Below are 144,179 nucleotides of genomic sequence, written 5' to 3'. Positions count from 1 at the left end.
ATTGTGTCCTGTAATCCAGTAGACCACTTAATGAACTGAGTGGCAACCATACATCCAAATCACGGGACGATGTGGAGCCTATTTTGGTGCCCCTTTTAACTGAATGGAAAGACGGAAATGTTGTATCCATCTTGGAATCACTCTCCACACTTCTCCCCCCGCCTCACTGTGGCGAGGGCTGTCTGAAGCAAGGAACCATCGGTTCATTGAACGGGACAACCCTTCCGAAGGGATTCTTCCCTTTGGTTGATGAGTTTGCTTCACCAGACAGACCAGGGTAGCTCAGCAACAGAAATCAAGATCCACGTAACTAACACTGAGCAGACGGCACAGAGGGGATACTATATTACCAGTCTGAGGGAAAGTTGAAACAGATTCATTTGAATTATTATCAGACGTTAAACTATTCTAATAAAAAATACTCAATCAAAGAGAAAAGGAAGGTAGTATGAGGAAATATCTAACGTAATTCACCAGTTATAAATCAGACTTTAAAATCAGTACAGCCATTACAAAAGAAAACAAAGTCCTACTCATCTTCATATTAATACTGAAAGCCATGACATTAGGCAACATGAAACACAGAATTGGGAAGCCCTATTATTAACAAAAATTGAGAGAAAAAAAATAAGAGACGATCGGTTCATCTCCGTCCTCTGATTCCTCGTCCAATTCAGTATTAGCCTCCATCCATATTTCAATTTACGGGAGTCGATGTGTCATGCCAAATTCACCCCTTCACAACGATGTGGATGTCTAAGGAGGACCGAGAAATCGTGTGGTTAGAGACGGAATCAAAGTTAAGGACGATCATTTCTTACCCAGACACTATAAAGAGCCTTTCTAAGATGAATTATTTTATTTGGTAATACATTTAATAAAAAGATAAATAAAAAATGTCAATTAATTAAAAGGATCTAATATACTATAGCACTAGCCGTGTGTGTGTGTGTGTGTGTGTGTGTGTGTGTGTTTTGAGCAGCCGAAACTGCACATTCCAATCACACCAAAATTGGCAAAAAAATCGCTGATGTGAAAAAACTTGGTCCCATCACGATTGAAAAACTTTTACTATATTTAATGAGCGAAAACATTTTGACCATAAAAATGCCGCTCCAGGCGCCCGGCATAGATCTCCGAAGAATTTTTTGCCCTTAGCTATAACTAAAATACAAGTGCTCGTGGGCCCTTCCGGCCCCTCGCACTTGCTCCTGCGGAGGGCTCTAGCGTTTATGTGCTGTTCAAGTGTAACGTTGTCACTTGGATTATCTGCAGCTAACCAATTGATCGTGTTATTTGCAGCTTCGGGAATGGAACCCAAGTTGACCGAACGCAAGTCCGAAATACTTTAGTTCTACTTGTGGGCAAAAAATTCTACGGAGATCCTACCAGAAGCGGCGTTTTTTGATCAAAATGTGATCGCTCATTAAATATAGTAAACGTTTTTCAATCGTGATGGGACCAAGTTTTTTCACATCAGCGAATTTTTTGCGATTTCTGTGCCAATTTGGGTGCGATTTGAATGTGTAATTTCGGCTGCCCAAGACACACACACAGACACACACACACACACACACACACACAGACACACACACACACACACATACACACACACACACACACACACACACACACACGGCTACTGCTATAGTACATTAGATATTACAGCAACGCGAGAGCCCTCCGCAGGAGCAAGTGCGAGGGGCCCCACGAGCACTTGTCTATACACTAAGAGATTAAGAGTTTAAATTCACTGTGCATTTTCTGGAGGTGACAGAAGACCATTTAATATCGGAACTGACCGCTTAATAACAGAAAATAATAGTAATGTTTTATTTAAGCATTTTTGTAGCCTCATTATAATCCCGAAGCATCAGATAATCATCTAGCTTTCCGGGAATCAGATAAGTTTTTAACTTTCCACAAAATATGCTGGCCATAAAGATAATCTGGAATAGCTTTGTGATTTAGACGGAAAATTATATATATGTGATGATTATAAACATAAATCTATCTATCTATCTATTGTCAGACGCCTTAATCCCGTACGGGGTGGCCATAAACAAATCGCCTCCACGTCGCCCTGTCCCCAGCCATTTCACTGCCCTGCTCACAACTCACACACCCCTCTCTCATATACATCTCCACTCCATCCCTCCACCTCATCCTCGGCCTCCCCCTCCCTCTCTCCCCTCCACTTCTCACATACACTCCTCGTCAGTCTCTCGCCCTCCATCCTCTACACATGGCAAAACCACCTCGGTGTGTTCCTCCTAACGCTTCCTATCACATCCACATCCACACCACAACGCTCCTTTATATCCTCATTTGTCAGCCTGTCTCTCCATGTGACTCCACAGGCTCCTCTTAAATAACTCATTTCCACTGCTATCACTCTTGACTTGTGCCCTTCCAACAACGTCCAAGCTTCACTTCTATACGTTAGAGTTGGTATCACAATACCGTCATGTAGTAACTTTTTCACATCCATGTTCACTTCCCTGTTTCTTATCTCTGCTTTCAAGGAACCAGCAACCTTTCTTCCTTGTTGTACCCTTTCAAGAACTTCACCCTCCAAACTTCCATCCTTACTCGTCACACTCCCCAAGTACTTAAACGTACTCACATTTTCCATTTCTCACCATTCAACCTCACTGTACTTTCACTGACTTCACCTCTCTCAAAGACCATCACTTTACTCTTCCCTACATTCACCTTTAGATTCCGTTTCTTACACACTCTCCCAGACTCATCCACCAAGCCTTGCAGCTCCCCTTCTCCTTCACTTAACAACACAGTATCATCTGCAAACAACAATACAGGGAGTTTCCAAACACTATGCTCTCTCATTAGGGCCATTCCAACATCCACTGCCCTACCTTGTACCTCTGTTATTACCCCATCCATGAACAGATTGAACAACCATGGAGACATGACACATCCCTGTTTCAACCCAGAATTCAAAGAGAAAAATTCACTCAGTTCACCAATCACATGCACTGCAGCCTTAGCACCCTCATACATAATCTTCACCTCACTCAACAACTTCCCATCTACTCCATATATTCTTAATACTTTCCACAATCCTTGTCTATCCACCCTGTCATAAGCTTTCTCCAAATCCATGAAGGCCGCATACAACTTCTTTCCCTCCTCTAGAAATTTTTCCACTAAAGATCTGAGAATGAATATCTGATCCACACAACCTCTTCCTTTCCAAAAGATTCTCTGTTCTTCTTCAACTAATTCCTCTGTTATTTCCCTAACTCTGTCAATAAGTATCCTACCATGCACTTTTCATATTACGCTAAGATGACAAATGCCCCTATGATTACCACACACTTCTTTTTCCCTTTTTCCTTTGTACAAGGGAATAATTATACCTGAATTCCAATCCTCTGGGACTCTACCTTCCTCCCAGGCCAATCTGCACATCTTCCACATCCATGCTACTACTCTCTCTCCCTCATGCTTCAGCATTTCACCACACACTCCATCAATTCCTGGAGCTTTCCCTAATTTGCCTTTCTTCATTGCTTCCACAACTTCCATCACACTGATTTCTTCCTGTCTTCTCACCTCTCTCCTTCTTCCAGCCATTCCCCAGCCACTTATACACACATTACTTCCATTCTTTATGTTTAACAATTCCTTAAAGTGTTCTCTCCATCTGCTCACTTTTTCTCCCTTCTCCACTAGTAATGTACTATTTTTATCTTTCACTCCCCTACTAACTTTACTGCCACCCTGTCATACTCTCTTCACCTCATTCCAGAACATTTTCATACATCCCCTCCACTTTACACTCAAATTCCTTCCAAATTCCTCATCCACTCTCTTCTTACTCTCACTTACTAATCTTTTCACCTCTCTCTTCCTTTCTACATATAACCCTCTCTTCCGCCTCTCAACTTCTTCCACACCCTTATTTCTCATCCATTCATTGTATGTTTTCTTCTTTTATGCCACAGCCTGTCTCATCTCCTCATTCCACCATGCTGTTCCTTGCACCCCTTTCTGTCTTCTCATCACCCCACACACCACATCGCATGCTGCACACATTTCTTCTGTGAATATCCTGCACACACCTTCCACGTCCCCCATCTGCTCCAATTTATACTTACCCAATCGTTCCTCCACTTCTCTCTTATATTCTGCCTTTTTCTCATCCTCTTGTAACCTTTCTGCTCTCCTTGCAACTACTCCTTCCTCCCGTCCTTCTCTTCTTCTATTTCTGCATCTTAATTGGATCTTGATTCTGGCCATCACCAAGTTGTGGTCAGAAAGGCCACTCCCCCAACCTCTATAAGCTCTTGCATCCATTACACATCTTCGCATCCCTTCATCCACACACACATAATCAATCATTGCCTTCCTTTCATTCAGTTCACCACCCACTCTTCTCATCACTCGCCATGTATACCTGTGGATCATTTTGTGCCTGAAGAGGGTACTGACTATCACCAACCCCCCCCCCCCGGCACAAATGTCCACTAATGCACTGCCATTCTCATCTATCTCAGCAGGCACACCCCACTCACCAACTATTCCACCCACCTTCACATTGCCTACTTTACCATTCATATCACTAATCAAAAACACTCTCATTCCTTCCAAACTTTTCCATGCACACTTCCACATTTGTCCAGAACTCTTCTATCACCCTGCTTGCACGATCTTGTGTTGGCGCATACACGCACACAATCGCCCTCATTTGCATTCCAACTTTCAGTCTTACCCACACAATCCTTGAGCCAACTGATCCAAACTCTTTTATGTTCTTCTTCCATCTTTTACTCACAACAATACACATTCCTTGTTTTGTCCTTTCATTCTCACCTACTCCTGCACATATACCCCATTCATACTCCCATTCTCTCACTCTCTCCTCACCATTTAGTTTCAATTACTCCACATACATCCACTTTTGCACCCTCAAGCACCTGGACAATCTCTCTCTCTTTCACCTCATCATTCGCACCCCTTACATTCCACATCGCGATCCGTACCATGTCCTTTGTCCAGTCCTTGGTTGTCATCTTTTGGTCAGTCCTTGTCCGAGGCTTCTTGTTCGTCTTTTTAGTTAGTTGTTTTCCGGGGAGGGGCACTAACCCTCCGCCAACGCTTTTAGTCACCTCCTACGACAAGCAGGGATACTGGGGGAATATTCTTAAAAAAAAACCCTACCCTCAGGGGGGTAATCAGAAAAATAACCATAAATCACGACCACCACCACCACCAACACCAACACCACCACCACCACCACCACCACTAACACCACCACCACCACCACAAACCATCACCAACACCACCAATACCACCACTAACACCACCACCACCACCACCAACAACAACAACAAAAGAACAACAATAGAAATAATAATACATAACAGCAGCAACAACAATAACAAAAACACTGTAATATGGAAGAATTAGGTCTTACCAGCACAGAGTGGAACAACAAGCGTGGATTATCAGGCGTGGATAAACAAGGGATGAATGAAGAAGAGTGAATGAACAGAAATGAATGACCAGGAGTAAATGAACAGAAATGAATGACCAGGAGTGACTGAACAGAAATGATTGACCAGGAGGGAATGAACAGAAATGAATGACCAGGAGATAATGAACAAGAGTGAATGAATGAACAATAGTGAACGAACAAAAGTAAATGAACTATTTTATATGATTTGGTTGAACAGAAGTAAAATACAGTGATAAGAGAGGGAAGGAAGAAAAGAAGAAGTGAACTACACATAAGCAACACCTTAATTCTGGGAAACATATTATGGGGAAGAACTGGGGATGAAAAGTAACTGATAAAGAGATAACGACAGATATGTGCTTTGATGTAAACATAGATGACAATGGTGACAGAATGAGATAAGGAGGCCGAGAGAGGTAGGGGAATGATATAGAGGAGAAGGGAAAGGGAAGAGAAGGTGGATAAATGAGATGAAGATGGAGAGATCAAGAATATGAGTGAGAAGGGAGACAGATGGATTGAAACAGCGAAGACGGAGACAGAGGATGAAAACGATGAAAACAGGGAAGGAGAGACAAGGACAGATCTTGGATAGGATGATGGGTTAAAAAATAGAATTAGAATTAGGAGGAGGAGCAGGGGAGGAGAGAGAGAGAGAGAGAGAGAGAGAGAGAGAGAGAGAGAGAGAGAGAGAGAGAGAGAGAGAGACTAATCTAAGTGAGGTGCAGACACGAGGAATGAGAAGTTTACCGCATGTGAGAGAGTTCTAAGCGGAGGGGAGTCATAAGCCGGATTAGGGGGGTGGGGGACGGAAAAGCAGAGGGGAGGAGGGGAGAAGAGAACTGAGTGGAGAGAGGTAGGAGGAAGAGGAGTGAGAGGAGAGAGGCAGGAGGAGGAGAATTGGGAGGAAAGAGGTAGGAGAAAGAATACTAAGACGAGAAACGCGGGAGAAAAAGAAGTGAGAGATGAAGGGTAAGAGGAAGAGAAATGAGAGGAGAGAAGGAACGTGAAAGAGAAGTGGAGGTGAGAAGGAAACGTGGGAGGAAGAGAAGTGACTGGAGAGGAAGGACGTGAGAGGAAAAGTGAGAGGAAAGGAGGAACGTGGGAGGAAGGGAACTGCTAAGAGAGGAGGAACGTGGGAGGAAGAGGTGAGAAGAGAGGAGAAAGATGAGAGGAAGAAGGGTGAGCGGAGAAAAGGAACGTGGGAGGAAGAGACGTGAGAGGAGAGGAGGAGAGGGTCGACGAAGAGTGAGCATAATAAGAGGAAGACGAGGAATGGGAAAAGTAGAGAGCTAAAAGAGAGAAGAGTGGATGTGTCAGAGGAGAATTGTGAGAGGAAGAGGCGATGGAAGACAAGGATAGGGAACAGTGAAAAGAAGGAAATGAAGAAGAGGAGGAAGAAGTGAAAAAGAAAAACGTGGTAGAAGGAAGACAGGAAGAGGAAGAGTTGGGATGAGAGAGAGAGAGAGAGAGAGAGAGAGAGAGAGAGAGAGAGAATGTTGAAGGGTGGATATAATTTGAGAGGATGCAGCCACAGGTAAAAAATATCGATGGAAGAAAAGTGAAAAGAAGAGATGAGGAAGAGACAGACTGCAAAAGATGTGACAGAGAAAAAAGTGGAGGAAAAGCAAGAATAAGAGATGAACTTGAGGGACAGGAGAGGCGGAGACTCCGGAGAGGGCAGGATGATGAAAGGAATGAGGAGGCGGTGAGGAGGGTAGAGGGAATCTGTAATGGGTGTGGCAGGAGAAGGCAGATTAAGGAGAGAAGCCAAAGTGGGGGGGAAGAAAGTGAGATGGGAGGAGAAGAGGGAGGAATCTGGGGTTGGGGATGAGGGGAAAGGGGTTATTAGTGTAAAGGAGAAATCGCAGGAATTAGCGACTGAACTATTGGACTTACTAGACTGTTTTATGCACATCAGGATGTAACAGTAGTAAGTAATCTGAACATGGGAAGTAGGCAAAGGAGGCAACGTTAGAGGCCTCCCTTTCCTTCTCCCTTTCCCCAGGGGAATTACCACGCAGTTCAAAACAAGAGTAATCAGATTAAATTTCCCCTCATCCTCCCACTACCTCGTGCACACACACACACACACACACACACACACACACACACACACACACACACACACACACACACACAATCAATGCTGTATATTCAGTGATGTCTCACAGGCCAATCCACTCCAGCAGTACTTGTTCATGTACAATACGGTCGTAATTGATGAAAATATATAATAATGTACAGAAGAAATGTAAACGGACGACATTTACACACACTGTATAAAAACCTGTAGCGTGAATTACTAGCAAAGTTTATAAAACATTAATAACTAATATTAATTATATTAATGATAATAGTAATAATAATATTTACGGTATCAGTATTTAAATAATAAAAAACAGAAGTAGACCATATCCACCCTGGAGGAGAATTAAGATGGTCATGTGAATCACATTGACATATATCGTTCAGTTATTCAGTCAGTGAATCATTCTATATCTATCTATCTATCTTTCTAGTTAGCTACTTTGGTTGTCAGCGACAAAGATTTTGTATTTCCTGCAGTTTCATTATTTGCATACATCAAACTTCAAATGTAATGGGGGAATAGAAGAAGGGAATGATAGGAGGAAGTAGTTCAAACAAGGAGGGTAGAAAGGTTGCAGGAGGATGGTAAAAAGGCAGAATATAAGAGAGAAGTGGAGGAGCGATTGGGTAAATGTGATTTGGAGCAGAAGGGGGAGATGGAAGGTATGTGCAAGATATTCTCATGAGAAATCTGTGCAGCATGTGAGGTGGTGTGTGGGGTGATAAGAAGACGAAAGGGGGTACAAGGAACAGCTTCGTAGAATGAAGAGATAAGACAAGCTGTGGCACAAATGAAGAAAGCATAGCTGTAGTGAGTGGATGAGAAACAGGGGCATGGAGGAAACAGAGAGACGAAAGAGAGAGCTTCATGCAGAAAGGAAGAGAGAGGTGAAAAGATTAATGAGAGAGAGTAAAAAGAGAGTGGATGAGGAATTTGTAAAGAATTTGAATGTAAAATGGAGGGAATGTATGACAATCTTCTGGAAGAGGTAAAGAGAGTTAGACAGGGTGTAAAAGAAGTTAGTTTGAGAGTGAAAGATAAAAATGGTACATTACTAGTGAAGAAGGGAGGAAAAGTGAACAGATGGAGAGATTACTTTCAGGAATTTGTTGAACATAGAGAATGAAAGTGATGTGAGTATAAGTGGGTGGGGAATGGCGAGGAGAAGAAGGGATGTGAGAAGAGAGGAAGGAATCAGTAGGATGAAACTTGTGGAAGCAATGAAGAAAGTCAAAATGGGGGAAAGCCCCAAGAATTGATGGAGAGTGTGGTGAAATGCTGAAGCATGGAAGAGAGAGAGTAGAAGAATGGATGTGAAAGATATGCAGATTCGCCTGGGAGGAAGGTAAAGTCCCGGAGGATTGGAAGTCAGAATTATTCCCGTGTACAAAGGAAAAAGAAGTGTGTGGCAAGCATGGGGGCATTTGTCTTCTTGGTGTAACAGGAAAAGTATATGGTAGGATACTTATTGGCAGAGTTAGGGAAATGACACCGGAATTCGTTGGAGAAGAACAGGGAGGTTTTAGGAAGGGAAGAAGTTGTGTAGATCAGATATTCATTCTTAGGTCTTCAATGGAAAAGTTGCAAGAGAGGGGAAAGAAGTTGTCTGTGGCTTTCATGGATTTGGAGGAAGCATATGACAGGGTGGATAGACAAGGAGTGTGAAAAGAAATAAGAATATATGGAGTAAATGGGAAGTTGCTGAAAGCCGTGAGAGGCATGTATGAGGGTGCTAAGGCTGCAGTGCATGTGGACAGTGAATTGAGTGCATTTTCCTATCTGAAGGTGGCACTGAAAAAGAGATGTGTCATGTCTCCATGGTTATTCAACCTGTACATGGATGGGGTAATAAAAGAGATACAGGGTAGGGCAGTGGATGTTGGAATAGCCCTAATGAGAGGGCAGTATCTGGAATCTCCCTGTACTGTAGTCTGCAGATGATACTGTGTTGTTAAGTGAAGACGAAGGGGAGTTTCAATGTTTGGTGAATGAGTTTGGGGGAGTGTGTAAGGAACAGAATCTAAAGGTCAATGTAGGGAAGAGTAAACTTATGATCTTCGAGAGAAATGAAGTCCATGAATGTACAGTGAGGTTGCATGAGGAGGAAATGGAATATGTGAGTGTGTTTAAGTATCTGGGTAGTGTGATGTGTAAGGATGGAAATTTAGAGGATGAAGTGCTTGAAAGGGTACAACAAGGAAGAAAGGTTCCTGGTTCTTTGAAAGCTGTGATATGAAACAGGGAAGTTAGCATGGAAGTAAAAAAGTCGCTGCATGACAGTATTGTGATACCAACTCAAACGTATTTAAGTGAAGCTTGGACCTTGTTGAAGGGACACAAGTCAAGGGTGAGAGCAGTGGAAAAGAGTTATTTGAGAGGAGCATGTGGAGTCACATGGAGAGAGAGACTGACAAATGAGAAAGTGAGGGAGTGTTGTGGTGCGAATGTGGATGTGATAGAAAGCATTAGGCGAATACACTGAGGTGGTTTGGACATATGGAAAGGATGGAGAGTGAGAGACTGACGAGGAGAGGGTATATGAGTGAGATGGACGGGGGGAAGGAGAGGGAAGGGGAGGCCAAGGATGAGAGGGAGGGTAGGAGTTTCTTTTTTAATTCAAGAAAGAAGGAACCAAAGGCCAGGAGACTGCAGACCGTTCCTTCCAAGAAAAAAAACAAAAACAATACAAATGTGAGCCAAATTCTAGATCCGTTCATTTCGAGATGCCTGAACACGCTGCGTTTGAAAGACTGGAGATCATAGGAAGTAGGAAATACAGATGGAAAGAGACAGTTCCAGAGTTGACCTGTTGCATAAATGAAGGACTGGGAGTAACGGGTAGCTCTTGCATTAGAGAGTCGAACAGTAAAGGGATGAGAATTTGTTGCTAGACGGGTGCTACGCACCCGTTGTAGAGGTGGAGAGATGCAAGCAGATAGTTCAGAGTAGCAATGACCATCGAAGTTGAGATAGAAAAGAGATAAAGATGTAACAGTGTGGCGAAGGGACAGAGGTTGAAGGGAGCCAGTAAGAGGAGGAGAGTTAATGAGACGAAAAGCCTTTGACTCCACCCTGTTGAGAAGAGCTATAAGTGGGGAGCCTCCCCACACATGAGGGCTGTAGTCTACACAGGGGCAAATAAAACCCGTGTATAAAGTCAACAACTGTGCTGGGGTAAAGAAGGTATGGAGTCGGCTTAGCACACCCAATCTCTTGGAAGTAGATTTTACAAGAGATGCAATAAGATCTATCCAAGATAAGTCTCGAGTGAATGAAACCCCAAGCATGTTCAAGGATGAAGCAGGATTCAGCTGGATATTATCAAACATTAGTGGGTAACCCCGTGGAAGCTTGTGTCGGGTTGATAGGTGTAAAAACTGAGTTTTTGATGCATTAAAAACAACTAGATTATTTTTACCCCAGTCAGAGATACGAGCCAAGTCAGACATTAGGTGCGCCATAGCCTCATCCCTTGTCTGCTGAAGTAACTGCTGAGATGGACGTTGTGGGAAGCGAATGGAAAGGTGAAGGGTGGAATCATCAGCGTACGAGTGGATAGGGTTAAATATACAGCTTAGAAGGTCATTGATGAATAAGAGGAAGAGAGTTAGTGATAGGACAGAGCCCTGAGGAACACCACAGGTGATAGATCTAGGAGAAGAACGATGGCCGTCTACAACAGCGGCTATGGAGCAACTAGAAAGGAAGCTGTAGATGAAGGCACAGATAGATGGATAGAAACCCTAAGATGGCAGCTTGGAAATTAAAGATTTATGCCAGACTCAGTCGAAAGACTTTGAGATGTCAAGTGCAATGGCAAAGCTATCTCCAAATTCCAAAGGAGGATGACAAGAAGTCCGAAAGGTAGGTGAGAAGATCGCCAGTGGAGTGTCCCTGACGGAACCCATACTGATGGTCAGAAGGAAGGTTGTGATAGGAAAGATGCTTTAAAATTTTCTGTTAAGAATTGATTAGAAAACTTTTGAGACACAGGATGTGAAAGCAATTGGATGGTAGATGGTTGGGAATGGTCACCCTTCTTTAGGACTGGCTGAATGAGTGCACATTTCCAGCAAGAAGGAAAGGTACAACTTGACAGACAAAGGCAAAAGAGTTTACCTAGGCAGGGTGTAAGCACAGAAGCACAGTTCTTGAGGACAACAGGAGGGACTCCATCAGGCCCATATGCCTTGTTAGTATTAAGGCCAGTGATGGCAGAAAATACATCAGCTGAAGAAATTTTAATGTCAGCCATGAGGAAGTCAGAGAGGGGAAGTGATGGAGGAACAGCACCGGAATCATCTAAGGTGGAATTGGAGGAGAAAGTCTGATCAAAGAGATCTGCTTTATCAGTAGAAGAAATAGCTACAGAGCCATCAGGGTAGAAAAGAGGAGGGAAGGATGATGAGGTAAAGTTGTTCGAAAGGTTTTTGGCAAGGTGCCAGAAGAAACGGGAAGAATTCGAGTTGGAGAACTGAGAGCATTTAGTACAGATGAAATTATTTTCAGCAGAGCAAAGAACAGACTTAGCACGATTCCGGGCAGAAACACAAACAAGATGTGATTCAGGGGTGGGTTGGCTCTGGTACCTTTTATAGGCTCTCTCCTTGTTGGAGGAAGCATTAGAACATGCGTGATTAAATCAAAGCTTTCTTGCATTAGTCAAAGGATATGAGAAGGGAATGTATGCTTCTATGCCCGAGAGAATGACCTCCGTAATGTGCAAAGCACATTCAGATGGCTCCCGGCTATAGAAGCAATATAATCATTCCAGGGAAAATCAAAGAAGTACTGCCTGAGGGCCTCCCAGTCCTCAGCTTCAAAGTGCCATAGTCGACGTTGGAGGGTCCACAGGCTGTACTGGAGCGATAGGACAGGCAAAGGTAATAAGGATGTGATTGGAGGAGCCCAACAGAGAGGAAACATTAACAGTGTAAGCAGAAGGATTAGTTGTAAGGAAGAGGTCAAGTATGTTGGAGCTCTCTCCAAGGCAGTCAGGGATATGCGTAGGGTGCTGTACAAGCTGCTCTAGGTCAATAAGGACAGAAAAGATGTAGGCTTGTTCACCAGGTGCATCAGTGAAAGGAGAGGGGAGCCAAAGGTGGTGGTGAACATTGAAATCTCCTAGAATGGAGATTTCAGAGAAAGGAGAAATGGGTAGAATGTGTTCCATTGTAGAAGTAAGATAGTTGAAGAATTTTTTAGTCAGTACAATTAAGGGATAAGTAAACAGCACAGATATAATAGTCAGAGAATGACAGGAAAGCCGAAGCCAGAGAGAATTCAGAGGAATCAAGTTCAGGAACACGAAAGCACGATAAGTCGTTGCGTACATATACTGTACACAACAGCCACGTTTGGCTTTGAAATGAGTATAGAGAAAGTAGGAGGAAAAAGAAAAGGGTTTACTGTCAGTTGCCTCAGACAGCTGAGTCTCTGTCAGGAAGAGAAGGTGAGGTTTAGAGGAGGACAGGTGGTGCTCGACAGAATGAGGAATGACCGCGAATGTTGCAGAAGTGAAGAAGTGAAGAAGTGAGTTCCAGGCATCTCGTATGAGTCGTCACCGAGAGAGGGGGGTGGATGGGGGCATTAATGGTCCCTGCCCCGGGGACTCCGAGGCCTGGTTGTTGTGTACCTTTTTTTTTTTTTTTTTTTTTTTTGAAAAGTGTAGTGTATACTTTGCATGCAGATCGGTGTTGACAGTTAGAGAAACTTGTATTGGAGAGCATGCTGGCCTACTCTCTGTGTCAGTGAAACACTTATAAAGTTCAGCAAAAGGGAATGGTCAGGTCCCAAGGGCTGATGAAACGGGGGCTCCAGCTCTCCCTGTCATCAGCTTTCCATCCACCTTGGGAGTACTGTCCTGCTCTATTGGTGCTACAAGGGGTGTGTGAACTGGGTGCAGGGGAGTGAAATGGCATTGAACAGGGTGACATGGAGGCGATTTGTTTGTGGCTACCGCTTACAGGATGGAAGAGTCTGGCAACAGATCATTATTTGCGTTAAATATACTCTGGAATTGTCAATGAGTACGGTAATTTGCAAACGCATTGTAGATCATCAAAAAATTATAGGAAGACTTTATTAATCACTTCACTGCAGTGACTTCATTCATACCGGGTATTATTCTTGTTCTTTCCAGACCATTGTACTCAGTTCTGGAGAAACATTTGGAACTTGGCAGTTTAGATATTGGGATCTAACCCTTTGCTACAAGAGATCCTTAAGTTGAATAAAAATAATCTCTTGTTAACAAGACTAAACTATAAACGTTGACTCACATGGGCTTCAAGGGGTTTATTAACACTGACCTCCATTGTTGTCCTATAATGGGTAAGCAAAAGCCCCTGTACACTTGTATACTGCTAGATATATTTTGATTATAATAACAGTAGCTATAATAATCAAACAAAGACATATGATATAAAGTTAAATTTATGCTGTGCTTTTGACAAAACTGTGTTGGAGTTAAGTTTTTGTAAAGAAAAATCTGGATACATTTTTTTCTTTTTATTTCACTTAATACACCATACTGTTCTAGTGCACATGGACTTTTTCATCACCCTGTATTTTCCGATTTTCACTGAAGCAAATAAATTTGCCATATGTTTTAGAATCACGGAACTCTTCACTGCATTGCTTCAAGTCTTTGAGAATTAGTCAGCTAAAACTGACATTAATTTGTAACCATGATCGGTTGGGCAATATGCAAGATACTGAATGAGGGATTTTACAGCCTTCAGTTACTTATTCTAGATCTACAGAGTCCTTAATAAATGTCTACTGAAAAAAAACAATACTCTCTTCCATTTACTAGAAAAACTAGTTAGCTATATCATAACCTCTATCCTCGGCGCAATACTGTATGAGGAGGGAAATGATAGGAGGCAGATGAGATAGGAGAAACGAAAGAAGTTCAGAACCTAGAACTTACGAGGGCAGGAGAGAGGGAGGGATAGAAGAGGGAGGAGTGGAGAGAAGAGAAGCACAAGTAATGGTACGGAAGGTAAATGGTAAGTAAAGGAACAAACAAGGAAGGAAAGAAGGTGATGTAGTAAAACATGTAAGGCAAGGGAAAAATAGGGAAAAGAAAGCTGACACTAGAAGGAAGAGTCAAATAATGAAAGGAGGAGTAGGAGGAGGAGAGGAAAAAAAAAAAAAAAGATTCGGAGATTGCAACACCAATTTCCACCAACTGGTCTAAGGGCTAAATATTGGCTTTGCCCTTTGACCCTGACTTTATACATACTTATTGCTCTCAAAACCGAATTACTTCATTCTTGCCTAACACGTAACTATTCTACTAAGTTTGGTTCACGTCAGAGCAAAACTGTTTGCACTGACATTGCCCAGTGACTCCGACTTTTAGCCATTCACTGCAACCTTGACCCTGTGACTGATTGTTCTCAAAATCGAATTTCTGTCTTTCCCGTAACCTGAAATTTCCACAGAGTTCGGCTTAAATTGGACGAAGACTGTGTAAGTTGACGCTGCCACGTGACCAAGTGTTCTAGAAAACATTAGTCAGCACCTTGGGTGATCCTCAACCCATTCCCCATATCGGTCCAAATCAGATATAAGATGTTCAACATTAATTTGATCGTACACGGACACACGGTTGAACTTAGACTTTGGCCTGTGAGACTTTTGACTGATGGTTATTAAAACTGAATCCATTTGTTCTTGCCTCACCCTCAACCCTCCCCTTTAGTTTGTTCTAAAGTGGGTAAAGACTGCTTAAGTTGACTTTGCTTAGTCAAACTTTGGCTTATTATTCTAAAAAAAAAAAAAAAAAAAAAAACTATGTTAATCAGTGACTGACCTTCAACCCTGCCATTAAGTCTTGTGATAATCGGATAAAAACTCTGTGATACGTTGACACACACACACACACACACACACACACACACACACACACACACACACACACACACACACACACACACATGAGATTATGAAGAACAGTGATGCTGTTTTTCCAAATTTCCTATTGGAATGAACTATTGACACAATCCTTTGTTATTTTTATTGATCAACGTATATAGTATTTTCTTAAGTAACCAAAAAATGGTCAGCAGCAAGTTCCATTATCGTACTATTGCTGCCAGAAGTTCTTAGCCACCCTCGTCCAGGCAACCCGTGTATGTGACAACGTCGCATTCACGAGCACAGAGGTTGCCTTCGATGCATTTCTGCCGAAAAATATCCCTTCAGCTTTCGGAGTACTAGTGATAAAGCAATAGTAATATCTACTCGGAAGGTTTGACTCTGATAACAGGAATATATCACATTGATTATTTAATAACTTGTTTCTCGTATAGAGCCAAGCACGTGACAATGTATATTTGGCTCCACTCCACGATTTCTTGTAGGTTTGAACCAGCGAACACAGAGTGAACAAGTTCGAAGCATTCATTTATTACCAGGAGAGAGAGAGAGAGAGAGAGAGAGAGAGAGAGAGAGAGAGAGAGAGAGAGAGAGAGAGAGATAGTGGGTGCCTGTGAATTTTCGAGGAATGAGGCGGAGAAATGAGGTGTTCAACAGTTACACAGGGATTTTTCCTTTCGTTTCGGTTGGCTTTCTATGCCTAAATGACTAAATGAAGGTAAATTATGAAATATAATAACTGGATGACGAAGTGGTAATAGGGTCTGGCTAATGGTTGTTTGGTGCAAGGTGTGCAGTGGTAAGCCTAATTCTAGGAAACGGTTGCTGTTAAAAGTTGGATATTTTAAGTCCTATTTATTTTAAATAGCTCCATGTATGTTTACAGTACGTGTATGCCCCTATGGACCTATTTTCACCCCATGAATATTTTTATCAATGGACTTTCACCACTCGGAGCACAATCTCCTATGGACCTATTTTCCTTATTGACTTTTTTAAGAAGCCTACTTTTCTACGTAAACCTATTTTCCTAGGAACTAATTTTCCCCACTGATGTATTTTCTCCCCATGAACCAATTTTTCCGTCGACCTTGAATCTCTCCACGGATGCAGGTTTCCTACATGGACGTATACCCATGGACATATTTTTCACAGTGAACATATTTGCCTCATAAACCTATTATCTGACGTGGTTATATCACCGACTGATGCGTGCATTTGAAACACAGACTCTTAACCAACAGACGTATTGCACTATGGACCTGTTGTAACCCACTGGATCTATATACCTACTTCTGCATGATTCCAGAATATTATCCTCTGTGGACCGATTCTCCGCACACTGACCTATTCCCAACTGGGACATGTTCACTCAAATGAGGTAATCCCAGAGGCCTCTTTTCCCACAGTCTGTGCACCCACCTACACACCCATCCAGTAAAGCACATACCCACAACCTTAATCAATATGGTATGTCTCGAAATTAGGACGACATAAATCCGTCTTTTACCTTGTCCTACAGGTAGCTCCACCACCCATCCCATTTAATGCACGAACCCCACTCCACTCCATTTAACCAGCCCAACAACCCTTTCCCTCCCTCTCGCCCACCCACACACCTAATCCGCCTGCGAAACCACCAGCCTACACTAACCAATCCACCCACCCAGTCACCAACCTACCAACCGGCATACCATGCAAAACAAGTCGGATGACTCGCAATTCAACACACACACACACACACACACACACACACACACACACACAGAGGCGGGGTGGATTTCCATACACGAAAGATGAGTCTCCCCATTTAACTCAGTCTATTGGTAGAATATAGTATTACTTACAGGGAGTTTGCCAGGCCGATAAAGGGGTAAATATGGGCTTCATTCCGGCTACATACACATGATTTTATGGGATACGAGTAAATAACGTGCTCGAGCTAAACAGGGAATTTATCCTTTGGTTTATGACGAAGGAGTTTCTTAATCCATGGAAAACGTCTCGTCGGACAAAATGAAAGATGGGTTTTATTCTGGGTAACACCAGTTGACTGTCAAATTATTAGGCAGGCCGCGTAACTTCTGTTAAATGCCCTATGTTCGCATTTTTATTTTTTCTCTGGTGATTGGCACCTGCAGTTTTTTGGCAGACTCATGAGTATTTTTCTCATTAACCGGATATCCCTTTCTGGACAGAGAGGCAAATTACTTTCTTAACCCACTAGTGCCCAGTGTCCTCAGTATAGGACTGAACTGAACATTTTCAAAATTTAATAAAGAAGGGAAGGGAACCCCGGGGAAGGGACCTATGAGTTTCGCAACTATGAGCCGACAGGCGGAGGGCGGTACGCCTAGCACCCTTCCAGCAAAATCCCTGGCACAGGAACTCCGGGAGCCAATGGGTTAAGCACAGCTTTATTTTTAAGCAACAGCATTTATTTCTTAATTCATTATTTCTCCGATAGTAGTCCTTTAAAAAAAAAAAAAAAAAAAAAAAACTATCACAAAGCAAGGCAAGTTCTAGTGACTGAAGGAAGAAATATTCACACTGTGGCCTGTTTTCAATGTAGCACAAGAATCCATGGTTTCTCATCGTTTGCACTTCCTTGCACGCCAATCTGCCTCCACCTCATTTCTCCAAAATTCACAGGCGCCCACCATACATACGCTCTCTCTCTCTCTCTCTCTCTCTCTCTCTCTCTCTCTCTCTCTCTCTCTCTCTCTCTCTCGGTAACAAATGAATACTTCGAACTTGTTCACTCTTTGTGTTCGCTGATTCAGATCTACTGTACAGGAAGTCGTGGAGTAAAATCAAAGATACATATTTAAGTCACTTGCTTGGTACTGTATGAGAAAAAATAGTTACTAAAGAATAAATGTAATATATTCGTGTTATCAGAGTCAAACCTTCAGAGTAAATATTACTATTGTTTTATCCATTAGTACAAGCCCAAAGTTGAAGGGATATTTTTCGAAAGAAATGCATAGAGGGCAACTTCTGGGCTGGTGAATGTGACGCTGCCACATACATGGGTTGACTGGACGAGGGTGGCTAACAACTCTTGGCCGCAATAGTACATAATACTGCGCGTACCATACCTTTTACGAAATATGAGGTGATTTAATTTAATCGCCGAGCGCTATTTTACTAACTTGTATCATATTTTAATTGATGTCTCCTATGTGATGTATATGAAGATTCCTTTACGGTCACATTAACCTTCGCCATCGGTCGTGTGACGATTGCGCCATGATTAACGAACGCTTTTGACGCACTATACAGATTTGGTGCAAGTTTTACTTAATGCACATTTTAGTTTGCAACTTTGCACGCTGTTAGGCAGGTTATAATCACTGAGAGGTCTGGAGGGAGAAAGTCCCCAGTTAGGTTTCAGCGTTTCCAGTCACGCTTCCATTGCTCTTTGTGGTTTTCAAATGTCAACATTGAGTTTGTTTTGGTGTGTTGACGTCATGTCCAGTCGGCTACTGGGGGATGGGGGGTTCAGGCGACTTTCTGTACATTTCGTTTGTTGTCCAACATTTTTTGATCGAAAATCAACTGTTAATCACCTGAGATGTATCTAGTACAAAAAATATTTTCCTTGAGAAAACAAGAAACAACCTCGAATCCCTGCATCGCCGTCGTTTATATTTACCAAGATGAGTCCCTCTCGTTTCGCGAGCACGGACGTAAAAATGTAATACCTAATTGAATTAAGTGGTTGTGGTTAAGCAATAATCAGGTTCTTTTGGCGAACTGAATCGTCGTGAGACGAAGAATAATATCAAACCTATGATGTCAGCAGAATAATTTACTAAGTTCACTCCAGCGCTACGAATCACTGAGATTATAAAAAAAAAAAAAAAAAATCATCAGGTATTAGCCACCTCCACACCGGTCACTACAGCAGTCATTTACGAACGCCGGCTGAATTTTTAAACCAGAATCCTTAACACACAGTCTATTAAAAAAATTTCATTAGAGTGATGATATGGAGGGAAAATATCGTAGTTTAGTACATATAATATAGTGCGCAGTGCGTCTAATGAATCCATAACACTCACCCCATCTGCACCACCACCAGCACGTCACACCATCTCAGTCAAGGTCAGCAGAGAGGCTGAGGCAGCTCAGAGGCTTCACGGGTTCAGAAGATTCGAAACCGTGGTATGTACTCTACTCTGCAGCTTTCGAAAGGTTCAGAATATCCCAGAAAACTCGATTCTGACTCCATTTCCTGTGCTCCTTCACTCAGTGTTGCCAATTGGCTTTTTTGGCGCAAAATCTAGCGTTTTCGTAAAAAAAAAAAAAAAAAAAAAAATCTTTAGATTATACTATATTATAGCGCATTTTGAAGTCCAATTCAGCACGAAAGTTTGAACTGTTCAATTACAGCTTAACGCGTTTTAAAGTTCAGTTTAGCCTTCAAAGATTTTTGGTACCACTGTCTTAGCTTGCATGACGTCTTTTGTACTCTGGCTACGGAACATGATTTAATGCAAGAAAACACCTATAGTACCAAACAGGTTATTGAAGACTAGGCAAGTCTAGTGAAAAAGTTATCTCCTAACGTCAATGAAATAGTATGAAGGAAACAGGACAGACCCGCAGCCAGATTTTTCGAAGGGGGGGGGGGGGATGCGGTCGTTTTCTGCTAAATCTGGATTTACATGGCATCCGGCTGGTCAAAGGTTTCCTGCATCCTTGCTATGGGGGTCTGGATGTAAGCGTAAGCGACGCTGAGAAGCAGCACAAACTTCTGAACAACGGAGAGTGGCTCCTTCTGCACATATTACACACACACACACACACACACACACACACACACACACATATATATATATATATATATATATATATATATATATATATATAAACAGACTGTGAGAAACTGAACCTTTAGGCAAGTGGGCGGGTCGTCCGACCCTCTTGACACCTCCTCCCTTGCTACGGGCCTGCAGGAATAAATCTAGAAATGTTATTGTAATAAGAGGATTAAGCGTCATAGCGAAAACGTTTACATTATTATTCTTTTAGGGGGTAGGTAAAGATTTGTTGCTGGCTTGCATTATTAGGGATAGGAGTGAGGGCAGAAAAAGAAAATTAGTAAAGTAAATGAAAGCATGTCTGACAGTAAAGAACCTCAGGGAAGGAAAAAAGCAGGAACCCTGTGTGTGTGTGTGTGTGTGTGTGTAAGCAAACATGTTACGGGGAGGGGGGTACTGGAAGACTGCACAGTTATGTTGGTTAAACGCTGGCACAAAGGAGAATACCTGAAAACTGGAATGACGGAATAATGATGCAGTTGTATAAGGGAAAATGTAATGGGAGGGCATGAGGGAAGCAAGGGGGAACTCTGCCTGTGAAGTCCATTAGGAAAGATTGTGCTGGCAAAGAGCAAATAAAGTGTCTGATGAGTTAGGAAGTCAGAGGCAGAGACTACAGGAGGGGTATTGGGTGTGTGAAGCAAGTATTCACTTAAATATTTTCGGCGGAGATAAATATAGAGGCAACTATCTATCTATCGATCTATCTATAGCCAGACGCCTTATCCAGTAAGGGATGGCCACAAACAAATTGCCTCCATGTCACCATGTCTCCTGCCATTATGCTGCCTTCCTCCCAGTTCACACATCCCTCTCTCATATACCTCTCCACTCTATTCCTCCATCTTATCCTTAGTCTCTAGAATTAAAAGAAGGTAATATTGAACGATTGCCACACAGCTTGATAGAATATGATTTGTTCTTTAGTCATATTTCTTCCAAATTGGTTTTCTTTTGTTGCAATTCTTCCAAAAATCAGTATTACGTAAGTTATTACTACCGATAAGATATTCACCTATATTTCCGAAGGTTCCGTTCTCCAATTTCGGTTAGGTTTGACTTAGTTTCAGGTTCAGCTGGAGTACTGGTGGAGTATTTGAAAACTTTATTAAGCATTAGCTGTTTGTCATTGATTGTGTACAGTAGCTCCCAAAAGTATCTTTAAAGTGTGGTGCGAAGAATGAGAAAATGAACAGAATGAAACATTATTTCCGGCCACTTGTCGTCTCGGTGCGGTTGGTGCGCATGGTTAGGTATCGTTGGTGGTACTGCTAATAAACACATCAACGCCACTTTGTGACTGCAAACATCCATCGACTTGTAAATGGTGACAGTTCAGTAATATTTATACCTCTGTGTTAAAGACTATAACCCATTACACACATTATATTGTGATAAATGCATCTTGGGAAACATAGTAACTGCGACGGTCAGAGTTGCCATGTTCGAATACTGACTGCGATGGGCTGAGTTGTCATGTTGGAATATAAATGAAGGAATGAATTCTCCGAGCTAGGCCTGTATTAGACCATATAGCCTGACAGGGTGATGAGAGCGCTAACTTTCAGCTAAGTAGCTACCCAGGTGGGGCGCGAACTCTCTACTTCATGGTCTTGAGCTACGCACGCCACCATTGAGTCACCCAGCCCCCCTTGAACATAAATGAAACTCAGATTATTAAACAGCATGAGAAAAATAACCATCACAGTTCTTTCGTTATCACAGCTACAAATAGATTACCAATGCAGAGATTAATAATAGCCTATAGGGTCTGCATGTAGGACAATTTTAACCACACATCATTATTATACATACTACCCGAATGTGGCGATATCTCGGTCTCGGAAGGTATTGTGGTGTTTCGTTATGTGAATGGCACAGCTTCATAGTAGGTGTCGCGTTGATTGAACAGAGGTCTGGATGCAGGCGGTGGATACAGTGGTTATTAAATGAATAAAAGGAGCCCCCAGAGTGTGTTCAACCTTACCTTGTATTTATTTTACATATAATGTCCAATATAAGAATGAATCTCACATGTCACCTCCACAATACGGCTGGTGTATCAGTGACATGGGTTTATACGCTGCTCTGGGGATTAGTTTCAGTTAGGTTAATTTACTGTCTTTACATTTCGTTTACCTCTACCTGTCTCTCTAATATTTTTGTGCCGTTCACATTATACTAGGTGTCATATATCTCCGAGTCATAATCACAGATATTATATAAACACTTTCTCAAAATATATCAGTTCTGGGAAAGCTTGTATACTATTTATCTAGAGTGATGATAGCCTTGTGCTGGCACTCGTGAAAGCATTACTGGTGAACCATAGAAAGAGTAACCGTGCCTATGTTAAAACTAGTCTTTGTCATCATTATAACATCAAATATATCTACATATGACAAAGTGATTAGTATTACATTAGAAAGAAAACGGTATATATAATCCCATGTCATAGACAGGTGTATGGCAACACTCCCCTGCATGCAGGTCTACCAATTTTGTTGCCGCTTCACGCAACACGTGTCAGATACATCGTCCATTGTGTCAGAATGTATAGTATTTTTATTTATTTTTTTTTAAGATACTTTTGGGAGCTACTGTACACGTTTGCCTTGTCAGTAAGCTACCCAGTGCATCACAAAGTAGTTCGAATTAAAGTGATACTTGTGAAAATCTGTGATAACAGCTTACGACATCCTGATTCCTGCAAATAGTCTGGCATATCCTTTTGAAAAGGCAGATTCTAGGTCTTTTGTCCAATGATGGAAATGGATGTGATCTACAGGAACTATGGGAGGTTACTATTTAAAGTCTCCGGCACCTGTAACGTGACAGATGACTACAGTCCTCGAGGAATGAACAACTACCAGTCAATCATGAGTGTGCTGCTTAATAACTATGTTTATTCAGAATTATATAAAGGGTGATATTTCCTCAGGTTATTTATTTGTCATCGGATCCATATTCTTATGAAGTTATCAAGGTATGGAAAATAAATTGTGCATATCCCTTGACTCGTAAAACATTATTACCCATAATCCTCTTAGCGTATGAGTGTGTGAATAAAAACGCAATTTTTTACTTTGTCTCCGTGAAGGTAAATTTTTCTTAATCTACTGTATTAACTAAACACGGCCGAGTGGACATAGCTAAATCTACTGTATTACAGAATATTTTTCCTGGGCGATACAATAACATTTAACTATCTGTAACATCTGCCCTGTTTAAACAACCATAAAAGCCTGGTGATGGTCTGAAGATTAATTGGGTTGACCTTGTAGTGACAGAACCTTGATGCAGTGTCGACGCCCAAGTTGCCATATCATTGACGAGAAGAAAGACTTTAGGATAGTACTAAAGTTCTGCCATATCTGATCCATACAGACTGTCCGTCATGGAGGTGGATATGGTCTGTTAATTTACCTAGAGTAAAACGAAGTAAACTGTTTTGTACAAGTTACTTTTTTCCAGCAGTAGAATTTACCCTAGATCTTGTCTGATTCATATTACCGTAGTTTGCAGAGATTTGCAAACATAAATGTGGCGGGTTACAAATTAGACCTTTAGCTCTTCTTTCCATTATCAGTTATTTTTCCTGGACTGTCCACCTTATCCCAGTATCGGACTTTTTCCCTGCCTTCTCGAAAATTCTAACTCAAGCGCTGGCATGCCTTATCATCATACTTATCTTTGGGAGACAGAGTGGCGTCAGTGATTGGTCATAGCCGTCTAACCCATGGTCCTTTGATGTCTGGAGATCCTCCCTCTTTTTAGAATTGTGGCACCTCCTTCTTTGTTTACCCTTTCATAACTGCCCTGTTTATATTGCTGCCCGTCAGTCATTCCCCCTTTTTAAAATTCGTATTTGCCGTCCGAGATATGTTCAGCAGATGGCTTAATGTTTTGGCTCGTATGGCTGTGATATTTAATTTAGAGTCTTATTCTCCTGCATTTTGTGTTCTTGTCTGAATCCTAGCTTGTACTGAACGTGTCTTAAGCTTATTTTAATTGCTTTTCCCCAACTTCTCTTACTATTTTCTAATACATTGTGTATTACATCTTTGTGTCAGTGCTTATGGTCTTTGATACCTTGCACTATGGATCCATTATTCAGTTTCCCGGGTTGTATAAACAGCAGTGGCTATGGCTACACTAAATCCCCTCACATACGTCTTAACATTACTGCGTAAGCAAACACTGATACCACCGGAACATAGAGTTGTAGTAATAATATACATCCTAAGAAATAGGCTGAAGAAAGTCAAAAAATAAACAGCAGCGCAAAGAGACAAAGAATAAATATCTGTCATATCTTAATTTTTATTTGTGCTTGCTACTTCATGTCTCTTTCAACTTAAGAAAATCTTCCGTATTGAGGGGGTTACTAAGAGCAAAAAATACCAGCTATTGTTCGGGAAGCCGATCTGAAGTGAATGAAATCATCTGATAGCAGCATGAATAAAATAAGATTGCCTACCAACTGAGCGGATCACTGTATCAGACTTTTGGGACGACTACGGAGAATTGATTTTGATATTAGGTCTGGGATGTGAAGTTAAACTGTTAATGTACAGAGAAATGTTGTACAGTTTAAGGTTTAGCTCATAAATCATGCCATGCCTCCAAGCCTTTCGGTCATTAGAGCATTGTTCGTGGGAGGACAGGGAATGTTGGCAGAAGTGAGAGAGAGAGAGAGAGAGAGAGAGAGAGAGAGAGAGAGAGAGAGAGAGAGAGAGAGAGAGAGAGAGAGAGAGAGAGAGAGAGAAGAAATTAAATGAGAACAAATGGAATGAGGCTAAGATGGGGAAAGACTCCGAGGGACAACAAGGAGTTTATTCTGACAAGTGACCAGTACTTTATGAAATCGATGTATTTTTAAGAGTTTTTTTTCCTATCAAGACTTAGACAGACGCATGAATACGTTAAAAAGGCAGGAGATAAAGGGGAAGAGGAAGGAATAACAAACTGATTTTTAAATTCCCTATATACTTGACAGATGTGCAGCTAAAGTGTCAAGGCAAAAAACAAAAAAAATCCTTATTACAAGTAAACATTGGTAGAATTCACTGGTAGCAACCGTATGATAGCAGTAGTAAAAGCGAAGCCCCGTTAATGACACGTAGAGCATTCATTTCGTACCTTTTTTTTTTTTTTCATTTTGCTGTAAATATCTTCCACATTAAAAAAAAAAAAAAATATGAAGCCAACATTCAATCGTAACCACAAATGCCTTAACTCTTCATTTCACCTAATTTACAGTGATACTAAGAGAGTCTGGGGCAATATTCCCTTTCCAGCCCCTGCAGGGGAAAATGTATATATGATAGTTCTGGACGGCAGGTTATAGCTCCCGTGGGTGTCGAACCTGGCTTAGCCTCTGATCCCTCCCTCCTTCCTTCATTTACGGTACCTGCTTTTCTTATTTCCCCTTCTCTTCAGTTTGTCTACAAAAGGTAGCTATGTATGAAATTTAGGAATGATGAAGCGCACACACACACACAAACACACACACACACACACACACACACACACACACACACTCACACACACACACACACACACACACACACACACACACACACACACACATTCAGAGAGAGAGAGAGAGAGAGAGAGAGAGAGAGAGAGAGAGAGAAGCATCGATAATGAAGAGACCAATGGAAAGGAAATGAAGCTATACTTTTGTTACTCCAAGTTGGCCCAGATTTTCGTCCTTTTGCAACTTATTTCGCGTCGCCTGATGGTAGAAAAAGTCAACAGTATGTCTCTACGAGTATATCCTTTACGTAACACTTCTTCCCGCCTGGCATCTTTTGAAATGTTGATCTTCAATTACAGCTCGGTATTCAAGACGGATGGATGGCAATTTTGGATCAGGTTAGAGTAAAAAGACTGTATTAACCAAAGTGTGTGTTTTGATCTAGATGACTACAGTCGCAAGTACTGCCTGTCATATACTTACAAAAGCACCTTGTGGAGAAAGTGGTCATTTTTTTTTTTCTGTGTTCTTCCTATTTCTAGGCGATTTTATTTAACTTAGGATTAATCTGAAGGGTTAAATCTTATTGCCATGAGTAAATATTTGATAGTAGCTAAAACTTAATACAGGATGGAGCGCTCAGAGAGTGCAATACCCGAGAATACGAACTGGTTTAAGGGCCGAATATCTGACTATGCCCTGTGGCCTTCATCCTCAACAGATTGCTCTCACGATCGAAATACTTAGTTCCTGCCAAAACCTTAACCATTTCACCAACTTCGGTTCAAATTAGATCAAAACTGATTTGGTTTTGCCAAGAAAGCTTGACCTTTACATTTCCCTGTGACTCTGACCTTAAGATTGACAACTCTAAAACATAATCTTTTTATTCGACCTCTAACTTGGTTCCTTCCACAATGATTAGTTTACAAGGGATAAAAACTGTTTAAGCTGACCGTCTAACGTGACCTTGACCATTAACTTGATGTTCTCTGAAATAATAACCTATGGGTGATCCCCAACTCATTCTCCAATTATGACCCAAATCAGAGAGAAAAAAAAAGACTGAGTTATTTTGTTCACACACATAAAAAGTCAAACTTTGTCCTTGCCCTGTGACTTTGTTCATTGAGCGATTGTTCTGAAAACTGAATCCCTTCATTCATGCGCGACCCTTTCATTAGGTCTGACTCAAATCATAACAAACCTGTTTGAGCGGACTTTGCTGTAGCCATGGCCCTTGACCTTTGACTGATTGTTGTAAAAATCAGATCCTTTCATTCTAGCCTCATCCTCAACGCTTCCACAAAGTCTGGTGTAAATCAACATTGTAAGGTGACCTTGCCCTGTGACTTCGAAATTTGAGTGTTCTCTTAATTTAATCACTTCACTCTTTCCTTACCCTCAAGCCTTCCCTAGATTTTGGTTTAAATTGGACAAAAACTGCTGAAGTTTATTTTACTGGGCTAAAATATGGTAAAGCCCAGTGGCCTTGCCTTACCTGTTTTGCAGAAAAACTCTTGGACAACCTTCAATCCTCTAATAACCTTTCTTAAATTCGGATAAAAACTGTTTACACACACACACACACACACACACACACACACACACAACCGCACGCGCGCGCGCCGATCAAAACATGTCAACTTCTCTGGTTTTACAAACGCTGGTGTAATAAAAAAAAAAAAATAGAGAAGAAAGTAGAGTAATAAGGAGGGGAACGTCGAGAGGTGGGAATATATATATATATATATATATATATATATATATATATATATATATATATATATATATATATATATGAAGACATGGGAGGTGGACGAAAAATACAAGAAAGAAGAGGAAAATGGTGAAATGAAGTAAGAAAAGACAGTACAGAAGAACACTCCAAGAAGGTGAATGACGTGAAAGAGCATTTCACGCTGTTAATATATCTCGTACACTTTGTCACTGACAAGGTTAACGCAAATTACCGTATTTTTGCAGCCACGGCACTATCCTTAATGAGGGAAATTGCGACTGGAGTGAAATTGTTATTATGTTCTTGTCTCCTGCATGATTACTACAACTATCACTATTACTGCTGTAAAGGTAGTGACGTTATCGTGATGATGATGGCAATATTTTTTTCTAGTAATTCTTTTTCTTGAACGTACAGTACTTCGCGGCCACAAATTAATCAGATGTAACAGTGAGCAGGAGCAGCAGCATAGCAGGTGGGGTGCTGAGGGGTGCCGTAATATGGTTAGCCGTGAGTTGGGGAGAACAGGTGCACGGAGGGGTGAGTACGGGGGTGTGCATAATGAAAGAAGTGTGAGAGGAGAAGTGAGACAGAGTAATAGTGAGAGACGATTGCGAGATGAGAGGAAAGAGAGAAAGGGTGAAAGACATGGGTGAGTGGAGAAGGGTGAGAGAGGTGAGTCTGGTTAAAATTTAGGACGGGTGTGAGGAAAATGAGAGAAGGGTGTGTGACATGGGGTGGGAAGAGAAAAGTGAGAGGAATGCGGCTGACAAATTTGGAGAACAAGTATGGGGATAAAAGGAAGAGAAAGGTTAGATGAGTGTATCTGATAAGGTTGGGGAGAGAGTGTGAGGCTAATGAAAGAAGACGGAAGTGTTAGGGTGAGAGGAAGGATGAGGAGAGAAGAGTGAGGGGAAAATGGTGAGCAAAGAGAGGTGAGGGAACAAGGGTGAGAGGGGACTGGTTGATGAGGTTCGGAGAAAGGTGGATGGATAATGACAGGAGAAGGGGGACAGACAAGGGATGAGAGAAGAATACCAAGAGAGACTCGAAAAAGAAAACATGTGGGTACTTTATAGTGAATGGTAGGGTGGGTGTTGTAAATATATCTGGAGTGCGTTTGGGATGTGTTGGGTAAGAAATAATGAAGTGTGTAGCAGCGAAAGAAAGAGCGGAGGAGTTGGTTCAGAGGAGTAAATATGAAAGTGGAAAACAGTGCCTCAGATAAAAAGAGTGTACTAATTAAGGTGCGGTGGAATGAGGGGGTACGAGGAGTGTGTGTATGTAGCTGGAATGAAGTGGCATGAGTTAGTGGGGAAAGATCTGCCTTAGAGCCAATTCTTTGAGTTGGTGTGTGTGTGTGTGTGTGTGTGTGTGTGTGTGTGTGTGTGTGTGTGAGCGCGCTTGCTTATGTACAAGAACAAAGGCTTGACTTTAGGTGAGAAGAGAAAGGTTTACAGTAAATCTAGGTACCTAAATCATTTACAGCGAGTGGATGTGACAGGAACAGATGAAACACAAAGGGGTGAGGCAGGGAGGATGAAACAGCAAGGGACGAAAAACAAAGGAATGAAACTGTAGGGGATGAAACAGGAGGGGATGAAACAGGAAGGGATGGAACAGGATGGGATGAAACAGGATGGGATGAAACAGGATGGGATGATACGGGAAAGAATGAAACAGGAAGGGATGGAACAGGAGGGGATGAAACAGGAAGGGATGAAACAGGAAGGGATGAAACGGGAAGGGATGATACGGGAAAGGATGAAACAGGAAGGGATGAAATAGGAAGGGATGAAACAGGAAGGGATGAAACAGGAAGGATGATACGGGAAGGGATGAAACAGAAAGGGATGAAACAGGAAGGAATGAAACAGGAGGGGATGAAACAGGAAGGGTTGAAATAGGATGGGGTTATACGGGAATGGATGAAACAGGAAGGGATGAAACAGGAAGGAATGAAAGAGGAAGGGATGAAACAGGGAGAGATTAGGCAGAAAGGAGTGAGAGAAGAAGGTGTGAGAAATGAGGAGTTGCGATAAAACAGAGTGGACCAGGACAGGACACAGGGAGGGGATAAAGTAGGGCAGGGGGACAGGAGGAGTGAGACAGGAGGGAATGTAACAGGAGGGGGACGACAGGAGGGAATGTAACAGGAGGGGGGCGACAGGAGGGGATGTAACAGGAGGGGGACGACAGGAGGGGATGTACCAGGAGGGGATGTAACAGGAGACGATATAACGGGAGGGGAGGGGTGACAGAAGGTGATGTAACAGGATGGGGAGAGAGGAGGGCATAGGGTGAAACATGAGGGAGTGAAACAGGATAGGATGTAACAGGGGGGAAGGCAGTAGGATGAGAGAAGAAGGGGAAACCGCAGAGGCAGAGAGCTGGAGTCATTATCGGGAGAACACTACCGGGGGGATAATGAGATGGACTCCAAGTTTGATCATTACATCCCCTCCGAAGTAAAGAGGAAGAGGAAAGAGAAGAAAGAGGGAATAGTGGATTGATAGAGAGGAGAAGGCGAGAGTGATAGAGAGAAAGGGATGAGACGATAGAGGTGTAGAGGATAGAGGGGATGAGATTGGAATGAGGGAGAGAGATGAGCCAGGATAATGGAGAATAATGAGGGAATTAGGGAGAGAGAGTAGAGAGAGCCGACAGAGGATAATGAGAGGAAGGGAGAGAGAAAAAAGTAGCAGTGAATAAGACAGGGAGCGTAAAATGGACCAGGGAAGAGAACAGGAAGCGGTGGATTAACTGAGTGATGAAGATGGGAGTGAGAGAGGATGGAAAGAGAGGTTGGAGGAAAGAGGATAGTGAAAGTAAGAAAACGAGGATAAGGAGTTTCGAAAATAAAAGAGACAGCAAAACGAAAAAAATAAAAAAAAATGTGCAAACAGAGAGGAATGATGTGGGAGAAATGCCAGGTGAATACAATGGTTTGAGGGAAGGATGGGAAGGAAGGTCGAAAAAGAAGAGTAACCATTATTCTGATAAACACAAGGAGGAAGGAAAAAGCTGGAAGGTGAAGTAGGATAATAGTGGTTGAAAAAAATGCCAGTGATAGTAAAGGAGGCGTGTAGAGATGAAAAAAAAAAAAAAAAAAAAAAAAAAAAGGAAACTGTATCTTGAAGAGGAATACAATGCGAGAGAAAAAATGGAAGTATTAATAAATGAGTGAAGATGAAGGTGGAAGGGGAAAAAGAGGGTGGGTGAAAGAGCGAAGATGAAAGAAGAGAACTGGGTGTTATGTTCAAAGATTCATGAAAGATGAGAGAGAATAATGGATGCAAGAGCGTGAGTAAACTAATATGGCGGTGAGACTAGGAATAAAGAGAGTATTAAAGGAAGAGGGGAAGCTGAAAGAAATAAGAGGGTACAAGGGAAGGAAACAGACTACAAGAAAAGGAAAAATACTAGGCTCAAACAACAGCGCTGGCGAAAGGAATGGAGAGGAGTAAGCGAAGGAAGATTGATGATCTGGCAGAAAAGAGATGGATATATGGTGAGAGAGAAAATAAAGAAGATACGGCATAGGAGAAGTTACGGGATTCTCTTCAGCACAATAGCGTATTTCAATAGACTACTACATCGGCCCGTGGTGGCACAGGGGTGTTGTGTGTTTGGCTTGAATTGTTGGCCTGTATGTTAGCAGTGATATGGAAAAAATAATGCATGGCACTGTACCTGATTTGGAATATTGCTTGACAACCATCAGAGGAACAAATTTGGATGAAAAAGGTCAGAGGTCAAAGTGAAGGTACTGAAAACGAGAAACTATTATATGATATTGCAGCACATTTAGAAAAACTACTGCGAACTAGAGAGGAACAGGTGATTAAATTTTGACGAACAAAATAAAAGGTCAAGCTTATATATTCAAACTTCGCACATTAATGTTTGTGTCCTCCGAGCATCTGTTTCACCATCAGACAGTTAGGGAGCAGGGGGTTTGCACTCGGTGAGTGCTCCTTCTTGTTCTTATTTCTCCTGGGAAAGCCAACTGGTAATGCAGAAGTTAATGAAGACTTTATCTATCCTCGTTAATTCGAAAAATCTATCCTAGGCGATATAAAACTGTATAGAGCTGGAAGGAATATAAAATAAAAGACGTCCTCAAGCAGAAGGGGTTATTTAGAATAGGGTACACCGGATTGAAAGGTGGCACGACATAAATGCTAGAGTTGCAGTAAAAGAAATGCGAACAAATTTAGGGAAGGATATGCCAATGATGATAACGAGATGTGAAGGTTTATCAAGTTTGGTAAAGTCGTATTAAAACTATTCGAGTTGCTCATACACAACATCTCGGTACTTAGCTAGCCTACAAATTATTCACTTACTACTTATATAGACAGTCAGTGACTAAATAAAACAGTGAGATGCATGTCAGCCTTTAAAAATCTAGTCTCAAATGGACCATCGTCAAGCTGGGCATTGAACATGGTCAGGAGGAACACTGTGGTCTATAACAACCTTGTCTAGGAAAACGTGGCTGTTAAATGGACAAAAAAAAAAAAAAAAAAAAAAAACTAGCAATGATATCCTAAATTAATCTAGAATCGAACAAAAAAAAACACCCGTATTTTTCTGCCATTCTTTCCTTACGCATGCTCTTCGGTGGTACAAACAATAAAAATACTAAAACTAATACTAATACCAATATTAATAATGATACAACTACTACTACCACTGCTACTACTGCTAATACAGTACTGGTACTATTACTACTACCACAGGGGGAAGAAATGAAAAGAGAAAGACTGAACTGAAAGTTTATTCTAAAAATTTATGTATCTTACAGAGCTTCCCGTAAATGTTTCCTGTAAACATAAAGGAACTGAAACATACAGAAAAACGAGATTACACACACACACACACACACACACACACACACTCGCGCGCACGCGCGGTAAGACCAAGGTGAAACACGGAGTAGGATGAAGCTCTACTGAACGAGAAAACAAAATAGGAAAAGTGAAACTGCGTGAGAGAGGCAAAGGTGTTAAAATCTTTACCAAAAATCTGAAACCAATAGAAAAATGTAAAGTCTGAAATAGTCATGAAATAAAAACAAGTTGCATTCAGTCGCTTTCCTCATGTAATTAAATTTATATCCCAGCTTTAAATCTAAGTACTGATGTCTCCATAGCGCTGAGAGTGATAGGGTGATAACTGATGGGGAAAGAGGTTGTGGATGTGGAGGGACTGGGAAAGATAGTGTCAGGAGGGCAGTGTGTTGTGTTCTGGGGGATACTTAAGGTGGGGTCGCTGTGTTGTACGAAGTTGGTTTGGTGTGTGTGTGTGTGTGTGTGTGTGTGTGTGTAGTGGAGGCAGGGAGGGGAGGAGAGGATAACAGCGGGTGTGAAAGTGTGAAGAGACCTGGGAGACTGACAACGTTCAGAGAAAATGATAGTGTTGCGAGGTGAGCAGGGAGGGAAAATGACCCCCCTTGCACGCCACAATGGCGGCGGGTGAGACATGCCTGATAGATAATGCAAATACTCGCCTAATTACACCTGCTTGGGATTTTGAGTGTAGTATGTGTCAGGGCTGATTGGGAGAAGATGGATGTTGCTGTTTTACTGAGAGAGGTAAACAAATAGATTGTGATATATTTTGAAATGTATCATTACGACGGAGACATAGGGATAGCTCAACCAATATCTGTATATCTATATCTTTATCTCTCTCTCTCTCTCTTTCTGTATATATATATATATATATATATATATATATATATATATATATATATATATACAGGGTGGGCCAAAAGTTACTTTGGTATAAATTTATTCTATTAACGGAGATATATATATAAAGTGCACACCAATTGCATTTCAACTAAGTGAAGTGTACATCAAGTAAAGTAAAAATCAAGTTAAAATGATTGTAAAATCAAGTTAAATGTTCACAATGACCTCCTTCTTCCCCTATACAGAATTGGCACCTCTTAGACACAGAGTCCAAATTATCCTTCTCATGATCATTTTTTAAGTTGTCAAATCTGCTGTTATTCTTTCTTTCAGTTCTTGAAGACTTTTAGGCTTTGTCTTGTATTCATTCTCTTTAATCATTCTCCAAACTGCGAAATCACATGGCGTTAGGTCATGTGACCATGGAGGTCAGTCAACAGTACCCTTCTTCCAACCCATGTGTCGAAAGTGTTATCGAAAAATTCTCGTACATTCCTACCACAGTGAGGTGGACGATCTTGCATCCTAATTAATTTGGAAGCTGAACTATAACTGTTTTATTTGTAATACAACTGTGTTTATCAAAAAATTTTATGGTAAAGTAACTTTTGGCCCACTTTTATAATATATATATATATATATATATATATATATATATATATAGTTATGGGGTTGTATATTACGGAGCACTTTTAGCCCTTAAATTATCACCAAAAGGGATAAGGTAAAGCTTACAAGAAAACTAACTCTAGTGGACACTATAACAAACACAACCAAAGAAGAAACAAGGGTTCGTTTTACAAAAGGAGGATTCATATAGGCCTCAGAATACAAAAAAAAAAAAGTTATTTCTTACCTAACCAGAACACTCAGTGAAGGCTAAGTATTCACAAAGCTCGAGAAAACGTGGAGACTTCGAAGGTTTAATCCAGATATAATTCATACACTAATGTAGGCTAAGTGGAGGAGTGAACCAAAAAAGGGAAATGGTGCACAAACAGTGTGTTTTATAATCAAAGTCACGTATTGAGTAATGTTGGGGAAAAGTACAATACAATGTGACAAAAGTGTATCACGACAGTAAATGTGAACAAATGTGTACAAATGACAAAATGTGTACAGGAATGTGAGTACAAAAAATGAGACAAAAAATGTGTACAGGGATGTGTGTACAAAATGTAACAAAATGTGTCTCTTCACATTTTCCTTGAGCCTATAAAGCAGACTTACTCTGCCTCTCTCAGCTAATTAGCCACTAGGCTGCCTTATGGAATATCTACACCAAACAGACACAATAGGGGCACCTGCTACCAATGAGGGCCTTATACATTCCACAAAGAACCTATTGCATGCCATCAAGAACGTAAAGAAAGCGCTATTTAGGCTTCTATTGGCGAAAACTCTGTTTTTGCGCCTCCCACACTATGTCACACCAACAGTTCAAGGACAAGAGGAATTCCTAGGCAGTTTCTGAGAAAAACATCTGGTGTGTTATCAGTCCAGAAGGCAAATTTGACCGCTGAGTAAACAGAGTTGGGGAGGAGGGTTACCTTTACAACCCGCAAAACCGATAAGGAAAAGAATTTATCTTCTTGATGTCTCATCTGTCTCCTTACGTTATCACTTATTTTCTATTTCACCCATTCGCTACTGGGGTTACCTATACCAGTAACAAGATATATATATATATATATATATATATATATATATATATATATATATATATATATATATATATATCATTCAATCATATGTTGCCCCATGACAAGCGTAGGAGCCCGGGGCTAGGCAGTTGGTCCCGACATTTAAGATGAGAGTGACTAGCATCACACACCCCTGAGTGGCATTGCGTGAGCAATAAACCCCAAGCATCCCTTGGATATAAACCTTCACCGGTTCAATCCGATTGGAGTGCAATAATTACCCACTAAACCAACAGGCGCCAAAATTTGGTTATATGGTTAACACCCAGCATAGTAAATGGTTTCCTGGTGTACAGGAAACCATTTGGCTTGTCACTCAGTGCAGAGTCACCCACCTGCAGAAGGAAGAGGAAAGAATGAAGGAAAGACAGACAGAAGAGGGAGCGTAGTCACCCGTAGGCAGAAGGATGAGGAAATACTAAAGGAAAGAAAGACAGAGGAGGATGGAAGGAAAGAAGAATGGAGGAGAGGAAAGGGCAGACACCCGAGAGCAGCACTACATCGAGTGAGTGGATCTTAAGGGAGCATATATATATATATATATATATATATATATATATATATATATATATATATATATATATACACACACATACACAGTATATAAATATATAATGTGCAGAGATTTAATGTTAAATTTTTGTAGCCAACATTTTTATATATGTAACTCTTAATTCTTGTAAAAGGTGAGTCTTGAGTTAATTGAAGAGCAGGAGGAGTTAAAGATGAACACAGGGAGTTGATTTTGATTTATTATCTTCAGAGAAAGTCTAAGTTGAGCAGCGTATGTAATATACAGAGACTTAATATACTAAGTAAGTCTAGTTGGACTCCTCTTCTTATTCACTCTCTCCACTACCTGTCTGTTCTATGGCCTGTCTCCTTCTGAGCTCTGCTTCCTAAATTCCTATTTTAGCAGGGGTCGTGTCACGTGGAATATTCTGATGTGAAGCTTCTAGAAGCCTGTGTATAAGTATGTGTGTATGTGTGAGTACAGTATGGTCACGAGGCACTGTTCGCATGCCTATCAAGCATTCCTTGAGTTAGTGTGTGTAAGCATGTTTACCATTGTTCGATTCTCGCTGACACACTACCTATCTCATCCCCTGACTTGCTGCTTCTATCTATCTATCTAGCTAGCTATCTATCTGTATATCTATCTACCTATCTATCTATCATGCTATCTATTATGATTTGTAATTATAATATGGAGTCCTGACATCGAGAGAGAGAGAGAGAGAGAGAGAGAGAGAGAGAGAGAGGGAGAGAGAGACTTGCAATGAAAGCACTGCAAATAACATCCAAGTGACATAATTACTGATATACCGCCTTCGATAAAGTTTTAATCGAAAGTGAACCAGGTGACAATGAAACTCCATCAGGCAGTTACTAACAAAGTTTGTCAAAGCCCAATCCCAGAGTCGATCCCCGGAGGCTGCCACAAAAGCACCAACTAACCCTTCTGGTGCGAGCATCTCTCTCATTATCCATTTATGCTACGTCCAGACGATTTTATTTTGCTTGTGAGGATTACTTTGAACTGGTAGGATTAGATATAGATTTCATCAACCCCTTTACTACTTGAGGACTCTTGTGAGTTTAATAAATTATTTGGAGGTAGCAAGAATGAAACATAACCGTTAGTGATGAGACAAAACGGATTAATACCTTGACCTCATGGAGGTCTATATAATTCGTTCTTGTTACCTTCGAACAGTTTTAATTTTGATACAGAAGGATTTTCAGTCAGGGGCAGAAATGGCATTCATTTATTTCTTCGCTACTTGGGAGTCTCATAAGCCCAGTAAAATGACCTATCAATAAATAAAACTAATTCAAAATGACGTCCTCCAACTCACCACCACTTCCTTCCGCCACTCCACGCCGCCCTCCATCACGTCTTTTGCTACTTCACATCATCCTTCTGCCTCATTCTCGGTCCTCCTCTCTTCTTTCTCCCATCATCCCATCCTTGCAGTAATTTGAATGTTAAACCACTTCATTCTAGAGATATGCTTTTATGTTCTTCCTACTTTCAATAGTCTTTTATTCAACATTGAATTTTTTTTTTTTTTTTTTTTTGACAGGATGAATATGGCATTACTTTATCACTTCATTACTTAGAGATCTACTGTAAATTGAGTAAACTCCTCTGGTAGCCACAAGACTAAATCACATATGACGTCCTGGGGCTGAATGGGTTAACTTTCCATGACATCCACCCACGTCGACAGCCACTTTTAGCTCATATGCACCTTGGTGAAGCAGGAGCAGTTTGCACACAAAATGTCTAGGTAGGCTAGGTAGGCTTGACCACAACCACCAAGTTCATATATATATATATATATATATATATATATATTGTTAACCTAGACAGAAAATAGCAGAGACGGCCTAGATACCATGACAACCGTCCATTGTCAATCCGGCCACAAAATGACGGAAATGACTTATTAAGTCAAATCAGCCCGAAATGTACATCGACAGTACTGGTAAATTTCAGCACAAAACAGTGTTAGTGGCTAAGCTAATACATGATCCGTTAAAAAATATGTCTTACAAATCTTGGTAAAGCTGACCGCTCTGGACAGGGAGTGTCGGAACAGACCGATAAAATTATTGGAAGTCAGAGATCCCTTGGAGTAACTGGTTAATTTGGACACAAAATGGCAGAAAGCTACATTAATCCTGGAAGGGGAGGCCACAAACAAATCGCCTCCACCTCACCCTGTTCTCAGCCATCAGGCTCTCCAGTTTCCACTTCACACCACCCTCATTATGCCTCTCACGTCCATACCCCCACATTATCTATGGTCTCGTCTCTTCCTTCCCTCCCATTGCATCACACTCATACACACTCTTAGTCACTTTTTCTCCAATGTCTGCACATGATCAGGCCATCTCAGGAGACTTCGAACACTTTCCAGCACATAGGTAGCAGCTCAATATAGCTCATACACACCTCAGCAAAACGGTCCAATCTCGATACAAAATGGCGCTGGTGGCCTCATACACCCGGCGACTGCATCAAAGACTTCTGATTGAGGAAGAACTTTTTTGAAGGCGCTTGATTAAAAGTTGGGAGCTCTTCTTAAGTATTTACGGCGGAGATGGGGAGAATTAAAGAGGAAGAAAGTGATATACTGAGTGAAAAATAATGGAAAAACTATGAGAAAAAGTGAGGAGACAGTAAGGTGGGGTAAATATGAAAATGAGATAGAGAAAATAAGAGAGGAATGATAAGTTAAAAGAAAGAAGTGGAGGAAGAAAAAATATGAGAGATACTCGCAAGAAAATGAAGGTGAAAGGTACGTAAAATATCGCAGAAGGAAAAAAGTGGAGTGATATGAAGAAAAACATTTTCGGAGTTGAAGAATAAACTCAGACAATGAAAAGGGATACAAATAAGCCAAAGCTCTTGGGAGGAGAATGTAAGAGATACTGCGAAAACCGGACGTATTGAGAAATTTTGAGAAACTGGGAAAATGAGAACAATAAACAGAGAAACGCTGATATAAATAGAAAATGAAATCAAGAAATCAAAATGGTACCTGTCTCCACAGAACGAATATTAAACTTCGTTCCTGACTGCTTTCTCCTATTCCTATCCCTTATCCTCCCATTCACTTTAAAAATTATTCTACATCGTTCCTGACTACTTTCTACTATTCCTTTCCCTATATCCTGCCATTCATTTTAAATATTATTCATTTTAGATATTATTTTAGATATTATTTTCTGCTAGTTATTATCCTTGTTTCTCTTCTGCCTTCCCTCTATCTGCAAAGTATTTCGCAATACATAATTTCCTCATTATTTTCTTTTTCCTACTGCACTCCTGCGTCACTTTTCAGTTCCCACTGCTCATCCTCTTTCATTTCTCCTCATCTCTCCTCCTACTGCTGTCTTTGTGTCTTCATGCTGATATGCTTTATCCGTTTCACTCTTCCACAATTCTTACCACTTCGCTTCCATTTTTATCCTCCTCCTCCCGATCTCTCCTTTTTTTTTCTATTTCTCCTAGCTTCTCCACAATTTTCTCAGCCGCCCAAGTTGCTTTTTTTCACTGTCCTCTACCCATACTCTCTCCCTGCTTAATGCACCACCCACAAATCATTACTTATTCTCTGCTCCCCCACTTCTCCATCTCCTCCTCCTCCTCCTCCCCCACGCCTTCCCCTCGTCTCTCCCAACTCTTCTAACCTCCCCTTCTTCCTATTTTTCTCTTTCCTCTCGTCATACTCATCTCCTCCTTCATGTTGCCTCCTCTTCTCTTCCTCTTTTATTTACCCTTCTTCCTCTTTCTTCACAACAACCTTATCTTTCTCGCTCGCAATGTACACTGAGTGATCTCACATTACATTATCCACACACACACACACACACACACACAAACTTAGGTTTATCATGAGTCTTGGATTTAGGTCAGCACAAACGCAAGCCTGAAGGGACCACAACCAAGCCACACTAAACAATTCACCAGTTTACCTTAGTCACTTCATTCTTGTTACTGATCACTGACAGCAAGTACTATCCCTACACTTCACTTTACAACAGTTCATTTTATTACATACACATCTGCTACTTTAACGGATGATCAGACATTCATGATACAGAAGCTATTTCATAAACCTTTTTCCTTTCTTGGTTTGGTCGTCCTCTCAGTCTCCTTTTGAACTATATATCTTCAGTATTAATATCTCATCAACCATTCTCTCTATAAGGTCATGCCACTGTAACACACCCTAGTCAGCCCCATCAGTCTGTACCTAATTCTACATCTCTCTCTCTCTCTCTCTCTCTCTCTCTCTTCGGGTAACACCTAGGGGGGTAATTCTGGTAACCAGATGCAGTGACCTTGTATCCCAGGACAACGGAAGAATAACTCGCCACGGACTTAAAGGCCTATGTTGGGATGAGGACCTCGGTTAAGCTGTTCATGTCGTTCTACTTAATCCCAGTTCTGTTTTTATGTTAAACGAATGGCCAAACGTATAAGATAAATCGACTAAAAATTGCATGTAAATAAGGTAAATTAACACAAGACAGTAGGACACATCTTTATGGTTGCCAGTATGATTCTTTTTTTACGCATTGTTAGATCACCAAACTTGTCCTTGAACATTAGCTTACCCCTCTTTACTGACTGGGGCCTACTTGAAACTTTATTAATATCACACACTCCTGTAGCAAGAATGTTAGGTATTTCTGGTTCCTTAAAAGTAAATTAATTCATCTTTCCAACGGTGTTAACCTTTCTAAAGTCCTTGATATTCCGGCTTTTCAAAGTAGCAAATGTCTTTATGTAAATTACCCTTGAACTGATCAACAACCTAGTTACCTTCATTAAGAGTTTGTTCACAGCTAAGTCCCACAGTCACTTCTCTTTGGTTTTTATTTCATCACATCATCTGCTCCATTACCTTCCAGATGTTGTCCTCCGAGTACCTCATCTTATTTGCACCAATCTTAGGCATCATCTATATGGAAAGAATGCCAAACGCGATAAATACAGGAATTGATTTACAGGATAACATGATACCGACATATTTCCAAAAAGTTGTCCCGTTTACCTGAAATACCCCACACTCCAACTCTACTCATTATGCAAAATAATAATGTTCCAAGGAATTATTGCAATACTGTATTCGCACATAGGTTATCAAAACTGTAGTTAACAACGTCGATATAAAGATGCATGATGGCCTCCTACAACAGGTCACATCATTGTAATTCTAACTGGCATAAAACGGATACTTTCTGTTTTCTGCACTCTTGGGCCTCTCTGCCGGCTAATAGCCTGTAATTTAATCACAGGTATAAGAAACAATGCGAACTTTAACCAAAAAAGTAATGCATATTGTTAGAATTTGTTTTAACAGTCTAAGAAACTCTTCATACAATCATTCAAATTACCCCGAACTGTCTGAATTCCCCCAATCTACGGTATCTGTCTCTACGTCTCTCTCTGTTTGTCTGTCTTTGGGTCTCTCCCACTTTGACCATCAACCCATTTCCACACTCCACCAGTTTCACCCACCCACCACCCACGCCACTTCTATCCCGCATTTCTTTCTCGTTTAATTCTTCTCATTCTCACCAAATAAAGCTAATATAAAAAATCAAGCACTTCTACATCCCTACCGTCAAAGTTTATCTCTTATTCCACGGAAAACAGATATTTCAATAAATGCACAAAAATTCATTAAATTAAAAGCTCCGGAACCAATTAGAAGTACCTTGAGATGGTTTAAGCAAGTGGAGAGACTGGAAAATTAGAGTGTATATGTGTTTGGTGAAAAGGAAGGGAGCAAAGGGCTAACCCGTAATGAGATAAAGGGAATATAGGGATAGAGGGGAAAGGTATATGAATGAAAATGGTGAAATCAAGAGACAAGACAGGCTAATGGCGGAGTACAGGGTGACATGGATGCGATTTGTTTGTGGTCCTCCTTTCTGGGATTAAGGCATCTGATTATATATATATATATATATATATATATTGATAGTAAAGCAGGAATCTCGCTGAGACTTCCTTCAGTCCAGCAACACTATTTTTCATCATTTCGACCTTGCATTTTTAGAAAAATTGATTATAAGTTTGACGAAGGAGGAAAATTAAATGGTTATATTTAATTTAAAAAAAAAAGTTGCTAAAGAACTTAGCCTTAGAAATGGAAGTTTCATTCTTTCTATATTTCTCGTTTGATTGTTTTTCCCCAATTTAGAGTGATCAGAACCCGTGCCCGTTCCTCTGACTCCGTGTAGTTGGCATCACGTGTTTACAGTTCTCTCTCCCACTGTTTGCCTGCCCGCCCCTCACTCCAGCACCCTGTTTGCTCTTCTCGCTCAGCTCTCCCACGCTGCTAATTAGGATCCTTTTCAATACACCTTTTTCAGAGTCCAGCCCATCACTGAAATTACCTGCGCCGGAGGAGAGAATACCCTCTGCCTATTGGCCAATTCTTCCTACATCAGCGACGGGGATAATAAATAAACACAATGAGAAGTGAAAGGCAATAACTGCGGACAATGGCCTTCATTACGGCCTTATTACCGGGACTGCATTTGAGTCATAGGGGGCGTCAACGATGAAGGGAAGGGAATGCCACCTTGAATGCAGCGGAGATTTCATTTTTTCCTTTTTTTTTTTTTCTTTTTTGATGGGGGACGGGGGGTATTTTTCCTACCTTCAGAGTACTTTTTTAGGCTAAGGAGACACTTTTTGAGATATGAGGGTTAGATATAGCCTTCGTTAACCCTTTTGTACGAGATCTTTCAAAAGTTAAAAAAAAAAAAATAAAAAATAAAAGCCGTCAGAGGGTTGGAACTTGGATGAAAAATTATACCCTTTTTACTCTAACATGGCCTCCAATTGCCATCTCTTTATCTTGAATGCTGACTTGTAACAATGGGTTAACACTAGAGTAAGGAACAAGTCACGAAGAAGCGCTCGGTAGAGAATACACACCCGTAGCATTATCTTTTCTCTGCCACTGAGTTATAAAGAAAAATATGCTGCAAAAAGACTATAATCTGGACCAAGTCTGTGTGAATTATAGGATATCACGTCACCGGATTCAGAGTCAAAAACATCACATGCTAGACTTTCATAAACTTTAAAATTCGATTATATATTTTGTATTTTAGTCTTGTTATGTCTTCACGGTTTCAGTTGGCAGAGTCTTTTCCAATTAGAGAAGTTAGACATGACCTAGAGTAACTCCTTCAGTACGAGATGTCTTTCCTATGTTTGATATAATAACCAGTTAGATTCAGCCACCGCTACAGTACGAGCCGGCTTTCCTACGTTACATTTTTTTTTTTTTTCAATAACAGAGGAAGGAAAAACATATGAATAAAAGAAATTCATACACCAGATTATAGGTGTCCTCCATTCATAAAAAATCTGTAGCAGTTGGACTTGAACAGCAGTAGGTTGTTTGGGGGGAAACCACTCTGGGGAAGCGAGTTCCGAAGAGATGCAGTTCGGGGAATAAAAGTATTCTGATAGGCAAAAGTTCAGCAGTATGGCAGTGTGGCAGTGTAGTCATGAGCGCTACCAGATGCCCGTGTAGCGCGGGAAAAAGCACAGAGAGGTGGCACAATGGATGCAACTTCGCCTGAGCATTTGGCATAAAAATATCTATAAAATAATGCAAGGGAGGCAACATTCCTTCATACTTGTAGGGGTGGTAGTTCATTTGTAATAGTAGGTTTATTAATAATTCTAACAGCTTTGTTCTGAATTTTGTCTAGTTGCTTTAGTGCAACTTCTACACATCCATTCCACAAGGGTGAGCAATATTCCAGTTAAGAGCGCACTCGACTCGTAAATTATAGCTAACTTATGGAGAAGGAATATTAGTAGCACTGAAGGTAATATACGAATCTGGCAATATCTGTCTATTAGTCCATCTATCTATCTATCTATAGCCCGACGCCCTAATCCCGCAAAGGGTGGCCGCAGACAAAACGCCTCCAAGTCACTCTGTCACCCACCATTTGACTCCCCTCCCCCCAACTCACCCCCCCCCTCCCTCATATACCTCTCAACTCCATCCCTCCACCTCATCCTCGGTCTACCCCTCCCTCTCCCTCCCTCCACCTCACCTACATACACCCTCTTAGTCAGTCTTTCATTCTCCATCCTCTCCACATGTCCAAACCACCTCTTTGTATTTCTCCTAATCTTTTCAACCACATCCACATCTACCCCACAACGCTCCTTCACTTCTTCATTCGTCAACCTGTCCCTCCATGTCACTCCACATGCTCCTCTCAAGTAACTCATTTCCACTGCTCTCACTCTTGACTTGTTCCCCTCTTGCAAGGTCCACGCCTCGCTTCCATACGTCAGGGTAGGGATCACAATACCATCATGCAGTAACTTCTTAACTTCCATACTCACCTCCCTATTTCTCATCACTGCTTTCAGTGTGCCAACAACCTTCCTTCCCTGCTGTACCCTTTCACGTACTTCATCCCCCAAAGTTCCATCCTTACTCATCACACTACCCAAGTACTTGAATGCACTCACATTCTCCATATCCTCACCATCCAACCTCACTGCACACTCTGTGACTTCATTCCTCTCAAACACCATAACTTTACTTTTGTTTACATTAACTTTCAGCTTCCTCCTCCTACACACTGTCCCAAATTCATTCACCAAACCTTGCAACTCCCATTCATCTTCACTCAACAATACTGTATCATCAGCAAACAGCAACACCGGAAGCTTCCAAATCTCACCCTCATTCATTAGGGCCACCCCCACATCCACTGCCCTACCTTGTACCTCCTTTACGACCCCATCCATATATATATTAAACAGCCATGGAGACATTACACACCCCTGTTTCAGTCCCACATCGAGATCAAAGAACTCACTCAGCTCACCATCCGCTCGCACCGTAGCCCTAGCTCCCTCGTACATACTCTTCACAGCACTCAACAATTTCCCCTCCACTCCATATATTCTTAATACCTTCCACATACCTTTCCTATCTATTCTGTCTATTAGTAAATTGTATATATTTGGTTTTGGTAGCATTGAGACAAGGTTGTTTTGTCCCCATTCATTGGTCGTAGATATATCTTGATTTATGGAGATTATTGTACTGAGATGTGGGTTACAGATATTAAACTTTGTGAATGGGTGTTTAAGTGTGAATGAACTTTGAAATGTTGAGTCATCTGCATTTGAATGAATGAGATTGTGGGTGACAGATAAGGGATCATTAATATGAATTAGGAATAGGATTGGAGCCAGAACTGATCCTTGTGGCAAGCCAGCATTAATTGAGTGGAAATTGGAATATACATCATCTATTTTAATTTTTCTATCGCTGAGATATGAGGAAATCAGAGGAACGAATGATGATAGGCCATTTCAAGGGAGTTTGGACAGGAGGGAATGGTGCCACACTCTGTCAGAAGCTTTAGAAATATCAAGGGTTACTGCATGAGTTTCTCCATGTTGGTCAATTGACTGATGGATGGTATGAGTCAGGGGATTGCGTATATCAACAGAGGATCTTTCGTGGCGAGTCTGTCACTAATTAAGTTGTTGGATTCAAGATGTTTAACCATGTGCTTATTAATTACAATCTCAAATACTTTACCAAGAAGAGATATGATCAGAGGGTTCAGATGAAATTCCTTTCTTCGGAATTGGGTGGATATTAGGTGCTTTCCATGAATTAGGGAATGAAGATGTACGCATGTACTGTATAATGTGAATAATTTCTATAACAGGAACAAGTTCTGGGGAACACTATTTCAAAACAAATGGAGGAATTCTATCTGGACCTGGAGCTTTGTTGGCTGGTAAACTGTCTAGGATGGATTTGACGTATGTAGTCAGAATCTTAAGTGGAGCAATTTCGGGAGAGTCAAGTTCTAGTACAGGGAGGTTCTGGTTTACTTCCTCTAAGGTAGAATTTCTGGAAAATGTTCTGTCAAGGATGTATGCTTTACTACGTGGGTCATTAATAGTGTTACCATATGAAGATTTTAGTGGGAGAATGGGTGATGACTTGTTAAAGTTATTACTGAACGAAATGAGAGGTGACCAGATTATTCTATTGTCATTAGGACTGTTTAATAGTTTGGATGACTGGTTGAGAAGAAAGTTTAATTTAGCGAGATTTTTTATGCTTTTGCATGGTTTCTAGCAATTTTCAACTGACTAAGGTATTAAGATGTTTTTTTTACATTAAAAGTTATATGCTAAGGACTTTTGGGTAGTTGCTCTGGCACAATAGCTGTCAAATCATTTTTGGGAGTCCGATCATTTAATGAACTGTTGATTGGGTGTGAACAATTCCATACCAGCTTGTATTAAATCATTAATGTGGGACTAGGCAGACTTGATGTCGCTGGGAACGAAAGACTGCTATAGAATATCAGCAAGATAATGTCAAAGTCCATCCCAGTATGCACTGTTAAATAAACATCTGGTCACTGACAGGTTCAGAGCGGGGAGGTTTGGGGGAACTAACCAGGCTTTGGTGAGATTGTGATCAGAGGATCCAGGTGGCGAAAGTACTTCTGTCCTGTATTGATCTGGATTATTTGTCAGGAATAGATCCAAGAGACAGGCGTTACGGTCAGGATTATCTGGTATTCTGGTTAGTTGTTATACCAACTGCATGAGATTAAAAGAATTCTGCAAACAACTCACATTCTAGACCAGTATCGCCAGTCCTGGCATAATGCAATAATCATTCTACATTATGGACGTTAAAATCACCCAAAACGGCAATTTTAGTGGTAAAGTTAGTAATCTGTGTGGATATGGCCAATTACACTGGGTTCTGAAGAAGCGGCGGAGTGATAAACTATTCAGATATAACTGATAATATTTAGATAATATTAGTTTATATAACGAATAATCAAAATTAGCTGGTGAAGTTCAAAACAGTGTCAAATGCAAATTCAGATTCAATATAACAGGTGCCACCCTTTTTAGGGAAGTGTGTGAGATGGTAACTGGGGAAACAAAATGGGGATATGTCAGCAAAGGGAGAGAGTTGGGGTTCTGTGAGGAACATGGGCAAAGAGGGGATATTGGCTGGAGGAAAAAGTGAACGGAAATCAGTTTCGTATTAAAACCATGGATATTAGTGAAAAATAAGGCCGAACCTGTGCTTCTCTGCTGACGGTCATGAACAGCGTTTGCAACAACCGCTTGATTGCAACCAAGAGGACCCTGTGCTGCCAGCCCTACCCTGCGGTGGTGGCAATCCGAGATACTACCGATTCTGCTGATATTAATGCAGTGATCATTGCAAAGAGGGGATGGAAATAGAAGGCATGATGTCTATCGTGCATGTAGTGTGGTGCAGACAGTTGAAGATATGAGAGTATGCTGGCCTACTCTCTGTGTTAATGAATACACTGAAAATGTTCAGCAAAGGGAGATGGTCACAAAGAGGCTCTGAGGGCTGAGGAAACGGGATCTCCACCTCTCCTTGTCACCAGCTTAACCCGAGGCATCCCATCGACGTATGGGTACTTCGCAACATTTTGTCACAGCTAGTCCTGTTGATGTACTGGTACGTCGTGCAATTGCAAGGTTCATAATTTGCAAAATTTTCAATGTTCGCGCGTGATTTTTAGTACGTATACACGGGATACCTTCCTTTATTCCTCTGCAAGATGCCAGGGACAATGCCTTACACCGCATAACCTCCCCCCCCCCCCGCACGCCATTGTCTCTGCAATTCACCTGTTAGCAGTGACCTCGCCAATAAAGACATTCAGGGCCAGAGTGATTCCCCAATCGATGACAATGTGGAGGACAAAGTTTACATAGCATTAAAGCCAGAAATGATGATCAGGTAATGTTGCCAAAAAAGGTCAGGCATGTTGATGAGTTAGTGAGTGAAACAATGCATATAATGCCTTTATTACTGTTTGAAAACCAATATACTCTCGTACTACATATAAACTCGTACCAAATAAATAAATAAATACCGTTTGTGAGTGGTGTGGAATAGTTACCCTCCCACAGAACTCGTTTTCTTTAGAGCCAGCCTGATAGAAAACCCAGTAAGGTAAGGAGGTACTGCTACCTGTATCGAGTACTTTAAACCTCAGGTGAGCGATTTCTCTATGAATTTTCGATGTTTCTCACCAAAAGCGGAGGTTTTAGCCCCCCATTTTTTTTTTTTGAAAATAGCTCGGGATTGGGGGGTGTTAGAGGTGCGAAATAGCTCGGGACGTGACGGGGTAAAAGTCGTATGGAACATAAAATCGTATGGAACAATTATGAATGAATATAAAACACATGCTCGGGCTAAAAAAGGATAATTACACATCGAGGCAAATGAAACCCAAAGGTCTTCCCAATCTTTAATTTTTTCCCTCCCCCTCTGCCCTAGATACGCCAAATCCACGAATCATCCTGTCAAAGGCTGAACAGAGTCGACCCAATCTCATAAAAACCTGCATACGTCATCATAACTTCATTCCCGAGCCACTCCTCGTTACTTCCCTCGAATGAAGAAAGAAAAAAAAGCAGATACCGTAATGGAGGCCAAAAGAGACGGTTGAAACACATGATGAGATATAACATAGAGTAAAGAAAAGATACTGCGAGATACACAGTAGACAAATAGGATAAAGGAAGAGAACTCAGGGAAAGAGAAGCTTCAAAAGGGTTCACAGTGGGGGTATAAAGACCATACTGAAAGAGAGTACAAGAAAACTTACACCACTTAACACTGAGAAAATAAAAGTGAAAAGAAATATAAGAGTAAGTGAAAGGGAAAAACAGAGACAGACAGACAGACAGAGACAGAACGGTGACAACAGGAACATAAGATACAAAGAGACTGAGTACGAATAAGTGGGTAAGGCTAAGAGAGAGAGTGATCAATATTGACAGACTGGGAAAAAAAAAACTACGACAAAGAAAAGGAAAAGTAAACACTGATTACTATCTTCGAAAAAGAGCTGACAAGAAATCCACCAGAATAAAAATAAAAATTAAAAGCCACTAACGAAACAAACAAGACTACAAAAAAAAAAGGGGGGGAAAAGAAAGTGACAGTGATTTCGAGAAAAAAGACTGCCACGAGAACCAGGAGAAAAAAAAACACGGTAGATAGAGTACGAAAAATAGGTCTGACTGATTGCACTGCGTTTGTTTAGAGATGAGCGTGATGGCCGGGGAGCTGCATTAACCACTTCAGCTCCACGACTTGTCTATTGGGTTGTTCTTGCCATCTCTAGACGAATATAGTTAGACTGGGATAGACGTTTGACATTTGAGGGATTTTAGATATTCTCCCTTTTACAACGACATATCTCTATTGATCCTTTCACTCTTGTTATGGATTTTATCCTCTACTCTTGCAACCTTCACGAGATTTTTAGGTTGTGAGAGATATGGTCTTCATAAACACCTTTGCTACCTTCAGATAGTTGTCAAATGAAATTACTCAGCGCTACTTAAAGACAATATTTTTTCAGCTTATGGATGACGTGTAGTTGTGAAATAGTTATTGAATGCTATATCTATCTCCTGAAGTTCTGAAACTACAGTGTCTCTCCACCAATATAAACTGGGCCTGTAAACTGGAAACATCAAGCGAGAAATAGCCTTATTCCAGTCAGGGCAAACTTCTAGCAATGAAAGACAAAAGAATGCCACATGTAACCTCTCTCGTTCGATGTCACCCCAGATCTTATTAAAAAGAACCCGAGGTAGGAAGGATAAACAAATACGCCACCAGACTGAGAGAGATAACAGGAGTCATCCTTAAAATAAATTGATTTGCCCAGTGGTTGCCGACTAAAATTAGGCAACGCCATTGGAGTGGACTAGCATTTAACTTTTCTATCCAGGTTTTTTTTTTTTTTTACCTTTGTTCTCTCTAGACGATTTTATTCAGTATAGGAAAGGCAATTCAAGCTGGAGTGGTTACATATAACCTCCATTATCTCCTTCATGACAAGACATTTTTCCCAGGTTAGATAAAATCGTCCTCAGCGAGCAAGGAATGACTGAACCAATGTCTGGGAGTGCTGGCAGTGATGAGGACGTTGATGTGCGCCCTGGGAGCCTCGCTGGGAGCCTGTCATGCTTTACCCCGTGCCCAGCCATCCTCACACACACACACACACACACACACAAAAGCACTCTCGTACAAACCGATGGCACAGTTTTACCTACCACTGGGATAATTTTCCCTATCAGTTGTGACTTTTTCATTGATCTGTGTAGTGTTCCCCGCTGAAATATCGTTCCCCCATACCTTTTTATGTATTTTTGCACATTAGTTGAGTATTTTTCGCACCTTGCCATAGTATTCTTTATCAGTGCCATTTATAATTTTCCCTAACAATGGGATAGATTGCCTGCCCCATCCCATGCCTTAGTTATCACGACCAATGGCAGAGTGTTCCCCACCAATGAGATGCTGGTGAGTATGACTTGACGTTGTGGCACCGATATAACTGGGTGGCTCCATTAACTAGTTGTACAAACATCCCTCAGCCCCCTCCCTATCTCCTGAAATAAGGATGGTGCACCGCCGGAGGAGGGCAACTTCAACTTGCTGTTCACCAGGTTCACGACTCAAATGAACCTCGGGCTACAGCTACTTCTGCTGATACAACAACAACAACAACCACTACTACTACTACTGCTATTCTTTCCACCGATGTCCTGACCATCCCATCAATAGCACAGTCTCCCTTCAAATGATAGTTTACCACTTTTCTAGCACAGTTTCCCTACCAGTTGTATTACTTTACTGTACAGATGACAATTTCATAATTTTCTTTTAATAATGGAATTGTTTTTTTCCGTCAATAAAATACTTTTCCCTGTTATGGAATAATTATTTTTCACTGGGGTATTTTTCCACGTCCATGCTCTTGCTTGGCTATCAGTGCTATAATTTTTTATATTGGTATGTCTATCAGCGCTATAACTTTTCATATTGGTATGTCTATTAGTGCTATAACTTGTTTTCATATTGGTATGTCTGTCAGCGCTATAACTTGTTTTCATATTGGTATGTCTATTAGTGCTATAACTTGTTTTCATATTGGTATGTCTGTCAGCGCTATAACTTTTCATATTGGTATGTCTGTCAGTGCTATAACTTGTTTTCATATTGGTATATCACCATAAATCTAGCTACAACCAAGCGCCTTAATCCTAGGGAAGAGCTGGTCATAAACGAATCATATCTATGCTACCTTGATCTTCACTATCAGGCTAACCTCCCTCCACTTCATACCACCTTCATTCATATTACCCCTCCACTCCATCCCTACACCTAACGTCATGGATGGCATAAAGACGTATTAAGCTGTTTAAGTGAGAATGAATAAGCCGGAGCGTTTGTGGAAGTTATAATTATGTCATAAATAATCATAACGAACGTCACTTTTCTATGACTGAGAGTACTTCAATCATAAGTTTTTAAAAGACACAATGAAAAAAATACTCTCAAAGTCAAACACGGACTACCACAATCAAATACCCTCATCGAACCACAGTATTATTTTAGTTCCCCTCTACTTGATAATGAAGTAAACCTGATGCTCGGTAATATTTTCAACACAGAAATAAAATCAACGAGCATATGAACCTGAAGATCATGTACAGTCGACATCAGAACTCCTGCTGCCTCCCCTTTTTTCACTCCATGGAATTTGAAAATCAGTGTGGTGAATCTGCAGCAACCGACACTGATCTGTATCTAAATAAATTCATTAATGTGGGTTGTTGCGGATTCGTCACACTGATTTTCAAGAGAGCATGAGAGGCGACACGACTTTTGATGTCGACTGTATAGCAACTTTAACACAGACCAGCAACGCAGTGACAAGCACAATTTAGTGTTATTCTGAAAACTGCACAGTCCTCAAAATGTCAGTGAATAGGGGTATACTGTACATGTTATAATAATTAAACTGGGAATTTATCGTATATGCATTTTACATTTAACAGAGCCAGTTTCGCTACATCATATAACAGAGGAATGCTGTTAGTGTCTGTACTTAACTCACAACGATAACCCAGCGTTCGTTATACAGGATTTCAACAGTCCCGTTTGGCAGCAACGTTACTAGTGAACTGGATAATTTGGAACACAAAAATAAAAGAGGGCAGTAGACAGGGATGTAAAGATAAAGGGAACAAAAAAAAAGCCTTGTGTCACCATTAATGCCACACTTGAACTAAATATACTAGTAATTCTGAAGCATAATTAAATACAAATTCACATTCAAGTTAAATATGTGACTTTGTGTTACGTTTTCTTAGTTTCATATTCACCCATATATTTAGCATTACTGTGGACTTAAAGGTGACGGAGGATTTTTCTTTCCTCTGAATCTTGGTTTCCTTGTGTACTGCCCTCTTTGAAAAATACATATTCCAAATTATCAAGTTCACTAGTAACGTTGCTCCCCAGAAGTACCTTAGATATTGTGTATAATGAACGCTGGCTTGTCGTTGTGGGTTTAGCAGAAATGTCAGAATATTCCTCCGGTAAATAATGTAGCGAAACTGACCATGTGATTAAAGGAAGAATGAAACAAGAATGCATACTTAAACTACATTAAAGATTGCTTGATTGAACAAAATAGAAATTCAAACTCATGGTAAGCTCTCTCAAAAAAAAAAAAAAAAAAAAAAAATCACTTCCCGAAGTTCCAATGGCTTAACTCCGATGACGTACTGTAATTGATTTACAATATCTAGCAGAGTAGAGACTTTTCAAACTGTGGGGATTAGATGTATGCTTTAAAAATCTCAAAATTTTCGGTGGTCTCTCAAGCTAAATAAAATCGGCTAAGCATGTCAAGAATATACTCTACATGACGCCCCATGTTGAAAAAGTTAATGGGAGGAAAGATTATCGCAGGACCAGAAATGCCACAAACCAGACGGCCACCACCACCACCACCGCAAAAAAAAAAAAAAAAAAAAAAAAAAATTTAACCAGGGTGCATTATGTCGTAACCTGACGAAGATACTTAAATTCTTTCAGCTTAGTTGATGGCCATATGTAATCAGACTCAAGGGTCAATATAATCTTAAGTGAGTTTCACTGAATTCCATGCAAGAACGATTTAGTACTTAAGTTCCCTGAATCGCCAGGTAGAAAAAAAAATAACAAAGGTACGGAGAGAGACTGATTACTATTTCTTAATTAAATCTCCATACAACCATGACCTAGTTTTGCATTTCTGGGAGTGAGTCAATGTGTCAGGTGAAAACGAACTGACAATAGTGCCCATGGAGACTCAGTCCTACCCCAAACAAGAGCTCATCGAATTTCATGCAACCACAAGAAAGTATTCAAGTTGTGGGAGTGGCCCAGTTCTGTCGCGTGAAAACAAATCGACTGTAACGTCACCCGACATGTCTCACGGTTGGTTCTTTGGAGTGAGGGCCACGAGTCGACACCTCCATAATGCAGAGGGGATAGAACCAGCACCTTTATATCACTTTGATGGGACACAGGCCAACAAACACGGCCCCGATGGTAATTATGATATAAAAGCACTAGCGAGGGCAAGAACTGAGGGGCAATATCCCAGCGGTCGGTGTCAGAGTAAACGCCATCTAAACGTCCGCCATAAACCTCACACAATGGCTTATATGATACAGTAACACCGGGGTTTATAAGAGTCGTGGGGGTCCTGTGTCCAGCCAGATATAATAAACGTGATGGAAATACACTAGGGAGAGCGGAGGAGGAGGGAGGGTGTGGGGATAGCAGCAAGCACCGGGACAGGTAGTAATGTTTATGGTGGCCAGTAAAGGATGGTGCTCCGACACCACATAGCGCACCCCTGCCGCGACAAGCGATCTGGGCTCCTGTTTGCCTCCATCATGGCACTCTCGTGTCCTTTCTATCTCATGTTTCTCGGTGCTCCCTTCCTCAATCACTGCCTCTTTTTTCCCCCCTCTTACATTTTTCCCTTACCCCTTTGACTGTATTTTCTATGTTCTATCTCAATCACTTCTCCTTTCTCATTGACTTCTTTTTCTTTTCATCAGCTTTCCTGTACGATGACGTCTTTCATATTTCACGCTTTGCTCTCACCAGACGACTTTCTGCAGTTTAGGAAAGGTTTCTTCTTGGGAATGTATTAAAAACTGTGAACGGTAACTATTTAGATACTGTGACGCCTTTCTATGCTTCGTTTTGGCTACCTCTAAGTAACTTTATTCAGCTTAATGAAGGCATCTCATAGGATAGAAGGTGTTTATGTTGCTTTCCTTAACTCCATCAATATTTATACTATTTTCCTTCTTCTTCGCATTACTTCTCATCCCTACTTCATTGTCTCCTCTTTTCCTTCCGATAGTTTCTCCTCTTCCCTCCATCCTACCTCGCGTCTCTCTCTCTCTCTCTCTCTCTCTCTCTCTCTTGCATTCTCGTTGCCACCCCGATTTACACGCATTCCTTTGCTCTCACTGTTTCATCATCCTTGTCAATTATCGCTACTACCTCCTTCCCTCGCTCTCTTCGCACGTTCCCAGCTCTTCCTCTTACATAGCCGCATTATCATTGGTTAAAAAGATTCCCCAGCATCACCTCCCTAACTGCTATTTTCTGGTGCTTCATGTTAGTACTCCCTTGTATCATATGTATACAATCTTCCCTCTACACTAGAAAGATATAAAGAGCATACATGGGAATATATAAAGGCAATAGAAAAAAATACATGGCTAGGAATATGGTGCTAGAAAGCCTATTACAGCTTTATTTCCATTGCAACTTTTCTTAGATTATCCTTTCATCTTACTTTACTTTTCATTCTGTCGCTTTCCCACTCTCCTTTTATAATTTTTATTCAATACTCTTTTAGCTTTTTCCTGCTCTCCTTTTCGCCCAGACACATACAAATTAATTTCTTTTTCTCTTTTATTGAATTGTCCTTCAGCTTTTTCAATCCGCCTTCCTCCCAAATACATGCAAATTAACTATTTTTCCTCAACTTTATTCGCCTCCTTTTTCAGCCTCCGTCTATTCTTTCTCCTATCTATGTCCTCCCTCGTTCGATCTCTTCTCTCCAGTACAGTTTCTTACAGTGACGTTCTCTCCATTACCCACCTCTGGTACTTCTCTCTCCCTCTCTCATCCCCGTCCTCTCTCCCCCTCCTTCCCTTTCTCTCCCCTCTTTGTGTCTTCCTCCCAATCACCCTATCTCTCCCTCATGGTCATTTCCTCCCCACTTACCTCTCTCCTCTCTGTCTCTGTCTCCCTCGTACCATTCCATTAGCCATCCACCTCTCTTCCTCCCCCCCTCCCTCCCTTCTTTTCCCCTTCCCTTCTTGCCCCCCTGTCTGCCTTTCTCCCATCCCTCCCTCCCTCCTTCCCTACCCTGCCACTCCACCTCTCTGCCTAACAGTATATGACGTTCATTTGTTTTTACGACACTTATACTTATTCCAAGGCGGGAATGTTATTGGCGGTGGGTGTGTAACATTTATGACGAGTGTGCAGGTGGTCAGCAGTTTGAGGTGAGAGAGAGAAGGGGGAGAAGTAGGGGAGGAGAGGGGGAGACGGAGAAGGGTAAGGGGAGGAGGAGGTGAAGGAGGGGAAGTGAAGGGAGTAGGGGGTGAAGGAGGCAAGGCGAGGGAAGGAGGGAGAGAAGGAGGGGAAAGAGAGATAAAAAAGAGAGTAGGTGAAGAAAGAAGACGGAAGACGGTGAAGTGAGGCGGAGGAGGAAGGAGAGAAGGAGGGGCTGAGGGGAAAATGATAAGGGAATGGAGAGAGATAATGGCGGCCAGAGGAATGGAGATGGGAATAGGACAAGGGGGGAACAGAGAGAGAGAGAGAGAGAGAGAGAGAGAATGGCCAATTAGCAATGAAGAAAGGAATGGGAGGAGAGGGAAGGGAAGGGAATACATAGGGCAGAAATGGAGGAAGAAATATGAGACGAGTATGGGAGGGATGAACGGAATGGGGAGTATGTTAAGGGGGAAGAAGGAGGAAGGGAATAATGCAGAATGGGGATAGAGAAAAGGAAAATGGGGGAGAGAATGGACAGAATGGTGACGAGGGGAATGGAGAAGGAAAAATGGGGGTTGAAAAACGGGATGGAGAGAATGCAAGAACGGGGCAAATGAAGAAGTGAATAGGGGACGGGGATGTGAGGGAGGGAATGGGGGGAATACTGAGTGGAAGAATGGAGAGGAGAAAAAAGGGAGGAGAAATGAGAGAGGAAGTGAGGGAGGGAATAGAGAATACTGACGAGGGAAATGTAGAAGAGAATGAGGGGGAAAGAGATGTATGTAATTCAGGGAGATGTGTATAAGGAATTAGGTGGGAGGGAAATAGTGTAGGAAATGAGGAAATTTGTACAAGGGGACATCGAGAAGGGAACAGGGGGGAGAGGAGAAGCATAACAGGACGATCAGAAAGAACAGGCAAGGGAGGAAATGAGGAAAATTAAGGAAGAATGCAAGGAAAAGGATATGAATGTAAAGAGGGGGTATGTGAAAATGGAATGAAGAGAAAATGATGAAGGGGAATGAAAAAAAGGTGAAGGCAGCGGGGAGAGAATCGTGAGAGAAATTAGATAAAGAATGGTGAAGAAAGGGAGTGAAGGGAGAGAAAGTGGAGGGAGGAAGGAGCGAAATTGCAAGGAGGAGGGGGGGGAGGAATGATAAGGGAGGAAGCGTAGGTGAAGATGATAATAGATGGGATGAAAGGGTGAACAGGGAGAAGGACAACTGATGAGACAGCGAACAGAGGTAGGAGGGACAGAGGGCGGGGGAGGAAGGGGGTGCTAGATGAAGGGATGACTGAAAGGAAATTAGAAGTGAGGGCGTAAGGGGGAGGGGTGGAAGGGGAAACTGAGAAGGTAGTTGAGAGAGATTGAAAAGTGGGAGGATGCGGAGGCGGGGGATGAAAAGGGGAAGGGGAGGGGAAGAATGAGAGAAAGAAGGAAGGGATGGGAAGGGAGAGGCGAGTGGGGAAGGAGGGGGGTTCAGAGGAAGGGGAAAGGTAGGAGAAGGATATTAGGTGGAGAACGAAAATGGGATTATGAAATGAGGGAAATAAAATATTATACCGAGAAGGAAAGGAAATGGTGGCAGTGAAAATGGACAAAGAAATGATAAAAATAGGGGGATAAGAAAAGGAAAGTGGTGGGGAAAGGAATAAAGAGAGAAGTAAATGGCCAATACCAAGAGATGAGGAGGAAAGGGATTGGGAAAAGAGGGAAGAGAGAGGAAATGTGAGAGAGAAGCAAGTGCCAAAGAATCTCGAGGGAATAGGTAGGAAAGAGAAGGATTAACGAATAAGGGAATAAATGCAGAAGAAATCAGAAAAGGGAGGAAAGGGGCAGAGACGCTGTGAGAAGCAGGAGGACAGGGAGACCTGAAGGATGAGGGAATCGAAGGAGTGCCGAGACAGGTACAGCAAGAGTACATAATTATGGAGTACAAAGGAGTGCAAAGGAAAGCCAGCAGCAACAGATCTATTAGTTCTTTTGAGGTTGTTTGTTACAGAATATAACTAACATGACTGTTTTGTGAGATGAATACAAGAATAGCGAAACATGCCCCCCCCCCTTCTCAAACCCTTCAGCCAAAGTTGGAAGGAAAAAAAGAGAATGACTACAATGTAGCATATAAAAGCTGTCATGGAAATTTTAAAAGGCACGATGAAATTTAATCATGTTGTACATTATCTTAATCTGAAAGTGAAAGTGAAAGCAAGTGAATATTTGATATACACTATACTGATGTGCTCTGCAATTTTGTCCTCCATGCTTAGTACTATAAATGACATTACACTTCAGATATGTATTACCCAGGAATAAACATGTTTAGGTGGGGATGAAAAAAAATATTTATCCATGTGATTATTAAAGGTTAGCACTGTAACACAGTTTACAGCTGTGGAAGACAATTTGTTCTATAAATGTGCGACTCTGTTTATTAAGAACTATATAGCTTCATGTGACTGGAAACGTTTGATGTGAAGAAGGAGAGTAGGTGGAAGAGAACTGAACACGATTAAGGGGAAAGGACAGGAGGCGGAAGAGAAGGAGGGAGAGGAGAAAAAGGGTAGTGAAGGAAAGGAAAACCAAGAATTTTCTTGGTAAAGGCGGGAAGGCCAATATAAAACGAAGAAAGATGAAAGAACGAAGGAGAGGAAGGATAATAAGAGAGTAGTTGACAGACAAAAAAAGGGTGGAGAAAACAGCAAGATGAAGGGAAAATGACAATTGTGAGCACAGAAATAGGGACAGCAAGTAAGACAGAGGGGCTGTGCAGAGAAAGGGGATAATTAACGTTAGGTGAAAAAGAAGAGAGTGAATGGTTATGAGGAGTGCGTGAAGTGGATGATGAGGAACAGCAGAGGGGAACACGATAAAGATGGAAGTCCTGACGAAATTAATAACATTTGGAGGAGGGAGGAGAGTGGAAATAGAGTACGGAGGATGAGGGAGAGAGAGAAGTTCAAGAAAAGAAGGTCGCTGATAAAGGAAGGATTATGGAAGTTAGGAAATTATGGAAAAGAGAGATGTGGTAAAAAAAAAAAAAAAAAAAAAAGATAAACAGAAAACATAAGGATTGATGGGGATGGATTATACATATGAAACAAAAATAAAATATCTGAAAGAAGAAGAGAGAAGATAAAAAACGAAATAGAGTATAACGGAATATAAATAAAAGAAAGGACGAAAACAACGTGAGAGAGCGATTTAGGAAGAACGAAGTAGTGCTGAGGGGATGGATGAAGGAAGCAGAATAATATCATGACAGGAAAAGAAGATCAATAAGAGAAGACAGACGAATGATGAAGGGAAGAGGGGAGGAAGATTTTATTAACTTCTTCAGTCACTTGTAATTACCATAACAAAATTCGTTATTGTTATGCAATTTTACTCGAGTCTGAAATAAGCTGATGGAACTAGTGGGGTTACACGTACAGGTATGTGCAGCTTTCAATAACTACATCAGTATGACAGACCACTCGTAACTTACATAGGATCGTCTGGCAGTAGATAGAGTCAATTTTAAAATCATACCGGATTCACAGGGTTAATCAGGAGGGCAGAATAGGAAGAGGAGGAACAAATAAGAGGGAGCAGACTTAATGTTATAACAAATTAGAATGATGATAAGCAATTACGCATACATATAGGTAGGGAGATGGAAAACAAGTGGATATCAAGAGAGGTGAGGAAAATAAATAGAGGAAAATGAGAACAGCAGAAAAAGAGGAAGAGAAATGGTGATTTAGGTATATATATAATGATACAATAAGGAGATAGGGCGTTGAGATTGTTATTGAGACAGATGGCGACTTTTTATAGTTTATTCTTGCTGTCTCCAAGATACTTAGTTACACTCGGGAAAAACTTCTCGAGCTGAAAAGGATGATAAAGGATCTATCTATCCGCTAGGTTCGAAATCCCTCACCCCTTGTTGGAAAAAATCGCGTGAATATTGCAAGACTAAGATTAAACTCTTACGCTATTGTGGTATAGCAGTTAGCTATGATGGAGCAAGGCATATAAAGGTACTGGATGAAGAGAATCGCAAAGAGGGAGAGATCAAGAGATGACTATAAATGCAGCTGGGATGGAAGGGTCCTGAGAAAGGTGATGGAGCGAAGAGGGACAGAGACATTAGGAGAATAGGTGGTGGGCGAAAAGGAAGATAGGGGTTGGGGAATAGGAGACTGGAGAGAAATGGAGACTGAGGATCGGATGAAACATGCTGGAAGAGAGCGGTCGAGTAATGATTCTGGGAAGCATCAAGAGGGTGGGGGGTCGAGAGAAAGTGCGGACGAAAAGTACAGAGAAAGGAAACATGAGAACAAGACCAAAGCTAGAGCTACATAGAGACACCAAGCACGGAGAGCTCTGCGACACAAACGTCTCAAATAGTATCGAAAGGAAAGATAGTCCCCGTCTGTCAAAGAAAAGTAGCCGACAAAGGAGCAAACCTTCGTAGCTTCCTTCCAACCCCACACTCCCCTCCTGAAACAGTGAAACAAAAGAACATTACAGAAGAAACCACAAAAATTGGCTCTTTACGTGAATGCTGGGAGAGAAGTTGGGGATTATTAATTAGAATGTCTGTGAACGGGAAGCAACCACCCTCCGACTCCAGTGACCTTGGCTATTGATCTAAGACATTCATTTTCAGACTTGACCTAGATATGGTTAACGTGGGTCTTTCAAAAGTTGGATCCCGAAGAGAAAGATAAATACAGACGGTCAAAAACATAACCTACCTATAGTGAAGATGATGATAGCTGTGTGTGTGTGTGTGTGTGTGTGTGTGTGTGTGTGTGTGTGTGTGTGTGTGTGTGTGTGTGTGTGTGTGTGTGTGTGTGAGAGAGAGAGAGAGAGAGAGAGAGAGAGAAGATATACGAGCATGTTTGTAATGGCAGTCGATAGGAAGGCGGTAAAAAACTGAGATAAGTGGTGCTGGGGGTAACCGAGAGCCGTAAAAAAGGGAGGGAAAAACCAAGAGTGGGGAAGTGAGAAAATACAGAGAGAGAGAGAGAGAGAGAGAGAGAGAGAGAGAGAGAGAGAGAGAGAGAATCAAGACAACAGTGTACAGATTAAATAAGATAAAGAACAAGCAAGAGTAGGAGAATGAAAAGTTGAGAGTGGAAAATAATGAAGTCGAAAGCGAATGAGAAAAGTGTGAGAAAGAAAATGGGAACTGAAAGAAGAAGGCTAATGGAAACTACAGAGAGCGAGAGAGAGAGAGAGAGAGAGAGAGAGAGAGAGAGAGAGAGAGAGAGGTATCGGAAAATAACACGACAGGGGGGCCTATTTGGGGAATGTAATAGAATGTAATGAGATCAAACATGGGAAATAATGCGGCTGTGTTATGGTTTGTCTCTCTTAGCTTGGCAGAGATTTGCGTTGTTTTGCAGTTCATTCTCCAAGGGTCAGTGGGGGGATAAGAAAATGCTACGGCTGCTCATCCATTCCACGTATTGGCGGCAGTTTTCTCTTATTTGCAGTTTATTTTCCGTGGTGTGATGGCAGGATACAGCACTACTAGGACTCGTCATTCTTTTCATAGCTTGGCAGTTCTTTATCGTTGCCACGCATCTCATGATTCGTAGCTTGAATGGCGGAATTAACTAGTAGTGCTATGAGAATGCAGTACTTGCACCCTTCAACTGATCTAAGAATCGAGAATTTAACTTTACCAAGCGATCATGACCTTTGACCGACTGTTCTCAAAATCGACTTACTTCATTCTTGTGTGACCCTTCAACTTTCCACCAAATTTACTTGTAATCAAATAACATCTCTTTGAGCTAGAGTTTTGAATATTTAACTTTACCCTGTGACCTTGTTTCCTGACTGATCTAAACAAACCTCTTCATTTATTTCTATTAAGGTTCGTCAAAATCAGATAAAAACCATTTACCTTGACCTTTGGCATGTGACCTTGATGTCTGACCTATTGTTCTAAAAATGCATTAGTCACTACTAGGCTGACCTGGGATGTTTCAAGCGTATTTGGTTTGAATCGGGCGAGAACTGTATGACAACCCCCCCCCCCACACACACACACACCATGCAAAGCACTGCACCGGCCGTGCCTCCAACGACCGAGGGTGAAATAATACTAGGATTCTACATCTCCTCCATAGCACTTCTTGGGAGAGGCACAGCTTTTCTAGTACTAAAGAGGAACTAAAATATGTTTTATTAGTAGTAGTCCCAGACAGGAAAGAATGTGCATCTTTTAAAAGACATTTTAATGTTCGACATAAGGGAGTCAGAGACGGAAGGAAATGGAGGAAGCCCACTGGAAATTTCAAGAGTAAAATCAAAGGATCAGTCAACAGTAAGTAGAAATCACCTTGATCGGAGAAGAACACATTAACAAAATCATCTAAATGTGAATGAGGAGGGATAGATGATGAATTACAACTAATGAAGAGGCTTAACCAGAGCTTAAAAAGAACGGGAAAATTTGCATTGGAAATCTGAACTTTGAAAAGAAAAAGTTGCTCGACGGAAATACTAAATTTCCGGACAGAAAACATATAGTACAGGTTGTTGCTGGTAGCATTTGGAACCTATCTTCTTGCTATGGGTAGTTGTGGGGTAACCGAGATTTAACCAAGTATTTTGCCAATAGGCGGAGGGTTGGAAGAAAGGAATGCATGCTTCCATGACCGGGAGGATAATATCCATATGTTCATGGACCGCACAGATGGCTTTTATAAATAGCAAAAAAAATAGACCAGAGAAAAATAAAAGAAGACAGCCCTTCAGTCCCCAGAATCGTAATGTTTCAGACACCGTTTTCTGAGAGGGTGCGAATGCCCTACTATCTATCTCTATCTATATACCTAGGCTGCTTCCCCCACGGAAAGGGAGGTAGACGAGACAGGACGACACACTCCCCATTTACTCATCCATTCAAACACATTCATTCGCATCTTAGCCCCAAAGGGGAGAACGGATAGATCCTCACCGCACCACACCGCACAAGGGTCAACTGCGCAATGTGTCAGTGACATCCGCAGCAGGGCCCGACAGCAGAGCTACTTTACCCCTGCCACATCATAACAGACCCATCCCCTTACCCGCACCTGACCTGACCAGCTGATCAGACCAAATGCGGGAGAATATCCCCTCAGGGCTGCGTCATCATTTATTCATTCACAATTTCTCTCCATTTATTTCTGTCACGCACAGCCACTCTTCCTTGTTCAACAGACATCCCTCTCTCATCCAGCGCTCTCTTCACACTCTCCAGCCATCCTATTCTTGGTCTTCCTCTCAGCCTTACACCTCTCACATCAGATCTAGTTATCTTTTTCACCAATCGCTCATTATCCATTCTCTCCATATGCCCAAACCATCGCAACACCTGCTCAACTCTACCAGCCATCTCCCGAACAACTCCAGTTCTCCTTCGCACTTCATCATTTCGCACTCGAATGCCCTACTGGAATAAACACACACACACACACACACACACACACACACACAAAGAAGTTAATACAATAAAGGTGCGACTGGAGGTGACCAAGGAGAAATAAAAGTAATCTACTGTGGTTAGAAGAAGGACACCTTAAGTTGGGACTCGCTCCAAGTCTGTCAGGAATACCGGCAAGGAGTTACTGTAGGATGTTTAAACAGAAAATTAGGCTTGATTACCAGAAGGGTCAGAGAAATTTGAGGAGGGTCAAACGTGGTTGATGACATTATATTTCCCCCAGTGGAGACTACAGAAAGAAGTGTAAATGCGGTGTTCCACTTTGAAGTGAAAATGAAGCTTTTTCTTCAAAAAAAAAAAAAAAAAAAAAAAAAATGGTTTACTGTATGTGCCAGACACTCCAAATGGCACGAATAAATTATAGAGAAATATTAATTTTATATAATTGTATGTCATCAATTATGTGGGATTAGGGAAGGATTGGGGGATGGCAGCTAATGAATACCTCTCACTTCTACATCCACACACACACACACACACACACACACAGAATCTCCCTGAGGTAGAGACAACAACCTCTCACACCTGTACGTCTCGCCTCATGTCTTATTCACCTCCCTCCTAAGCAATGCCTCTCACTCCCTTCCTTGCAGTTTTTATCGTTCGGAAAGTTCTGTAGTTTTTTTTCTTCTCTCTCCCTCTCCCTCTCCCTCTCCCTCTCTCTCTCTCTCTCTCTCTCTCTCTCTCTCCCAAATCGTCCAGAGTTCTGTAGCCTTTCCCCCCCCCTCTCTCTCTCTCTCAAATCGTCCAGAGTTCTGTAGTCTCCTCCCCTCTCTCTCTCTCTCTCTCTCTCTCTCTCACACACACGCACGCACACACACACACACACACACACACACACACACACACACACACACACACACACACACACACACACACACACATACAAGCACACAGATGTATCTATCTTTCAACTCTTCTTTTTGCTTTTATTCACTTTTGTTTTATTATTCCGTGTATGTATGTCCTTGTTTTCAGCCTGTTATCCTTTTTTTTTTTGGCTTTGTTCTGTGTTTATCATGTAACGGATCCACACACAGTTGTTTTTGTTCATCAGTTCGGTGTTTGATGTAGTTTTTTTTCCCTTGCCTTTTTATTTTTCTTTGCTTTTTTCATGCGAGATTCAGCTTTTTTTCCCGGTGGTTTAAGGTTGAAAGGTCGTTCGGTCATTTTTCTATTCTTTTTCGTTCTGGTCTGTCGGTCTGCTCCATTTTTTTGCCATATTTGTTTGGGTTAGTGTTGTCATGGATGTGTGATATTGCCCTACTGTGGATACTTCGCGCTTTAAAGGATGAAGTGAATGGTATTATATATGCTAGTCTCGTTATTCATTTCCTTTCTTCTTCTACCCTGTTTGTGTCCTCCTGCTCCTCCTCTTCTTCATCATCATCATCTTCTTCATCCTGTTCCTCTTCCTCCTCCTCCTCCTCTTCTTTTTTCCTTATCTATGTAATTTTGGCTATCCATCTTCCTCTCTTTTCTCTACCTCTCTTGTCTTCATAATCTCCTTCATTGAGATCTGCAGTACCTTCTATCTTCTCTTTGAAACAATTATTTGTGATTTTACAGGTTAATATCAGACTGTTTTGTTTATAACCACACTTATAATGTTAAAAGGAGTCTCGGCGAAGGTCTGGCTAAGAACCAAAAGCTTACTATCTAAATCACTCTTTCGTTACGAGATCCTGTATATTCGGGTAATTCCTTCTTATTCGGAAGGGTAAACCTCCTAATCTCATTGGTATTTCTTTTCACCCGTTCTTTCTGTTCACATCTGTTTCTTATTCTTATATATATTTGTGGGTTTCCTTTACGTCCTCTTCTAAACTTTGATTTTGACTTTTATAACCAGAATATGATCATCTGGTGTCAACAATAATGGAAATAATAAAACTCGCTATTATACTGTGACAGTCAGTTGACGCTGCTCCCGATTGCTTGTCTATGTGAAGTGTTCCTAAAGATGAATAAAAACGATTGGCACAGGAATACTACTAATAGAATGTCATAGTAAAAGGGGATAATATTTGTCATGCCTCATCTTTCGCAATTTGCAAGTCTTTTTCTCCCTCGTCTTTCCTATCTCGAAATGCATCTAATCCGTGGTTGACTTCTCTTTCTGCTGATCGGCTTTCTATTCCTCTCCCTTCTGTATCTCCCTCCCTCCCCTCGCAACCCTCGCTTCCTCTTATCCCCTACTTCCCTTCCCAATCCCCGCTCTTTCCTCACTCCCTCTTACATGCCCCTCCTTCCCCTCCCAATCCCCGCCTCACCCTCTCCCCCAGCCAGTCTCGTGCAAGCGATCTCGTATGGAAATTCCCTGTTCCCTTTGAGGCATTTTTTTTATTCTTTCTTTATGCCTCCTTTTCTTCAGTTTTATACATATTATGCCCATTTTTTTCCTCCTCTAAAACTGTTCCCCCTCTCATTCATGGATCTTTTGCCAAAACTCTCAGCTCCGTATTTCCACATCCTCCCCCCCCCTCTCTCTCTCTCTCTCTCTCTCTCTACTGCGTCTTACGGTGGTCAAGAAATTGTAACATTCCAGTGATGACTTGCTTTGTGCATGGTTTTAAAACTCCCAGATGTGACTCACGGTAACTTAAATTATGACCTCTGTACCTGAAATGGGGTAAAATGAGAAGGTCTGTCAGCAGTTGTATCTTAGAATTTTTATTTACTGTTTGCACTTTCATCTGTTCTGTGAAATGTCTTCCAATTTATAGTTCAACTACTTTTTTGCCAATTATCCTTTTAATTTGACCTTCCTTTATAAATTTTGTCTTTCTCATGCATTTCCTGTATCCTTGAATCCTTATGCCAGTTTCCATCCTTTCTCCATCCATGTCGGCACAGAATATTTTCTTTCTAGATCTTCCGTTCATTCATTTCCCCTGTATTTCTTCATACCCTATTATTTTCAGTTCTCCACGGCTGTATTTTCTTTCTACCGACAGCCTCATCCAGTTCCTCTCCATCTCTTCCAGTTCTCTTTTATTTTCTTTCTCTTCCCTTGGCTTTTTCTTTTCCTAATTTTCTGTCATTGCTGCCTCCTTCTCACTGCTTCGTTTCCCTCTTCCCACGTCATACAGAGATATCACAGGCAGTTAACAAGAAAACGAAGGGGAGAAGGAGTGGCAATAGGAGGAAGGAGGGAGGAGAAACATGAGGAGAGAGGAAAGAAATGAGAGTGAGAGGGAAAATGGAGGGAAGTATTGAAGAGAGAATGGGAAGCAGAGTGAAGGAACGAGGGTTAATGGGAGAGACAACACTCAGGCAAAGGGAGGGGATTGTTAGTAAGGAGAAAGGAAGAGAAAAGAGTGGCAGATGAAAAAGAGGACGGGGTAAGGAGAAAATGAGGTTAAGGCGGAGATAGAAGGAGAAGGAAAGAATAAGGAATAATGGAGGAGAAAGGGAAAAGGGAAGAAAAGGGAGTGAAGAGTAACGCAAACGGAAGGAGAGAAGGGGAAGAGAGGGAGTGGGTAGGGGAAAGGGAGGGAGAAGGAAAGGGAATGGATAGGAAATCACAGGAGAAAATAGTGACACGGAAGGAATAGCATATGAAAAGAGAAAAGGGGGAAAAGAAATACAGGAGGAGAAAGACATGCGGGAAAACAAAAGGCGGGCAGGAAACTGAAAGAAAAAGGTTTGTGGAAAGTGTAAGTAAAACACCGAGATACAGAAAGATATGTTTTTCAGGTAGTGAGCCAAGAAAAAAAATCTGAATGTGGAGGAGAGGGAGAGGACAGGCTAACCATTTCCCAACAATCCCCAGATCTTTTTATATAACATCAGAGACTCTTTATGGTGTAGTGATTAAATTTGCCTTTTAATGTATCAATTGTTCTACTCGTGTGTTCTTCTACGCTGAATAATATTGTTTGGATGTAGGAAGAATATGAAAATTACGTCCTATGCCTGGTATCGTGAAAATGTGGAAGGGAAATATAGAGAACGAGGAACAGGTGCACAGGAGGTGAGTAGGTCAAGGTTGGTAAGGCGCAAAAGTCACCGGAAAAGTAAAAAATAAAAGTTGGAAATTAAAACTGAAAGAAAGAAGGAAAGAGAGAGAGGAAATGGAAAACGTGATGTAAAATGAAAGATGTGGACAATGTGCAACAAAAAATAAGAGAGAGAGAGAGAGAGAGAGAGAGAGAGAGAGAGAGAGAGAGAGAGACCAGAAGCTAAAAAATGTGGAAAAATAAAGGTTAAAGAACAAACTATAAAATGCAAGTAAAAGCAAATACAACACAGAGAGAGGATTGCACGTAAAAGTGAAAATGCATACACAGAAAGAATAAAATATAAACTGGGAGTGAGAGAGAGAGAAAAAAAAAAAGGGTTGAAGACTGAAGGAACACATAACATTACATAAAAACTCTGCATATTCATCTTACATCACCCAATCAATCTGCTTACCTATCTACCTACCTGCTTATCTATTTATCTCTCTCTCTCTCTCTCTCTCTCTCTCTCTCTCTCTCCTTATAAGTCAATATGCCGTATGTCCTAAGTTGTAATGAATAATATGATATTCTTATATGTATTAATGTTTACACATATAACAAAGCCCTGGTGCGTATGACAAAACTCTCTCTCTCTCTCTCTCTCTCTCTCTCTCTCACACACACACACACACACACACACACACACACACACACACACACACACACACACACATATACACACACACACACACACACAAACTTAAGCTATGTTGGTCTACCCTTCTAACTTTTGCATCCAGTTCATGGCTGATCTTTACAAAACATGACGTCATTTCAATTCCGTAACCAAGACTGCGATTATATATATATATATATATATATATATATATATATATATATATATATATATATATATATATATATATATATATATATATATATATATATATATATATATATATATATATATATATATATTAACGCCTACCACAGAGTAGGTCTGGGTTCTCTTTGTTTTAGTCTGCTTTTACGTTCAGTGTAGACAAGAGATAAAGCAAAAAATACTTTGCACAATGTCATAGAAATTTCAATAGCTTTTATCATCATAATCATCATTATTGAATCCTGTGTTGCCCCAATAGAAGCGTTGGAACTAAGGACGAGGCAAGTTGGTCCTGACATTTAAGATGAGACTGACCAGCCTCAACCATCCCTGTGTGGCATTACGTGAGCAATTAACCCCTACCACCCTTTGGATATAAACCGACAGAGACGCAATCTGGTTGGAGAGCCTTAACTATCCACTAAACCTCGCGGGGCCATAGTTTGGTTACAAGGTTACCACGCAGCGCAGTAAGTGGTCTCTTGGTGTACAGGAAACCATTTGGCTTGTCGCTCAGTGTACAGTAGAGTCACCCGCAGACAGGAAAAAGAGGAAAGAGCGAAGGAAAGATGACATAAGAAGAGGGAAGGAAAGAAGGAAAGAGGAGGGGAAAGGACAGCCACCCAAGAGCAGCATTATATTGAGTGAGTGGATGGTGAGCGCCCCCACCTACAACCCTCAGCTTGCACTGGGTAAAAAAAATAAATAAATAAAAATCCTTCAGAGCTTCACGAGAGGCCTATTACGGAGATGAGGCATTGGAGGGACGCCTCGCGCTTCTTGAGATATAAACAAAAATGAGGGAATGAGAGCAAGGTAACAGTACAAAAATATAGTTCTCTCTCTCTCTCTCTCTCTCTCTCTCTCTTTGTGTGTGTGTGTGTGTGTGTGTGTGTGTGTGTGTGTGTGTTTGTGTGTGTGTGTGCGCGCGTGTTTACAAACTGGGAGTGAGGAGGAAGATAACCGACTGTTATGAAAGAAAAAAATTTGCTTATAAACACAGAGTGAAGAATACGTAATAAGAAAAACTATGAAGCGCAGATAAACTACTGAAAAAGACGCAGAGAGAGAGAGAGAGAGAGAGAGGTAACGGTATGAAAAGAAGCAATGAAAAGAGAGTATAGAGATAAGGCGTATTAATAATTATAATCCCCGGAACGCAAACTAAGTCCGGCCCAAGGCTGTGAAAACATTACCCACAATAACAGGGAATTAGCGCTCCCTCATCTCTCTCTCTCTCTCTCTCCCTCTCTCTCTCTCTCCTTTTTTCAGTGCTTCTTCACCTTTCCCTATTTTCTCCCAAAATTTTCCCTCTTTCTTTCATTATCCCTACTCTTTTTTTTTTTTCCCTTCTTTTCGCACTGTTGCTGGTTCATTCCTCTCTCTCTCTCTCTCTCTCTCTCGTCCCTATAATAAAACTTTCTTCTCTCCCTTTGCGTTATTCCACTCCCTGCCATTCTCCCCTTAATTAGAATAATATGAGGAATACAATAATCATGCGTTAAGACTTAATTTCTCCACGTAGTCTCCCCTTTCAATAATATATCATTTTTTTTCACCCGTCCTTTTTTTTTTTTTTTTGCTGGGTGTTTACTGCTCTTACATTATTTCATTCCGCGCTAATCTTCCCGTTTCTCCTCTTTTCTATTGATGATCCTCTGTTAAGCCTCTCTTACTTTCCTAACTCAGTTAATCATTTTTTCAGTCCACCAAACCTGTTCATTGCTTCTTTCCTCCGTTCTCTTCTTTCTCTCTTTCCCTCCTTCCATTTTTTTTTTTTTTTTTTGTCCTACATCCATTACAAGCAAGAAGATTAAATATGCAATTTTATTTTCTTCTCTTCTGTCCACCACCAGCCTTACTTCTTCTAATCGTCTCTTGCTTTGGTTCCCTGATGTGACTCTCATCTCATCCTACATAACTTGATCTCTTCACAAAAACATCTACTTGCTGTACTCAGGGTCTGCCTCAGATCCTTTAAGTTAATGATGTATTAATTATCTACCACAAAATAAGTCGTGTCAGTATGATAAACATCGTCTACCTGTTCATTACTGCATAATCTCTCTCTCTCTCTCTCTCTCTCTCTCTCTCTCTCTCTCTCTCTCTCTCTATATATATATATATATATATATATATATATATATATATATATATATAGGGGACGAAGTAGAATTATAAAAGTTGAACTTGCTACATTTAATCATTAACTTTAGTAATTAAATCCTTGGCTTACTTCAAAGCTGTTGTTGAATTACCTATGTTGCCAGACAATTTTCCTCACCCTACAAAGGCCGAATTATGGATATTAATATATATATTTTTTAATTTTGTTATAATCATGTAGAATAGGGTTCAGTATAACTAAAAATAATATTTAATCCCAACTCTGCACCATATGATGATAAATGGTGAACGGCCCCATATATGTCTGAATCAGCGCTTATGGAAATACTTAAAAAAAAAAAAAAAAAAATACACGCACTCACACAGGAAGCTGTACAATTGACTGATTTTTTTTTTTCTTTATGTGTCCGACTCTGGGCATAGGCTTCACAGCCTGCTCCCAAGGCCCAGTACTCCTCCTACATACCATACACCTCTACATGTCACCACTTCGGCGTTAACACTCACCGTCCGTACTGAATACATGCTAGGGCTGTCTCATACAGGACTGGTGTATTGGTATTAGCGGGGGTATTTTTACGACATGTCGGCGGGTCTTCTGCTAGATCAGTAGAGTCTATTTTTATGAAATTCAAATCCTTAAACTGTTCCCTGCCCCAGCCGGGATTTGAACCTGGGTCCGGTGGGACTGCAGGCCACCACTCTACCGATTGAGCCACCGCCTCCCCCAAGAGGGCTCTCATGTCTTGAGAAGTAAGCTGAGAGACCCTAGTTTGGAGGCTATGGCTTTAGGGGGAGAAATATAGGAAATTACATACTTTCAAGCCATTGTTTTAAGCGCTCCATGTATAGGGTCTAAGGCACTGTAGCGTTATTATACAAGATGTGCTTTGACCACCATCTTCACTCGCACTAGAAGCCGACTTTGATTCTCCGGGTGTCCTTATATTTTCACATTGTCGAGCCCTTCAAGAACCGAAACAATCACGACACTCCTTCGCTTCTGCTGGAACTTGTTAGACCCCAGTGTGGTTGCAGGGAGAGAGGACAATAGCTGGCAAAAACGTTTCATTACTCAAAACACGCAATAAAAAAATTCATGTACCAGGAATGCTCAGTTAATTTTCCCGTTCACACCACAAGTAGATATGGGTTTGGAAGTCCCGCAGCACTCGTCAAATATGAGAGAACACTTCGGTTTCGAAATGAGAAATTAATAACCGTCGGGCAGTTACAGTGGGAGGTTACATAATCCACCACTGGCTAAACGAAGTCAGGTCGAGTTATGACGATAACTATGTGAAGCATACTGTTTAGACACACACACACACACACACACACACACACACACACACACACACACACACACACACACACACACACAACAAACAAACAAACAGACACAGGACAAGAGCAATATACTGCTCACGGGTGTAGTGAAGGGATTAAATGTTCACCACGACTGGCAGTTCCTCCCTTGTTTGGTCTTAGGTGCATCCAGCCTGTTACGACACTCCCATATGTTGACTTTGGCCTTAAGTGAATCAAATATGAAAGTCAGCCGCCTTCGCAAGGAAAGTAAGACTCAACTGTCGGAAACAAATACCGAATATCCAAGTTATATTACCAGCAAATATGTACAAAACAATATAAATACAGCATAAGCAAGAAGGACTGTACTGTTACACCGGTCATCTTGCAACATCCTCCACCTGTCGTACCACACTGCACACAGATCGGAGTGGACTAATAGCACACAAAGTAGTCACTACACTCCATTCTTTTGTTCTGATAACCAATTTTCATAAAAACTAAGGGATACTAACACGTATAATTAGATACATACCACTTTCTGGCAATTCGCCTCTGTCTTGTTTGTCTCGACTCACCTGCAAGTAAAAACAAAGTTAGAAATGCATCGGTAGCCTGGATTAATTCAGCATTGCGTCCATTGGCTGAAGGAGATAAAACCTAGTAGAAGAAGGTGTAATGCAGCTCCCAACATCTGACACTCATTGCGAGGCTCAAGGAGTGTTTGGTTTCACTGTCTTGCTGTTGAGGGCAATTAGTGATGTAGTATACAGGCTACTGGTCACGCCATTCCATATATGACCGTCAGATATTTGGGGCTTGGGTATCCACTAGCCTCCTCAGGTTTAACAATGTCACCAAAAGCAGAAAATAATAGGAAATATAATAAACCACATCATTAAATTCTGTGAAACTTGAAAAAATATAGAAGGCGATTACAAAATAAGATTAAGGGCACCTTGTATCACACCCACCCCGACCGTATCCATTCAACATATAACAAAAGCCAAAGCACTTGCCTGTGAATGTGTGTCGCCCTCTATCACTAAAAAACAAGATCAGTTATCCTCTGGTAATTGGAGGCATATCACAGCAGCATCGACAAAATCTAATCAGTTCAGTGCAGACAGACGCACACAGACGAGGCGATTACATTATTACCTCGTTAGGCGGGAGATAACATAAAAATAAAAAAAAAGTCATGATTTCACCAACCGCGTTTCACTCCTTTTTTGCGTTCCTGTCTTAATAAAAAAAGAAAAGAAAAAACTAGAACGGTACTCATCTATCAGAGACATACCATCGCAGTATCGCCTAATTATTTACCAATAAGCCAGATATTCCGGGATATTATTCACCAAATTTGGATACAATCTGAACTTGATTGTAAGATATTCTGGTAACAACCACACTCAGACACAGTCACAGACAAAGACACACACACATACGCAGGCGATTACATTATCGTCTAGTTACGCGGGCGATAATTACGCACATCAGACGCCCCAGACACGACCCAGACGCACTCCAGGCACACCACCACCGCTCCCCCCCCTCCCCCCCGCCATCCCTCAACACCCACCTCAAATGTGTTTGCAGACATGAAATAAATTACGAAGCAAAAGGCTGGCAGAAGATATAACACGAAAAGTAGTCATTAAAAACAAAACACAAATCCCGAAGTAACAGGCGGATAAAAAATCAGACACCGAACAAAAGCGAGCCTAGTACAACACAAAAGGCGGTGAGAGACAGCAAATAAAACTGCAAAGGGAAATTATACAAAATCAAAAAAAGGGACAGAAGGAAATATACAGTAGTATAAAACAAAAGCCAAACGTGAAACAGAACGGGAATCTAAACAACAGAGAAAAAGTGAAAGAAACAGAATACAGTTAAAAAGGAGAGCAAACATGTGGACATGACTAAGATAAAAATCAAGCAACCAAATAAAAGCAGTTAAATACATGAAAAAATAAAATGAACACTTGAAATAAAAACATGGACATCAACAGCAGTAAAGAACGTACGAAAGGAGTGAAAAAAATGATGTAATAAAAAATGAAATTGAAAGAAGGGAAAATTTCAGTAGCAAAGAAGAGAAACGTGAAAAAAATGAGCTAAAGAGAGAGTAAGAAAGTGTGTACAGGAGGGAAAAAGAGAAAAGCGAAACCAAAAAGCAAAGTAAAAATAAAACTGATGTGTGATTAAACTGATTGAAGGTGTAAGAAAAAATAAGAGCTAGAAACTGCCAAACGAAAAGTGAGAAAGAATGTCAGGAGAAAGAACTGAAATATGATGTGAGGGTAGAAAAGTATAACAAAAGACAAATTGGAAACGAGACTGTAAAAAAGGGCTAAGTATATTAAGGAAGGAATGAAGAAGCATATGAAGAAGAGAGAGAGAAAAAAAAAGACAGAAAAAGGAAAAGAAACAAGAAGCAAATGCAGTGGATAAAATGTAAGCTAAATGTGATAAACAGGAAGAGGAGAGATTGTGAAGGAAGAGAAGAAACAAAATAGAGCAAGACAGGAAACCAAAAGCATACAGAAGCAAAGCTGACCCAAACCAAAAAGAAAATGAAAATGAAAAAATAAAATCCAAACCATAAGAGTGATAAAAATAAGTATGGGAAGAAGAAATAAATGAGTGAGTGAGGAATGAGAAAAACCGAATGATACGAAAGAAAATGAGTAAAAATAAAAAAGGTTTACTATGATAAAGCAGGAATGAAGAACAATATATTAAGGCATGAATAAAGATGTGTGTGTGTGACGGAAAAGAAAAACCGAGAAAGGACATGAGGTAAAACAGAAAAAAAAGGGGGGGGTTAACGAAGAATAGTATCTTAAAGAAGGAATAAAGATGTGTGTGTGAAGGAAAAAAAAAAAAAACGAAAAAGGATATGAAGCAAAATGGAAGAAAAAAAATGGGGCTTATTGTGGTAAAGAAGGAATGAAGGAGTGTGTGAGGGACAAAGACGGAGTGAAAGAGCGAGAAATGTGTCGTAAGCCGCTAAAAGCCACGGGACAAGGAGCAGGGAGAGGCCGGATCGGGTTCTGGGGGGCAAGAAAGGCTGGACGGTGGAGGGATGGAGAAATAAAGGAAACTTAGGAGAGATGGAGGAAACTTGGGAGGGATGGAGGGAGGAAGAATAGAGGGAGAGAAGGAAGAATTATGGGAGGGATGGAGCAGGGAAGAGAAAAAGGGAGAGAGAAAGAGGGAGAGTTGGAGAAAACTTGTAAGGGACGGAGGAAGGAAAGGAGAGAGAGAGAGATGGAGGAAACCGGGGAGCCAGGAATAGATAGAGACGGCGGGGAGGAAAAGGGAAAGAGGGAGAGACCGGCTCTTGCTGTGGGGAAAGGAAATACTGGACGCTTCAGGGAGGGTAGGAGGAAACTTGAAAGTGAGGGAGAGACGGAAGGAACTAGCGGGGGAGGGGAAAGGGAAAGAGACACCAGGGAGAGAGTGAGAGAGCTAAAGAGGGAGGAAACCAAGGATGAAGAGGGAGAGAAGGAGCGAAGACAGGCTAGAATCAGGATCCTGGATCAAGAAATGCTGGGTGGAGAGCGGGGGAGAACTGGGAAGGGAGAGACGAAAGAAACTTGCGAGGGAGAATAGGTAGAGATGGGATCCAGGGAGATACAGAGAGCTAAAGAGGGAGGGACAGAACCAGGATGAGACAGAGGAACCAAGAGGAGAAGAAAGGGAGGGAGGGAGGGAGGGACCGGGGAGAGAGAGCAGGATCAGGTTCCTGAGGCAAGTGTTGAACAAGGGAGGAAGTGAGAGACGAAGGAAACTTTTAAGGGACTGAGGGAACTACCGAGGAATGGAGAAATGGAGTGAAGCAGGGAGAGAGGGAGAAATGGAGTGAAACAAAGATGGAAAGAGGATATGGAGGGAAACAGGGAGGAAGAGAGAAATGGAAAGGGAAACAAGGAGGAAGGGAGAGATGAAGAAATATAGGAGTGGAAAGGGAAACGAGAAGGAAGAGGCTGGATCAGGTTCTGGAGGAAAGAAGTCCTGGATAATGGAGAGAACGAAGAAAGGAGACGGAGAGAGAGAAGGAGAATGAGGAAACTGGGAGGGGTGAAGAGAAGCTGAGAAGAAATGGCAAGGAGGGAGGGTGCCATGGAGGAAAAGGGAGCAAGGGAGGGAATGGGAGGGGTGGGGGAAAATGGAAATGAGAGAGATGGCGAAAGATGACTAGATTTGGGTTCCTAAATAAAAAGTACTGGGGATGGTTGGAGTGAAGGAGAAAACAAGGAGGAAGAAGGAGAGATGGAGGAAACTTCGGAGGTACGAAGGAAAAAATGAGAGATGGAAGGGACATGGATGAGAGACGCAGAGGAAGCTGAGGAGGAGGGAAAGGGGGAGTGAGGGGATAGAAAGATGGATCGGGTTCCAGGGGCAAGAAACGATGGACGTTGGAGAGACAGAGGGAGAGTGGAAAGTAGGGAGAAAGCAAGAAGCCTGAGAAGGAAAGAGGAATAGAATAGTGTAAGGAAACGGAGAGATTAAAGGGGGAAAGAATATGAAGGAAAGCAAGGGAAAATGAGTAGAAAATTTCTTGTACTGTTGTAGGGATGTCAGTCAGCGTTATCAGTGTTTATCCTCCGTCATGTATTCAGTTAAAACTCCCACTGCCACACCCACGCCCACAACAGCAGACTGAGCCGTTCCCGGAACGCGAGATACCTCAACAGCGATCCAAATGGAGAGCTATTTGTGGAGCACCCATGTGTGTACATACAGTACATAAATAAATAAAATAAGTATATGAATATATACTGTGAATGCTAATAATAATAATAATAATAAATATAATAGTAATAATAATAATAATAATAATAATAATAATTATAATAAATAAGAAGAAGAAGAAGAAGAAAGGAGGAGGACGAGGAGGCGGAGAAGGAGGAATAAGAAGAAAGTACAGAAAAAGGAGGGAAGCGAAGCACTTGGAAAAAATAAAGGTAGAATGAAGTAGCGAGTGAAGTAGAGAAAAACAGGGAAAGAGAGGCAAAGGAAATCGGGAGAGAGGAAGAGAAGAGGATAAAAGAGGAGAAAGAGAGAGAGAGTATGAGAGAAAAAAAATTGCCTGAAATGTTGCCAAAGGAGGGAGGAAACTAAAAAAAGTTTGAGGCGTTATGAAAAAAGAGGAAAGTGACAGGATGGGTAGGTGGAAAGACAATGATACAGTTAAGAAAGTAAAATGGGGGGGACTAGGGGAAGAAAGAAACTTACTATAATATAAAGCGTATTGCAAGAATACAGGTAAAGTGGGAGACAAATAGATACGAATATTAGAAAGGATGAAAGAAAGATGAAGAAGCAGTGAATAGAAAATGAAATATAGTTGGAAACGAGATAAGGAAGTGAGTATGGAAGAAAGTACTGTACTGAAAACAATAGAGCCAAGCAGAAGAGAAGGTAGGGAAGAAGCATGGAAGATGGGAAGAAGGTGTAATAAGAGGTTTAAGAAAAACTTTAATAGTGGTGCACATGTGGCCTAATGGTTGTTGTGGCAGCTGTGGCAGATATTATGGTATTAAATGGGAACATCGATACCAAGTGGTGTGTGAGGGAACTAACAAGGTAATCTGAAGGCAGACTGTAATGGAAACAGACGAAGGGAGACGTAGACAAAAGTGGTATACGTGTGTATATACATACCGTACTTACATACATACATAAGTAACATCTCTCTCTCTCTCTCTCTCACTGTATATATATATATATATATATATATATATATATATATATATATATTTGTACATACTTACAGTATATATATTCACTGTAGACAGCAGCCTAACAGACGGTGAAGTAGAGATGGATATATCAAGTGAAAGAGCAAGGAAAGACATCCAGGGCAGAATAACAGAGAGAGAGAGAGAGAGAGAGAGAGAGAGAGGAAGTGAGGGACATGGAAAGGAATATATATCCGGTTAACAGTATAAAAACACTGTACCGTGAGTGAGGTATAAAAATTATTATAAAAGAAAGCAGATCTCAGTGACGTATTTTAGGGCTCAGATGAAGTCTACGGGAGTGAAGCACCTGTTTTTGGAAAATCGTTAGATGGTGTCTGACGAATAGGCTCGCTGCCACATCTGTATAATTACGGAACGTTGTCTGTCTGTATAAGGGTTTGTCCAGCTACTTCTCCCAAACTCGCCGACCGATTTTGAATAAATTTTGCAGGAACTCTCCCTAGGGCCCCAGATTTTGACCAAAAAAAAAAAAAAAAAATCTATTTCAAAGTTTCTATTTTTAATTTGCGAAATTAATATAGCTACCCCTCAATAGTTTGCGTTTTGCAACTTGTTAATTCATACATATTTAGCTCATTTACAAGTTTTGATTTTTTTTTTTTTTAAGTTCTCAAAAAAGATAAACAAAGGCTTATGGACCAAACGAGCATAGGCGTAGGCGGTCTTACGCAAGTTTAATTAAAATATAAATAATAAATCTACTTTTCAATTAGTTATGTTTTATTATGTAAAAAGAATAAGTAAACAAATAGCTTTGTTCACCTATTCATTTATTTTATATCTATGGATTAACAATTCTCCCTTACACTGCACGCTCATCCCTGCAAAACCCTACACTACCCTTTTCCCTCCTGAACCCACATTCTCTCATAACTTATTTCCCTTATACCCTCTATTTTCCCACGGTCACTCTCGTACCTCATTCAACAACTAACATCCTCCATATTCTCATCACCTATTCACATTGCACCTTCGTACCTCCTCATGTCTACCTACCCTCCTTACATCTCACTTCCTCACCGCATCATATATTCTATCACTGTACCTGCTGATCCGCTACACATGCTCATAACCACACTTCCTTACAGCTTCACACTTTCATCACCTCTTCATCCCTAACACATAGTGACAGTTTAAAATTTTAATCTCACTTGCCACTCACCTAACAAACATTATCACCATACAGTAATTGAACGCTGTTTCTACTGCTGTTTTTTTTAATTTGTTTTTCTTTATGCTGTATTTGTGCCAACCTCACCTGACGTTAACCCGGTGAAATGAAAGCTGGGGTTGCCCTTCTCTTGAAACCTAGCCGTTCTAATTGAGGGGCAAGAGTAGTTGTGGGTCGTCTGTATAATCCGGCAACGGAGCTGCCAAGTTAATTTGGTGTTACTAAGGGAAGGAATCCTTCTTTGGCACCATATAAGCTCCTAATATGACAATACAACACCACATGCAAACCCTAGACTTTCACTTCTCTAAATTTTTTTTAAATTTAAATCATATATCACCTTTTACAGTAGGACCATACAGTACTTTACTGTAGAACCCTTGTTTTGCGATGGCCAGACTTCGATATTTCGTTGTTGCTAACTCCAGTCGATTTTATGTTGCAAAGAAAATCCTACCCTACCAAAATATTATAAAACCCCCTCTAACACTTTCACAGGAATGTCAGGCATTACGCATGCTATTCTGGTTTCCTCATAACGAATTTGTTTAGCAGAAAGTGTTCGCAGTCAAAGAGCTAAGTGGGCATGCATAATCCCATCATTAAGTGCGCGAACAAACATTTACAATCACTTATCAGGTACGCTCAACTGAGCTGAACAACACTGGTACATCCTCCATACATTCACAGTCAACAAATCCGTAAATATTAATACATGCCCACAACATCAAAGCAACCATTCGACAACACAAACATACAGATAATACTTCCATACCGTAAACACCCAGAGACCTTCACACTCGCATTCGGCTGCACATTCACTAACAGTAGCAGCAACACACACACACACACACACACACACACACACACACACACACACACACACACACACACACACACACACATTCAGTAACACTCTGGCACAGTCATCGCACAACACACAAAGCACGCATATCTAACACAACCAGTCATCGAACTTGTAGCACACTCACACCTAAGAGTTATTTATTCAGGACACACACAGCATAAACACATAACGCCGCCTCACAACTAAGACGTTCACAAATCGCCTATTACCAGCACACTCACAGGCAACACACTTAGCTGGATCAAAGTTCAATAATGGTGAATGGCTTTGTTGCAAAATGCCTAAAGCTACCGACAATATCAAAATTATTAATAAAGTGAGAGTATCCTTCCTGCGTCAGCAGAATGAAAGAGGCCTTGGTAATTGATTTAACTGGGTTGGTAAATGTCAAAATGATTACAGCAGAGCCAAAATAGCGGAATTTTCATAACGGCAGGAAAACTGAGCGTTTTATGGAACAGATAGCATCAAGCCATGGTGTAAGGAAATTTTGAGAAACAGATATGACAGTAACTAGAGACTCCTCAGCAAGTCGTGTCGCGTGATCGGGATATATATATAAAAATAAAAGTACAAACGTTAACCTGGAAAGTTGGGATATTATGCATTATTAGACCACATTAACTCACAGTAAAAATATACTTAATCAATCACACTCAGGATATTGTAGCTACCCACAGTGCTGCAAAACAGGCACTGTACAGGAACAAGCGTGAAATAAGTGTCCGTTGCTTTAATATACCTTACGTCCAAACACATACGAAGAAACCATAGGACTTCCAGGGAACATAACTAAACAGACATTAAATAAGAGATGTGTCATTCAAAGATCATAAAAATGAGATCTGTTGAAAAATGCCGAATAGGAAGTAATGTAACCTTAGCGCATGCATATTTTAAGGATATAAGACAACGCCAGATATTTTTAGCCGGGAAGGTCAAGTTACAAGAAGTGAATACGTTATCAGTCAGGAGCTATTTCCAGTCACACAGATAAACTATAGTCCTTCACTAGACGAGTTGCGGACTCACGCATCAAGCCGCATCCGTCATATTGAAGATTTTGGAACCGTTTTGACTTTTCAGATTTGTTTGGTTCCAAGTCCACAACCAGGTACAGTACATTCACGGTAAGGGAATAATACTTCAGCTATATAATCTTCACTGGACCTGTCAACAGTTTAAGTTTTCATAAAAGTGGGTATATGTAACATCATCCATATCTGATATAACCCACAGATAATGCAATATCAAAACAGGTTTATTATATTCTCAGCACCTTATGAATTACATGAATTGGTTACTTTTTCACGTAATCTCTGTTGTCAATATGTTCAATACAGTTACATATATATATATATATATATATATATATATATATATATATATATATATATATATATATATATATATATATATATATATATATATATATATATATATATATAATTCATAGTGGTTTGGCTAACCTCTTCTGCTGCAAGTGACCATAAGTAAATTATTTTTCTGGAGAGTTTTTGCCTTTTTTAGATGAAATTTAATTATTCCCGAAATCTTATCGTATTCTGCAAGGACCAGTCGTCAAAGTCAATAGGGTCTGTACTTGTATAATGTCAGTTACCTGTACTTATATATAAAATAAGCTTCATACACATATAGCACACATTAACAACCACATCACACAAACGCCACGCATACATCACTGGCACGGCGATAGTATAATATATATATATTTTTTATGATTAGGGCAGAAAATGTCAGTAAAATATTCGTGAGGGAGTGCGCAGACCATTGACCTTTGGTATATTTGGCTTCGCTGTTTATCGATTAATGTCCCTCGACACACCAGTGAAGTACTAGGCAACTCTGAAGATTAATTTATATTGAGAACTTTAAGAAGCATCCGCATCGAACTCAGGTTCAATAAAAGTAATTGGCGTACAGTAGGTCTGATTGAGTGAGAGAGTGAGAAAGTGAGGCAAAGAAAAAATAACCAAGAACGACAATACAGTTTCTCAGTGTAACTCTGTGTAACTATCGTATGTTGAAATGATGCATGAAGACAACAAGATTATTAGTAACACACACACACACACACACACACACACACACACACACACACACACACACGCACGGAGGAAAACTAAACTATAATACCCAGAAACACACAGACACACTCATCAACTGTCGTACACCACAAAACTCCCCCTTGAACACGTCTGTTGGGCCCCAAGTCCCTCTGGTGTGAAGGGAGCTAAGTAGTCAGGTGTGTGTGTGTGTGTGTGTGTGTGTGTGTGTGTGTGTGTGTGTGTGTGTGTGTGTGTGTGTGTGTGTGTGTGTGTGTGTGTGTGTGTGTGTGTGTGTGTGTGTGTGTGTGTGTGTGTGTGTGTGTGTGTGTGTGTGTGTGTGTGTGTGTGTGTGTGTGTGTGTGTGTGTGTGTGTGTGTGTGTGTGTGTGTGTGTGTGTGTGTGTGTGTGTGTGTGTGTGTGTGTGTGTGTGTGTGTGTGTGTGTGTGTGTGTGTGTGTGTGTGTGTGTGTGTGTGTGTGTGTGTGTGTGTGTGTGTGTGTGTGTGTGTGTGTGTGTGTGTGTGTGTGTGTGTGTGTGTGTGTGTGTGTGTGTGTGTGTGTGTGTGTGTGTGTGTGTGTGTGTGTGTGTGTGTGTGTGTGTGTGTGTGTGTGTGTGTGTGTGTGTGTGTGTGTGTGTGTGTGTGTGTGTGTGTGTGTGTGTGTGTGTGTGTGTGTGTGTGTGTGTGTGTGTGTGTGTGTGTGTGTGTGTGTGTGTGTGTGTGTGTGTGTGTGTGTGTGTGTGTGTGTGTGTGTGTGTGTGTGTGTGTGTGTGTGTGTGTGTGTGTGTGTGTGTGTGTGTGTGTGTGTGTGTGTGTGTGTGTGTGTGTGTGTGTGTGTGTGTGTGTGTGTGTGTGTGTGTGTGTGTGTGTGTGTGTGTGTGTGTGTGTGTGTGTGTGTGTGTGTGTGTGTGTGTGTGTGTGTGTGTGTGTGTGTGTGTGTGTGTGTGTGTGTGTGTGTGTGTGTGTGTGTGTGTGTGTGTGTGTGTGTGTGTGTGTGTGTGTGTGTGTGTGTGTGTGTGTGTGTGTGTGTGTGTGCTCGTCCTCAGGTCCTCTCAGCGACCCTTCTTGCTTCCCTCTGTCATTTGGTCCCTTAGGCGGCCACTTATCCTCAGCCTCCTCCTCCATCTCCACTTCTCTCTCTCTCTCTCTCTCTCTCTCTGTATCACACATCCACTCCTCTGCCTAATACTTTCTCATCGTCGTCCTGTTCACTTTACTTTTTCACTTAATCCATTTTCTTTCCATTTTCCCCTCTTCACTCCCCCCCCCCCCAACATGTTTTTCCCTTGCATTCTTTCCTTCCTCCCTTCTTCCTCTCAATATTCACCCTACCAATATCTCTCCTCACACTGACATCACCCTCCCTTGTCCCCCTCTGTCACGTCCCCTCCAGCATGTCCCCACCATCTGCTACGTGTCAACAACATGTCCCCCTGTCACTGAAGATATCCCCCTCCCCCTCTCCCTCTCACGTCACCCCCAAGCTCCTATGACCTCCCTTACAACCCCGCATCCATTTCCATCCCACTCCCCCTTCACACCCATTCCCACATCCCTTCACCCCACACGCAGACAAACACACACCCAAACACTTACCCTCACAGCCCCCACCCCAACACAGAAACAGTGCCAAAACATTTATTTCCTGACCTTCTCAACCTACATTTTATCCTCCTTCCATCGTCCTCATGTCTCCCTCAGTCTCCCCGCCTTTCTCTACACTGCCGTATGATTTTCCTAACATTGTTGATCTACATTATGCCCCCCCCTCATATTTTCCACATCCTCAGTCTATCCTCCACGACTCTTATAATTCCCTCGATTTTTCTCCTCCCATACCACAACCCTTCGTCTCAGTCATCATCACTCCCTCTTCCACGGATGTTTATCTCCTCCCAGCCTGATGACTTTATTTGTTTTCTAGCTCCAAATTAATTATTTAGGTAAGAATGGATATTTGAACTGGAGGGGTTAGATACAGGCTTCACTGGCTCCATCACTACTAGAATAGTCTGTCACTCTGAAAAGAAAAAATCGTTTACCAAGAGGAAAAACAAGCATCATCGGAATTCAGAGGTTAATCGTCCCCACACTTCTTATATTCACACGACCCTTGCATGTCTCCTCCCACCTTCCACCCCCCCTCCTCAACCACTATCCCTCCCGCGCCTCACCACACACGCTCCCTCCCTCCCCCTGCCCCTCGTAAAACCTTCCCTGTGAGACTTCCTGGACACCGAGAATCCTTCCCTTGAGGACTCCTGGATTTATGGCCGCGACAATCAGGGAGGAATCCTACGCCGGAAATTTTCAGGAAGGTGCGTTTTACACTCCTACGTAGTCTGAATTTCTCACCGGAGGAGGAGGGCGGCGTAAAAGGATGCTTGCATGCAGAGAAATGATGGGACCAAGTAATATCGTGATGGAAGGCGTGGAAGTTGTGGGGTCTGAACTCATCACTAAAACACTACCTTTGCTTACAAGTTGCAAGTACCAGTGTCTTTTATCTCATGTGGATGTGTATATGCCTACCCTGTATAGATCCGGATGGCTCTAAATATACAGCATTTAAGTACAAACGCAATTACGAGGTTACATTTAATTTTTTACTTATGTATGTTTATGGCACATGTGGGGTAGCTCTGATCAGTAGTAATAACTGCCCTCAACCGACAATATAAATACCATCAATTTCTCCTGCTTTCTAATACTCAGTCAACTCCTAATTCTTTACCTCTTCAATCCTCCTATCCCCGGTGACTTTGTTTTCATAAGAAAAATTTTTCGAGCAGGGATGATTTGATATAGTTTTTCTAAACCTCTTCATGTTAAGAGGTTTACCCTAATCATAAGCTGATAATCGTCTAGATGTAGCAAAAATATAATAAAATGAGAAGGGTCGCCCAGAGAGTGCTACACTCACGTCATACACTCGGTCTAAGGCTGAAAATTTGACTTAGCCCAATAGCCTTGATCTTCGACCGATTTCCCTATAACCAAAATATTTCATTCTTAAGTCCGTCAACCGTCCCACTAAGTCTGGATCAAATCTAATTTTTAATAATGCGTTGGGCTTGCCCTGTAGCACTGACCTGTTGTTCCCAAAGCAGAATCACTTCATCCTTGGATTATTTTTAACCCTTTCCCCAAGTTACATCGTCTCGTAATCATTTGTGTTAAAGGGTCGGACCTTTGACATTGTCGTGTGACCTTTTCCTTTCACTGATTGTTCTAAAAAATGAATCACGATCCTTTCCTAACTCTAAACTATTTCTAAAGCTTGGTTTAAATCATGTCAAAGTTGTCTGATTTGCCCTTGCTTATGACCAACGACCCATGTCCATTTTCGGCCAAAATTAAATCACTTGGTACTCTGTTCATCCTCAGTTATTAATCAAAATTTGGTGTAATTTCATCCAATAGCTTTTTCATAATACTGCTGACAAACAGACAGGTAGGTAAAAGGACAAATAAACCGAACTCAGTAGATAGCACTTCCCCGTTATGCACGTGGATGCAAAAATTCTCATTGGCCTGAACGAGCTAAAATTCCACCTTCTGCTAAACCGCCCCGTCCATTTCACCTGTGTTGCAGTCGGTTTCTCATTTCCTACCATTCCAATTTATCATGCTTAAATTTCCTTTCACTTTACGCCCCCACCACCAATCGTCCCACCTCCACTCTCTACAAATTAATTTTTCCTGACACCTGCCGCTCCAACAGTCGCACCTCTCTCGTCCTTTCTTCTCTCCATTTTGCTAACCTTCACTCAACTCCCACGCACTTCATCCCACAACACCACGCCACTATAACCTTTTCTCACCCCACTTCCGTATCAGTATTTCCTACTCCTCCCATTCCTCCTCATCGCCACTTCCTAACACCTCTGCTCCCTATCATTCCACCTTGCCCTATTTCAATCCGTTCTTACTCCCTTTACTTTTCTCCTCTTCACTCACCTCTCCCCAACTTCCCACTTCATTTTCCTTCACTTTTCTGTTTTGCCATTCCGTCACCCACGAACATTCCATTTTCTGCTCATTCAATCCCCGTCTCCCATTCAATTGAGGTCTCCCCTTTTCTGTTGCTCGGCTCTCTTCCTCCCACTCCATCTCTCTCTCCCATTCTGACCCACTTTTCTCCTTCACCATTCTAACTTCACTCCTCGTAACCTACACCACCCTTGTCCCTCTCACACCACATCCCTATCACACCCCATTCAATTCCCTATTCTCATAACCACCCAATTTTTCTCCTTTTCCATCCGCACTTCTTACCACTTCGTTGTATTTTCAGTCCCGCCCCTCCCTCTCCCTTTATATTCACCCCAGTCCCTTACCAATCCACCCTCTCCTCTCTCCATATCTCCCAGTTCACAACCACTTCATTACTCTCAGCCCACTCCACTACTTCACATACTTTCTACTCTACCAAGCCTCCATCCATACTAATCTATCCTAATTTAAGTCCTGACTGTACTTTGTAAAACTTCAAGTACAGAAGTCCAAATTCTGAACAAAACTTGTGCAAACACCACTCACTCTTTTGCTTTACATGAGAAGCCAACATGCATAGAGTAACATCATAACTGACAAATATGGTACAAATTATGATCATACACAAACACAGTCATATCAGCAGCTAAGACATGAAAATACTTCCACAAACAGAAATAGAAGGCAAAATTTACGAAGACTTCACTCGTGCACCACTCACATTACTAGATATCAACACAAAACATTTTCATCGCAACCTCTCCCTCCGTCTTTCATTTCCACCAAACTTTTCTCCCTCCCCCTCCATTCCAAGCCACACTCTCTCGCTTTCCCTGCTGTGCTTCCCGTCCCCGCCCTCACTACCACACCCAGGGAGGAGCTAACAGAGGTCGCATCCGCCAGGGACATGAGTACGCCGGTAACGAGGACTAGAGTGCCCTGTCTTCCCCCTCTGCTGTGCCCTACCCAGCCCTGCCCTACCCTGCCATCTCTTCGGACCTCAACCAGTTGTGCAGGGCCTGCGGGTGGGGGTAGAAGAGAGAGAGGAGGAAGAAAAAGAAGAGAACTGAGGAGGTGGTAGATGAAGGAGGGGAACGGAAGAAGAGAGACAATGAAGACACAAAATTTAGGTGGAAGATATGGCGGATTAAAATATGAGAAAGGAGAGTGTCGAAGCAAAAGAACGCAAAGGAGAGAAAGACAGAGAGAGAGACAAAGAAAGAAGAGAGAGAGAGAGAGAGAGAGAGAGAGAGAGAGAACGCAAAGAAAGTGAGGGAGCAAGAAGGAAGCCGGGGTATGCGAGGAAAGTCAGAGAGAGAAAAAATGGGTTAGTATGAGAGAGAGGAAGTTAGGAAGAAGGAGGCCAAGGAGATGGTAATCAGGATGCCTTGCAAGTCAGGAAATTTGAGTCGGAGAAAATTCCTGGAGGGTCAACTTTCAATTTCTGCTCATATTCATGATTAAAATAGATTGGATGCACTAAAAATGTTCGTTTCAAAATCTACATAACTTCTTGAATCCGGTGGCATTTCTTTTATCTTATTCTTGCTACTTACAGACACTTTTGATTCAGTTTCTCAAGACTCCGTGTAGTGTAGGGGTTACTGCGTATCCACCCATTCCTGTTCGTAGTCACTTCTCAGCTGAATTAGCCGTTATAAGACAGTAACAGTGTCAGCAATGGCATCCCCGGATTAAACAGGTTAAATATTCATACTGGTGAATGATTTTTTTTTTTTTTTTTTTTTTTGAAGGGGTGGGGAATCTGTGGTGAAGAAATAGAAAGTGGAGCTACAGCACGTTTTTAGGACCAGGAGGCTATCTGGGAGCGGCTGTCTGTCTCTCTCGGATTATTTCCGGACACGAGGTATTTCTTGACTGTAGGTTTTGCCAACTTCAGCGAAGACACACCACACAACACCACGTTACACTACATCACACAACACACCATATGACCGTTTCACACCAAACTACAATAAATCACTCTCACACATCCACCACAATAAGGACCTTAACAGAAGGGCCATGGAGCTCACATATCTATTATTTTTGTACGTGTATCTAACCCAAAGAACATCCCTAACCCCATTCAGCTCAGTTAGTGGACAAGTACGAGTATAATCAGACTTGGGTATTATTTAACTACTAACTAACGAGACTAATTAATATCTCCCAACGAAGAGTCACTGAATTTTACTCAACAACGGTACAGCATTCATGTTGTGAGAGACGCCCAGTTCCGTCGGATAAAAATAGACAGACTATGGTGTCGAGTGAGGGTGTGTCGGAGTGGAGAAGGGGGAAGAGGGTGTGAGTGCGGGTGTACAGACCCTTGTAACGCCTACCCGTGTCCTTTAACCTTCTCCAGCCCACTCCATCCTCCCTCAGCTTACAAACCCTTCTTCTTTTACCCTCCCTCTCGCTCCCTCTCCTCATCATATATTCTCTCCTACTCCACTTCATTCTTTTTTCATTCTCTGTACACTCCACCATACTCGTCTCCTCAAACAGCTGTCCTTACTGCTCTCACAATGCTCCTCATCTTCCCCTCTAACGTCTCTTCTCTTACTCTCTTGTTGCCACTATTATTAACTTTATGTCCACATCCTTCCCTTTAAACTTCTTGCCCTTTCCTGGTATGGCTATTTTGTCTTTCTTCCTCAACATACTTGCATGTCAGGTGTCTCTTCATACTCACAGTACTTTCTTCCTCAATGCTTCCAATCTCGACTGATGTACAGACAGGGGCACAAGTATTATCCAATAGTTTGACGAAAACAGCGGAAAACTCGAACCATCTGAAACACTCACTAGAAAAGATAGAGTTTTCATTGTATTTCGCCAGATGTAAATTTTTTAAAGACAGAACTGGGAAGATACTTGTTTCTTATGACTGTACGTACGCCTGGCCGTGTCATGATAACCAAAAAATTATCACAGATAATTAATTTCTTCAGTACGATACGTGTCATTATCTTTATATGTTTGCTGCCTCAATACTGTTTTATTGAACCTGAGAAGGGTATTTAACAGCGTTGGGGTTAATATATGTTATTTTTAACCACTGATGGTCCAAAAGACTCTCCAACGTTGTTCAAAATTCCCAAGAATTACCAAGAAAAAATAAAAACAGGAGGATCTGCTTGAAGAGGTAAAAAACTATGCCTGCAAATGACACAGTGGACCCTAACAGTGAGCTTTGTACAAGAGGGCCAACATCTTTGTCGTCACTGAGATATACGTCGAATTAGCGTCAAGAATTCGGTTTCATCTCACTCCATTTAACTAAAGCGTATTTTTTCTCTAAATTACCCTTTATGTAATCGAAAAAAGGGATCTAGCACAGCAAGAAAATTAGTATCGTTCTTCAGATCAGCGTTTGTAGTTCCAGGTCATTGGGTTTCGGGAGGAGTTCACTCGAGCAGAAGCAGTGGTTACGGTGAGCCACTGCCTGGGAGAGGAGAGGAGGAGAGGTTAAAGAAAAGAAGAGAAGGAGGAGAGGAGGGGAAAGTGGTAAGAGGAGGGAAATGAAGAAGGTAAGAGGAGAGGTAGGAGGGGAAAGAAGGTGCAATGGAAAGAGACAGGAGGAGGGGAATGAGGGAGAGATAAAAGAGACCATTTGTAGAAGAAGGGGAGAAGAAAGGTGAGGAGAGGGAAGAGAAAGGAAAGTGTCACGAGGAGAGAAGAGGAGGAAAAGGAAAATTAGCAGGAAGAAGGGAGAGAACGGGGAATGGGAGGTGGCGGGAGAAGGGGAGAGAAAGAGAGACGAGGGAGATAGAGAAGAAAGTGGTAGGAAGGGGAGAGAAAAGAAGGAAACAGAAATGGCTGGAAGAGGGAAAAGAAAAGGAAAACGAAGAATGTGAAATGATAGGAGGACGGGGTTTCGAGGAAAAGAGAGAGAGAGAGGGGGGTGGGGGGGAAGCTGCAGGAGGAGCGGAAAAAAGGGGGAGAGAAAAGAGAGATATCGAAGGAGGAGGAGGGAAGATGGAAAAAGCTGGAGGTTGGAAAGGGAGATGGAAAAGGGGAAGAGGGAGGTGACAGAAGCAAAAGAAGGAGGAGGGAAAAGACGAGAGGGAAGTGACAGGAGGAGGTGAATGAAGTAAGAGAGGAAAATGGAGATAGGAGGGTAGAGAAGAGGAAATGAGAAGAGGGGGAAGAGTCACGGGGAGGATGAGAGAAGTAGTGTGATGGGACGAGGAGGTAAGGGGACAAGCGAAGAGAGAAGGGATGGAAAGGGAGCAGTAGAGCCGAAGGAGAGAAGAGGAGCTATTGGTAAAGAATGCAATGGGGTGGAAAGGGAAGGCAAGGAGGGAGGTGAATAGAGAAGGATGGGAGGGTAGGAGGTGTGACAAGGGATGGAAGAGCAGGCCACGGTAGGGAATGTTAATGTTTGGAAGAGGGCAAGGAAAGTTGCTTATGGAAGGATAGCAGGGAAGTCAGAGATAAGACAATTCGTAGGAGAGGAGAGGTGGAAAATGATAGGAAGAGGAATAATAAAGAAGGGGGTGTGAGAATGCGGGAGACATCGGGGCTCTGAATGCTGAAATGATACAGGGCGACACACTATTACAGGTGCGAACATGGAAACAGAGAAGAGGCACAGAACGGGATGCCTGATAGAGAAAAGAGCGGGAGAGAGAAGACTGTACAAGGAAGGTTTCAGGTCAGTCACATATCTCTGTCAGTTTGATATATTGGCAGGCGACAAGTGTAGGAGAGAAAAAAAATAAAGTGAAAGAATAGGAGGCGAGAAGGGGAGGGGATGTTGAAAGTAAGGATTGAAAGTATGAGAAAAAGAAGGAAGAAAGAACAGAAGGAAAGAAGGAAAAGTGATGTTGAAATAAAGGATTGAAACGTACGGGAAAGAGAGAGGACGATAAGAGGAAAGGAAATATACGGAAATTAATGTGACGAGAAGACGAGGGATGGAAGACAAGTGGAAGAACGAATTGGATGGGTGAGAGAGGAAGAAGACGTAACATGGAGAGGAAAGAGAGGGAAAATAAAGAGGAAAGAATGGGGATGCAGGCAACCGGTGGTAACATTAACCTACATTTGTTCCAGGCAGTCTGATCCCGTGTGTATGTGTTGCCGGAGTGGTGAGGTTTGGTGCTGCTGCTGCGGTGTTGCCGTCAAGGGATGTGTGCCTTGCTTTTACTTGTGTTTCTGCAGTGAATATATTGCGTGGTGGTCCTATGTGCTGTATTTGTGGTATGGAACACTGAGTATAAAATTTTTTGGAGTATTATGATGTGTATCTTACGTAATGTGGTGTCAGAGTTGCATGTTATGGATGTTCATACCTTTGACCTTGTTTCGTGTGGTTGTATGTGTGTTTCTGATGCTAATGTGAACGCACGTCTGCATCTGGTATTGTTTGTTGTGGATATACAGTATTTGTTTTTATATCGTTTTTTGTTGCTGAAGTATGTGTCTATGTTTTTTCCAGATGTGTTTCTATTGTTGTGTGTTTCCAGCGATATTTGTTGTGGATGTATGTGTGTTTCTGGTTTATTGTCAGTACTGCATGTTGAGAATGTGTATTTGTTTCTGAGTCTACGCATGGTGGACATGAATGGTTGAAACTTTATATGAAGTGTGTGTGTTTCTGCTCTTGTATATAATGTGAATGTTTTTATTGCTGGCTATTCTGGATAAACATACCGTTAATATTCTCTGAGGTGAGTGCTCCTACCTTTACATTGTATGTGCTTCCGGGTACAAAAACCTTAATGATATGCATGCTTATGATGTACACTGCGGCTATCTTCCTTCTGATAATGCGTATTACTAGCAACATAAGCCTGTCTCTGACCACGCCACAACCCACAACCCACCTAATACAGTGTGTTTCCTGCACATTCACTTCCCACTAATCTCTTAACCAATGGGGAGGCGCCAGATTTACTTATAAAAGCTCCGTTCACTGTCCTATGCAACCAATGGGATGCTCCGGTACCCACGATGTCATTGCTTGGCTCCTCCCACTCAGTGAATAGCCCACGAAAGGTGCCCCGTCGTTCCACCAAGCGCCACCAAAGTGATTAGCAAATTCCCAAGCAAAGAGAGAGGTAGGTAGACCAACTTTACTATACTGACGCCTGCTTCTCTTGATGAATATTGTGGATATACATACTTCTGATAATGATTACTAAGAATATACTTTTGATATCGCAAATTATGCGAGCTTGTGGTTATGAATTGTGTGTGTGTGTGTGTGTGTGTGTGTGTGTGTGTGTGTGTGTGTGTGTGTGTGTGTGTGTGTGTGTGTGTGTGTGTGTGTGTGTGTGTGTGTGTGTGTGTGTGTGTGTGTGTGTGTGTGTGTGTGTGTGTGTGTGTGTGTGTGTGTGTGTGTGTGTGTGTGTGTGTGTGTGTGTGTGTGTGTGTGTGTGTGTGTGTGTGTGTGTGTGTGTGTGTGTGTGTGTGTGTGTGTGTGTGTGTGTGTGTGTGTGTGTGTGTGTGTGTGTGTGTGTGTGTGTGTGTGTGTGTGTGTGTGTGTGTGTGTGTGTGTGTGTGTGTGTGTGTGTGTGTGTGTGTGTGTGTGTGTGTGTGTGTGTGTGTGTGTGTGTGTGTGTGTGTGTGTGTGTGTGTGTGTGTGTGTGTGTGTGTGTGTGTGTGTGTGTGTGTGTGTGTGTGTGTGTGTGTGTGTGTGTGTGTGTGTGTGTGTGTGTGTGTGTGTGTGTGTGTGTGTGTGTGTGTGTGTGTGTGTGTGTGTGTGTGTGTGTGTGTGTGTGTGTGTGTGTGTGTGTGTGTGTGTGTGTGTGTGTGTGTGTGTGTGTGTGTGTGTGTGTGTGTGTGTGTGTGTGTGTGTGTGTGTGTGTGTGTGTGTGTGTGTGTGTGTGTGTGTGTGTGTGTGTGTGTGTGTGTGTGTGTGTGTGTGTGAGATGGGGTTCGTGATTCGTTGAATAATATCAATGAATGTGATGGCCGTGTCAATGGGATTGTGGCTGGACCGTCGCGTGACGCACAAACCCCAAATCTACGCAAATCACCAGCCCAAACCTAAGTCGACCTGTCATCAGCCCAACCATCGTAAACTAGGCTTAGCACCGTATTCTAGCTGGCATAGAAGGCTTCATAACACCTCTTCCTTAACAATTTACTTTGCATATTAGATCTGAATATTCTCTTGTATGGTGTTTATATGTTTATAGAACTACTTTGCATCAGTTTATGCGAGTATAAGTGGTTAGTGAAATATAATGTGCAGAAAATTCGTTAAGCTAGAGGTGCTTCGAAATTTACAAGTTAACCTTGAATACGACCCTTAACCAACTCAGTTCAGTGACATTTTTTAAATTGTTGGTACCTCCAGACAATTTAACTCATCTCAGAATCTAACAGTGAAAGAGTTAATCAAGGCTGCAGTGGCAATAATTTCTCCAAAGTGACATTACCTCCAGGTATGGTAACAAGAAATAAAAAAGTACGCCATGAGAGTGAAGAACTTAACCCCTTCAGTCCAGTGACGTATTGCTTACAGTACTTTATGCTTGTCATGACCTGACGATTTTAATTAACTTCAGACAGACCTATAGTAGTGAATGGATTTAGTGAAGGTTATATGGAACTCCTCCCATTCGAAGTGTCTCTAGAAGCCCAAATATTATCACTTGATGGTATTAGTAACAGAAGATAAAATACCTCAACCGAGTGAATTGGCTGAGTGCGGGTGGCGGAGGCGTGTAGGTAATGTTTCCCCTCCACTATATTCTTCACGGCCTCTTTATCTGGCGCTTAAGGCCGTATTTATCAGCCATAAGGTAGAGGGCTTTAGGAGAGGTGGGGCAGGGCAGAGTTACGGCCGCCGGGGATTCTGTATCTGAATTCCCGCATCTGCGTGTGTCACTTCCATCTTTTGGGAAATTGGCGCTGGTGTGGAATTCAGGCAAGAGTCGTGGGGGTCTTCCTGTCCTTGCGGTCACTAGGGTCCATTTTGGCGTATATTCACCATCTTTACTGAGGGACAATTTTCTGCTTTATTTTCGCTGCCGTGACTGTGGGACAATTTTCTGCTTTATTCTCACCATCTTTACCAAGGGACAATTTTCTGCTTTTTTCTCACGATCTTTACTGAGGGACAATATTCTGCTTCATTCTCGCCAACTTTACTGACGCCATCTTTAGTGGGAGACTATTTCAGGCTTAGTCTCACCACCTTCACTGAGAGGCTATTGTAAGTTAAGGCTTTTCTCACCATCTTTAGTGAGGCACATTTTTAGCTTTATCTACCCCTCTTCATTGATTATATATTTATCGAGAGACAGCTTTAAACTGATTCTTACCATCTACACTGAGAGTATTTTAAGCAGCCTTGACTATTTATATTGTGAAAGTAATGCAAACTTAGTATCAACATCTCTCAAGTCTACAGTGAGACTGTTGTAAGAATATTCTCCTCATTTCCATCAAAAGAAAATTAATAATAATAACAGCATTTGTGCTGAAAACTTTTTATCTCATGCACACCATTTATAATAAAAATTTTTAAAGCTTCTTTTAACCATTTTTTCTTCAAACTATGATTTTTTTTTCCTCACCATTCTTACTGAGAGGGTGTAAGCCTATACTCAGTTTTTACCAACACGCTATTGTGACCCTGAAGAGAAAGTGTCTGGCTTCCCTTCCTAACAATATTAAACAAAAGAAGAAGGAGCACGTTCCATACAGCATTGTTTTAAAGTGAAAAAAAGAAAAATGAAACAAAAGGATATTACTACGTTGTTCTTCTCGAGTATATTGTCTACGAGGTGGAGGTATTATAAGTTACGTCAACCGTGAGGAAAAACGAAAAAAAAGGAGCGAGGAAGAAAAGAGAATCCGAGGTTAACAGTGGTCCCAAAATACTACATAATAGCTCCATTCTTACCCGGGCCCCTTCCTCTCCCCTCCCCTATCCTCTCCCTCCTCGTCCCCTTCCCCCGCACCCTCTCTCCAGCTCCGCCTTGTGTGTGTGTGTGTGTGTGTGTGTGTGTGTGTGTGTGTGTGTTTGATTTACTCTATGTCTGTCCGTGTGTGTGAACGCATATTCAAAAGCATGGGTAAATCTATTTCTGTCTGAATGTGAGAATGTGCATTATGATGTACACTATGTACCTCTCTCTCTCTCTCTCTCTCTCTCTCTCTCTCTCTCTCTCGCGTTGTGTGTGTGTGTGTGTGTGTGTGTGTGTGTGTTAAGAGGGCAAGGGCAAGAGGAGGTGCGGGTGAGGCCATTAGCGGGTGTTTGTCGAGAAGGATGTTACTTAAGGAGGTCTCTGGGGCGATACTGCTGAATGCCTCTACCTCACACACACACACACACAGACACAGACACACACACACACACACACACACACACACACACACACACACACAGCGCGTTTATGCTGATGCGGTGCTGGCGGAAGGGAGTAGTGCCGGAGATGGCTATTTAACTCTTCGGTACAATGACTACGCTATCTTGCGATGATAATGCTTGTGTTGGTAAAGACTAAGCAACTTATTCACAACGTTGGCATCTTTCACATTATTATTTATGGTGGAGGGGGTGGTGATTTAGTGGAGGCTTCTTACCTAATTTAGTGCGATGGCGGCTTTTTCTTTGTTGTCAAATGGTGGAGGTAGTGTTGGTGGAGGAGGGTAATGAGTGCAGGCTATTGTTATTGATCCACCCGTTCAGCATGACGGCGATTTTGATCTTATTCATGCTGTCACTAGGCGAGTAACCTCATCTCAAGAAAGATCACCTTTAGTGTCCTTTAACCCCTGAGTATGATAACGCCTTTAATATCTATTTCCCTGCCACCATATGATATTAATTTTTGTAGGGATCTTTTCTGAGAAAGGAGATAGAACAATTAGCTGTGGTGACGCCTTCATTTTCTTCTTTCTATCAACAAACGATTGTATTGATCTTAGAACGGATGCAGTATGATGAAGGTGTAAGGAAATCTTTGTTATCCTCCTTTAAGTAAAGCGAAACGCCTCTTTTATTTGTCTGGCCACCATCAGAAGATTATCCGCATACGTAGACCTCTCACAATGCACTGAGGAGTCTGCTAGATCACTTTCAGCAAATATTACTTTTCTCGCGCTGGACAGCGATTATAGTGAGTTTATTGAGGACTATTGTCATTCTTATAAAATCATGGGTTTATACGACAATTTCAGACAGTTTATAAATACTAAACTTCACTGATACATTTCTTATAATATCTTTGCTGCATTCAGATTTTGTTTGGCTTAAGAGTTAATTTGAGAAGCATAGGGAATACTGTAGATATAACCTTCAGTGACCCCATCACAACAAAAGATCTCCCTAAGGCTAATAACAGTTGTTTGGTGATAGCCTTTTTAGAAGGAAATGGAGGTTACAGACAATGAATATTTACATTAACGAAACGATTTTCTCACACCTGTTGCACAGAAATCAATTGGATTTCTTTAAAAAATCAAGTTTCAATATCTGTGCATGATCATTTAGAAAAAAAAATAAGTCTAATGTCGCAGCTATTGTGACTCAATTCAGGGCAATAACGAAGTCTTGAGAAAGCTATCCTTAGCTTTCCCAAGCTAAAGGTGAGTTTTGCATATTACAAAGACCCACAATAACAGCAGTCTTTCTGTGATACTGCAAAAGAAGGCAGACTGTAATAAACCGTGTAAATCGTCTTATTTATCTTGTATAAGTAAACAGATAAACAAAAATCTATCTATCTATATAGAGAGACCGTCGTTTAATATTCTTTAAAACCTGAGTGCTTTCCTGTAACTGTAAATTCATCTTCCCCTTGAAAGGAAAGCCATACAGAAGAATGAACAAAAATCATTGCCTAACCTAAAAAAAAAAAAAAAAAAAAAAAGCCGATTCTATGCTGACATCGTTTTGTGGTGTGTTCTTCCTAGTCCTAAATTAATTTATTGACTTTTGGATACTTTTTCGTGATGCAGGGCTTAAATAAAAACGCTATGTCGAACTTTTCCTATTCATAATGTCTCGGGAAAAATGAACACACTTAAGTGATAGGAAAAAAAAAAAGTATGACGCCTTATTGAAATGGTTATCTACAGTATGTTTATATATTTGCTGTTCTGATTATTTACCAAAGGCCGTTAAACCCTTATTTCGATTATGTATTTTTGTCTATTTCTTTTGTTAACACCAATAAATTGTATTCAGTTTGAGAGAGATACACCTTGCAGTACAGGGATTTAAGAGGACTTTATCTTACCATTATAATTTAAAAAAATCAACCATCTGGTAAATGAAATTGCTCATAGGTAGGAAGAACATTAACAAAAATACTTCATCGGATTGAAGAGGTTAAAAAGAATATAAAACAGGATAAAATTTCACTACTGAAATTCCTTGGCTCACTCCAGGCCACGACTTAACCAAGATAAACGCTGGTGGAAGAGAAGGAAGTCTTTCTCCCTCAGGCGATTACAGTTGTTGGAGCCAAGTCCTTTGTGCAACGTACGCTCGTGTTTTCCTTGAGGCTTGGAGGGGTTTCTGTGTGTGTGTGTGTGTGTGTGTGTGTGTGCGTGTGTGTGTGTGTGTGTGTGTGTGTGTGTGTGTGTGTGTGTGTGTGTGTAAGAGCTAATGTTTAGGGAAACGTATGGAAAGACAAAGACAAGAGAGAGAGAGATCACACGGACTGGTAAGGAGATAGGCAAACAAAGGCCGACAGACAGGACGATAGACATACACACTTACGATGTGGAAAGACGAAGACCAGACAGAGAATGCAGACAGGTAAACAAAGGCCAACAGAGAGGGCGACAGACAGACACATAAATGCAGTAGTCATATATCCTGACCCCTTTGTCAGAATGGAGTGAGGTATGATCCAGAAAAATACAAAAGACAAAGTATAAAACTGGTAAAACTATGAACAGTGTCCGGTGACAGGGACCACACTTTCAACCATAAATATTTCAAGTCTAAAAAATCTTGGCTCCATCTCACAGGACTAACTGACAAAGCCTGTAGAGAAAAAACAGGTTGAAAAAACAAAGTACAGTTAACTTTTCTTGGGTATTCAAGGAAATAAAAAAAAAGATCGCTAAACTTATCGCTTCATCTCAAGCATGTCTTTTGTACTATATTCTGGCTAACACGACGATTTTATCTCAGGGTAACAGAAATCCGAAGGCCTAAGATGTAAAGGATTAAAAACAGTTATCATTAAATCCTTCGCCATGAAAGGTCTCACCAAATATGAATGAAATTGTCTGTTGGTACTACGAATAACACAGAAAAATGTCATGTCTATAAAGAGTAAAAAAAAGAAAGTTACACATAAGCAGAATAATTAACATGAATGATTCTCCATAATTACCTCCAAGGTATTTTATCACCGTAATTATTCGTACCTCGATTGTGTATTTTTATAAGAATTACAATGTTGCTTTAGGCGAGTGGTTGTGCACGACATATAGGCCTATATTTGCAAACAGCAACGCAATTGATTTTTAGGATACAGAATGATAGTTAAATGATCGTTTTTAGAGACACTTTTAAGTAATATTCTTTGTCTGTCAGCCTGTCCGTCTCTATCTCTGTCTGTCTGTCTGTCTGTCTGTCTGTCTGTCTGTCTGTCTGTCTCTCTCTCTCTCTCTCTCTCTCTCATTTTCATCTTTTCCGGCTCTGTTCCTTCTACTCACTTCATTTAAATAATCCTGTCCCATCTTTGTTACATTCACAAGCATATACACTTCTGCTGTGGGCATGAATATCGACGCACTTCATTACGATAAATAACGAGACACTGGACAATGGCATTCGAAAACAAGTAATGAGATACTCGAAGCACAACAAACTTTTCAAAATATTGTGTAAGGATGTCATAATTGTTCGAGTAATGAGTGGTAGCAAAGACTTATCCACAAATGTAGGTTCCATTACATGCAAATAAAAACATAGCCATAATAAGATGAACAGAGGTCGAAAGGTCAAGGAATAATGTGTGTGTGTGTGTGTGTGTGTGTGTGTGTGTGTGTGTGTGTGTGTGTGTGTGTGTGTGTGTGTGTGTGTGTGTGTGTGTGTGTGTGTGTGTGTGTGTGTGTGTGCGCGCGCGCGCCTCCCTTTCAACCAATATTTACATCACAATGTTACGTGGTCTCATTTATCTTCCGTCTTTTATCATCACTTTAACTCGCTCGCTTCTTCCACCTTCGTCTCTTGTCACATCCCTCTTAATCCTCCGTATCATCCTCCGGTGGCCACTCACTCTCCTCTTTCTTTCTCGTTTAAATCTCTCTCCCTTATCTCTGTCCTTCCTTCCTCCATCCTTCCTTCTCACTTCATCGACTAATTCCATCACCACCTCGGCTCCTCATTCTCAGTTTTATCACTCTGCGTTCCTCTCTTGCTCTAATCTCTCTTTCTCACTTTTTACAGGCGCCCCAAAAGGTATAAATCCTGCCCCATCTCCCCCCCCCTCTCTCTCGAAAAAAAAAAAAAAAAATAAAAAGCGAAAAAGTTCCCAAGGTCATTGCCACATAAAGGACTTTTGGAGACTTTTAATCCGATATCCTCTGGTATAAATTTTTCCCCATTTGACCTTTGGCACCTGAACATTCACAGGCACAATACCTGGCACTTCCGGCTCACGAATACTGAATGCTCCAAACGTCCAATTTATTTTATTTATTTATTTATTTTATTTTTTTGCTTTGGTGGTGATAGCTGTCCCTCAGGCGCAGGAGAGAGAGAGAGAGAGAGAGAGAGAGAGAGAGAGAGAGAGAGAGACTGTCATATTACCTGTCTCGACTTGCATGGACCCCAAAAATGGCTTCTGTAGACCCGACCATTTGTGGGTAGATGACTGGCCAACCCCCCTGATGGAATTACAACTTGGAGAACCCGTCTGCCGCCTCTTTTAAACCATAGCTTCTGAACACATTTCGTATATCTTCACTTTCAGTTAGTATATTCTCGCGTCGAATTTCTGTATTAGGTATTTTTACGATGCCATTATAGTGCAATTCATTAACTTTCCTCACCTCACTTTCTACACCTCATAGCTTTCCTTTCAACACTCGTCTTCTGCTCTTCACACACACTCATCTCCTTCCTATGCCCCCTCCTAAATTTATTTTAGCATTCTCTTATTTCTCACATCTCGTCCTCCCCCTCCACACACACACACACACACACACACACACACACACACACACACACACACACACACACTTACCCTTGCTTCACTTTCCGCAACTCTAGTTAACACCCTTCATCACTTATCCCCACCTGAAAAATCCTCTCACCTCTCGCCCTAACAACCTTCCTCGCATTTCCTCAGCTCTGCACTTCACCTCTGATTGCCTGAACCCGATGTCCTTCACCTTTTACGCCACAATCACCTACCCTGCACGTCTCAATACATCCTTCCTCATCTCGTAATCACCTGAATCATGTCCCTTACCTATTACATCAGCATCCTTCTTCACTAGTTAAACCTGACTCTCCCACCACCCTCCTCACAATTTCTTCTGCCTTTCCTACCCCTCCCCTCTCACCTCAACACCCTTCTTCACCTCTCGTAACCCTAATCCTGAAACCCTCACCTCTCATGTCTTCCCGCTCGCCTTATTACTTCACTCCTAGCTTCGTCTCTCACCTCGTTATTCACCTCTCAGTACCTCATTATCTCCCTTCACATTTCTCACCATAACACCTTTCTTTATCTCCCAACACCTGACAATATTTTGTTTCTGGCTCTGGGCGAAATCTTGATGTTCCCGTCCCTGTGGCCTATCAGTCCTCCTACGCGCCAAACTTTTTTACATGTCACCACTACGTTATTAGTACCCCCGTCCATGTTTAATCCATCATAGGGTCGTATCATTCAAGATTTTTGTGGTGTTTATTAGCGGTGGTGTTTTAATGACGTGTCAGTGAGTCCTGTGGAAGATCATTAATGTCTGTGTTAACTAAATTAAGGTAACTGAAATGCCCTTCATTTCTCACCTACATACCCGTCTTCACATCACATCGTTCAACACCCTCTCGTCCCTCAACCTCTTCACTACGATGACTTTTTTATATTTGGCACTGTACCTCCGGACGACTTCATTCAGATGACGGTAAGACTCTTTTAATGAAGGAGTTGATGAGGGCTAAATCCAATCAGTCCATATCGAAAAGCAATAACTTCAACCCCTGGAAGTAAAAAAAAGAAAAAAAATTATTATTCACGTGCCACCATAGCGAAAACAAGTTAAGCCCTTCAGTAGGAGGACGTAATTTTCATTCCACACTTGCTATTTCCAGACAGCCAGTTATTAACCTTTGGGGAAACCTTTCGAACTGGAAAGGTTAGAGTTTTATTTACCCGTTCACCATAGGTGGTTTCCCCAAAGCTGAATAAAATCCGTTGGAGGTTGAAATTATATAGATACGCCATTGTAGTGTAAAGGTTAAGTATGTAATCATCATATTCAGCGTCACTAACCGTTTCAGCTCGAGAAGTCTTCCCTAATCTGAATAAAATCGTCTGAGGTAACAGTACAGTAAATGTGCAGTTTCTTCCTGTGCATTTATAGAAAACACGGAAACTGCATACTCAATCCTGCGAAATTAATTCCAATTTCACTGAAATCAATGTGCCCACTTTCCTTTATTTCTGATCGTTTAAATTTCTGGGAGGGAACTGACCCCCAAGAATCACTAGGAGGGTCACACTCCCAAAGTATCGCTATACGGATGAAAGTCCATTTTACAACATGTACTAAGGTATCAGAGCCATATATGCCATCCCTTCACTATTCCTATGTATTTTTGATTAGGTGAAAGAGCTGACCCCCTTAAATGTCATAGGTTGGAAAGCTGTATATGGTGGATGAACCTCAGAGTAACCAGGCAAACTATCCTAGGAAGTTTCATTCAAATCTTTCCCTAATTTCCGATCGTTTTTATTTTGGGGGAGGAGGTGCTGACCCCCAAAGAATCACTGGGGAGCGTCACGTTTCACAAATATCACACTACGGGTGAAAGTCCATTGCACAACATACACTAAGATGTCTGCTCTCCTTCCTCTAATTTGTATCCTTTATTTGTTTTGAAAGGGGTTGACCCCCTAAAAATAATGGTGGAATTTTTTCTCTAGTGGAAGATATTATCTACCCTCCTTTCACTATTCCTAAGAATTTTTTTATTTGGCGAGGGAAGGGGGGGCCTGACCTTCCTAGAAACCATAGTTTGAAGATTATTTACAGTGGAAAACCTTCCCAGTAACCTGAGGGTCTTACCTGGCAAATTTTATTCAAATCCATAAAACAACCCAGGAGTAGTTAAAGCGCCCTCCCACCTCCACCGCTACACAGGTTGAATCTAGCCCACCAGTATAGGGAATGTTACTGAAAATGACACCATCCTGTTGATAATACAATAATGAAAAACATCATCCACCATCCTCTGCATCTCCATTCCTTTCAGGTCACGTCGGGAATATAACAGTGAGGAATGAACGCTAACTCCACAATCACAATTTCCACAGTCATTTTTAACATACTTTGTCTGGCCACATCCGGTTCCGCTTCCGTATTTCTTGGATGGGGATGTTTCCATGAATGCCAGATGGGGCTCGGGGTGGAAAAATGGTTGGGTGGGTGGGACCAATGAGTGAAGCAGGAAGCGGAATGAATAAATGGAAATACCTACAAAGACAGGTGGATGTAAACAGTGGTACAATTGAAACTGGGTAAGGTATGTACATTGAATATAATAAGTATGGGAACGAAATAAAGGGACAAAGAAGACTGACAAATAAGGAAAAATATGTTCTAGCGCATTACTGAGCAAGCACTATTGTAAAACCACTCGCTTCTTCCTTGTCACTCTTTCTTCTGTCGTCTTTGTCACTCTTACCGAAGCATCACGCTCTCTTCCTCGCTCAGACCATTAACGTTCTCCCATGTTAGTTTCTTTTCTCCTGTCTCTTGGCTGTCGGAAGGGGGTATTATATTCGTACCCCAGATATTCTCCTTTCCCCTGACCCAGCCCAAACAATGAGACTAAGTGATTCTTTTTTCCAATAGATGACTTTATTCAGCTTGGGGAGAATGTTCATAGTGAAGGAGTAAATAAATATACACTCAAAGATTCTTTACTCATCGCTTTACTCGGTTCTTCCTATACTCTCCTGTTTCACTCCTATTTCTTCCTATATTCTACTTTGTGTCACCTCCTTCTTCTTTTACCGTCTCTTGGTGTCACCCTTATTTCTTCCTTTACATTTCCCTGTGTGTCACTCCCATTTCTTCTTAACTCTTCTCTTTATCTCACCCCCATTAGTTTTTATTTACCCTGCTCCATGTCTCACTCCCATTTATTTTTTCATTTGCTATACTCTTCTCTGTATGATGGTAGCTGGGGAAGCCCATCATCCACTCACATTTTTTTCTTTTAATGGAAGGAAGAAGGACTCAAAGGCAAGAAGTCTGGAAGATTGTTCCCTCCAAGAAAAAACAAAAACAAGATAACAAAGAGCCAAATTCAAGATCTGTTCGTTTCGAAATGCCTGGACACACTGTGTTTGAAAGACTGCAGGTCATAGGCAGCAGGAATTACAAACAGAGGAAGACAGTTCCAGAGTTAACCTGTTGCATATATGAAGGACTAGGAGTAACGGTTAACGCTTGCATTAAATAGCTGGACAGAAAATGGATGAGTAATTATTGCTGGACGGATGCTACGCGCCCGCCGTAGTGGTGGAGGAATGGATGCAGACAGTTCGGAGGAGCAGTAACCACTGAAGTAGCGTTTCTTCACCCTTACTATTCAATTTCTTCTGCCTGTCCTCCTCTCCCCCTACTTGTCTCATTTCTTCTTGTCACTTTGTATTACTCTTCTTTCACTTCAGGTAGCTCTGCACTGAGCGACAAATCTTAACGGTTTCCTGTAACCCAGGAAACCATTTACAATGCTGGGTTTAACCCATATAACCAGATAATGGGGTGATGTAAAAGCAACTATGGTGCCCCTGTCAACTGAGTGGAGAAACGCAGATGAGGGATCCATCCAAAAACCAAACATTCACACTTTTCCCCGGGCATCGCTGTCGCTAGGCGCTGTCAACTGCATGGAAATAGCGGTTCGCTGCGCAGGCCGGCCCTGCAGGGATGGTTGCTTGCCTGCGGTTTATGGATCTGCTCTACCAGATAGACTGGGACTGGTCAGTAACAACAACACCAACAAAAACTCCTTCATGCATCTTATTGCCATGTCTTCCTTTATTTTCTTTGTGCTTCACTTCCACTTCTGTCCGTATCCTTTGTTTTTCACACGGACCTTTTACCCATTTCTGTATCACACTCCCACTTTCCTTTTCACTCTTTCCTACGTCCATTTATTCTCTCTTCTTTTCCTTTCACTATATCTCACGCCAGCCACTTCCTGCATCCTTCTGTCTGTCTGTCTGTCTGTCTGTCTCTCTCTCACCTTCCTTTACTCATTCATGTCTCACTCTCAAATTTATTTAAACCCTTCTCTATTTTTTTACTCTTGCTTTTCTTTTACCCTTATCTGTGTCTCACTTCCTCTTCTTTTGTTTGACTTCATCTTCTTCCTTTACCTTTTTCTATGTCCCATTTTCTCCTTTACTCATCTCTCAATCCCACTCCTTCTCTTGCCCTTTATGTCTCACTGTCATTCTTCTTCATTCTCTTTTGTCTAACTCCTATTATATCCATTACTCCTCTCTATGTATCGTTTATTCCTTTACTCTTTTTTCTGCTTATTCTCATTTTCCCTTTACTTTCTATGCCCTCTAATTCTTTTTTCATCTTTCCCTATGCCCCAGTCCCACCCCTTCCTTCCCTATGTCAGTGCTCGACATCTCTGCTGCTCTCTCCCTGCAACACGGAATGTGGTGTAATGTGACAGTAACTTTAATGGCAGGTGACCCTTCCTCATACGTGAAAGTTATATGGTTCATGATGTGGCCAAAAGGGTGAGTGAGAATTGGCTTTAGTATTACTGCGAGAACTAGTTGAAAGTGTCTTGTTACAATACTTCATACTGTGTTCCTTACAATTTCTGCTTATTATAGAATAAATTCAGAATTACCAATCATTTCAGCACGATGACGTCCAAAAATATTATGCATGGTATCTCCTTTGAGTTTTATTTGGCTGAGGAGAAACTCTCGAACTCTTGGAGTGAGAGTTATATACAGTCTTCAGTACTCATTGCACAACCAGATAACTCTGTCCAGATGAGAATTACAGTGTGGTACCACAAAAATAAGCTACACCTAATGCCCTGTTGTTGAAGGGGTAAATAATTTCGGTTATGGCAGAAAATATTCAGAGTAATATAAAACTTCTTTATTAACAGTCCTCATACACGTGAACAGCGGTAATATGTAACCCAGATACGTTCACAAAATTCTTCAGGTACACTCAGTCAAATATTCAGCCAGGCAAACAAGCATACGCACTCAATATTCCGAACACATTCAACAGATTCTTACGAGATTTCTCTGAGGACCCCTGTTTGGGACGTCCTGATTCTCCTACTCCTGCGGCTTCTTGATGTAAAATTACGAATACATGTTTTGATATCAGTGTCGTGAACTGTTGAAGTGGAACTGCGTTTCAGTAGAGAGAGAGAGAGAGAGAGAGAGAGAGAGAGAGAGAGAGAGAGAGAGAGAGAGAGAGAGAGAAATGTATGTGTGTGCTTATGTGTGTAGACAGATAAATTAATAGATATAATGTATTATTACATTTTAATGCTTTTTAATATACGCGTTAATTAGACAATATTAAAACTTCCACGGCCGAGTAGTTCTACGTGTCACACATCTTCACATGACTCGGCTTCAGGGTTCATATTTACTTTCCATACTACACATGCATGACAGAGTTGTCTCATTCAGAACTGTTAAGATGATATAATAGCAGGAACAGTTTAATATTTTGGATAGGTCTTGTGGAGCTCTGTTTTAACGAAACATATGAACTCAGAAACTGTTCCACTCCTTAACGTGGGATTGATTTCAGGTTTTATCTGGCAACAGCCCACTGTTCCATCCCTTCCACCACGACCCATCACGACAGTACAACAAATGTCTGTTTTTATTTTCTCTTTTCCTATTGTCTGTAATACTACAAATCTCAAATACTGTTATCCATTACCCCCATTTCATCAGTTAACCATTCCAGATATTCTCGTTTTCATCTTGCTATCCCTAAATTAGTTTATTCTCTTTCGGATGTTCCTTTCGGATTGGAGGTTGAATATATACTACCAAGAGCTCTGCTATTCTGAATATTATCGTCTGGTAATAGCAAGAATACTCCTATGTTACAAAAATACATAATCGATTTTAAGTGGTTAGGTATCCCAGTATAAGAGTAAGCAGTATATTTCAGCATCTGCCACTTGTTGTTTCTGAGTTCATTCTTTGGTTGCAATGTGTCTTTCCTACGTTAAATTTCGGTTAACGGTAAGCGATTTTATTACGCCCTGGAGAAACCTAGGACACCAAGATTGTTAAAAACCCTCGACTATCCTTTTGACCGAGATTGGGCAGCTTCATATTTTACCGTAACTTACGACAGACGAGATTATTTAGCTCATAAGAACACACCACACCCAAAGGGCTAAAATAAGAATATGAATATTAAACCTATTCCCGCATTCACTGCATTATATAGTAACAGCTGCAACCCCAGGCTTCCCTGAATGTGCACCTCATAGAATGCAGCCTTAAGTTCCTCCTCTCTTGCAGTCCACCTTCCTCGTCTTGGTGGATAGGGAAGCAAACGAGAGGCATTTGTATAACTGGGTAGATGATCTCCCTGGCTATATCACTGCCATCACATGCAAGGGGTCCCTTTCCAGCACTCTTGTCATATAAAAAAAACAGTTTCAGTGAGGGGAGTATAGGACTATACCTCTCATCGCCATCATTCCTCTTATTGCTTGAACTCCTGTACTACCATGACGTCATCTTGATTTCCTCCCAGATACTCTCAGTTAACTTTATCCAGGGGAACAAGGACGTCTTCATAATGGCAGAATTCTTAAGCAGCCTTCCTTAGCTCCTTCTTTAAGAGAGGGCCGCCCTTGAGATAAGTAAAAGAATCTGGCCGAAGCAAGAATGAAGAGCAAAATATGCCGTTGTAATGAGGGCTATACGGATGATGATGATGATGATGATGGAATGTGTAGTTTTTTAACGTGTGTTCCTCCTGATAAAGCCATTTCGTGCCTCTTGTGTCTCTTGTTCATAATCGTCACTGTTTGTATACTAGCAGTCCTAACTCAGCAGCCCTGTGTCCTTTGCATGGCTAGAGATTGTGTTCTACCCCCTTCTTCTTGCTGTCTGTCTGCCTGACTATCTGCTTAGCTACCTATCTCTCTGTCTGTCTCTAATTGTATGACTGTCTGTCTAGCTGTCTGTCTGTATTCCTGTGTGTGTGTGTGTGTGTGTTTGTGTGTGTGTGTGTGCTTATCCACTAGCTCACCATCCCACGAAGTGTGTGAATGTCTTGAGTGCACATCAAGTGTAGAATCGTGCTATTAAATACTGGCACAAATTCTACTGAAAGTTAATGAAGTTTTTGACATCGCTTCCTGGCGCGATTGTACCTCTGACAAGGAAAAGGCTGAAGAGGAAACAGGGTTAGAGTTTTAATAAGTAAAATATTTGCCACCCTGCATCCTTATCCCCTTCTCTCTCTCTCTCTCTCTCTCTCTCTCTCTCTCTCTCTCTCTCTCTCTCTCTCTCTCTCTCTCTCTCTCTCTGTTTACACTCTCAGCCTACTCTTCTTCCTTTGACCTCCTCTTCTCTCGCTTCTCGGTCCTTTATATTTCTTTGTCGCGCCCTTGTTCTTTGTGCCGTTCCTCTACCTTTATCACTGTCTCTGTCTCTCCCCCTTTGCCTTGTTGACTTGGAGCTTTACATTTCCTCTCTTACTTGGCTTCGAGTTCAAGGGCTTCACTGTCTTCACATTTACTTTATATTCGTGTGTGTGTGTGTGTGTGTGTGTGTGTGTGTGTGTGTGTGTGTGTGTGTGTGTGTGTGTGTGTGTGTGTGTGTGTGATATTTTTTACACACTCTCTCTCTCTCTCTCTGCGAGCCTTTGAATCTCGTCTGCAGAAATTGTCGCTGTTTTTGCCTGATGAAATTTGTTTTCCTTTTATCAGTTCTTTGATCTAGTTCATAGTTTCTGCTGTCCATATTTTGCTAACTCATTTTTTTCTTGTACAGGTAGCGACTAGAAGCACATCCTGTACATATTATTGAACTTTCATGTGGGATTAAATTTTCTTGTTTTATCTTTTTTCAGCTTCAGCAATTTCAAGGAAACTTTGCTTTTTATAACTTTCTAATCACATGCTTTCCAATATGTCCTCAGCCGCTCTTCACCAGTTCCTGGTATCCACTGAAAGTTTGTTTGCACGCCTTTCTCCTTAATGACACTCTCTCGTTTCATGTTCCTTATATCAGTTTCTCTTCTTATAACTCCTGTTCTTCATTTTGTTCTTCTCATTATTTCTTCTAATTCTTCCTCATTGTCTTTGCCACACATTATCACCAGTTCTATTCTCCCTCATCCTTCGCCAGTTCTCCCCCTCCACACTGCCACTAACTCCACAGTCGCCACATTTATCTCCTCTCAGCACCTCCTCCGTCTTTGTCCAGCTCAGTGCCGTCCCTGTCTCGCTCTACTAATGCTTTAACAGTATATCCACCTGATACACGTGTGCAGTTTCCAGTCCCTTCCTTTTGTATTTTCAATTGTTCTTTTTTCCTCTCAACGCCAGTCTCAGCCATATCACTCTTCTCACACTTTCCTTCACTCATACTTTTCCACGCTACCTCTTGGCTCTGACTTTCTCTGCGGCTCTCTTCTCTTCCCTCCCCTCCTCATCCCTCGCCTTCTTCATTAGTTATGACGTTGCGCTCGTCAAAAAGATATTGGATTTTGTCGCACGAGAGACTAACGGAGTGTTTGCGGGGGAGCGCCTTTGTGGTGGAGACTGCGTGTGTGTGTGTGTGTGTGTGTGTGTGTGTGTGTGTGTGTGTGTGTGTGTGTGTGTGTGTGTGTGTGTGTGTGTGTGTGTGTGTAGCCTAGTGTGTGTATCCATTCACCTGTATATGAGTAAATGTGGGTGTGCTATATTCATAGAACGCAGTGGTCATCCTGCTCCTAATTATGTTTCTCTTTTAGGGATTGGTTAAGGTAGCATTGAGAAACAAGGACAGAGAAAAAAAACCGATATGGATAAACGATCTACAGCACCCAGTGAGTTGGGTCACACAGCCATTCTGATTTCATTCAGGCTCCAGGAATCCTGGATCAAACTCAAATCAGGGTCAAGGACAAATAAGAAACTAAAAAACCCTAAAACTGTCCAAGGAGAATTTTGATAAAGAAAAACATACCTCAGCCATGGCCTACTAGAAACCGAGTTATAAAGGGACCCTGAGGTCAAGGTCACTGATCTTGTGCACGTCACCTTAGGTCATCACAGTCCATAAGTCCACCAAGTTTGGTGACTCTAGCTTTAATCCTTCATGGAAAATTAAGTGACATCAGAGAAATCCAAAAGATTCATAATTCTTTACTCCAGGCGAGGTCAAGGTCACTGATTCTGTGCATGTCACCCTTGGTCATCACAGTCAATAAATCCTCCAAATTTGGTGGCTATAGCTTTAATTCTTCATGCAAAATTAAGTGATATCAGGACTATCCGGAAAAGCCCCAATTTTTGACCCCAGGCGATCCCAGAGAATAATCAGCCGATTGGAACCATACCCCTTTCAAACCTGTGTCCGCTAAAATTCTAATTTGTACTAAAATTTCAGCTTACTGCTTTAGCGGTTCTTTAGATAACGCGGCTGATTGCACTTTTCTGGGTTTCGAATAGTATAATGTCCGAAATCCGGTTGACAGATGGCCGCCATATTTGGCCAAAAGAAATGGTCAGCCGTCTGGCCAAGTTGACAAAGTTTGAAGACTCTTGGCCGAATAGCCTTCGAAATAATACAGTTTTAAGATGATTAATAATAATAATAATAATAATAATAATAATAATAATAATAATAGTGATAGTAATAATAGGATTGATTGTAATGATGATGATGATGATGATGATGATGATGATAATAATAATAATAATAATAATAATAATAATAATAATAATAACAATAACAATAATAATAATAATAATAATAATAATAATAGTCATTATCATCATCATTATCATCATCATCGTCGTCGTCATCATCCGGACCTCCTTTCCCACCCTAGGACAGGGTGAGGAGTAGCAATAATAATATTAATAATAGTAATGATAATACTGATGAAAACAAAAACTTTCCCACAGGGATGTGAGAAGTTTTAAGTACGTACGAAAATAACTTCACACACACACACACACACACACACACACACACACACACACACACACACACACACACACACACACACACACACACACACACACATATATATATATATATATATATATATATATATATATATATATATATATATATATATAAAGTCCATTTACTAATTATGTCCCAGAGAAAATTACAAAAAGAAAATCCCTCAGTGGCTGTGTTTTTCACTCAAAATCATATGATGAAATGCTGACGAGTGCTTATTAAGGGAGGAGAAAAACAGACGGCCTGTGTGTGTGTGTGTGTGTGTGTGTGTGTGTGTGTGTGTGTGTGTGTGTGTGTGTGTGTGTGTGTGTGTGTGTGTGTGTGTGTGTGTGTGTGTGTGTGTGTTCAAACAAGGATGGTAATTTAAAGATGAGGGCGTAGTAATGAGAAAAAGACAAGGATCACCACATGTTTTCTCACTCACTCCTTCATTAACCCAAATTACACGCCGCTCACACCAGGCAATAATACACCAGACCACCACACCACACTATCACCGTAGCGGTACACCATTATATCGTCACTATCAAAACGCATTGTCATCATCACAGGTCAGTATCACCATCGTACCCTGTTATCACCATCATACTTCACAATCGTAACCACATTACTCCCACCACACCGCACCATCATGAAGCTCTATTGCCATCAAACATCATCAGTACTTCACACAACACCACTACACTGCGCCAGTATCACCATACCGCACCATACTACGACACACACTACACCACATCATACCATACCACAATAGCCCACTATCACCGTTGCAACACATTATCACCATCACACCACACTCACCATTACATCAGACAACCACCATCACAGCACACTATAACCATCACAACACACTATCGCCATCTCAACACACCATTTCAGTACATCGTCACCATCACAGCACACCATCACCACCACAACACACTATCATCATCACAACACACTATCACCATCACAGCACATTGTCACTATCACATTTACAAAACAATCACCATCAGAGCACATCATCACCATCACAACACATTATCACCATCACAACACATTATCACCGTCACATCACACTGTCAACATCGCAGCACATTACATATCACCATCATCACAATGCATTCACCATCAAAACATTGTCATCATCACAAGACACTGTCACCATCACACCACGCCATCACTACCACCACCATCACAACCACCACCATCACCACCATCACCATCACTTCACGCCATCATTTTCACATCAGTACTATTGCACTACATCACACCATCAGTACATTATCACCTATACACCCTCACACTACGCCATCATCATTTTATTTCCGACACACCACATCATACCATCACTGTAACACCATGACACCACGCCATCACCTCCACGCTACACCATCACCACCAGACCACACCGTCACCGCCACCATCACCACCAAGCTATATCATCACTTGCATGCGACACCAGCACCACCACACCACACCATCACACCATACCATCACACCACTCCCTACTATTACCACCACATCACCATGAAAATGCGACATCAACACACCATCACATCTTGACCACCATACCACACCATTACCACCAAACCGTCACCATCAGATTACCACACCAACGCCTCATCACACCATGATTACTACACCACGCCATCACCACCTAACCAATAACTAAACTATACTGATACTGACTACACTATCACCACAACATCACACCGTCTCATCATCACCACAGTATCATCACCAAACCCACTATACCATCACTACCAAACTACACCATCATTACCACACTACTATCATCAGCACACAATAAGCACCACACCATTACCACCGCACTGCACCATCAACACCACATTACTACCACCACACCACCATCACCACTCAAACAACACCACTACACAACACCATCATTAAACAGTCATTAGCAGTCCATCACCACCACACAACACAAGCATCACCAATTAGTCTTCATTACGCCATAACCACCATGCAGTCACGAACAGTGCACCATTATTGCCACACATCTTCACTATATCACATTAGCGTATAATCACCATACCACCATCACACCACACTCATCACTCAGTTACATCACACTATTCACAGTATTGTTCCTCTGAACTATCTGCTTGCATCCCTCCACCTCTACGACGGGCGTGTAGCATCCGTCTAGCAACAAACTCTCATCCCTTTTCTGTCCAACTCTCTAGTGCAAGAGTAACCGTTACTCCCAGTCTTTCATTTATGCAACAGGTCAGCTGGAACTGTCTGCCTCTGTTTGTATTTCCTACTTCCTATGATCTCCACTCTTTCAAACGCAGTGTGTGCAGGCATCTCGAAATGAATGGATCTTGAATTTGGCTCTCTTTTGTATTGTTTTTGTTTTTTCTTGGAAGGAGTGGTTTGCGGGCTTCTGGCCTTTGATTCCTTCTTCCTTGCATAAAAAAACAAAAAAAAAGTACCTTCAGACCAAACCACACTATCAAACAGACCGAACTTTCAAATAACATCACGCAAGACCACATTACACCATTACACTATACAGCACTAGGCCATAATCACAACACTGCACTATCACTATCGAATCACATGATAACAGCCATATCTCACTATCACCACCACACAACACATGATCCACGCCACACTTTTACTATGTCAGTGCACTAATATACCCATATCACATCATCACTACCGCATACCATCATTATCATAACCACGACATCGCACCACACAAAGCGATGACCACCACAACAGTACATTATCCCCACTGCACCAATCAGTAACACCATACTGCAGAAACACTGTCTGTCCATACTGTCACCACGTCATTACCATTATACCCTGCCACCAACTTATCACAATCACACTTTCACCACCACACCCAAATTAACACAAACCATCAGAACACTAAATGCTGTTTTCTTAATGTTGAATGGAACCTCCGCATAACCAGTTCTGTCTTTCTTAAAATTACTTTAAATGGCTCCCTCTGCATTTACAATGAACATGAAACTTGTATTATGCCCATGCTCGCGAAGCGAAAGCAGTTGCTATGCATTGATCAGTGTAGCTGTGTGTGTGTGTGTGTGTGTGTGTGTGTGTGTGTGTGTGTGTGTGTGTGTGTGTGTAAACAAAATAATTCAGACAGTTTTGATTCGATTTTAACCAAGCTTGGTGGAAGGTTGAAGAGCAGCAAAATGGATGAGCAACTGTTATGTAAAACAGCAGGTCAAAGGTCAAGGTCACAGGACTAGTTCAAGTCATGACCTAATAATATCAATATCAACAATTTTGATCCGATTTAACTGGATGAAAGGGTTAGGAGTAATGCAAAAACAAAGTTACTAGATCTGAGAACAGTCAGGCAAAGATGGAGGCCGGAAGGCAGGATAGAAATTCGACGTGTGTGTTAGTGTGTGAAGAAAATAATTAAAACAATTTTTATCTCCTTTGGGCCAAACTTGGTGGATGTGGTGAAGATCAGCCAAGAGGCTGACCAGTTAGATTTTAGAATAACAGGTGAAAGGTGAAGATCCTGTGTCAAGGTCAACTTAAAGTCTGCATCCGATTTTGACCAACTTTTGTAAAACGGTTAACGATAATGCAAGGGAAAAGGAATTCCATTTAAAGAACAATCTGTCAAAGGTCAAGGTTACATAAAGTGATAAAAAGGTACAAAATCAAGGTTACAGAGCAAAGTAAAATATTCTGCATTTAGACCAACTGGTGGACAAGAATATTCTGTTCTATAAGTAAGCCTTCTTGTTCTTAGCTCAGTGCTTATTTATATATTTTTCAACAGTGGGGAAAAATTGAAAAACTGTTTCTGTAAACACTCAGGAGTTGAAGAGTCTAAATGTGATGGTGCTCTGCACCCGACGTGGAGCGAAGCAGCTGCAGCATCCACCTTGGAGTCAAACCTCCTCATATTTCCTTTCACTTTGTAATGGGGAAGGATACTGGTCCAGTTTTAGTGTGGCGCTGTCTACCACAAGGAGGCGCCGGTTCTTACACGGTGTATATACTCTTATGTACTACAGAAGCAGTTGTTTATCTATGGTCAACGGATTTGCTCGACCAGACAGACTGTGAATCAACAACTGCAACAACAAAACAATTGTTCTCACAGCCTTGTGAGCACCCTGTTGCTGTCTTCTCAACTGATAATGAAAGCACCGAAATTATTCAAAGGATTTCAGCCAGATCTGGTGAAGAAGAGAGAAAGGAGGAGGAGGCTGTTAGGAAATGAGGTTCAGATGAAGACATACTAGATCAGGGCTCTACAATTACCCTAGAATTAGGGTCGAAAAATGAAACTCAAATTAACAAAAGGGACATACATTACTTTACTTTACCTGTATTTTTCTCACTATCCAAACACTTAAACACAGAACGAAACGAATAATTCATATGTTATTTGCATTTACATTTTCCGCTAAATAAATAATTAACAAGAAATAGTGCCAAGGCACAGTAAACCCGTCCCCGGCAGTCATTTTATCGCTGACGTATAAACACAACAGAATATCTAAACAAAGATGTCAAACATCATATCTGGAGTAAATCGGGTGAAAATTGACCATTTTATGCCTATCTGAAATTTTAGGCCCGACCCACCTGACACTGATCCCCCTACCGCTGAGGTGTGAAACCTTAATGTAATGAGGCACTTTATAGGATGCAGATTTGAAAGATGCATCTTAAGTTTTGGTTTCATGTCGATATGACGAATTTGAAGGGAGTTATGACGAGAAAAAAAAAAAAACGATTTTTGTTTACATTTTTTGGGCCTACAGCCTAGACCTTGGCCCAATTTGGCCCGAAATTTAATCAGATGATCAGATCCTAGCCCATCACCCCTGTAATTTTAGTCAAAATCGCACCACTAGTTTTTGCGTAAAGTTTTTAACAGACAGACTGACAGACAAACAGAAACAACAAACAGACAGACAAACAAACCGAATGAAAACAATACCCGTCCCCGAGCCCCTCCGGGGCGACGATGGGTAAAAAGAAAAACGTAAAAATTCTGTTTTATGCTTGCTTATTTGTTTACTTACACTCGTCTGAGTCAGTCCAAGGGCCAGACAAAAACAACCCAAGGGTCGGATTTGGCCCGCGGGTCGACAGTTTGAGTATCCCTGTACTAGATGGTATTTAACCAAAATACTTTGGCTGTAATTGATACAGTACAGTACGTGGAGGGCAATCCCAAACATCCATATGCGTTACTGACAAAAAAAAAAAGAAAAAGAAAAAAGAAAAAACTGTCAAGTGTGCAGTTAGAAACCGTCGTTTTACTCGTACCCTTGCGTCATCGTTATAATTTGTAGGAAGCGAACCATGGTCAAACGTCTTCGTCGACACAGGAACAGAACACAAAGCAACCACACCAGAATACGATTATCTTTCATAATGTATTCTTCCACGTAGGTTATTTGTGGTAGCCTTACAGTGCTTGAAAGGCCATTCAATTTTCTATCTGCAAACCAATATTTCATTGGGTGCTCTTATCTCTGTGCTCAGAAAGGATAACAGTGGAGAGTCTGAGCAGCGGATAAAACGCTATTCCGTAAAAAGGGGAAAAAGTGAACTCAGTGTAGGCTTGTGGTTTCAGAGAACGTTTTACTCAAGTTTTCACCCTATCACATCTCAGTAGCTTAAAAAAAAAAAAAAAATCAAGGAGCGCTATAGCAACCAAATTCCCCCATTTAAAGTTTTGGAATATATAAATAACGTAACAGGTTTAAAATCCCTTTGGAAGAGACCACCCGCGACCCCACCAAGAGAGAAAAAAAGTCTGCCCCTCAATTAACTCCAGACTCGTCGTAACTTTGCGCACACGAAAAAGAAAGAAAGAAAGAAAAAAAGTAAAAATGGTTTGGTGGTGGTGACAGACGGAGGAGGTCTGTTGTGGACACTAATAATCCCCACAAGGCCTCACCTTCCCCCTCGCTTCACCCACTTTTGCTTGCTTGCTCTACTGCGTGTGTGTGTGTGTGTGTGTGTGTGTGTGCTGATGTGTCTTTCTGTTCTCAGGTAAAAAAGAACTATTGTAACAATGGAAGATAAATTCTAATTCTGATTCTGATTCTCTGAAATTTCCTCTTCTGTAATCGCAGTTATCTGTAAACTTTTTTCCGACTTTTTTTTGTTCGTCTTATTTTTACTTCATTGCATTCCTACTCATTTTTTTTTTCTGCTTTCATTACTTGTATTTTCACTTTCCTTTCTTTTCAGCTTCATTTCTTCCCAGTGTTTGTTCAAAACTTACCTTGTTTTTAATCAGTATTTATACAGATGTTACAGAGCTCTTGTCACCTTCTTCAAATCTACTCGTATTTTGGTTTTCATTATTCTCACACATTCCCCAAATCTATGTACAGTATACTGTATAAGGAGTATGTCAGGAGTAGACTGTAGCACCGGTCGAGTAGGGCAGTACAGTACTCCCAAGGTGGATGGAATGCTGATGACAGGGAGAGCTGGAGCTCCCGTTTCATCAGTCCTCGGGACTAGTTCCCGCCCATCCCCCTTTGCTGAACTTTTTCAGTGTCTCAGTAACACGGAGAGTAGGCCAGCATGCTCTTTAGTACAAATTTCTTTAACTATCAACAACAAACTACATGCACAATACACACTACACTTCCTTTTCCAAAATTCAACAATCATAGCGTCTCTACATACAGCCTCGGAGTCCCTGGCGGAGGGACCATATATGCCCCCACCTTCTGCCCCTCTCCCGGTGACGACTCGAGCTGCCTGGAACCACTGTCTGACTCACTTCTTCATTTCTGCAACATTAGTGGCCTTTCCTCCAACTTTCGCTCTGTTGAGCACCACCTCTCCTCCTCTAAACCTCACCTTCTTTTCCTAACCGAGACTCAGCTGTCTGAGGCAACTGACAGCAAACCCTTTTCTGTATCCTCCTACTTTCTCAATACTCATTTCAAAGCCAGAGGTGGCTGTAGTGTATATATACGCAACGACTTATCTTGCTCTCGTGTTCCTGAACTCGATGCTTCTGAATTCTCTACACTCTGGCTTCGGCTTTCCTGTCACTCTCTGACTAAATATATCTGCGCTGTTTACTAATCTCCTAATTCTACTGACTATCAAAAATTCTTCAACCATCTAACTTCTATGATGGAACACATTCTATCCATTTCTCCTTTCTCAGAAATCTCCATTCTAGGAGATTTCAATGTTCACCACCACCTTTGGCTCTCCTCTCCTTTCATTGACCCACGTTGTGAACAAGCCTTCACCTTTTCTATCTTCAATGACCTTGAGCAGCTTGTACAGCACCCTACCCGTATCCCTGACCGCCTTGGAGAGAGCTCCAACATACTTGACCTCTTCCTTACAACTAATCCTTCTGCTTACACTGTCAATCTTTTCTCTCTGTTGGGCTCCTCCGATCACAACCTTATCACCTTAACCTGTCTTATCGCTCTGGTACGGCCTGTGGAACCTCCATAGAAACGTTGTCTGTGGCACTTTGGAGCTGCGGACTGGGAGGCCCTCAGGCAGTACTTCTTTGATTTTCCCTAAAATGATTATTGCTTTCATGGCCAAGAGCCATCTGAGTGTGCCTTGCGCATTATGGAGGTTATTCTCTCGGGCATGGAAGCATACATTCCTTTCTCATATCCTTTGACTAATGCAAGAAAGTCTTGGTTTAATCACGCTTGTTCTAATGTTGTCCGCAACAAGGAGAGGACCTATAAAAGGTACCGGAGCCAACCCACCCCTGAATCGCATCTTGCTTATGTTTCTGCCTGGAATCGTGCTAAATCAGTTCTTCGCTCTGCTAAAAATAGTTTCATCTGTACTAAATGCTCTCAACTCTCCAACTCGAATTCTTCCCTCTCCTTTCTAACAACTTTACCTCATCATCCTTCCCTTCTCTTTCTTACTCTGATGGCTCTGTAGCTATTTCTTCTACTGATAAAGCAGATCTCTTCACTCGGACTTTCTCCTCCAATTCCACCTTAGATGATTCCGGTGTTATTCCTCCATCACTTCCCTCCTCTGACTTCCAATACTAACAAGGCATATGGGCCTGAGGGAGTCCCTCCTGTTGTTCGCAAGAACTGTGCTTCTGTGCTTACACCCTGCCTAGGTAAACTCTTTCGCCTTTGTCTGTCAACTTGTACGTTTCTTTCTTGCTGGAAGTTTGCCCTCATTCATCCAGTCCCAAAGAAGGGTGACCATTCCAAACCCTATAACTATCGTCCAATTGCTTTAACATCCTGTATTTCAAAAGTTTTTGAGTCAATTCTTAATAGAAAAATTTTAAAGCATCTTTCCTCACAACCTTCTTTCTGATCGTCAGTATGGGTTCCGTCAGGGACGCTCCACTGGCGATCTTCTCACCTACCTTTCAGACTCCTGGTCATCCTACTTTCCGGACTTTGGCGAAAGCTTTGCCAGTGCACTTGACATCTCAAAGGCTTTCGATCGAGTCTGGCATAAATCTTTAATTTCCAAACTGCCCTCTTACGGTTTCTATCCATCTATCTGTGCCTTCATCTCTAGCTTTCTTTCTGGTCGTTCTATAGCCACTGTTGTTGACGGCCATCATTCTTCTCCTAGAACTATCAACAGTGTTGTTCCTCAGGGCTCTGTCCTATCACCAACTCTCTTCCTATTATTCATCAGTGACCTTCTAAGCTGTACATGTAACCCTATCCACTCATAAGCTGATGACTCCACCCTTCACCTTTCCATGCGGTTCCCGCAACGTCTATCTCAGCAGTTACTTCAACAAACAAGGGCTGAGGCTATGGCACACCTAATGTCTAACTTGGCTCGTATCTCTGACTGGGGTAAAAATAATCTTGTTGTTTTTAATGTATCAAAGACTCAGTTCTTACACCTATCAACCCGACAAAATCTTCCACAGGTGTACCCACTAATGTTTAATAATATCCAGCTGAATCCTGCATCATCCTTGAACTTGTTGGGGTTTCATTCACTCGGAACTTGTCTTGGGGGGGGGGGGAGGCGGTGGCCGAATCGGTAGAGAGGCGGCCTGTAGTCCTAATGGACCCAGGATCGAATCCCGGCTGGGGCAGGGAACAGTTTAAGGATTTGAATTTCCTAAAAGCAGACTTTCCTGATCTACCAGATGACCCGCCGACATGTCGTAAAAATACCCCCGCTAATACCAATACACCAATCCTGTATGAGACAGCCCTAGCATGTATTCAATATGGATGGTGGGTGTTAGCGGCGAAGTGGTGACATGTGGAGGTGTAGGAAGACTACTAGGCCTTGGGATAGGTCACTGCCCCCAAAAAATAGGCCCTGAAGCCTTTGCCCAGAGTCGGACACGTAAAAAAAAAAAAAAAAAAAAAAATTACATCTCCCGTAAAATCTGCCTCAAAGAAATTAGGTGTGCTAAGCCGACTCCGTTCCTTCTTTACCCCTACACAATTGTTGACTCTATATACGGGTTTGATCCGTCCCTGTGTGGAGTACAACTCTCATGTGTGGGGAGGTTCCCCACATACAGCTCTTCTCAATAGGGTGGAATCAAAGGCTTTTCGTCTCATTAACTCTCCTCCTCTTACTGACTCCCTTCAACTTCTGTCTCTTCGCCGCACTGTTGCATCTTTATCTCTTTTCTATCGCTACTTCAATGGTCACTGCTCCTCTGAACTCTCTGCATGTATTCCTCCATCTCTACGACGGGCGCATAGCACCCGTCTAGCGGCAAACTCTTATCCCTTTTCTGTCCAACTCTCTAATGTAAGAGTTAACCGTTACTCCAAGTCCCTCATTTATGCAACAGGTCAACTCTGGAACTGCTTTCCTCTGTCTGTATTTCCTGCTTCCTATGATCTCCAGTCTTTCAAACGCGGTGTGTCCGGGCATCTCGAAATGATCGGAGCTTGAATTTGTCTCTCTCTTGTGTTTTGTTTTTCTGTTGGAGGGAACAGTTAGACTGACGCAATGTTAAGGTAATAAAAGTGACACCTTTAGCTGAAATGTTTTATCTACTTCACTGAGATGGCATATTTATAAAGACAGTATTTTTCTTACTGACAAACATACAACCCAGCATCAGAGTGTGCCTTGCTACTGAAGAGGTTACTGAAGGCTAAGTCGAACCAATCCACATTATAGGTAATTTCTGAAGGTAGCAGGATTCTCTCTCTCTTCCTCTTTCTCTCTCTCTCTCTCTCTCTCTGTATATATATATATATATATATATATATATATATATATATATATATATATATATATATACACACACACACACAAACGTGTTTTTGGGCTATAGGGTATAAGAGAAGAAAAAGGTGGGCAAGAACGACATCGAGGGGTATGTTGTTGAGACCAGTATGTGAAGGACGGTAGCGTGTGGTGTGTGGAGGCGTGTGTTGCGATAGTGTACAGCGAAGGGTGGCGTGTGGTGAGTGGAGGGCAAGGAGAGTTAATGAGGCGAAGCAGAAACAGATGGAGGTCGCTTTTGTCTGGGCAACCAAAAGCAGGAAATGACGTCAACGAGTTAATAGACAAATATATAAATTGGTACACAGTCACCAAGAAAAAAGGAAGAGTTTTATATTGAAGCAGACAGAATGATAGAAATAGGCAGGCATGTTAGACTGAAACAAAGAGAAGCATACAAACAAGCAGGTAGACATACGAGTGTAGGTTGATATCAGGCAGATGAATAAATGGATAGATGAAGAAAATATTATTGAGACACAAGCATATAAAAGTTAGCTAGCTAGACTGAGACGCACAGATAGAGATATAGATAATTTGACGAAAAGAGAAACAGATTAAGACTCATATTCTGTATCATCTCACCCACACAATCCAACTTCAGAACATAACAGTTATTACGTGATGAGGCGCTTACCTTAAAATTTCTTGTGGTAGGATATTACAAGGGAATTCTGTAACAGCAAAATGCACAAACAAGCATACTGTAAATTGTCTTTTCCACATGTAGACAGAGGTATATATATATATATATATATATATATATATATATATATATATATATATATATATATATATATATATATATATATATATATATATATGTGTGTGTGTGTGTGTGTGTGTGTGTGTGTGTGTGTGTGTGTGCACGTCTATTGAGAGATCGACAGAGACAAAAACATATCGATAAGGAAAGACAAAGATAGAGAAACACAAACAGGCTGACAAAGAAAGATAATCAATACAAGAGAACAGATTTTACTTCTACCGCACACATACTAATTTCAAAACATGAGAGCTATATCATGTTTACCCTAAAACTTCTTACTCTAGGTTATTACAAGGGTCGGGGTGATGCATTGACCACCACAGCGTTTGAGCAGTGCAGTGCCTTTTTCTGCGGTTGGGTAATTACAGGAGAAGTACAGTGACTACCTGGCTAATTGCTTAATAGGAGGATATCGTGATCATACAGCCAACAGAGTGCTGCTCCCCTTCGCTTAGTTAATAGTCTACCTCGTTCCCATCTTTATTTTGTCTAGTTCTTCTGATTTATTAGTTGGATTGTGTTGTGCCCCCCCCCCTCTCTCTCTTTCTCTCTCTAGTCACGTTCCCTTTCTTACTTCGATGTGCGCCCTCTCACACTCTTTCCCTCTCTCTTCGTCTTCCCTCTATCTCCCTTTCTCCTTAATTAGCTAATCTGTCTCCTTCTCTGTCTGTAATTCTCTCATTTGATAAACCCTTCTCCCCAGCTCTCGCTCATTTACTAATCTACCTTCCTCGATCTCTCTCCCCTGGTTCTCTCCCCTCTTTACAGGCTAATTTTCTTCACCTTCCCTCTTCTTTATCCTGTTATTTATTAGTGCAATTTCCCATTACTTTTACTCATCTCCCCCATTTACAAATTTATGCTCACCTTCCTTCTCTTTTTTCACCGTCATTTACTAATTTGTTTTACTCCTCCTTCTTCAATTCATTCATTTTAAATACCTATTACTCCCTTATTATTCCTTTTCTCTCTCATTAATTACTTTAACCTCCCCTTCCTTCTACTTGTCTGGTTTCTCATTTATTAGCCCTATTTTCTACTCTCTTGTCTTTTCTCATTTCTTGTTAGCTAGCTTCTCTTCTCCACCCCTCTCCTCTGTTTTCTTTTCCCACCTCTCTCATTTACCAACCTACTTTCCTCTTCCTCATTTACTTCTGCAGCCCATCCTCTCTCCCTCCCTTTTCCTCTTCCCTCTCCCCTGCTCGACACTCACTCCATTTTCACTCACTCAGCCCCACACATACCCTTTCTCACGCTTCTTTCCCTTTTCCACTAATTATTGTTCTCCGAGCTTCATTTCTTTTGTTAGCTAATTCTTTTTCCCTTTTTCATCTCTATATCTTAACCATTTTATTTCTTCCTAATTCTTTGATACCGTCTATTCCTGCTTCCTTACTTTTATAGTTTACTTTCTTTCCTCACATCTATCTACTTGTCTATCTGTCTATCAATCTATCTATCTATGTATGTATGTGCGTATGTATGTTTCTATCTACCTGTCTGTTTACATATATTGTGGTTCACACTCAGTCTTCTTATTTTGCCTTTCACAATTATTTGTCTTTTATCATCTTCCCTCACTGAGTCACGTTTCTCTCTCATCTTTCACATTTCTCCTTACGTTAGTCTTCGTTCCTTATCTTCTTATTCTTAACTCAACGATTGATTTTAATTAGTTGTTTCGCTATTTTGTATCCTGTAATATTTTCCCTTGATTATTGCTTCTTCATCTTCCTGGTACCTTTTCCTCTCTTTTCCAACCCCTTACAGTCCCGTCGACATATCAGAATAAATATATTCTTCCTTTCTCTTCTCCCTATTTGCCATTATTCTCGTTCGATCATTTTCCTTTACTTTTACTTCCCATTCTTTCATACAGTTCTCTCCCCATTCTTACCATGCATTAGTTCTCCCTGTCCTGTCTCCATCTACAGTGCATTCTTTGTACCCTCTAGTACTTTTTTTTAACAATAAGTCACTACTCAGTTTAATTTCCTTCCAATACTATTCTCACTCTTGCCTTCAGTCTCCTAAAAATCTCTTCTTTTCGTTACTTCTTTTTCCTCCAAATATGGCTCTCCCAATATTCGTTCTCCTCCTTCTCCTCCTCGTCTTTCATCTGGCTGTCTCCATCTTTAGTACGTCTGCTTTCCTCTCTTACTTGTGTATACGGTACATTGTTTTTTTTTTTCTTTCCAACTTCTCTTTTCTCCCATTTCCTCCCCCTATAAATACTCCTCCACTTTTTCAACTTTCACTTTGTTTACTCCACCTTCAATACATCTCTTCTTTGCTCTCTTCTGTATATGTATTCCAGTCATTTCGTTAATCTCTTTTTTAAATATGTCTGACTCCCTCCCTTTCCTCTAATTTTATTTACATCGCTTTCCCTTCTCACTTCGTCTTCATCTTCCTCCTTACTGTCATCTTTTCCGACATATTGTTTCTTTCTTCTCGCACATTCTTCACTACCCTTTGGTATTCCACTCACTTCCATTTTCTTCTAATTTCTTCCTTCCCCTCTGTCACAGATGCATCTCTTCATTACTTCTCTTTCTCCTTCTCTCTCTCTCTCCCACTCCACTCCTGCTCCTCTCCTTCTTACTTCCCTTTTATTCTAGAATCCCTCTCTTTTTTCCTGTCCTCTCCTCTCCTGCTCCTTTTTTTCCTTACTCCCTTTCTTCTTCTTATGTCCTTCTCCCTTTCTCCCTCTCCTGTCCTGATCCTCTCTTCCTTACTTCTCTTTTCTTTCAATATCCTTCTCCCTCTCTCCCTTTCCTTTCGTGTTCCTTTTTTCCTTGTTCCTCTGTTATCCTTCTCCCCCTCCCTTCCTCTTCTCTCTTGCTCCTCTCTTCCTTACTCCCTTTTCTCTTCAAATATCCTTCTCCCTCTTCCTCGCCTATCCTGCTCCTCGTCATATTTCACAATGTTGTCTCCCTTGCCAATATGTCTCTCTCTCCTTGTCCCTGCTGCTGCTCCCTCAGTTAGGCTTCGCACGTCAGACAAGAAGGACAAACATTACAGAACGAGGGGGGCAGGTGAAGACTCCCACGGCCACCCTCTCTCATATACCGTTTACCAGGTTCTCTCTCTCTCTCTCTCTCTCTCTCTCTCTCTCTCTCACACACACACACACACACACACACACACACACACACACACACACACACACACACACACACACACGCATTTTTCTGTACTGTCTACTATTCTTATATCAGACTCCCTCATAGCTTTTTTTTTTTTTTTTCGTCTGATATACTCGTACACTTCCACGTTATAATTTCACATACACTCTTTACCACGTACTCCCACACACAAACTCTTTCATACTAGCACACACACTTTCACATCATTTTCTGTCCCTTCTCATCTCAGTCATACTCCCTTCTTACACATTTCCTAATCTTTCACACGTATGATTTTATATTTTTGTATTTCAAGTCTTTTCTCGCCTTCTGGAAACCTTCTGACATGTAATTTATTTTTCAACACTTTCACAACTCCACTTACACTCTTTCCTGCGTCTTCATATATTCTTACACACACACACACAAACACACACACACACACACACACACACACACACACACACACACACACACACACACACACACACACACACACACACACACACACACACACACACACACACACACACACACACACACACACACACACATCCTCTCCTATGCCCTTTCCTACTGTTTCATCCTTTTCCTTTATATTTCCCACACTTCTCTAACGAATGTTCACATTGTAGCGCGTTTACACACTCACTCCTAGGCCGTCTCATATATGCCTTCACGAGACTTTTCACACTCCTTTCTACCCCTTGTAATGCTTGTTCATTCTCTTTCATATCCTTTCACACCATTTCCTTCACTCTTTCACGTTTTATTTCATACTCGTCCCTCAATACCCACACCCATTTCTAAGCCACATAACCCAGTTGTTCACAGCACTACAGCGCCCTCTCACATTCCATCACTCTGGCACTCTTTCCCATACCCTTCCACATTCCTCACACCTTACCACACTCTTTCACACCGTTCCACCAGTTTTCACACGCTTTCTTATATCTGCTTATGCTTTTTCACTACCCCTTCTCTCATCCAGCCTTATTCCCAGTGAAACCGTCACACCCCCACTTACACACTCCCCTGTGCCCTATGGTGCTCACTCTTTCACACTTCCTTTGATTTCTTCTTTTCCTCCCGCTTCCATACTCCTTAATTTTCTTTCTGACACATTTCTACACCCTTGTTAACGCTATCACATTCCTTTCAACATTTTCCTCTGATATTTCCACACCCTTTCTAACGCTGCTACATTCCTTCCTGCTCTGTCTGGCACATTTTCACACTATTTCTAACGCTCTCCCATTCCTCCATTTTTCTCTCTGGCACATTTCCAAAACCTTTATAGCGCTCCCACATTAATTCCCATAATTTTTGATACATTTCCGCACCCTTTCCCACTCTCTTTTCCCGCAGATTTTCACATTTCCCCACACAATCTTCCCTCCGCCCTCTAACACACACTTTCACTTCCTCTCCTAAGCCCTCTGAAGCGCAGTTTTACGCCTTTACACCCTCTCTGCCACCGCTTCATACACTCTGACGCACTTTTAAACTTTCACACACCTTTTTGACTTAATTCTTGCACCATTTCGCACAATTCTCATACCATTTTATACTCCTCTCACGCAGTATTGGTATCATCATCGTCATCCTCTCTCTCTCTCTCTCTCTCTCTCTCTCTCTCTCTCTCTCTCTCTCACACACAACCGCTTTTACCTCCTCTCATCTTTTCATGAGGTAACTCTTAAGCTCTCTTACAAATATTATATACAGTTTCTACAGCTCTTTCGTGTCATTTTATTTTCGTGTGCCACCTTATCTTATACCTTTGTCACACTCTCCAAGTTCATTTGTCACAAGCACAATCTGACATTCTCATGTATTTTTATGAGACGCCTCGTCCACTCCTGTACACAACTTTTCCTCGCCAATTTACACAATTTGTCGCTCTATTTTACTCACATTACGCCAATTTACACTCTTTCTCACACACACATCTTCTTACATCCTTTTTGAAGCCTTCCTCACATTCTTTCATATGCCCTCTCACACACTTTCTTATCCCTTTCCTCTGCCCTCATGAAAAGTCCTATCTCAGCCTCTATCTCAATCTTGCCGTGGTTCATCTCTCACACTGTGACACATGCTATCACAAGCTCATACATTCATTCCTCTTCAACACAGACCCAAACGCATGCACGCAGTCTCTCTCTCTCTCTCTCTCTCTCTCTCTCTCTCTCTCTCTCCCCTCTCAAGCACACACGAAAGCACAAAGAATCATTCGCAAGCACACACAGAATCCGCCAAACGCACACATCCAAAACAAAATGCACCCAGACTGTAATCAAAGACACTACCATACAAAATATCCTTGCACACGACAGACTCTCAGGGGACGTGTGACAGCTTATGGGGATCAGTTATCATTTGGTGTGCTGTAAGTGGACTAATGGATTTTGTGAACAGGTTTCTTGAATACTCTTCCATACACATCCTCATATGTGCTCCATCACACATGCCTCACACACGCATCGCCTCAATCTCCTTTCCAACCTCCCTCTCACAGGATATCCCAGACGGCTGTTTGAAGGGCATCCTACACACTTTGAAAATAACATTTTCGCACGCACGCACGCACACACACACACACACACACACACACACACACACACACACACACACACACACGCATACACATGCACCCCCTCCCCCCACACGCCTAGCTACATAAATCATGACATAAACTCATGCTTTAAAGCCTAAATATAAAACCAGTAAAGTGCACTTTGTGAGCTCGTGACGAGCGAGCGAGCGTTTGTACATCCCATCATCATAATTTCATTTGATGTAAACTTCCAACATTACTGGTGAGGTAGATGAACAATAACAGAAGGACAATTGAGCTAAAATATTTACTTCACGTTTCTCTCTCTCTCTCTCTCTCACACACACACACACACACACACACACACACACACACACACACACACACACACACACACACACACACACACACACACACATACACGCACGCACGCGCACGCGCAATGAACATATGAAAGTGAAAAACAACTCATAGCTCGCATGTGTCACTTTCATAGTGCTTGAAATAGATTTCATGGTGGAGCATGTCCCTGGGAAAGCTGGGATTCCAAGGGGTTCCTTTGACCTGATGAGTAAATATATAGCTAAAAACAAAATTTATTCAATGTATCTAATACCTGCTGAAAGAAACTCTTTTCTATCTCGCATAGTAGAAAAGTTATTAGTCTCTGAAAACCATCGTTGTCAGGCCGTGTCATGTGGGGACGCTCATTTCTCAGCTGAACGTAAAAAACGCTTCGCTACACTTGCTCGCTTCGCTCGCTGCCCTCGCTCGCTCGTGATCGTAGGTATGTACAAGTGCATCTGAGTACTGATGTACAGTAAATGTTCATATATACATGCATACATACATAGAAACACATATACTAATTACTCCCTAGCCACATGTTGGCTATGGCATACCTGCACACACACACACACACACACACACACACACAAATACATGTAAAATAATTCAACCTCGGATGAAACCTGAAATAGATTGGGTCTACTTTGGGCCCACCTGATCTAGTTACCTGACTTGCTGGGCTGACCTCTCCCGCTGAATTCATCGTATCTCCCTCTCCCTCGTCCCCCACCTCCCTCACTCCCTCACTCAGTTTCCATTCCCCTCAGTCCTACACATCCGCTCTGCTCTCCCTCTTCCGCTACATCCATGAATTTTTAATGTACCTTAGATATGCCCTCTTTAGTATGTATACATACCTCGTAACTACAAACATTTGGGTTTCTATTAGCAGGTATACCCACTAATGTTTAATAATATTCAGCTTAATCCTACATCATCCTTGAACATGCTTGGGGTTTCATTTACTCGGGACTTATCTTGGAAAGATCATATTACATCTCTTGTAAAATCTGCTTCCAAGAGATTGGGTGTGCTAAGCCGACTCCGCTCTTTCTTTACCCCTGCGCAATTGTTGACTCTATGCAGGGGTTTTATCCGCCCCTGTGTGGAATACAACTCTCATGTGTGGGGAGGCTCCCCTCATACAGCTCTTCTCAATAAGGTGGAGTCAAAGGCTTTTCGTCTCATTAACTCTCCTCCTCTTACTGACTCCCTTCAACCTCTGTCTCTTCGCCGCACTGTTGCATCTTTATCTCTTTTCTATCGCTACTTTAATGGTCACTGCTCCTCTGAACTGTCTGCTTGCATTCCTCCACCTCTACGACGGGCGCGTAGCACCCGTCTGGCAGCAGACTCTCATCCTTTTTCTGTCCAACTCTCTAATGCAAGAATTAACCGTTACTCCCAGTCTTTCATTTATGCAACAGGTCAACTCTGGAACTGTCTCCCTCAGTCTGTATTTCCTGCTGCCTATGATCTCCAGTCTTTCAAACGCAGTGTGTCCAGGCATCTCAAAATGATCGGATCTATCTATCTATCTATAGATAGATAGATAGATAGATATAGATATAGATATATATATATAATTTATATAATATGTGTGTGTGTGTGTGTGTGTGTGTGTGTGTGTGAGTACATATATGCGTGTGAGTGTGTATATAATGTCATGGACACACTGGTTCGCACATTTTCACATACCCATCATCATACATTTGCATACAGTCGGACTCGCTGCGCAAAAATGCATCCAAAATATATTTGCGCCTTATATTCCTATTATACCTTTAAAATTTTAATGCCTCCATTTATATATATATATACCCACGCATTTTAATGCACTCGCTTCAGACCGACAGAAAATAAAAACGCGTTGAAGTTTATAGTATACTTTTGCCCCGAACCTGCGATTATTCCGGTCAAAGTTTCGGTAATGAACTGCGATTAGAGCCAACTTGAGGCAGTTAAAGAGTGTCGGCATCGAGAGTTTTTCTGGGAAGCTGATGGGAATATTTGCCCTCGAGGTGCGGGGAAAAGTGTGAGACCAATTTAGAGTGTTTTAATTCATGAACTTCTCGGAGGAAAGTCGCGATAAAAATTCATCCCGAGTTTGGCTTAATTGGTGCAAGCGGCGAGGGACCTTGACTTGTGAGGCGTGTGCAGTGGCCATTATTCTCGCGCATACAAACTGGACTCGGATTCATCGTTAAACTTCCGCTGTCTATGTTTCCTGTCATTGTCCACTTCAGTGACTATCCTTCTGCAACCTCGCACGGTCGTATGCACAAGTGCATTGGATGCCCTCGGATAATGATCTTTTCGACGAGTAACCTTTTCAAGAGCTGTGCAACTTGGCCCCTGAGTCCAAAATGTTGAAGTTATTGTTTAGCATAACCCGAGGACTTACGTAATGTTGGAGCTGCATTTGGAAGCAGGTAAATTATTGCCTTCTGAGGCCAGAGTCTAACCATGGAGGTGGAATGAGAGACAAAAACGGACGCACCTGTGACGGTGGCCACCATGCGCATATGCCATGATACAGGTATTTAAAATTCCTATATTAAGATTTACACCCCCTCAAAAATTGTTCAGCACTCTCAGGTGCGATGAGATTTAAAACTGTGTAGAAGTGAGATGGCATTCATTTGGTAACGTTCGTAATTCTGATTTCTTGGTCCGTGTGTCATACTGCATCAAACCAATAGGTTGCCGAAAAGGGCTCCTGCATGTATTGTAAATAAGTCAGTACTCTCGGTTATACAGTGCTAGCGCACATGATATATATGTGCAAATTGTTTCTTGCGAGAAAAATTCTCAAACGTACTCAAAATTAATTATGTCTTGGTGACTAAACACCAATAGGCATGGTTTCGCAAAGCCTTAGTAACACTTGAAGATATCTGATCAACACCTTCACCAAAAATGTGCACATTCCTAACACACACACACACACACACACACACACACACACACACACACACACACACACATATCGCTTGCCGGCTCAGTGGTAACGCTCTCGCTTAGCATCTGCTAAGGCGGGGGTTCGGGACTTGCTCGAGATGCGAAAAGTTTCACCAACGAAGCGAGTGGTCACTGTCCTCCTGGAGCAAGAGGATGGGTGTGTGCGTGTGTGAAGGTCAAGGCTTTGCCCTTAGATCGGACTATATGAGTTCTCAGCTCTCTTCCGGGAGGGCAAAATGCTGATGATCACAACCATCACGTGATCCTGACCGACTCGGTGAATTACACACACACACACACACACACACACACACACACACACACACACACACACACACACCACGCACGAGTGCAAGCGCATACTGAACCCCGTCTCCTACACCTGTACACAAACACTTGCCACATATCAAACATGCAGCTTACAGGGGCCCTGCGTTCTCCTGCGTTCTCCAGTCCTCCCAGACCGTGGGAATTATTAATCATTTTCAACAAGAAAGAAGATGAAAACAAATGTGAGGCAAGAGACAGAGGGGATCATGGCAAAAGGAACTGTTTAATTTGCAAGGAAAATTAGATGGTAAAAGGGAGGTGGATTTTGGAGATGAGTGACAGGTTGGCATCTAATAGTATTTTTACTTAATTCTCATGTCGTGGCAACTGGACTTAATGTTTTAAACACTGTGTACAGGTAGAAGTCGAGCCTCAGAAATCTTTAGTTCTCAGTACTTTCATATTTCCATTTTCCTCTTCACATACGAATACTCAAATTCTCTCACTTTCCCTCCCCTCCCTCCCCCTCACCTCTCTCTCTCTCTCTCTCTCTCTCTCTCTCTATTTCTTTCTCAGCTGGTGGGCAGGACAGAATCACGGGTTTCTTGTCGAGTTGTCCTTCAAGCGGCCGTAATTACTGGCACACAAAAACCCGGGGGAAAACAGGGATGGTAATTATTGGACACAACGCTGACAGCCACGATTTTGTGCTGCCAGTACACACACACACACACACACACACACACACACAAAGAGAGAGAAAGAGAGAAAGAGAGAGAGAGAGAGAGAGAGAGAGAGAGAGAGAGAGAGAGAGAGAGAGAGAGAGAGAGTTCTCACATATACCGGTTACCATGCACAAAAGAACAAAAACACTAAAATGCATTCTTGTACAAAATACCATACGAAGAGAACCACAAACACAGGGAAAATGTATATTAAAAAGTGCACAGAATCACAGAAAGAAAAGTGAGTAACCGGAGCCATAGACACACACAGAGAAGTATATGAAGAGGAGAACAAGGGACACCACCATCAGATGCAAAGATATTTAATAATGAGGTTACAAAGACTCACAGAACAGAGAGAAAAACCTAGTGAAATACAGACTACGTGGGACCAAAATACACTCAGAGTACAGGGATGAAGATAACTCAATTTCGTTCAAAAGGAAGACGTCCGCACTGAGAACGGGCAGTGTAAACAAGGGTGCGCCACAGAACACACTTATGCTGAAAATATAAGGCAAATACAGTGTTTTTCTGGAAAGACAGAGTGTTCATACAGTGGCAGTAAAGCGGGATACAGTACAAGCAATGGTCACATATATGCATTCTCACCTTTGGAACATACATGTAGACATTAAAACACAATACAACACACACACACACACACACACACACACACACACACACACACACACACACACACACACACACACAAGTACTTCCCCCCACCTCTTCTGTCTGTCTGTCTGTCTGTCTGTCTGTTTCTTTTCTCTCTCTCTCTCTCTCTCTCTCTCTCTCTCTCTCTCTCTCTTTCTCTTTTCAGAAACACCTTCCTCCCACACACCCACTCCTCCACACACTCTCCCTCACACACTCCAGCTCCCGCACAGGTTGACACAGTGAGCCAGTGGAGTAGACAAGGGTAGGGTGGGAGGGAAGGGGGACGAGAGGGGGCCACTTAGGCAGATGAGCACCTTCAAGTGTCCTTTTCTGGGGCTGGACAAACACTGTGATGGCCTGAGAGGGTTTTGGCAGAGATGAATATGTTGGTGAGGTGCACGAAGCACTGGCACTTTTGTGTGTGTGTGTGTACTAACAGGCTGGAGAAATTACGTTAAAGTTTAGCTAACATTTTGGTGTTCAGAAAACATATTACCGCTATATATGAATATGACCTTTTGTCAGCCTATATTACTATAATACATAACGTCCTTTATTCACTTACTAGCTGAAAGGCCGCCTTCGGCGGCCTAAGCTCGATGTCGAAAGGCCAGAAATGAGTCATAACTCGAGAACCGGCGGCCCGATTGGACTGGAAATTGTTTTATTCTTCATGTTAGAGCATTCAAATGATACCTTGCTCTAACAAAAAAATGCGCTATGTTGCGCCGCTTTTGCTGCGTTACAGTATCAAACTACTGTAATATACAGAAATCGGATCCCACACACACACACACACACATACCGGTATATCTATCTATCTATCTATCTATCTACCTATCTAATTATCTATCTATCTATCTATCTATCTATCTATCTATGCAGTATACATATATCTATATCTATATCTATCTATATATATATATCTATAACTATATCTATCTATCTATCTATATCTATATCTATATCTATCTATATATATATATCTATCTATATCTATCTATCTATCTATCTATCTATCTATATCTATATATATATATATATATATATATATATATATATATATATATATATACACACACACACGTGTATGCTTATATGTACGAGTATGAAGTACGAATGTGTGCGCTAACCCAATTTCTGATCCCCCTGTACCCAAAGATCATTGTGTGTCAGAGGAAGTGCTCGAACTTAATGGATGAGGCAGGAAGAGAAGAGGAGAGGAAGGTGAAAGAGGAGGGGAAGGGTAGGATAATATGGGGCGTGGAGTTGCAGGGTTGTTGAGGGAAGATGAGTGTGGAAGGGAGAAGTGAGAAGGCAAAGGGGATAGAGGAACGAAAGAAAAGGGGAGTAAGGAGGCAGAGAGGAAGGAAAGGAAAATGTGGAAGGGAGAAGTGAGACGGCAAAGGGGATAGAGGAACGAAAGGAAAGGGGAGTAAGGAGGCGGAGAGGAAGGAAAGGAAAGGGGAGTAAGAAAGAAGTGAGGAAAGAGGAAAGGGAGTGAGGAGGGGAAGGGGAGAGATAAGTGACGATGTTCTATCTATCTATCTATTGCCAGACGCCTCAATCCCGTTTGGGGTGGCCACAAACAAATCGCCTCCAAGTCGCACTGTCCCCCGCCATTTCACTCCCCTGCTCCCAACTCACACCCCCCTCTCTCATATACCTCTCCACCCCATCTCTCCATCTCATCCTCGGCCTCCCCCTCCCTCTTTCCCCCTCCACCTCACTCACATACACTCTCTTCGTCAGTCTTTGACCCTCCATCCTCTCCACATGGCCAAACCACCTCAGTGTGTTCCTCATAACGCTTCCTATCACATCCACATCAACACCACAACGCTCCTTTATATCCTCATTCGTCAGCCTGTCTCTCCATGTGACTCCACAGGCTCCTCTTAAATAACTCATTTCCACGGCTCTCACTCTTGACTTGTGTCCTTCCAACAACGTCCAAGCTTCACTTCCGTACGTTAGAGTTGGTATCACAATACTGTCATGTAGAAACATTTTCACTTCCATGCTCACTTCCCTGTTTCTTATCACTGCTTTCAAAGAACCAGCAACCTTTCTTCCCTGCTGTACCCTTTCAAGCACTTCACCCTCCAAACCTCCATCCTTACTCATCACACTACCCAAGTACTTAAACGTACTCACATTTTCCAATTCCTCACCATCCAACCTCGCTGTACATTCACTGACTTCACCTCTCTCAAAGTGACGATGTTAAAGGTAAAAAATTGAGAAGGAGAGAAGAGAAGAATGAGACTGGACAAAACAGGAAACAGATTAGGGATTCGAGTGCAGATGAAAGAAAGATTTACATGAAATATGCATTATTATGAACGACAGAATTACAGGGAATATATGAAAGAACAGAATGATGAAGACGTATACTAGAAAGGATTGAGCAACTGAGGTTTACAGGTGAAGAAAAGTGACAACGAAATTGTGGGAAGACGAAAAAAATAAAAAGGGAAGGGTGAATGAAAAAGACAAAGGATAAATGAGGTGGGGAAGAGGTGAATGAAGCGAAGGGATGAACGAGGGAGAGAATGGGTGAGTGAGGAGGGAAAAAGGCGAATCAATAGGAGACAGGGTGAATGAGGAGGGGGAAAGGGTGAATAGGAGGGGTTCAAGATGAATGTGAAGGAGAAAGGATGAATAAGGAGGGGAACTGGTGAATAAAGAGAGGAAAAGGGTGAAGAAGGAGGGGAAAGGGTGAATAAAAAGAGAAAAGGTGAATGTGGAGGGGGAGAAGTTCATAATGAAGGAAAGGGTGAATAAGGAGTAGAAACTGTGAACGAGGATGAGAAATGGTGAATGAAGTGACGACCGGGTGAATGAAAAGGGGACTGGGTGACTGATGAGGGAACAGGGTGAATGGGGAGGGAGACAGTTCGATGATTATTAGAGAGGGGAAATAAAGAGGGGAGAAAAGGTGGATGAGGATGGAAACTGATGAGTAAGAAGGGGGAAAAGAGTGCCTGAGTAGGTGGAAAGGTTGGATAAAGATAGAAGACGATGGATGAGAAGGGGCAATGACTGTGAGGAAATGGAAAGGGTGGACTGGATAGGGAGAGGAATGAGTGATGGGGAAGAGTAAGGACGCAGGCAGAACCATTTAGATACTCAAAGACTGGCTTAAACTGCAGACATTCGTCACTCCCACCCCCACCACCACTACTACTAGTGCATATTTAATATAATCTCCCGTACTATCCCGCCCTTGACCTTTACCTCCCACGCTAGGATTCTCAACACCTACCACAATTTTAAACACTCTTTCTATCACCCACTCAACAAACCATTGGCGATTTCAATTTAACTTGCACGCTTTACTATTTTGTTCTGTAATCCTCTTGCCGCCTTCACCTTCAACATTTCCACGAGCCAGAGCTCCCCGTGTCTTGTGAGTGTAGATGGCTCAAGCACCACTGAAGGAAATCATGGTAATGCTCTTGATGAGGCGGAGTCGAGAGAACATTTTAGACCCCAGATGATATTTGTTTGTTTTACCATGTTGAACTGCCGGGAACACGCTGACCAAGAGAAAAGGTGTAAAACAGAAACTTAGCCAACAGGTGAACCTACTTTTGAGATAAAAATGAATGCCCTGTAAAAGTGTGGTGGAAGTATATCGGTCCGTGTGTACAAGCGCGAGTGAAGGTGTGGATGCACCAGTGATTGAAAGATTTGAGAAATCAAACATCCTCAGGGATCTAAAGTTTAATGTACTTATTTTCAGTTTCCTCCAGACGATAGACAATGTGAGGCTGCGGCTGTTAGTGATTATCACCTTTCACAGTATTGCCTCTCACGGCCCCATTATTACAGCAATAAGCGAAGATATAACCAAGCACTACACTTTTGATAGTCATTTATGAAATACATGCATCTGTTATGTGTCAGCAGCTTGCATCTCACAACACGGAACGCAGTCTGCATATACAAGAAGAGTAGCCAGACAAGACGCATAATCGGATTCAGAAATCACGGAGAAAATATAATTATGTTTAAACCGGTCCATATTGTTACGTATTTTATACCTTTTATAATATTAGACATTTTAATATATATTAGCAAAGACTTTTCTAACTGGAGGGACTAATTACTTACTTCATCAACAATCTTACGTCTATAGATACTTTCTAAATTCAACATCGAGTGGTGGAAACAGAAACAAAATACAAAATACTTCGTCGGGGTCAAACTGTTAAGCAAAAGGTCATCGGGGTTGTGCGAGGCTTCTCAGTGATGCTACACTGTCATATCGTCTCTCATATAATCTCTCATATAGTCCTAGCCTGCTCTCACGTAAGTCCTCAAGTGTGTGTGTGTGTGTGTGTGTGTGTGTGTGTGTGTGTGTGTGTGTGTGTGTGTGTGTGTGTGTTTGCTTGTTCTACTCTGACCTATGCTGTCGTTTCAAAATGCCATAAAAGCTCTCTGGCGATGCTCCTGGTCAAACCATTTCTTACACTCAGCATGAACGTTTCCCTTCATCATTGTTATTTATTGTCCTGTTTAATCCCTGGGGTCATAGCGAGAATAATACTGCTCACATATTCCCTGTGTGTGATTAAAGACAATTAATCCCTTTAGTACAGATCTATTTCTATTTAATTTTACCTTATTACCGACGATTTTCTTGAGCTCACAATTTGTTTTTTCAACTGGAGGTGTTAGATGCAGAATGTATTACCTCCTTCGGTGGTAGGATGCACTGCTGAGTTGGTTATATTAGCAAACGACAGGAAAGAGTTAATTAAATGGGGTTTTCGGGTTGAATGGGTGAGTTATGGCGAGAAGGTCACACACACACACACACAAACACACACACACACACACACACACACACACACATTCATCCTCTCTCTCTCTCTCTCTCTCTCTCTCTCTCTCTCTCTCTCCCCACACACACACACACACACATACATCCCCTCTCTCTCTCTCTTTCACACACACACACACACACACACACACACACACACACACACACACACACAAATATATTTATGTAGAGAACTGTCGCCCTCCCCACCCAACACATATGGCTAGGGTGAATTTAGAAGTCCATACAATGGTGTGACTAGAATATTGCGCAGAATGTGACAGTAGGCATGAGCGTCTTTAAGTTTCAGTGCGTCTTTTTAACTCTTTAAATTCAATTACTTTCTTTTTATTGAATTCCAGGTGCTACCAGACAATTTTATTCTGATAAGGAGAGCACCTTAATAGTGAAGGAGCTAAGGAAGGCTATGACCAACCCCTCCAGTTCCTTATGTCTCCCTCAAGCTGAAAAAAAGTAGCTTGAAGATAGGAAGAATAAAGAATAAAGAGTATCGGATTCAAAGGGTTAAATGGCCTTAAACACCCTTTTATTATTGACCAAACTACTAATACTCTATAACGATATTTAAGTGATTTATCTGTATTACAAAGGCTGATACTTAAATTTGTCTATACCAGGAAATTTGGCACTTAGCTGTACAAATAGCGACCTGCCACTTAAGGAGCAAGAATAATGGGAGAAAATATTGAGGTGCCACTTAAACAGGAAAAATAGTGGGGGGAAATACTAAGGTGCCACTTAAAATGCAGGAATAATGGAGGAAAATACTGAGGTGCCACTTAAGGAGCAAGAAAAGTAGGAGAAAATGCTGAGGTGCCACTTAAGGAGCAAGAATAGCTGGAGAAAATGCTGAGGTGCCACTTAAGAAGCAAGAATAGTAGGAGAAAATACTGAGGTGCCACTTAAGGAGCAGGAGCAGTGATGGAAAATACTGAGGCTGGGGCTTCCTCCAGTGCTGCGTGTCTTTCGTGAAATCCTGGAGACTTACTTTGGATCCCACCACCCAGACTGAATATGGGACAATCATTCATTATTACCAGTTTTATTTCATTGGAGTTTTCTCATGGATTATTGTTTTTTGAATAATTATTATTATTATTATTATTATTATTATTATTATTATTGTTATTATTATCATTGTTACTACTACTACTACTACTACTACTACTACTACTACTGTCAGTAATAGTAGTAGTAGTACAGGTGTGAAGTATTTTTAGATTTATCGTACAATAATAATAATAATAATAATAATAATGATGACGATGGTGATAAGAAAATGGTAATATTAACAAATCATCAAATTACTTTTCCCAACAGGAGCATAGGGGACCAGAGCTTTGTTACACATTCCCAACATTTTAGGCACGTGTGACTAGCCTCGTTCGCCCGTATATTTCATTATGTGAGGAGTTAGCCCCAACCATCCCTCAGCAGTACACAGAAATGATGGCCTATTCGTTGGAACGCCTTACTCACTTGATTATCAGGTGTCATTTCATTGCACTTTTATTATCCAACGTAATAAATGATTCCCTGGGTTATATGAAATTATTTGGCTTGTTAATGGGTATTATTATTTTTGACACATTCTTTAGCTCCACTGGAACTGGATGCTAACAATGCTAATATACACGTTCTGATAAAGGTACAGCCCTCCCCTTTTTATTTCTGACAGGTATTTCCAGAATTTCAGCTACTTTGAAAAGAGGCTTTAAATGACGTTAAAATCACCCTTTTCATTCTCTTTTATTTACTTTTCACTAGGGACGAAGAAAACGTAGCTATTGTTGTCTACCTTATTTATATGTATGTACTAATGTTTGCACGTATGTATGTATATCTACCTTCTTCTCTATCTGTCTATCTATCTACTTATATATCTGTCTATCTATCTACTTATATATGCGTGCGTGTGTGCATATATATATATATATATATATATATATATATATATATATATATATATATATATATATATATATATATATGCCACCATATATTTCCATAATGTTTGAAATGATTTGGATTAAAATTGGCACATTCATTGTGACTGAGTCTAGGAACACGTTTTTGATTTTGGTGCACATCTATCACGGGTCAAAGCCTGAGTTAATTACCAATGGGTGACATTATCTCATGAATGCCCGATGCAGTTTGAATCATACTTCACACATACTGCTCACGACATGTGGGGATAGAAAGAAGTGATCCGTTTTTTATGCAAGTCAAGCAAAGGTCACGGATCAAGGTCAGATTTCGGATAAATCGTGCGGTGCTGTGAGCACAACCTCCAATTTGCTTTCTTTGTCATTTCACTTCGTTCTCTTTTTTATTCTTCCCATTAAGTGTAATCATTCTTTACATTTTCAGTCTTGCAATATGATGATTTTCTCAGCTTAACCACCTGTGCCTTTTCTGTCAAACAAAAACTAAGTCGACTCACCTACCTCCCAGACCAGCATCATCTGATAATTTGTATATTTTGTACAGACAAGCTGGTTTTGGAAATAAGAGAGCTGGTTCTTATCAGACAGCCTGCAAAGGACCTCTCCCAGATTCCAGTATAGTCATCCGGGGCTAGAGTTTCCTGCAGAAGGACCACGTTAATCTCCCTCCTGATGACAGGCTCAGTGATTTCCGATCTCATGCCTCTGACTTGCTGCACATCCCACTGGAAGGCTTTAAGCTTGCTAGGAATGAAAGGTGAGGTCGTGACAACTCGGGTATTATTGACACGATGTTGAATGTCACTGGAATTGGTGGTGTCCTTCACTATAGCCATGCCAGCAGGTACATCACTTACCAGGCTACTCATCAGCTCGTCAGCCACGACCATGACGCTGAAGCTTAGGACAATATCCTGAATGGAAGCTGCAACACTCTCCTGGCGCATTATCAGCCAGTAGAAGGGTGCCAGCAGGGCACACAGCTGCCACTGAATGCGAGTTCCTAGTTGTAGTGGCTACTGAACTAGGATGGCAGAGGATAGCAGCGGCCTGCGTGTGACCATAGCAGTGGAAGTGGTCTGGAGTGCTATTGTGACAACAAAAGAGGCCTGCTGGGGGCAGTTGGAACCCTGTTGATACTGAATTGGTGTCCTTTCATGCTGTGATTGGAAAAGGCCACCTCTCCTTATCTGAGGTGACTACTGCAGGTTCACGCCCTTTGCTGAAGTGGTGATGGTGTCACCATGATGGTGGATTCATACTATACGGTGAAGCTCTGATGTTTCTTACCTCCCCACCAGGTATAACCCAGAGATACCCAAGGAACCTCATATTCCATGCATGGTGCCTATCATCGCAGCTAGGGTACCAAGCAGTGGTTACCTCATTGCTCTTGTTCTTTTAAAAGCATTCCGCTGCCAAGCGTGCCCCATTGCACTGGTCACACTCAACAGCAAAGATGCAGTAGCTTTGATAATGATTATACTGCTGAAACTTGTAGGAGGTGAGAAACTCATGTGTGCAAGTACAGAGAGGTGCCTCCTTCAGCACCCTATTAAAGACCATGTTTTCCGGCAAGGGACCCATAAAATGTGACAAATACATGCCAGGTCTCAGCCGCATTCTTCTTTCCAACATATTAACACGCCCAACACATGATACGGGTGGGTGAGCCTGTATTGCTTCAAGGGAAAGATGAGTAAATATTCTTGAAACACGGTTACTGCTTCTCTGCAGGTTCAAGAAGCTGCATTTGAGCCTGCAACCAGACCAGGGCATTCTGGTTCTTAGTGAGCTTTCATAATCAACTTACTGATTCCTCATCCTTGAAGGCAAGAATGTACTTTCCCTGCATGGTCAACTGGACACACAGCTAGAAATTAAGGTTTCTTCTCCAGCGTGGTGATAGCCCAGTAAGAAGACAGTGATCCTTGGCCCCTGGCAGCCTCTTTAAGAGTCAATATGTTATTACATTTTGTCACAGAAGTAGCTTCAATATGCATTTCAATTTACGGTTAGCTTTAATTATTCATAGCGTTGAAAGGTATAAAAGACTATTGCTGACTCATACATATCTAAGAAGAAGCACATACAGAGTGCAACACATGAACGCTACAATCGACCCAAGTGCAGAAATTTTGACATTGCCCTGTGGCTTCGACTTTCAACCAAATGTTCTCAAAGTCGAATTACTTTAGCCTTGCCCGATCCACAACATATACAGCGTTTTAGTCTAAATTAGATCAAAACTGCTTGCGGTAACCTTGCTCTGTGACACTGATCTATAACGTACTGCTCTCAAAATTCAGTTACTTCATTCCTGGCTAACCTTCAGCACTTCCAAAAAGTTTTTTTTGTTTTTTTTATTGCAAGAAAGAACAAAAGGTCAGGAGCCCACAAGATGGTTCTCTCCAAGAAAAAAACAAGATTACAGAGAACCAAATTCAAGATCCTTTCAATTCGAGATGCCTGGACACACTGCGTTTGAAAGACTGGAGATCATGGGCACCAGAAAATACAGGCAGAGGGAGACAGTTCCAAAGCTGTACTGTTGTATACCTGAAGAACTTGGAGTAACGGTTAAGTCTTGCATTAGAGAGATGGACAGAAAAAAGATGAGTGTTTGTTGCTAGACGGGTGCTACGCGTCAGCCGTAGTGGCAGCAGGATGCAAGCAGACAGTTCAGAAGAGCAGTGACCATTGAAGTAGCGATAGAAATGAGATAAAGATGCAACAATATTGCGAAGAGACAGAGGCTGAAGGAAGCTAGTAAGAGGAGGAGAGTTAATGAGACGAAAGGCCTTTGACTCCACCTTGTTGAGAAGAGCTGTGTGTGTGTGTATGTGGGGGGCTACCTACACGTGAGAGTTGTACTCTACACAAGGGTGATTAAAACCCGTGTATAAAGTCAACAACCGTGCAGGGGTAAAGAAGATATGGTCCAAAGAGCATTAAAACAGTTTTGATTACTGGCCCAATTCTGATCAAGCCCTGTAACCTTTAGCTTTGATTTTTAGTTATCGAAATTAAAATCCTTCATCCCTGACTGACCAGCAATCCTTTCATTTAGTTTGGTTTGAATTTCTTTAGATCTTTTCGAGCTGACCTCACGCTGACCTTGACCTTTGCCTGACTGTTCTAAAAAAAAAAAAAAAAATATCAGTCACTTCATCCTTGGCTAACCCTTACACCTCTCTCTAAGTTTGAATCAAAACTGAATTATACTGTCTACTGTACCTACTAACGGACACACACACACCGAGCGAAAAAATACACCCTACAGAACCTGACCGAATGTAATAATCATTGTTTCAACAAAACTCTGCCTTTTTTTGGCTCTTTATATATCAGTAACTCTGGAGTGGTACGTAATGCAACAGAACAATGTAGCATTATGGTTCGCTTAACGTATTTTATATGTTATTAATAGCACTGCGCAAAACTGGTAATAATGAATATAAAGAATCATAAGGGTCTGGTTACTCTTTAGGTTCCCCAGAATATATTAAATCATTTCACAGTTTCAACATTCACTTCCAACGAAATTATAAAATGATCCCCTCTACGTCACTTGGTAAACAGCCACCTGAGAGCAGCACTACATCAACGTTGATGATGGGCGCCTCCACCTACCAGAATATTGCTACAACAAAATAACATGAACAACAAAATAACATGAACAACAAAAACAACAACAACAACAACAACAACTACTACTACTACTACTACTACTACTACAATAATAATAATAATAATAATAATAATAATAATAATAATAATAATAATACCAATATGAAGAAAATAAAATAAGATGATGACAAAGATGTTTTTTTATTAATATCTGAGTAATGCTCAGTATTTATGAACAAAGGACGCCTGTAAGCTGAGGTATGGAATTTTATTTTTTAAATTTGTGCTTCTCTCCTCTGTTCTTTTGTAAAAGAATTACATGGACTGGGCTATGAGAGAGTGATGGAGAGAGAGAGGTGAGAATAGTGATGACTGGCGAAGGATGGGGTATTTCAAATCAAATGTATGCAGATGACGCTGTGCTGCTGGCTAATAATAAACAGGAACTTTGCAGACTGGTGCGTAATTGTGCTGATGTCTGTGAGTGCCGTGCCTTGAAAGTAAATGTAGATAAATGATGGTTGCTGAGGGAGAAGGTGACTTCCAGGGCAATATTTTGGTGAATGGTTATTGAGTTGGTGAGGGAGTTTAAGCACGTGGGTGCGTTGACAGAAAAGAGAAGTACGTGTGTAAAGGAAGTGGACTGTAGAGTGGCACAAGAAAGAAAGTGGCTAGTGCTACGAAGGCTTTGATATGAAACTACCCTGAGCATGACAGCTGCAAAAGAACTTCATGAAGAATTATTACTACCTCCATTAGCCTATGGGGGGGCCATATTTTGGCATGAAAACGAAAAATTAAGAGTTTGAGCAGTGAAGGTGTAAGTCTCGAGCAATGTGTGTGGAGAGTGATGTAGATTAGAGATAATGTAATTTGTGAAAGATGCGGAGTAAAGAAGTTCACGGACAACACAGCTGGAGAGTGTGTGCTTAGATGGAATGATATGGAGAAAATGGATATTAATAGGATGGTGAAAAGGATATACGTGAGTCAGCTTGAAAGTGGGAGGGGGAAGACATGGAAGGCCATGAAGAAGATGAATAGATATGGTTCATGAGTGCATGAGATATAGAGGTATAGAGGCTGACGAGGCTAAGTAACTGACAAGCAATTGAAATGAATTTTGTGGAGAGTGTATGAGAGTGGTTCAGACCCCCACCCCTTTTTTTAATTAACTTAGGAAATGTCACACTGACTCTCTGACAGTTAATTATGAAACTACATATGAACAAGTGTATCTATCAGGCAGAAACAAGATTCTCGGGGCTTGAGTAGTGAATAAATGGGTGTGTGCACTTGACAAGCTTTTGATTGGTTCTCCCATTACCATAGTTTTTTCTTTTTCTGGCTTTCTTTAATGTACCTCACTCCAACCACGGATGGAAAAGAGTCAGGATGATGACAGTGATGACGATGATGATGATCAATGCAGTTATTATTGTTATTATTATTATTATTACTACTACTACTACTACTACTACTACTACAATTGTCATTATTATTATTATTATTATTATTATTACTCGCCCCATCTTGGGATGGGGAAAGAGATCTGGACGCCGACGCCGACGATGATGACCACGACGACGATGATAATGACTCTTCTTCTTCTTCTTCTTCATATCGTCATTATTTGTGTTGCAGTGTTCTCTTTAATAAATAACTAATATTTCCCCGACAACAAATCTTATTTCAATCACCAATAATGCAAGGTTCATATAACAGATTGTGCCATTAACACGAGCACGCTAATTTGCTTAACCATTTTGACTGCATTAATGTGCCAGCGCTTATTATTTAAATATTTACCACAACGCAATAAAATATTTACTGTTAATGAAAAACTAATAACATTTAACATTACTATTCGCAAATGCAATATTTATTAATAATTTGCTCCACTCACAAATACATTACAACGTACAAATAAATTTGTGGACAAAATAAAGTACAGCAATTAGAAAAATAAAATAATTTCTTTTTATCATACAACCGAATCTCTTTCGTTTCGGTGTGTCTCTTTGAAATGAATAAAATTGTCCGGCGTTATCTACATAAAAATACATCATCATCATCATCATCATTACCAGCCTGACCTTTCACCTAACCTAAATACAGTACGAGATAAAATGCATAGTTGTTAATTCGCAGTCAAGACATTAATTGATATAACATTTAACTTTCTTGCTGCCCCGGATTTTTCTGGTCTGGAAAAAAAGATTGTATGTCATCACCCAAATTTTAATACAGTAATATATAATTCCTTGCTTTAAGAAATTACATAGATGAAGCCAATGTAAGATCTATGTAAATCACACTACCTCTCCCTCCTTCCCATTTGCCTTCATTTCCCTCCATTCTCCCCCACCTCCTCCCTAACAGTTCCTTCTCCCCGCCTCCCCCGCCTCCTTGCTCGTCCCCATCTCCATATCTCCCCAGCTCTCCTCCACTTCCTCCCCCTCGCCCTCTCTTTCCCTCTATTCTCTCCCTCCCTCCCCAACCGTATCCTCGTCCCTTCGTCCATGCTCATACCCTCCCCCTCCCTTTCCGTCATCATCTCTCCTCCCTCTTCCCTCTCCTCTCCTTTCCCACGCCTTCCCTCCCACCTCCCCCCTCCCCCTCCCTCTCCCATGCCTTCTGTTCCCTCCCCTAACTTGAGACTCTAGATTTTATTATTAATATCTATAAACGCTATACCCTTACCCATCCTTTCTCTCTCTCTCTCTCTCTCTCTCTCTCTCTCTGTACAAGCTTCCCAAAAGTTAACCTCGGCATAATTCAGACTCAGATATCCGTTTATCTCATGTCAGGTACACATGTCGACCTGTGTGGGGGGGTGTTAAACAGGGCCACAGTTCGTGGTGGGGAGTGGCGAGGAAGTGGGACAGGGAGTGGAGGAAAAGGAATAGGGAGAGGAAAGAAGTGTGATGGGGAATGGGAGTAGTGTGGATGGTAGCGAAAGACAATGGGATGAAAGTGGGCAGCAGTGAAGTGAGGAGTGGGATGAAGTGGAATAGAGTTTGGTTTATGTGTGAGGAAATGGGATGGGGACTGAAGGTATGGGAAGGCGTAGGGTGGGGCGTGTGAGTGCTGGAAGAAGTGGGATGGAGAGTGAAAGTGAGAGGGGAATTGGTGTGGGGAGTGGAGATATGGGAGG

Source organism: Coenobita brevimanus, chromosome 80, assembly GCF_032717465.1.
Source record: "Coenobita brevimanus isolate Jiangsu-jjx chromosome 80, ASM3271746v2, whole genome shotgun sequence".
Classification (NCBI taxonomy): Eukaryota; Metazoa; Arthropoda; class Malacostraca; order Decapoda; family Coenobitidae; genus Coenobita; species Coenobita brevimanus.
The sequence above is the reverse complement of the archived record's forward strand: the minus strand, read 5'-3'. Positions refer to the sequence as shown.